The 144179-nt window shown below is 39.6% G+C and overlaps 1 protein-coding gene across 2 annotated transcripts; it reads left to right on the top strand.

Moving 5' to 3' along the window:
* Nucleotides 1-59779: 59779 nt before the first annotated feature.
* Nucleotides 59780-118190, top strand: TUNAR (transmembrane neural differentiation associated intracellular calcium regulator). Of its 2 annotated transcripts, none has more exons than XM_088539688.1 (3): nucleotides 59780-59870; nucleotides 90253-90547; nucleotides 117059-118190. In XM_088539688.1, the coding sequence occupies exons 2-3, from the start codon at nucleotides 90509-90511 to the stop codon at nucleotides 117242-117244; spliced, it is 225 nt and encodes a 74-aa protein (XP_088395814.1). In that variant the 5' UTR covers nucleotides 59780-59870; nucleotides 90253-90508; the 3' UTR covers nucleotides 117245-118190. The 2 variants fall into 2 exon arrangements, with proteins under 2 accessions (XP_088395814.1, XP_088395813.1); XM_088539687.1 differs by lacking the exon at nucleotides 59780-59870 and adding an exon at nucleotides 81045-81428.
* Nucleotides 118191-144179: the final 25989 nt, after the last annotated feature.

The raw sequence follows: 144179 nt of genomic DNA, 5'->3' as shown, positions 1-144179 counted from the left end.
GACTGCTTGGTGGTGGACTTAATCTGCACCATGACTGTGAGTGAACAAAGTGGGGAGGTAACAGTGCAGTGAGCTGGATAAGACATGCTTATCAGGCCCTAATGGGACTGTAATTTTTTTCTCTTTACAGCTCAGCATTATCATATGTTTTTCTGTTTTATGATTGCACACTATCCTTTCCTTTTGGGTTCTTGACTTTGTTATGCACTAGACCTGAGCACCCAATTTGTGTAATGCAAAAACAAATACTTATTTTGTATTTTTGTGCCCTAATTTTTAAGTTCTTAGTCTTAGATTTTTTTTTGGCTGAACCTTTATAAAGAGAGACTGCCAATGTGCAAATACCAATAGGTATAAAAGTCCAGAAATGTGGCTCAGGTGTGTATTTGTGCAAATGTTGTAAGAGACTGTTAACTGTAATAAATTCATATTACTGTTCTTACAGTAACATTTTTCATGGTTAATCCCCAATGGCTTTGACTCACATGCTCCAACTGCACATATATGGATGATGTATCTCTCTTTCCCTACTTCAGGGTTTCTCAAATAATGAGACACTTGAGCAGTCTTGAGAAGTGTCTCGGTACATCCAGGCTTATGAGGTTGATCATGACAGTAGTGGGGGTAAGAGGAAAGTAGTAGTTTAGTCTTGCCTTGCAAAGCTTGTCCCAGTTCAGCTATGTTCATTTGTGTATCTCAGTTTTCAAAGCCGTCATCCAGTATTACTGCCTACGTTTATTATATTTCGGTGTCCTTCACCAGAGTTCTTTGCCTGTAGTGAGGGACTGCCAAGAGACTGGTTTGCTTTTCTTTTGACTCGACTGAGTAGCTAGAGGAAGAGCAAGCCCAAGGAGAAAAAGATAAAATTACAGTCTGATCACTTAAGATTATTATAGTATTATAGATCTTTAAATAGATTCTTAAATTTGAGGAAAATATTGAGAGGTCAGATATTTTAGAGGAAGATGAAGAATAAGGAAACTGTTCCTTTGGAACACAGTGGAGCTTAAAATACATGAATCTTATAATGCATTAGTCATCCTATGGATGGGATAATGTCCAGAGAATATTGGAATGTAGACTGGGAGAGAACATCTGTGGGCATGGGAAGTCAAACAATAGAGGCAGAATGAGAAAATAGTGAATGCTGTGATTAATATTTCAGCAGTCTATTTAAAATCATGTTATTGCAGTGCTTGAGGCATTAAATTTGCTGGGCTGACTGGTGTGGGAAATCAGTTTGTTTTAAGCATTCTGCGATCTTGGAGAACATGCAGAAGTTTTCAACCAAGCTAGTGCATTAGGTATCGGAATTGGACAGGAAGAGGTGTAAATCCTAAATAAAATAAAAATTAATGGAGGAATAAAAACTTAGAGTTTAAATATGGAATATGAAGAGCATCCAGGGAGATCGAACCATGTGGAATAAAAACAGCAATGACAAGATAAAGGAAACTACAAGCAAGAATGTCTGGGAACTTCAGGACAAGATTTCTCAAGAGTATTTAGGACACTTTTCCCACTGGCTAAAAATAATTTGCAAGGTATCGGTTAAGCCATTGACTTGCAGGAGTCTAGGAACAGTGCAGGTCAGTGACTCTGTAATTCCAGCCCATGTTTTTATCAATGAACAGTGAGGTTTACACCGTGATCCTTGAAATGGAAAATGAATGCTAATACACAACTTCTGCATAAGATTCTGCTGCTCTTTCCCTATTGCGCTTCCTGTGGAGACACAAGCTCCACAGTCCTCCCTGGATCCTACTAGAAGCAACTTCCTCATCTCCTCTACTCCTAGTCTGAGAGGACACAAGTGAAGTCATTAAAACACAACTCCTGTCTCCTCAGAGAGCTTCTCTGCGGTACACTGAGGCCAGGAGCAGTGATCTGGTGTATTTGTCAGGCACGGGAAAGAAATGGTATGGGAAAGCACCTGTTGGTGTAAACTGATTTAGTGCTGAACCAAAAGGAGTTTGTCTTCATCTCCTTACCTGGCAATTTGGTACTAGGAGTTATCCAGGCTCCTTTTACTGTTCTGTGTGTGCATGCATGGCGCTTAATGCCTTATTGTGTGACCCAGCAGAAAACACTGAGCTTCTACCCCATTTGCCCCCATCCTCAAAAAAAAAAAAAAAAAAAAAAAAGTGAAACCACCTCTTTTCTTTCAGCACCCTGCAAAGGCAGAGCCAAACACAACCCACCTCTAAACCTAACTGCATGCTGTATTTCGTGCTTTGTGTAGTCTGGGAGGCTTTTTGTGGCAAATGGTAGTTCGCTTTAAATCTCCAGTGCAAGCACTGCAAATGGGTTAAATTTTCTTCCTTGGCATCAGAGATGGAAAGAAATGAAGAGAAAATCCATATTATTAAAGATCAGAAGTTTTTGATGTTAAAGAGTTTCAGTATAGCAGGGCATGTATACTCTGTGCTTTTGCATAACTGTCATTTACAGTGGGAAGACATTCAGAACAGTGGATTCTGTAAACGACATGGTTTTGAGGTAAATGTTTTCTTTCAGACCTCCTTATTAGCCTCAGTAGCATAAAAAGGGACGTGAATCAGGGCAGCTGTTGGCAGCAGGCTTGCTGAAGTAGAGTTTGGAGCAAATTCTTAGTCTAGGTGGTGGCTGAGGTGTCCTACAATGAAATGTTTTCAGGTTTGGCAATGCTACCTGTAGTATCTGTTGCACTGGTGGCCAGATGTCCCATTTGAGTTATTACTCATTACTGTCAGTGCTCACTCTCTGACTGCCTTAAATATAGCCCTAGAGTTATATGCAGCATGTAATACCTAAATACAGTATGGCTATTATTCACCTTATAGTCAATCCTGACAGACAAAATTACTTCAAGGTGCTTTTGAGTTTTCCGTACAGAGCTCTCCCAGGTACTTTTTCTAATCTCGCTTTTCTTTTGTATCTGGAAACTTTGCCTTGTGCATTTGTTAAGGTCTGAATGCTGAACAAATATTTTGTGATCATAACCACTATGCTACTAAAGCCTTCATAGTCTAATTAAAAGTAAAATCTACCTGGAACGTGTACAATCTTACAGTAAAATAACTGCTTGGTCAATGAATGACTGAAGTTTCCCTCTGAACAGGACTTGTTATGTGTCATGGTGGATGAGGGTTTTGTCATGGGAAAGGATGCTTTGAGTCCTAAATATAGTCTATAGTAGTGGACAAGTGTTCATCTAATATTTATATTTAGAGTATTATTAAATCTAAAGCAAATACACTGAAATTAAATAATCTAAAAGTAATGAAATGATCTTCATGTCTGGAGAATTTTGAGAATCATCTAATGTAATTGTGATAGCATGTTTTGATAGATAAAAAGCTTATGGAATATTTGGATCATGAAGGACTGCTTAAAAATACTAGGCCACTATAACTTAATGTATCAATAAGCACTTAAGCTTTTAAGAGACCCTAAGCTCTGTTGTTGGCTAGGAAAACAGCAGTCGGTGCCCAGAAGAACAGTATCGGAAATACTGGTTCACTAAAGTATACCACATAAGTCCCTTGGAGTAATAACCAAAATAAAAGATGTCAGAGTGGTAATTGTTTAAAAGGTGCCTTCAAAATGAGAAAAGCTGAGACCACATAGAATAATGATTTAAGATGCGAGGAACTTGTTGGATTCTTTGCCTGTGGATTTTTCTGCGTGACCTGTGATCTGTCAGTGTAACTCGCTTCTCCTAACGCTGGCTCAGATGTCCAGTTGAATTGCTGCTACCATCTGTCAGCCTAACCTCAGGAACCAAGTATGTGCACGTTTACAGCCTCTTGCAAGGCTGAATTAAACAGTATCAGCTTCAATTAAAAAGTTCAAGCTTTATGGATGTGTGGCTTTACATGTGTATATAAATATGCATATATGTATGTATCTCATGTGTGACAAATTGCAGGCAGGTTTGCTGGTAGATAGAAGCTTGTCAAGTAGTGGTAACTCTACTGGACCCCAAAGCAGGGCCAATATTCCTTTCCTGTGTCACATGGAAGCCCTCACATTCTGTAATGGCAGCTGGATTATACTAGAGACAAATATTTTTTGGTAGTTCTGTGTAAAGGTTTGTTTTTCCTATTGAAGTAGTACTTAGTCATGCGAAATACATCCTAGCTTGACTTCAGCTTGCTATTAGTCACTGCTCCCTACAGTTCACTGCCTTAACGTCCACGGCCGCGTCGTTCTGGCCGGAGGCGGAACATCCCGCCGGGAGCTCTCCCTTAGCTCCGTGTTCACAGGGGTGCTGTTCCTGCTGCACGGCCCGCGCTCGCTCTGCGCTGACCCTATCGTATGTGAGATGATGCCACAGTCGTCAGAAGGTTATTAAAAAGAAACCCCTTTGAAGGGGGGAGTCGTTATGTGTGTAGGAGCTGCTGGAAAAATTATTGCCTTGGATAGAGCTGTAACTATGTTTCATCAGAGGAAAGATCTTCCAGCAACTCAGATAACCCATTCGCTTACCTTGTCAGACCTTATTCACTGAGTAGCAGAAGAGAAGTATGTGACAATTCAGTGTACTTTTTCTCCAGCTGCATCTGATTGCTGGAAAAACTTAAAATTCCATGTGACTCAATACTTTTCCCTGAACAGTTATTTCCATTAAAATTTCCATTTTAATAAAAATGCCATAAGGGTTATCTTCTATTTTATAATTTAATTTGTGGTTGATGGAAGGAGCTAAGCACAATGTGTTGAACAAGAATTGTATGGACAAAAGCAAATTCTTAATCTATTTTAGGATGCTGTGGAAGTAAGTGAAACTCGGACTGATCCTTTTACTCTTTTCCATATTTGTGCCTCCCTGTCACTTAAGGCTGCCTGATACAAATGCAAATCTTGACTTGTATAAAACATTATTAGTAAGCTTAATTTCCATCAAAATATAGTAATTCAGTGATCTCTGCTGATAAAGTCTGAGACAGTCATGGCAACTCTAAGACTTCCACCAATCATTCAAGCATCTTGCAAACTTCTGTTTCCCCTCAAATTCTGGGGCTTTAATATTGCCACTCAGGTTTGGGGATTAGAGCTCAGGCAAAACTACTAATTTCAGCAAGAGTTTTCTTAGTTTCCTGTCATGTGGAACAGACCTGACTGCAAATGTGTGTCCTTCTCTAGACTTCCCCAGCGGGAGGATGCTCTCCCAGAGTTCTTGCACAAGGGACCTTGCAGTTCCTTAGTCTGGCTTGTGACTTGTGCCAGTGAACTTCACTAGAGATTGTGCCTGTTATTTCTTTCCTCTGTTTGGAAAGATGTGCTGTACATATTTTTGCCAGCTTTGCAGTCTGTATATGGAGGAAGGGGATGAAAGAAGCGGTACCAAGTACCGGAGGTATCAGAGCTGAGTGTGAACCTGATGATTAAAGCCTAAAGCACCAGAGGGAGGAGAGCCAATGTAGGAGGAATGCCCCAGATGCCTGGTAGAGAGCAGATGAGAAAAGAAAGGGAGCTGGGAGGCTCAAAATATGTATTTTAGGTAAGCCATTTTATTATGCTTGAGAAGCAATTCTGTCTAAATGAGTGAAGTATGAAGTGGAGAAGCATTTCCAACTGTAGTAATATGCCTGAAATAGCTCTATGCCTATGTGTGGTTGAGGTAAACTGTTATTTTAGACTATAGCAGTACCTGCCAGTTGTCAAAGAGTTGCACCCTAAAAGAAAGTAGGGGTAGGATACTGTGCAAAAACCTGCTGTAATGTGTGGATTCACCCCCTGTGAGATCTAACCTAAAAGTTGCATGTTGAATGTTACTGTAAGAAGGGCTTTAAAAAAAAATAAAATAAACTTATTTTTTTCACACACATGCCCTGCATTTTCCTTGAATGAAAGGACGACCAATACCTTATAGGTGAACTATAGGTCAACCTTATAGCTGCCCCTGCGTGTGCAGGGGGGTTGGACTAGATAATCTCTAAAGGTCCCTTCCAACCTTCAGGATTCTGTGATTCTATTCAGCATTTTGCTGTCATTTAGGAGTAGACTTCTGATACTATTAGTGTCAGTAGCTGGTCACAAACTTAGCAGTGACTTAGTGTGACAGTGGGTCACTAAATGCAGGAAAGAATCTGAACATGGTTGCAGTTGGCTCTGAGGAATATACAGGAATAAACTGAAAACAAATGATAATGGAGGAAGTGGGAGCCTGGGACTCCTTGGTAGGTGCTGTGGATTTTCAAGCGCTGAGGCGGCAGGATGTGCAGCACACACCACAGGCTACTGAGGAATTTCATACCCTTCCAGATAACGTCGCTCTGAGCTGCTGCTGCAAACCGTGGGCATTATTCTGGTGAGAACCTACAGTGTTTCTAATGCATTTTGTTGCGCATGTGGTGTGCATCTCCCGTGGTGTGATATAATGTAACGTGGCATGTGCTGTTATAAATAGAACGATGAGATCCTGCAAAACCCTGCCTGGCAGGCAAACTCGCTGCCTCCGTTTTGAAAGGGTTTTCTGAGCTCTCCCCTACCCAGGCTATTTTTGCCAAAAGGTAACTTCCCCTCTTGCACCCTCCCTCGCAGGTTCCTGGAGAGTGGTTGGGCTAGAGTAGCTTTTTCTCCCAATTCCTTTTCCTTGACAGTGGCGCAGCAGAGGTGCTTAGACTTCATGGGGGCAGGGTTTTGCTGCTTGCAGTTCCCGTTTCTCTCTTCATCTCTGCATTTCTAATGTACTTGGTGCTCTGGGCAAGATTCTAATTTTAGCAACCTTGTGCAATTACTCGGAAGTCACTGGAGTTAATCCACAAGTACAGTGGGGCTCCAATCAGCCTTACGTTGTCTTCTCAATTCCTTTTCCCCTCGACCCCATTCCCCTGGCAGTAAACTTGCTCTCCATGGTTTTAGCAGCAATACAGCTGGTACAATGTGTTCAGAAAATGTTTTAAAATAGGTTATGGAGTCAGAGTTAACAATGTGACAATGAGGGAGCTGTTCCCTGACCTCTCTGGCAGTTATGCTGGACTGCAATTTCATGGTCCCCAGCTAGCTTTGTGCTCTTTACTGTAGTACTGGGCTACTGTATTTATACTGATCAGTTAAGAATACTGCTTTACCAGCATCTATTTCTAGAGCTGTTTAGGTTTCCAGGCAAGTTTCTCCTCTAACTAATGCCTAACCAAAAATAGCCTTTTTCAGCTGTATCTGGCATCAGAGCTGAGAAGGTCTCACCAATTATGTGCAGATACTCATTAGTCTACAACATCAGCTCTAAAAGCTGGGCCTGGTGGTGCTTGCTCCTTTGTTTGCCACATTCTAGTGGATAATGACTTATACAGAGGATGTCTTAAAATTACTAGTGAAAAACACATTTCAATTTTTATATTTTATTTTCTTATAGAATAGGGACTGTAAAATGTCAAGATTCATTTCTGAACCTGAGTTGAAAGGGGTGTGAATGAGCAATAGTGCAGCTCACCTGCGAGGCTCAGATGCTTCCACAGATCTCTGAAGATCCTACACTGTGGATGCCTGATAAATTATGACATAAAGATTTTCTGGTGCAGCAGAAAAGTTATTGGTCCTCAATTTCCTTGAGAAAGAGAAGCGCATGGAAGGATCTCTGACAAATCTCTAGCAGGTCATAGGGTTTGAGTGCCTGAATGACTTGGTGAGGCTGAAGTGAGTGTGTAAAATGGGAGAAACCTGGTTAGGTAGAGAATCGTGGTTACGATTCTTTCTTGCTATTTTTGTTTTTATTTTAAAGCAACTTATAATGGTTCTTTTCTTGTCTATCCAGATATCTGTTTTCATAAACTTGTCTGTGACGCCACTTTCTCACTGGCCCATCGGATTACAAGTAATTTCAGTGGCTTCTGGGTAGGGTCCTGACAGATCCTATGTAGGAAATGAACAATCAAGGGAAAAACAAACCAAAACCAAAAAACTCCAAACTTAATTTCACTTAAAATTAAGTTTGTTGCTTTTGTTGAATCAAGAACAAATGTGTTTTGGCACTTCTTCCCTACGCAGGTGTTGAGACACCAAATGGCAAGTTCATACAAGGTGACAGCAGTCTGATAATGTTCACTGTCCTCCTGTGACACGAGCCACACATGAGAAGCATCATGTGCAAACGCTGATAAAAGGTGGCTTGAGGTATTTTACAGGAGGAAAGCTCCGTCAGACTTCATATACCTACTGAAGTGTGAGCAAGGGCAGTAAAATGTAGCAAGCAATTAATTGGGCTGTTTAAAAACAATACAGTGTAAATAATTACTACAGAAAATATTTAATATTAGAGTGTAATAACTGTGCACTGATCAAAAGTCCATACAAAAGTACTCATTAACCAGAGAAAATGCTAGTAGATGAACCAGAGAAAATGTTAGCACATGAACACTGCATTGATTTGAAATTCTGTGCATTGTGTTTGGCTCAGTAATCTAGGCAAAAACAAAACAGATTCTGCCTAAAGCTACAGAGCTCTTATTAAATTTCACAACTGATGAAACAGTTGATAAAATGCTCTCGTGTTACAAATTAAAAGCATGTTTATATGCATGACTAGATGCATATTAGGGGAGAGGTTTTGGTTTGTTTGTTTTGTAGAGCCTTTTTTCTTTGCTCTCCATCTCTCTAATTACACTGAAATGTGATCTTTATTAAACCTCATCTTCTGCTCTGTCACCATACCTCCAATTTTGGACATCTAGTGGCAAAACTTCCCTCATTTGAAACAAAGATAAACAATGAACTGAATGTGCAGTTGCTTAAACATACAAATCCAACAGCAAATCCTCTTACCCCATCTTCATAAATAAAGCTCTCCTAATCATTGTGTCCTGTCTCTTTCTGCTGATGGATAAACATTCCAAATACTGAAAAGGAGCACTAAGTGTGCTAGGTGCATGTCACAGGATCTTCAAATTCTTAATCTTTATTTAAATTGGATTTGAAATTTGTAAGCTCCCTGAGATCGGGGTTCAGCAATGCAATGGAATCTAAAATTAGGCATGACTTTAAAGATCTGCTGGCACTCAAGAGTATTTCCTAGATTAGTTAAAATTCTGTAAAATTATCTAGAGATTATTTTGATAATTGCCTTACATAGGAGCATAAAGAGCAGTGGAAACACTTTCTAGGAAGGTGAGCAGAAACTTCCCCCCAGGGCTCCTTTCTTGCCTCTGAATTATTGGCAGAGGTCTTAACTGTTTCCAGGTGCCTCCTTGTATGTTCCCAACTTTCCCACAGCTTGCTCTTAATCATGCAAGAAGTTGGTACTGCAAGTAGGTGGTGCTGAAAAGAGCAGATGCATTTATAGCAGGTGCAAGGTTTTTGCATCAATCAAAGAATCTGAAGCAGCTCCTTTTTATTTAACCTATTTTTTTCTGGTGCTTTCATAACTTTTTTTTTTTTGGGGGGGGGGGGGGAGATGAGGGATTCCTATGTACTGAAAACCTCAGACTAGGAGCTCCACAGCCCAGATTTTTGCTGTTGTTTTCCTCAGTGAAGTGGCTCAACAGCTCCTTTGTGAATGGTTAAGCTCTGTGGATGAATAGAGAGAATTATGCTAAAAGCAAATGTTGTGTCTAGGAGAATGCAAGTCTGAGTAATTCACTCCCAGCCATCTACATTGCTAGAAACTGTTGAATACTTGGACAGTTTTATGGAGACAAAACAAGTAAATATTCTGGAAAGGTAACCTGAGGAGGCTGATGTGAAGCAGTTATTTTATATTTTGCCTATGTGCTGCAGAAATGGTCAAAAGTTCTGATCTGCAAGTCTAACTGTAGTTAGCTTTCCAAGAGTTAATGAGGAAATGGTTGATGCTGCTGATTCCTTGCTGCTTTGTGCATAATCCTGGGCAGCTCTAGAGCTCCTAATGGGGAATGGGATGTGACTGTCATACAGCAAGAGCAGTGGTGGTAGCTGCTGCAGGGACTTGAAGCATTACCTGCACTGCAGTCAGGCTCTACGCCACAAAACCTGCCTGTCTGCATGTCTTCTTGGTGGTTTATCTATGCGTGGTGTGTTGTTGTTAGTTTTTTTTTCCTTCTTCTCTCAAAGCTACAACACAGTCAAATAGTGTTTGGAAAAGAAGTCTTCATGTGTGATCATGTGATAAATGGATATCTTAAGAGGACGTCTCATACCTTGCTACGCATGCCTACAGCATCCTTAAAGCCTTAAAGTAAGTGTTGAACAAGAAAGATTGCTGTTTGTTATATACTACATGTCCCACTGGTGTGATGAAATTTCTCGAGCAGCTTTTGGGAGCCATCCTAGGTCCTCCACAGCTGTTTTTGAGCTTAATGGCCTCATAGAGGAGCTGACTGAAGAAGCACACGATAGGCTTTCTGTTGCATGTGTCTATCCCGAACGTTGGAGCAGGTGAGAGGTGAGATTATGTGCCTTTCTCTGTAAGCAACCATATCAACTCGTCTGCCTCTGAACCTGTTTTGTAGAAGCCAAGGCAAGCTTTCCTTAAGTCAGCCTCCAAATATCTTTGCACAATTGTTATAAATAGGCCAGGCTTGCTCTAATAATTCTGATGTCAGAATAATCTTTTTATCAAGGTTCCTGGGTCTTGGAATGAAACTGAATGAAACTGCCTTTTTTTTTTTTTTTTTTTTTTTTTTAATACCTGCTTCAATTTCCAAAGCTTATTACTAAATAAAGCATTGGTTTATTATCCTATAGATTCCTGATGGAAATAATTAGCTCCTCTCACCACTGAGAATCAATTCAATAAACTATTCTCGAGGCCTATCATGCCAAAGATAGGTGTTTAAAAATGTTCTCTGCATGAGTAATTGTTTTCTCTGTTATCTGGAGAGAGAAGTAGATTTACATCCCAGAAACAATTGCAGTCTGCTAAAATTGGCCACTTTCAGAAAAGTCAATTAATTTTTTTTCTTGCCTTCTTCCTAAGAGTTCAGTTTTGATATAGAAACTATCTTGAGCTACAACGATACAGGGTCAAACTTATCAGGATACATATTCTGGTCATTCATCATTGTGCCGTGTGGGTCGTGACTTCATTCTCTCTCTCTGCTCCCCTCAGTACCTTTCCTGTCTATTTTCTCACTTTTATTATAACTCTTCAATCTTCCCTGCTTTTCCTCCCAGCATAGGCTTCCCCTGTGTCTGAAATTTCCTCTCAGGATTAGTGGTGCTGTTCATGAAGGGTGTTTTACTGTTGTGTTTTGGTTTGTTGTTGGCTTTTTAGTAAGCTGGGGCTTGTGGTTGATAGTTGTAGGCCAACCTACAGAAGGGTCTGTCATGGATTGCCTTTTCAAGGAAGTCAGAAGGATGGGAGCTGTCTCTCCAACTAATAGTGCCTGCTCCAGGCTATAAAATAGGCCAAATTTTGTGCTATTCTACAGGTGTGTTGAGACCATGTTCACTTCAGGCACCTTGATACTATTGTTCCTTTAAACATAGAAGAGTAACCGCTGAACTTAGATGGTCAGTAATGTTCTGTTCAAAGGGACATCATGCTATGACTGGCTAAAACAGCTTCTTTCTTATACCTATGTCTATAAAATATATAGGGCTATTGGAGATGCATAGGCCCACAGCTGCAGGCCTACCACTTAAATCCCTTTGGAGAGGGAGGGGAAAAAAAGTTAAATGACTTGATTATTGCTTGAAATCACAAACTGCAGCACAACAGAAGTTCAAATGGCCTTGTCATCTATAACGTACAAGTACACCTAGGAACACGAACAACGGTGCAGCCTTTGTTCACAAGAGACCAAAGAATGGCTGAAAACAGTAGAAAGAGAGAACACAATTTTCTTAGATTCTTACAATCTAAAAAAACTTTACTCCAATTTATGTACTGTCAAGATGGGTTGAATTAAGCAGTAACTTCAATGAGAAGAAAATAAGCGTGATATAAAGTTAAAATCACTATGGCAAGTGATAGATACTGTCTCAACACAGCAGACTTGTGTATTACAGCTATGTGCTCTTCATAGATGCACTTCATGTTTTAAAAATAATGAATGGCCATAAGTATACATGTCAGATAAAGATTTGCATTTTGCTAAAATGAAAGCATTTTTTGTCAACCTTTTCTCATTTCAGTAAATATTGTTTTTTCCTGAGATATTTGCCATGGCAGTTAATAATTCAAAATGATTTTATAGCTAAGAACTTCACTCAAGCCTGATGCTACATTAGGCAACACAGCAATATGAATAGACAGTGATCCCTAATCTACTGGGTTTACTGTCTAATAAACCAAGGCAGACTAATAAATGCAGGCAATAAATAGAAACAAAAATATCTATTTGTAACGTGTCCTGTATAGGAAAAGAATAAAATCTTTTTCTCAAATATTGCAGTAAGTTCTTAGGGAATAGACTTCATACATGCTGGGAATTCTTTGCAGATACAACTCAAAAGTTGCATTTTTTTTTTTTTTTCTCTCCCCTATGCCTAGAACTCGTGTGTAAGTATGTGCTAGTCAGATGCTGTCTTCTATTCCTGGTTTGAAACACTGGTCAAACTGGACTTGTTTAGAAATAATATCCCAGGATATCTGTGCTACATAAGTGTTATTCAGAGGTCCTGAGTTCTAGTTAATTTGTTTAGATTCTATTCTTTGAAGAGAAATGCACCACTGATTTCCCCAAATGGATAAACATAGCAATATATTGTCCCCAAATGGACAATATAACAAACTGGGACAACAGTAACACAAAACCTGTGCTTGATTTCATTCATCACAGTATATCTCCAGCTCACGTGGACACTGGCGAAATTAATCTGGCAAGACTGAAGCCATCTGTACTGTTCTTTTAATTTACCTTGTAAATGTTTTTTTTTAATGGGGTCTATCGTGAAATCATCACTCTTCAAAAAACAACTAATTGGTTGAAATCAATGAATGGCTTCACTTGTTTAATGACTACAGTGTCCTGATACAAATTGTGGTCCCTGCAATGTTTCAGTGATGATTGAGGTAGGCTTTCGGGCAACTCACTTAAATAACTAAAGAGTAATTTGAAAAGTAAATTCTGGCTGTGAGGCCAGGTTCAAGACTTGACCACAGCTGCCTCCTGCTTTTGGGTGCCTGTGAAACACAATAGGAAATAGGGCAGAATGCTACATAGAGGAACCAGGGGAGGAACTATCCATCTACACTATATCAAGAGTAACTCAGAATAGAAAGCCCATGTAGCAGATGAAATCTTGATGTGCAAATGACAGAAGGAAAGTGACAGCAATGATAAAAGCAAAATGCTTTGTTTATTCCTAGGAGCTTAAAAGCCAGGTGATACCCTGTATAAAAGAAAAGATGAATGGGTGCCCATGCTGGATTTCACTCTTGCTGCCTGCTGACCAGCTCTGGCAATGTACAGAAAGAGCAGGGCAGCAACGAAATCGAGTATGGCCAGTGGGACATTATAACTGATTCGTGGGGAGGGGCAGAGAACAGCACTGGGCCGTATTTAGCAGCCTGGGAGAGAAAGCTGCTGCTTCTGCTGGCATGCGGAGCAGCTGCTTGCTCAGATGAGAGCATGAATCTCTCCCAGAAGAACAGAAAGATTCAGAGGAACTGGACATACAATGAAGACTTCATTTTGTTTATTTCTATTTCTCTTTTATTTTCAGTTAAATTCGGAGAGGATCTCCTTTGTTGTAGGAAACCTCTAGTAAATTAAACAATAACAGGAGTAAATCTAAAAATAAGTAAGTCACTAAAAAGATCCATGCTATTCCAGATATTGGAAAACCCGAATGATGCAAAACACTTAATGGGCATGTTTAAATATATGTTGCATCCACAAATAAAATGGTGAATCTGACTGAATCTCTTCAGTGACTGAAGCGATCTGTCCATTTATGATCTAAGGGCAAAGATAAACTTTATGATGCTGTAGAAACCTTATGAAAGACTATTAAGAAACCAAATATATTAACTCCTGTTAATATGACTTGTTTGTAAGAACAGTTGGAGAAGGCTTCCAGTTCCGTTCCTGCAAAATGGGCAGAGTGGGATTTGTCTATATTTGAATCCAGTGGTATGTCTTATTAAGTAAAATTTTTAAAAAATCAATTTTTTAAAAATGTATATACAGTCATTATAGAAGAACATAGACTGTAGAAGTGTCCCAGTTACATTTCGCTCTTCCACCGGGGTTCATGGTGAATGAGAACAAAGCCCATTTAATTCCATCCTCTGGGATTGTCTCTTAGGGTAACATCAACACGAAGTACTGAAAATTTTGTTTTAGATTACAAAGTCAGATGAGTAAAAGATCTTTGGAGAGAGGTTCATACAGAAGCACAGGCCTTTCTGAGGACCTCTGAAGTTTCAGCATGGTCCCGTTCCCTGATTTCACCTCCAGTCTTGAAACTGCAGCGATCCATAATCTGCAGTCTTCAACTCTTCCCTCAGCTACCAGGTCCTAACATACTGCTTCTCTTGCCTGTGATTCTCACATCTGATCTTCTGCAAGAATGAAGTGTCCCTCTGTTCTTATAGTCTCTCTCATGCAGTAGTCATCTTATTTCCAGCAGACCTTGGTTCCTCAATTCTGTTCTCATTATCATCTCCCATTTACCAAACATCCAAGTGGTCCTGAATTCCATGTCATCTCCTTCAAATCCTTTCACAATTTGTTTACTTCGTCCATTGTCTGAGGGCCATTGCAGTGGGAATAATGTGGATATGTATGTTCTAAATCAACTTGTGATCCATTCTGTAGTTTTTATACTGTCCCAAACTCTTATTAATCAATTATTAAACTTAATAACTTAATGAATCTCATTCCACCTCAGATGCTGACTTTTGGAGAGTCTATACATCTGATGTGATCTTTGGCCTATGGGTACTCTCATGTATGATATCATCTGATAGTGACTGGCTGAAAAAGTTTTTTTTGCACAGGGTCTATTGCAATTAGCAATGCTGTTTTAGCTGATCTCCCATTCCTGAATTTCTTATTCCATACAAAGTTAGGGCATGAAGGGACCTAGTGACTCAAACAAATTGAGTCACCTGTTGAATACACTGAGTTCCTGCTATGTCTATTTTGCTGGTGCTGGATTTGTCACACTACAAACATAAATGGGTGAATTGATATGGTATGTCTGAAGTTGCTTTTTTTTTTTTTCTCTCAAAAATATTCCTCTAGGGCTTTTATGCATGTCTGATCTAATCAGGTCTGAGATACATAAGTATCTCTACTATTGTGCCACTTAAGACAGTATTTGTTGATTTATAGTTACAGTAATGAGAATTGAGTTTGAATATATCCATTGGGAAAGGTTCTACTTGTTAATCTGTATTGCTCCATTACAGCAAGAAAAGTAGAGTGGAAAAAAATTATAAATTTTCAAACTAAATAGATTGTTTTTGAGTGATTTAATAAATAATGATGCATGAATCTTAGAAGGTTTAGGGATCAGATAATGCCTCATATTTAATTCTATAATATGATTTTAAAAAACATAATCATATAACCGAGTTAGGTAAAATAAAAACGATATCCTGTCAGTCCACGTTTCTAAAATTACACCTTAAAAATATTATATGTTCTTGATATCCTTGTGAGTAGGGATCTTTCCTTTCTCAATCTCTAAAAGATCATAGTAATCAAAGTACAGAGACATAGTAAATCTTACTTGGGGTTACAGCTGGAGCAAGGATTAGAATTTAGAAGTTCCTGTTTCTCATTTCTCAGTTTACTTTTTGAAGATATCAACAGTAAATAAGCTTTGCAAGCAATATTTTGCAGAAATATATCCAATTCCCTTTTATCTTCTGCCTGTTTGGTTTTGATAGATAAACTTGCTTGTTCTCAGTGTATCTTTCTTTCTTGCTAAAAATGTTTGTGAGATGCTGTGTCCAATACTCCTCTGCTTTCATGTGTGACAGTGTCTTCCACAGTGGTATCCCAGAGAACATAAATAAGATTTGTAGCTCTTATCTGGTTATCAATATGGTTGGATTTTGATGCAGAGGCCATAGTGATAAGGGTTCACTGTTGCCAGCTAAATCAACTCATCATGACCTATTTATCCAGAACATTGTTGCATTAACCTCCACTAAGAGTTCTTGTGTAAATACTGTTGCCTTAAAAAAACCTTATTGCAAACTTAAAGGAAAAAAAAAACTTGAAAATGTGTAGGTAAATTCTTATTCTAGGAGAATGTACTGTAGCTTAAGAGAATATTAAAAACTAAAATTTAGATGACCCATTTAAATGATCAATTTAAACGTCCCTGTGCTGGGTGATAGAGGAGATATATTGGCAATGTCTTTCAGAAGCCTTGTTAGTATCTAGGATGAGCCAGAAAGGCAGAATGATTGGTGCTCACACAGAGAATTTTTAGAATTTCTTATGCTACTAGTTGGGTCACTAAAGATGTTTTCTAGGCTGGGGAGGTCAGCTAATGAAGTTGGAATTTCTGAGATGCTTTAATATGTGTGTGTTAATGAGTTTTTCCAAGGTGTTGAGAGGTCATGTATGATATTTGGTATGTTAGCAGGTAGGTGAGTAGCAGTGCATCAAGTAACCTGGCAAATGTTAGAGCTGGAAGAGAAATCTTAGGTGCATTCCTTGAGATTTGAGGAGATGAGACTTCAGGACTCACTGGCTTCTCCTCTTCAAGATGAGTGACAAGGGATTCAGCTGAGCCTTGCAGAGGCAATGAAATTCTTCTGGAGGAGCTTATCGTGTAGGGTTGACTTTTGGGGAAGCTTACACACTTCATGTCTAAACTGTGAAACGTATCTTGCACCAAATTCTGATCAGTAGACTGAATGCTTATATGTTAAAGTAACTTTATGCTGGGGGATAATGGGGATACACCTGAAGGTGAATCCTTCAGCACTGCCTGTTGGAGGTTATGCTTGGAGTTGTGCAGTGGAAAGCAGCTGTACACCACACTATGTTCCCACTGTGGCCACATCTGGTGGCATGTGCTCCCTCTCCGCCTTCACAGCAATGCTTCAATAAGCGCCTGGCTGAAACTGTGGTGGTCATGCAGAGTGGAGCGAGTCACTGTCAGACAGATATATACAGGTTAAAAAAAAAAGTTTAAAAGTAATTGAGCAGTATTTAAAATAATCCTTGATTGAATACAGCTTAAGTTACAAAGCTTAAAATACTGTTGAAGTGAACAGAAGAGGTAAGAAGGGTATGGCGAAGTATTGAATTACCAGTACAAGGAACAATTTTGCTCACATCTTGCTGAGTTTCCAATCATACTGTGTGGGATCTAGATGTTTACAGAGCCTTGAACAAGCTCTTTCTTAGCTAGGTGTTTGCGTACTTTAGAAAATGCATGTAGCCAAAGCTTCTCAGTCTTTACTGTATGGATGGATCTCCTGAGAGACGTTTTTTGAGGGAGATTGGAGTTGAGGAGTTTGAGTAAAGGAGTGGGGTCAATAACAGGGGAAGTCTTGAGGAAATTTGCTTCCGTATTTGTTCCTTTGATGGAAGATGAATGAGTTTTCTTAACCCAGTTATCTTTAAAACTTTTGTTAAATTTTTCTATTTCTTTTGCCTGCTCCAGCAAAATTCATCTCCCTAGTTTCAGATGTATATATTACAAAACCTACACATCTCTGCAGTCTGTGAAAACAGGCATTTGTCTGCTGTGCTTCCCATGTCTGCCTCCAGGTGAGCTGAACTGTGTCCTAGCAGTATCTTTTTCACATCCTTGACTGTTGTGGGAGTCCAGATGTCTCCTTCTGATGGAGTGTCCATCATTTATGTGCTAGTCAGAAGAAATTCACCCCTTAGTTGGATAGCTTAGTTATTTGACCCAGTTGGTTAAGATAATCCTTGTAGACTTTAACATGGATTATATCAACAGTTTTATGATGTTTTGCAACTTTTTTAATCTTCCTTCCCATGTTTAATCTGGGCTGTAGATTCCTATTTTTACCATCTGGATACCATTGGCCTTGTGGTGTGTTAATAAATAGCTCTAATTCCTGCTAGGCACAAACTTGCTTGTTCTTCTCCACAGCTCTAAAGCCATTGCTGGAGGCATGACAGTGTGCAGTGGTGTTCCGATTGGCACTGTTTTAGATCAAACACCTTTCTCTTTTAAGGAAAAGGCTGCATTTTGAATGCCCTCAGGAACTCCGCCAGTGTTACAAATGACCCTGAGCAGCTGGTGGGAGAGATTTCGGCAGAAGCTCCATTCAACCTTTGCGGTTCTGGACTGGAGATGCTCAGGCCAGATGGAATCTGCAAATTATTCTGCTGCCAAGCTCAGATAAACCTTTAGTGAGTATGTGTAAACTGGGACTTTTCTAGGTTTGGAAACTGTCAAAATTTTGGCAGTTTTTCTTGGAAATAGGAAAACTTTAGTACCATTCCAAATAATTCAAAAAATAAGCAGACGGTAGAACTTCTGAATGTGTCACCTTGAAAGAATCTAATATGGATGGCAACACAAGTCTTTTCCTTATAAAAACACTCCTGGGAACACTCCAAAATTCAACATGGAGTTGCTTGAGTTGCCTTCTGCAGGTTCACAGCTCTAGGGACTGAGACTTCTCAGACTTGGTCCTGTACCCACAGCTTCTGCAATGAATCTACATGCCCTGTGTGAATGCTGGAATTTCTCACTGGAGTCTAACGTAGCCTTCCCACCCTTTCAAAAATGTGATAAGTGTAAATGCAGGTAAGCAAATGATCTTCAGCACATCTCAAAGCAGCTGCTGGCCATAATAGTTTTATGTGTCTTAGTGCACTGACATGGACTAGACCATCATGTGCTGCGTGCAGCTGGATGTGAAAGCTGTCTGTGCGTTGCTGCTGCGTCACCTCCCTGGTTAGGTGGGCATCCCTGTGCCATGAAGGCAGTGCAGATCCCACCCATGGGTGGGCAGGGCCCAGTGGAGAAGAGCCGCTGTGGACTTGGGACAGGATCTGGGCAACCATGGTGAAGATCTCTCTGGCACGAAGTTGCTTTGCATCCCTGTGATGGATATGTGACTGTATGGACCTTGCTGTCAATTTGTCATGCATAAAGGGATTTGAGAGTGCCAGGGATGTTAAGGAAGTTCTGAAGATGAGATGGAGCTCTTCTGTAAGGTTGCATGACTTGGGGACAGCATCTTCCTGGGATATTACCCTGAGGACCAGAAAAACACTTGGGCTGATCATGCAGTGTGGGATTCAGTGTAGTCAGAACCTGCAATCTCCCAGCGTCTCTGTAAGGAAGTGTGCTTACAAATAAGGAATAGGGAGACCTTCTCCCTAAGGCCTCAGTCTTATCCCTTCTCTGCCCTACAACATGTTTCCTGAAGCAATGTGTATATATTATAAATGTCTTCCCACTGTATTGCTTAGCTTTTTTTTATTGTGTGCAGTTGTAACAGTTTCCTGCACTCAGGGGACAGTGATGTGCCTGCAAATTACTTGGCTGCTCAAGAGAGCCAGGCAGACTGTCTGGTCTGGAAATAAAGATGATGTCTGGAAGGAAGAGTATGCTGGCTTTTTTATATAGATAATTATTAAACCTAGCTTTTAGCAGGAATAGCAAGAAACAGCTTAAGGTGTTCTTCCGCCATCACTAAGTGCAAATGCACTGAATGGACACTCAATTGCAGCCGTGGCCAAGCTCTAGTGCCAAACAGTCTGAACCTGGCTGTCCCTGGCCAGGTTGTGATCCCAGGCTACGGCCAGGACTTTCCACCTCTCCTGCATTGCTGCCAGGAATTGATTTTGTTTGCAGTTGCTCCCAGTAAATCTATATTATGAAAAAGCAGCCTTCAGGTCTGCTATAAGGTCAGTGGGCTCTACTGCCGAGCTGCCTCCCAGGCAGCCCCCGTGTCCTTGTGCCGGGTCTTCTCCAGGCATTTCTGGTGATGCTGGTGCTGGAGCCGCCTGCACCAGTGGTGCCTGAGGTGGCACTTGCTGGGCTGTGGCAGCTAGTCCTGAGGGATGGCTCGAAGGCCTTCCGTGCTGGCAGTCTCAAAAGGAACACTCCAAAAACAATCATTTACCCTTTACTTTCCCTGTTCCTCACTGGTTCATTCTAAAATTTGACAGTTCTTGTTTTAGAGATCTTTTATGCAAAGCCAAATCAGTCTTTATGTACAGTTTGATTGCTTCTGGGGTGGCATTGGCACCTGAATGTAAACAATCTTGTGTGCCCTGGAGGCAGGTTTGTGGTACATGTCACCCTATTAAACAGTCTCCCACAAGACTAGAAATTTTAAAAAGGCAATTGTAACTTGGAGCAAGTATCAGCCTAATTATTTGTGATAACATCTGTCATGTATTTAAGGCAAGCTCCTGGAATAAGACAACAGTTTGATATTTTTTTATCTTTTCTTATACTGTTCTTTTGATATTCTTGACCTCTTTGTTCAGAATCAATGAAGACATCGAAAAAGTGGAAATACATACATATGCAGGGCTTTGTGTTTCCTCTGAGATACTTGTCTGTAAACTGACTTTTGAGGTGAGGCTGACTGACTTTAAAGGTGTTTTTCTTCAGGCTGATAACACTGAAAAGCAGTGCAGGTTTTGTAATGTATTTCACCTGTATGTTCATGCCCACCCACACCCTGAAACCTCAGTCTGAGGCTGAAGGTTTTTTGGAAGCCTGTTGTAATGAAAAAGGAGGCCATGCAGTTTTATTGCTCCTACGCAGTCAAGCATGGTTCCATCAGAGCCTTTTATCGGGAGTTTACAAGCGCAGCGTTACAAATGAGTTTGCTGGCAGGGAGCTGACCCCTCGCTGTGGAAAGCAGAAACTAGTTGTATAATTCAAAGCATCAATGTCTGCCCTTCCAGGATTTCCACCTGAAAAAAGATTCTGCCTGGAAAGGGCTTGGAGCAGATAACTGTGCTGCATGCAGAATGGTAAACCCTGCCTGGTGGGCAGAGCTCTGTAAAAACCCACTTCATCGGAGCAACCAGACCTCCAAGTAGCACGTGGAAGTTTTACCTTATAAGCAGTGCTTTTTGGGGAGGATTTGCTAATCATCTAAGGTCAGCACAGAGCACTTGACGACTGCAACCAGTATAGCTGCATTTATGTGTAATGCTCTGCTTGCGCTGATAAACTTTGCTCAAAATTAGGGCTTACTGGCTGAGCAGAGCACCGGGGGCTGCAGCTACAACCTCCAGACCTGGTCTGGCTCCAGTGCCTGTGCTCTTCTGCATCAGGTTCCCTGAACCTACAATTAGCCTGCTGGCTTTTTGTCAGCTTAGACATGACCTTAGTCCCTTCTTGTGTTAAGGGGAATGGTGTCAAGTCATGCACAGGACTAGAGTCCTTTATTTTTAAAGCAAAGCACTTGAGGAGACAAGTTGCCTTTAAAGGTAGTGGGCATGTTATAAATATGAATTTCTTGTGGGGGAGTATGGGGGTGAAAAATGCCCATTGCTCCAATATAGAAAGGAAAATAAAAGGGAATGGAATACACTTGAAAAGCAAATGGTTTCCTGGGACAGGCAAAATACAGGGCAGTGCAGGCAAAGTAAGACCAAGTAGCCTGAATAAAAGTGATAGTCTGAGCTGCAGGCTAACAGTTAGTGACAAGCGCCACTTGAAGGAAAGCAGAGTGTTAGGGGTTTTGTTGTTGTTGGGTTTTTTTTCTCCTCATCCACTTGATGCTTGTGTAATGGACTAGAGCGTGCAAGAAAATGGAGAATCAGATCCTTTGTGGGTGGCAGTGACATACAACTGTATCTGTTTGCAAGACACATACAAACAAGCTAGAGGAATTGAGTGTAAGGGTTTTTTTGTTGTTGTTTCTAATAAGATGTCGCTGGAGATCTTAACTTCTGTGCAGAACAGATGTAAGCATTTCAAGGTTTCATGACATGCTGAACAGCATTCCTGGCTGGGAATTAGCTAACAGGCCCCATGGAAAGCTCCCCTCCTGTTGTGCATGACCTTTCAAAGGTGATGGGAATAACATGTGCCTAGCAGTAACATCTGCCAGCTATCCCAGCAGTTGTGGGTGCCTCTTCCAGGGGCCCATGGATTTGCTGGGGTGTCACGTTTGCCTGATGATGCCTCCTAACCCAGCCCTCCCTGACCAAGGGAAACTCCTCCATTTCCCACTTTCTGTCTTGTCTCCGGGGCCTGGGGTTCCTGAGGGCCGGCCTCAGCAGTAACGGCTGAGGGAGAGCAGGCACTCAGCAACTCTGCCTTCCCGTGTCCCTTGTCACCAGGGCACCCACCTATTCAGCAGCGGGCCTGGACTTCTCCTAGCATTTCTTTTACTACTGATGTATTTGAAGAAGCCCTTCTTGTTGTCCTATTTGTTTTTCAAGTTTTCCAAAGAGGTTATTTTTTATGTTCAGTGTACCTGCCCGTGTGTCTCTACATTTCTATGAGCTGAACAGTGTGTGTGAATCCAGTCTGTGTGGCACAGCACTGACTGAATAGCAATGTCTGTGTAATTCTCCCTGTGCATAAGGCAGGCATTTCTCATTTCATACATCAGTAGAAATTTGCTGCTGTAAATCTGAAAACCCAGATAACCATATCTTGCCTTTAAATGTTATTATCACAAAGAATTTGAATGCATTCAGGTTTTGTTTAGGAAGTTTTCTTTCCAGAGCGGGCTGGGTATATGGTGGTGCAAAGTGCTTCCAGCTTATGCGTTCATTTTGGGAGCCACACTGGATACAGCCAAGGTGCTTTCTCAAACCATCATTCAGGTGACTGTTTACAGATAAGCAACAGCCCACAGAGTCTCAATTGAATGAGGATTCTGGGTTGGGGTTTGAGTATGGAATTTGTTTTTATTTATAGTGTAAGACTGGATCCGCAGCTGCAATTAACATCAATTCCTTGAGACTTACAGAACCTAATCTTGCAGAAAGCAAGAGAGGCTTTTATTTATTATTTGTCTAGAAAACATTGCATGCAGGAGGGGATGCTCCTATAGCATCCACAGCTCCTGTAGCCTGCGTCCTTTATACCGTTACAGTTGAGCTGAACTGAGTGTTTCTGCCCCCAGCCCTGGCTCGTCTCTGTACAGGTGACACTTGGCAGATTATCAGTTTCTTGTAGCCAGTAGCTCCCGTGTGCCCTTGGATGCTGCTACTCAGCTCTTCCAAGACAAGGAACTTCTGTCTGCTCTCTTAAAAGGTCACAAAATTATTTTGCTGTTTGCTCTTTTGTCGGTTCTAATGTCTGATGCTTTAAGCCAACTGCATCACTCAGTGTCCCCTATCCCTGCTGGTGACCAGATTTGTGAAGGCATTTCAAGCTCTCTGTTCCTTTCTAGCTTTCTCCAACTTCAGCCCGAACTGGCCCTGCCTCTGCCCAGCTCCTGGCTTTCCCAACAGCAATCTCCTGGGCTGGTGATGGCCCCTATAAACATGGTATTTTGTAGCTAGACTTTTCTTGTAAGCGTCCTCTAACTGCTCCTTCCTCCCCTGGCAATGGTTGCTGCTCTGTCTTCTGGTTCTGAATGAATTAGCTGCACTGATTTGACCTATTTGAGCTGTCTCTCCTCTGAAACATCAATGTGTTTCTCTCCTAACAATCCAGTTCTGCGCTGGGCAGTTTAATCTCATCCTAGCAAGGCTTTCCATTCAGATATTTCTGGCTTATTATAAACGCAGAGGAGGGGAAGAGCGAGACCGATTCATTCATGTTGTGTCGTGCCTGTTGTACGATCCTGTGGTGAAGAGGGGGCTGCTCCATGTCCTTCCGCGTGGTTTGGCCCGAACAAACTCCTGGGCCTTCCACCAGGAGCAGTTAACAGGAGTGTGCCCTAGCGATCTGCTGGGGTGGTGCTGGTGGGACTGCCGTGCTCCATTTCATGTTCATCTTTGATCTTTCCACTTTTCCCAATATCACTGGTATGAAACCCAGCAGCACAGAGGAATCTTTTATGCTGTTCCCATTTGCCGTGGTATCTTTAAGTGGGGTAGCACTGATTATTTTTGTCCCATCTGTATGATCGTAAGATTAAATGACAGCTTGATCTTGAAGCTTTCTGTATTTTGGAGGGTCATATAAATATTCTTAAGTAACCAGCAGTGCTGCTACATTTGATTACCAGTCAAAGGGATCTAAACTAATGAAATTGGATGCTTTTAGTAAATCTGTTTTGTGCAAAATTGAGTGCATTCTTATAGTACACTTGAAATATAAAGTACAAATTTTTGCTCTTATATGAAAGTATGTTTCTTGCATCACTTAATTTGACATTTTTAGGAGGACATGTTTTCTTAATTTAAAAGGGGAGGTGCAGTAGCAGGGAGGTACACAACAGGAATATAGAGAATTATGTCTTGCTGTAGCATGTGTTATCTCATTTTGGATGAGCTACACTGTTCTTCAATTTTCCCCAACTGTGATCAGAGATAATACCTATCTTAAAAAGAAATATTAGTTTAAGCACAGGATCTCAGATCACTTTATTGTTATGTTATTGCTTACTGTAAATCAAGTGAAGACACTTAAAAGGGCTCAAACACAAGCAAGGGGTTACAAAAGGTCTGTTCACATGATTCAAATGAAACACAAACTTTGCCAATATTGCAACAGAATGCAGAAACTTTGCAGGGTCAATACTATATTGTAGAAATGTACGCTGAAATTAAAACACAGTTTTAAGCTCTCCAGGCTTGAATTTTTTCCCTCTACTATAAAACATATAGTTTAGAAACACACCAGATTTTTTTTTTAAGACTGATAAAAGAATTGCTAAAGGGGATGGCAAGAGAATGTGTTGTTATTGCTTGGAAAAGAGCCATCAGCTCACATGATGCCTTGCAGTTAGCTAAAGAACCCAACCTCCTGCCCTTGTGTGCATGCAGGGTGGGACATCACTAAACACCAAGAGGTGACTTCTGTCAGGAACACTGTCAGAGGGCTGTCTCACACCCAAAATGAATCTTAAAGATTTCAAGAAAAGGGATGGTATATATGATTTGGCTGCTGCTATCCCCAATGATTGTGATCCTCACAGGTCAGTGAGCAAAAGGTCTCTGTTCCAACATCCAAAGGAGAAGATATGTTTAGGAAAAATGAGTAAGAGGAGGAAGAAAAGGAGAGAGAGGTGATTCAGATACAAGGACATAAGAGTAGTCAGTCATAACCATATGTTCATATGATTTTATTTATTTGCACAAGGTCAATGAAGTTAAAATCTAAGTATGATGTTTCATTGCATTTGAGAAATGCAGAAGTGGTGGATAGCAGCAGATAGTCTCCCTCATTGGTTACCATTCTGCAAAGGATCTAAAATACAAAATATTTTACACTTTCTCCGATGCACTAATACTGAAGTAGATCTCTGAGTACAAGTAGAGACTCTATCATTAGAGGACTTTAAGAACAAGACAGACAAACTTTAGTTTTAATCTAATAGGTAATTCCTGTTTTTATCTGTGCTTGACAATCTCTTGAGGTTTTTACCTGCCTTTTTTTTTTTTTTTTAAAAAAAAAGATACTATTAAGTGAACAGTAGTGACTCTTCTTATATAGTGCTTCTTGTTTTATTCCTCTTTGATTTTGTGAATATTTTGTAGTTACTCTTCTTACTCCTAGGGCCAGCTTTCATACTTGTGCAATTGCTAAAATTTCAGCATGACATTTTATTGCTCAGTGGGGTGTTAAATGATCTGTCTAGCCACCACAAAACAAGTAGTTAAATGAGTGATATTTGTGTTTAAATGAAGAAGATAGAGCCATTTTAGTTAAGGCTGACTTTTCTTTTATAAGAAATACAGCATCACAGACAGCTTATGATTGATGGAGGCTAGGAAAACACACTGTCTTCCTTGGCACGAACTACCCTCTTCTGTCAAATTTTATTGTATCACAGAGAAGGATGTCCTGGACAGCACTTGTTGCATAAGAATTTCCTTTACAGCTGTTGGTAGGTAAAACATGGCTTGTTGCAACTGTGTTCATGCCTCCCTGAAGACTGATCTGTTCTAGACTCACCTAGAGTCAACTTAACTTCGATATCCAGAAGTCGTTGCATAAATGACATCATACCAGTAAGCAAAGCAAAAAGAAAATAAGTCCTCCTGTTTGGTTCTGCCCTCAGATGTAAATCTCTACCTTGAGACTGCTTCTGTACATACAAATTTCCATTACGATCATTATTTTATTTGCTAGTCTCCCAACAGCAATTTAGACATGCTCTCTATAAACTGTGTGTGTGGTTTTTTTTAAATGCTTTTTTTATTTTTTTTTTCATTTCTTTGTGGTACTGCTGTCTTCAGCAGCTGTCCACTGCAGCCAACCAATAAAACTGGGATAAATTAACCCCCTGTTTTGTATGCACAGGAGTGTGTGGAAGGGCTCAGTTCAAGCTAATTTGCTGACATATACTGCACAGTGTTAGTAGATGGCTTAATTTTTCATTCCTTTGCTTCTGTGGTATTTTGTCACGTTAGGATGTTGGGCACATGATATTTATTTTAAATACATTTTCCTATTAATAAAACATGAGACCCAAAGTACTATTATTTCAGGGCTGAAACTGTCATAATTATTAAGCAAACTTCCTGCAGAATGTTGAGAAAGAGGTCATTTTGGAATAAGCTGCCATAAATAGTTGTGATGAGAAAAATGACATTAATCGGAATTCACTAAATGCAGTGAGTGAAGCAGTCATCTAACATTTCTGTGAAACTGATGAACCTTTTCTGTCAGAGCTATGCTCAGTTTACTACTGAAAAGTTTTTCTCAGTGTACTATAATCCACCTACTTCTATTGGCTTTCCTGTGCTTCTACATCCTAGCCTCTAATGAGGTTAATGCTTTTCTTCCTTTCAGGGCTGGGTAAGATGAGGTTTCTTTATTTTTGACTAAATCCTGCCTATACTAAAGCTTAATCCTGTTAATTTTTTTCTCTTCTCACTTTTTAGGTTGTTCTTCGTGTCCTAAAAATACTTTCACAGAGTCCATAACAGTATCTAGTATTTTATGTATTTTGTAAATAGCTGGCAGGAGAACTAATCTATAGATGATAAAAAAGTAAATATTCTTAATTATTTTCTATTAGTGTTATCAATCCAAGAAGGGAATAATATTCCTATTTGGTTCACAAGGACTAATTTGCTTTAGGAAGTTGTCTGCACCATGTAATTGACTGGAATAGCTATTATAGCAAAATGTATTCAGGGATGATTGTTCTAGAATAGCTCCCCTGTAAACACTTCTACTTTATTCACGTGGGAGATATTCTGCCATAGCTACTGCTTTAATCTGAAATAACTGTCCCATATACACAAGCCTTAAGTGCTTTGGGTGTTCAGGTTAAACTGCCATGGTTCCACTGACTCTAATGGAGTCATGGCATTTTATCTCATCTGAGAATCTTTGAAATATTTTTTTCTAGTGATAAATGCAAAAAGTATGGAGCCTACATCCGCTTTTTAGACTTTTGGAATAATTCTGCAACCAGATCTGGAAAATGCTCCTACACTTTTCCATGGGTTGAACCAGAGCTCCTCAAGGCTATATGGTCAGAGCTTTGTGGATAGCTGTGGTCTGGAAAGCTAGATCTGAATTTCATGTTGGACTCATCCCTAAAACTCGTGTGATTATCAGCCCTGCTGGGAGTTCTGTAATGCAGTAGCTCTGGACTGGCAAAAGAGAAAAATCACAGAATCACAGAATGGTTGAGGTTGGAAGGGACCTCTAGAGATCATCTAGTCCAAACCCCCCTGCTCCAGCAGGGACACGTAGAGCATGTGGCACAGGGTGGAATCCAGGGCAGGTTTTGAAGATCTCCAGAGAAGGAGACTCCACAGTCTCTCTGGGCAGATTGGAAGGGACTTCTGGAGATCATCCAGTCCAATCACAGAAGGGTTGAGGTTGGAAGGGCCCTGTAGAGATCATCTATCCCCATGCACGAGCAGGGTCACCTAGAGTATGTGGCACAAGATGTGTCCAGGTGGATTTTGAACATCTCCAGAGGAGGCTCTTAACCTCTCTGGGCAGCCTGTTCTAGTGCTCTGCCTGGGGACAATCCTGTTCATTTGTCTTGTCTGTGTCTCTCGCCATTACAGAAAATTTCCTGACTCCTTTTCCTTTTGGCCCCCTATTGTAAGCACTGGCCAGTGTTTCGCTTTTGCAAGTTGTGAGCACTGTAGTCTTCAAGGTTATTGATGTTTGATGAGGGGCAGCTGCTCTGCATTTACTTCATCTGCAGAATAAAAGATAGATACACAAATATAGATGAACATATACACATGCAAGAATTTCAGTCCATTTTTGCTATTCCCCTGCTCTTTCTGCTTTTCCCACCCTTCCATCAGAGATTTAAAGTACTTGTGCTTTGCTAGTATAGAAGAAAAATGATCAAAAGTGGTGAGTGAAGAACAAAAAATTATGAGGTATTAGAGGAAAGTGGCTCCTAATTCTATCAGGTTAATGCATGAAGGTGTATAGGGCTTAAGCCAAATTCAGGATTATTGACAAGACTGCCAAAGACAGCCTGATTTCAAAGCTGACATCTTGATTTAAAGTCAACTTAGGCATGCTTAAAGCCCCTCTCGATAGTGCTGCCAGGAGGAAGGCACATCCTGGAGCTATTCTAAATGTCAGCCTTGCATACTTGGGTTGCTTCAGCTGACAAGAACTTGATGGCCACTTGGAAAATTGACATGATAGAAAACACAGGAAAGGATACAGCCACAGCTCAATTAAACCTAAAAAATCTTTCCTGACGTGGTTGCTGTCTTCTTTTGTACTGATATAAAAAAGAAAAAAGGAGGCAGAGGGAGAAAAAGTCCTGGCTTTTATATTCACAGGTTCATCAGTAACACTGGAAATAATCCAAGACGGCATGGCAGCAGGGCTTTTCTGTTCTCAAAAACAAATTATCCATGAAAAACTTCCAGACTACTACTTTCTATCCCTCTGCCTGTCCTTCTCCCCTTTTCCCCCTTCCCAAATGCTATTTTTTTATCATCTCTCCTCTGTCATTTTATAAAGGTCATTTTTAATTTTTTCCTTTTTCTCTTCCTTATTTTCCCTTTAATTTAGTAAGCTGTTGTGCTACATTTTGTACCTCTCAATTGCTTTCATTCAGAATTAAACACATGGCTTTGTACCTCTAATTTGTCTGGTACAAACACCTCACGCACTTGTCAGAGAGGATTGACTCTTTTGTTAACCGTGTTTATAAAACCAGTCTTGACTCATGCTGGAAGGTTTTGCTGGTCCTTTACCCTCCAGCAGGAAATGACATGAAGTTCTGTTTGAAGCATTTCATCTTAAACCACAGCTATGCTCACATGCGCATGGTGGAAAGGAGTGGAAGCACAAATCCTCAGCCATAGAAAATGAACTCTCTTCCCAGCAGGATGGCCACGAGTGCATGTCACAGGGTGGTTGCTTAGTGCTTGTTTTTGGCCACACTGGCCCAGCAACCAGTTCTTGCAGAGGACTTGCCTCTGCATTCGTGCCCTGCTTTTTCCAAGGCCTCTCCTGGGGGAATAAAGCAAGACAAATTTGGTACAAATTAACTAGTCCTAAACAGCATTTAACAGCAGTGGAGAAAAACATATTCTCTTGTGAGTGGTAGCGTCCCTTTGTAAAGCATAGAAATATGTTGTTGAAGATCTTAATTCTAAATTTGTAGGTTATGAAATATTGGCATGTGGTGTATATGGAATTGAATTTGAAAAACATATAGCTATCTCTGTGTTTCCAAAACTACTTTGATCAAGTTTGATGAGAATAGAACTAACTAGACTTTGGAGCTGATTTGAACTTTCACAATATTAATGTATTCTTGTTGCTTTTATGTATTCTGTTACTGGTATGACTGTACCTTGAGATTGCTCAGTACATTGGTGGAAGACAGACTACATCCACTGCAAATCCCTGAAAAGTTAACTAACAAAATTAAGAGGAAGCGATGAGCACTTTTTTCTCTACTTCTGTAGCCATAAAGGATAAAGAAGCACCAAAATTTTCAAAAAATCCCAAATAGTTTCAGACACTGAAGGCCAGAAATGACTGTTAGATCATCCGAAGGTCATCTAAAGATAACATTACAAATACCCCTGTGTTAAACCAAAACACCCCAACTGGACTGTACCATGAAGTCCTGCACAGACTAATCATTGGAGATACTAGTCTGTTACCAGTGCTGGAAGCTCAGATAATGTGACAAAATGGGATGTGCTGAGATAATCTTCACTGGGGTGGAAAAAGGGGTCAGTTCACTTCCGCAAGAGAACTTGGTGACCAGGAAGACCCAAAACATGGGCCAAACATTAAACCAAGAATCTTGCAGCAGGACCCTCTTTATTTCAGCAGTTTTCTGATTCAGACATGAATGATGTAGTTGAAAGCTGGTACAATCCGCTTGTCCATCCAATACAAAATAAGCTCTACTATCTCAGTTCAAATAAATTTGTCTATGCAATTAAGCTTTTGCCACAGAGTACTTGTTGCTGCAATTTATCAGTCTAAGGGTTATTCTGGTAGGCTAAGAAAGCTGTGATATGAGGACACAATTCAAACTGCATCTGACTTGAACTGCACCTTAACCTCCCCTTCAGCACACAGGGATGCTTGGGAATTGGCTGCTGAGGAAATGTCCTCCACCTGCACACCACCCTGTGAGCTGGTACACTCCTCTGCAGAGGCCAAAAAAAAAAAGCAACCTAAGAACTGACCTTAGTTGGTGGTGAAATATGCTAGCATGTATTAATGCAGATTCCCAATCACCGATGAATATGAGTTGATGAAAGACACTACCAAAACAGCTTATTTTACAGTAATTTCATTTTTTGTAACTATGTAGACAAAAGGTTACGTACACGATCTGAAAATACTTAAGTCGTGTTCAAAGCGCAATGGAGGGAAGAACTTGGTTATAATTAATTTAGTGTTTGCATAGCCTTCTAGCTCCATAGTGTACCTTTCTGTGCCCTACTGCTACACTAGTAGTGGCCTCCATGTAGGTTTATTTTTGCAGTGTACAGAAATACTGCACAACAGATGCTATTCTGATTTACTCCATGGTGATTCTAAAATTGTTAGATGGCCTAGTCTTTTCCTAGAGTTTGAGTTCAAGCTTTGCTTACAAAACAACCTTTATGACAGTTGTTCAGTTACTAATATCTAGTTTTATCATTGAACTTGCTTGCAATGCATGCTTTCTCTGTATGTGATTTAATGTGCTAATTCTTTTAGAATGAAGAATGAAAATTAAGTTTTTGGTTGGTTTAGTCCCTGACTGATTGTGGACCATGGTAGCTTTATGGTAGGGAGTAATTTGTTCTGTTCAGTCTCACTGTGGCCTTACGTTCTTCAGGCTGTGCCTCTTCCTACTTCTCCTGTGAACAGCAGAGCAGGAGATGGAGATCTGTCCTTTAGAGTTCTCCAGTTAGATAAAGCCTTAGTGGAATGATCCAGACCCATAATGTATATTACAACCCATTTTGTGTGAAGGTATAAACTTTTCTTGAGACAACCTTAACACAGCAACTGATGTCCTTTGGCTGCATAAGCAGTATTCTACTTGCTTTATTATAGTCTCAGAAGACTTGTGAAGAATTGAGAGTGGTGAAAAGACTCTCCTGCTTACCTTCTTGGCCCTCTTTCTACCACACAGAAGTCAGGAAAGTCTGGCCAGTTCAATGTCAGCAACAGAAGATGATTATTTTGAAAGTCTTTGATCTCTCAATCAGGAAGCTTCTTTCATTGTTTCCTGTCTTCCACTTCTTCAATGCTGCCCCTCAAATCCTCCATGACAGTGTTGTCTCTTCGCATAAGAGTCACCCTGTAAAGTATGCTTTTCCAAACAAAATTGTATTAAACGTAGACTTACCAAGGGATAACTCTTCTGACAGTCTCTCATACTATAACTGCTGATTCACTTTGGGTTGCTACAGAAGTTGTTACAATAGGTCTTGAAAAGTTGGTGACTTCAACAGGCACCTGGTGTCCTTATGGCTGAACTGATGTGTGATGTTTGGGCAGGCTCCTTCAGAGGCCATTCGGTTTGCTCCCACCTCAGCTTGCTGCCTGCTGGAGGATCTCGTTTCAAATGCAGGGCAGGTTTGGTCCTCCACATGTTGTAGAGAAAATTTGTGTAGCTGACAGGTTTGGTGGACTTTCTATGGGGCGTAGGCGCGTACACACTTGAGACAGTAGCACATACTGCAGCGTGGCAGTTGTGAACTTTCAGCAACAGGTCCTGAGACAAATAGCTTTAATTGCACAAGTGACATGCCTTGGGAAAACCATACTCTGAGCGGTCGCGCTGCTTTTGGTTCATAGCGGTAATGCTAACAAGCTCATGTTCGCTCACAATAAACAAGGGGAGGCAGACCCTCCACCGTTCCAACACTTAGGTCTTCAATTGATGAGCTTATAGGGGATCTAGGATTTGGCTTTTCTATAAAACAAGGGAAAAGCACATCTCCCTCATACGTTGTGTTTTTACACAAGGGCATCAAAGGGCATCAGAGGGGCATCAAAATCTCAGAAGCACTTAGAAACAGTCTAGAGAGCTAGATTATGAGCTTACACGAAATAGAATCAAAATGTTTAAGTGATCACTTGTTTTCATATCTTGTCCCTCTTCTGATTTGCCCACCATAACCCCTTTTTAAAATACGTTGCCTTGATGTGCCTTTCAAAGATGAGTCTGTGCTGCAGCCTGGTGTTATTTGTTTATAAATTCCCTTATTATCTAATTGAAGTGTATGATTACTCTCTTTTAGAGTGCACCTTAATAACCATCATAATGAAGAAGAATTAAAGTAGTAATACATCAATTACCTTACATATTCTAATAACAGTTAAAGTGACAAGCCATCAATTATGGTGAAATATAACCAGTCATAATCACTGAGGTAACAATGTTAAATGGGTGGCCTTTTTAAAAGGGTTATCTCATCATGCCAGTGTGAAGTTAATGGTCATTAATTGGCTGGTAAGTGTGATTTCAGGCTTCCTTCCTGAAGAAAGAATAAGAGTTCTGAGCTCCTGAAAAGAGCTGCTAAATTAGACCTCTGCTATGAAGAAGCCTGCTCCTCTCCTTAAAATACAGAGAAAAGCTGCCTGTGTTAACACTAGGATGGATCAAATGGTCACTCTCTCAGGAAAGCGAGGGCATTAGGGAAGCTAGTTGGTGACAGGCTAAAAACAGATAAACGGGGGAGGTTATTCCCAAAGCATTTATTGAAATTTGGGTGCCCTTTGCCAAAAAAGGTTACAGTTGTTAAATGTATCTACAAATTTCCAGAAAAAAAAGTCTTATTAACTCATGGAAGAGAACTTGATTCAGGATTATTAGGAAACCTTGACTCCTCTCTCCAGGAGAGTAGCTAGAAGCTGAATAATTAACCAAGGGAAATGTCAGAGTATCATATATAGTCACCCAGTTCCCATAGTCTTCTAGACATGGCTGCTGTGCAACTGGTTACGATTTGGGCAATGAAAAATTCACAACAGGAGAAAAAGAGGATGAAGTAATAATTTGAGGTTTTAGGGGACGTAAGTCTGAGATAACAGAATTAATTCTGCAGATCCAGGAGACGGAAAAGGCTGTTTTGTGCACATAACTGGTTTGGCTGAGCCAAGGGACTGATAATTTGGGAAAAAAAGTAAGTCCGAAGACAGAAAAGGGCTTGCGCAGTATAGAGGAGAAGTTCTGAAGGAAGGGAGTGTATATCCTGAGCTCTGCTGAGGATCCTGACCTCAGTTCTGGTTCTAAAGTAAATACTGAGCAAGGAAAATGAGCAGAAAAATATTTTGTTTAGATCAGCATATTTCTGACTGGTAACCAGTTAGACCATCAGAATATGCTTCATTTGCAGATGGAGCAAATGAGAAACACTTAAATAGGCAATTACCAGGTTTAGCTTATGCCTTAATTACCTGTTAAAAACTGGTAACCTGTTTTCTTGTGATCATTGTAGTATCAAACAACAGAGTATCACAACTGACCATCAGCTTGCAACCCTGATTCAAAGGGCAAACACATATTTCTATACCATGCCAAATTTGCACTTATTTTTGCATTAAATTTTCCTGTTTGCAATTAAGGAAATGAAGATATATTAAGCAGTGCCATCATCAGGCATATCTTATCTTTTTTTGTTATTGCTGCTGCTGTTGTGAATTTTTATTGGGATCTTAAGGAAAATATAATAATGCTCAAGTAACATCTTTTAAGCTCTGCTTCACAAATATGAAGCAAATTGTCAGCAGCCTTTGGAAATGTTCAGGAGGAACCCAGAACTCAGCTTCTTTCTCTAAAAGCCTGAAGGAAAGCTTGGTGTTTCCCAAGGAAATAAATATCACTTGATCCACAGATTCTTGAATACACCAGCACATGTGGAAAATGCCTGACAGTCCATATTCATGGTTCATGAAACATGACTTTGAACTGCAACAGCAAGCAGAAAGTTGCTCAAAGTCTCAGCAAAGTAAAGTAGTAAACGTGATGACTCTGGCTTTCTTCTGTGGCATTTTTGGAGCTAATTTGAAGCCGTGCATTCCCAATGCAACCAAGGGCTACAAAATCTTAGCTAGCGTTTTTTAAATGAGGCTCTTCCAATTGTGATAGTCCCTGTGTTGCACTCAACTGCAAAATGATTGACTGCATTTGCATCATTAACTTGCAGAGAGCTCAAATAGCCAACTTACAAAAATACTGTAATAATAAGAAAAAGAAAGGTTCAAAGAAAGAGCCCTTAATTCTAGCTACTAATCTGATCCTATTATCCCACTGGGGTCATTCCTTGGAACTTCTCTGGCATTACTCTGGTTGCTACATGGCATTTAGATCAGAGTTAGATCAATGCTGGACCAAAAAGCAGAGTGCCGTCAGGTCTGGATGAGTTTTGATCTTTCTGGTCTGTTTATTCTCAAGAACTTCGTTTCTGGTTTTGGGTGCCTTTGAATAGAAAAGCAAATTGGACAGTTATTTTGCTCCTGCACATGATCTTTGTGTACATGTTGAATCTGAGTGGGGGTTTGTGCGGAGTACTGCAAGTGGGTAGTCACAACCATTCCACTAAAATATCTGGTTATTAGAGAGATTTTCAGGGATTCTTATTAGTATGAGGAACACTTTGCATTATAGCAATGCGTGAGGACCATCAGAATAGATGGCACTGGGCTCACGCACAGGTTTTCCAGAGAATTTGGAGTCCCAGCTGCCAAAACCAACATGGCAGGGGATGGGAGGGCTCAGAAGGTACTAGCAGAGTGAACTTCAGGTAATGGAGTCGTAGTGACTCCATTTTTTGTTGTTGCTTTTGGCATTTTGTTTGGACTGAGCTAAGTAAGGAGAGAAAGAGATATACTGAATAGAAAGGGAATGGATATGGAATTCAATCCAAAAGATGAATTTGTGTTTGAAAATACAGTTGTGTGAATGATGAATTTAACCAATTTTAGTCTTTTGTTGACATAACAGCACAATGTAATTTAACTAGCAGATACCTTTTATTTTACACTTGTGTTTTTTTTTTTTTGGTTTTGTATTCCAGTAGATTCAAGTACTGTTGCTTCACTCTGATCTACATAAATCTCAAAGGAGACTTTATGAATGATTGGTTCCAGTGTCCTGATGCATAAGAAAGAGTAAAATGTCAGATTTATTATATCACTGCTACCTCAAGATGTCAGTTTTACTATCATTCTAGCCATGTTTGCCAAATGCATTCAAAGCTGCAGTTATATTTTTATTATTGTGAAATACAAGATTTATCTCTGAAAGATGTTAGTTGTGCTTATATATTTTCACATCCATTAAATAGATTATCTAAAATAATCTTTCTGCCAAGCTAAATGATGTTACACAGGTACCAAATAATGCGTAATACTTCATTGGTGAAACTCTTGGCTTCAGGACACATAGTGTAGTTCCGCTATCATGCATGAAAAGTGGCACTCCAGTGTCACAGCAGTAGGGAAGGAAAACTTTTGCTTTTCTCTTTCTGCAAGAGGATAGTTCACATCATATGGATGGTCACTCTGGGTAGGGCAGCTACCTTGCAGGCCCTCATTGTACAATCAAGTTTTGACTTCAAGAGCTGGTTATTCCTCAAGGTTACTTACAGAGAAGTGAGCAAAAGAGCAGGAAAGGGGAGTGGGAAGAACAAGACAAAAAATCGAGGAAAAGAAAGAAGAGGAGAAACATAATTGTGGAATAAAAGAAGCAGAACTGTGGAAGGTTTAGAGGTTTTGAGAGGTTTTTTGTGTGTGTGTTTTTCTTTGTTTTCAAACTAGGAAGATCTAGAGGTTTTGGAAGTCAGTCATCGAAGAAGCTCTAATTGTGCCCCTGATGCTGATTACCTTTGTCAGAACACAGTTCCACCTCAGTAATGTAAGGGATGCTGGAAAAAAATGTTTAATTGCATCATCTCTGTAAGTAAGCATTCTGGAATGAGTTCCTGCAGGGCAAGATCTCAGACCTGTATTAATAGAGGTGCTACTATATGCTTCTGTGGTTACTGGCACAGACAGTAACACAGTGCTCCGTTTTTGAAGGTGTTCATAAGTATATGAACCTATCATATTGAAAGTATAAAATTCCTGTGTTTGGTACCTTCCCTAAGGTATTACCCTCCTAAACCTGCTTTGAAGGAAAGCTGGGGAAAGACAGTTCCTCCATTTTAACAGGAATGGGGGAAAGTGTGATTTTGATACCTGAGATAAACATGACATTACAATGCAGATAAGCAGATGGGTGTAAAATGAAGTTTGCTTGTTAGTTGAATCCTTGGCGAACTTCAAAATTTGCTTGTCCACTCTTACTGTCATGGTACCATGTTCTACCTGATCGAGGCACTTATTTGCCTATACCCTTTCACCCAAGGATGGTATAAAAACAGGCTAGGTACACCAGTCTGTGAATATTGTTGTCCTTAGATTTTGAGAGAAAATGTACCATAAATCGTAATGAGTGCATGGTAAATAAAGCAATGAGGACATATCTGTGAGCTTCTAGTCTGCTCCCTTCTTTCCAGAAGAGAATTAGAAAATATAATGGTGCATATGTCATTTCCCAGTTGTCCCATCAGCCTAGTCCAGTGAAATTACAAGAGGAAAAGGAGAAATCATTTTATAAACAGGTGGGTTCACTCCTTAGTCTGCTGAAGAGGTTCACTGGGGCACTGATAATGTTCTTTATTCTCCAAAATTTTGTTTTTCATCATGAAATGGAAGACAGAACCTTTCTCTTTCTTATACTTTGACTATTTTGGAACCTCTCTACATCTTGGCTACTTTTAACTGTATGCAGTGTCTAGCTTAATGGGACCATTATCTCTCTATATATATCTGGAAGTACCCTTTATTAAATACAGATTTAGTATCTGTAAAGTTCGGTAAGAGAAATTTGTCCTTGTTGACAAATATCTTTTACATTTGACTTCTGTTTGGTTAAAAAAAAAACTTTCAAAGTTTATTTTAAATAAAAGTGAAAAAAGCTGAATGATTGTAGTCTGGATTCCCTTCAGAGTGATTTCTGGCATGAAGGAAATAAATTACAGAGTATTCAAAAAAAAAAAGCAGATGTTTCTATTTGGGTAGAATATATCATGATTTAATGAAGACAACCATCTGCTCCTGAGTAAAATCCTAATTAAGCAATATATGAATCAGAACAAAATTAGCTATAAAGCAATTAGTATTTTATAACTGTTGCCAGCAATGTATAGCAGCTAGTATGTGAAAAGTTTCCTTAAATATCAGTACTCTTCATCACATTTTAATGTACTGAGAGCTATAAAGCTTCTATTGCCTGTAGTTGATACCTCAACAAAGTCTCCATGGTGAAATTTTGGATTTCAAAACATGAGCTAAAGCATTGCATTGAGAACTGGCATGTCCATCGTGTTTTAAACTTACTGGTTTGGGTATTTTTTTTCTGTGTTGCTTAGCATCACATTTAATGAATTATACTGCAATTTGTGCCTCCAAGCAAGGCTATGGAAAATACAACTGTCCAAATTTTACAGGTAAGTTGAACAAATTGAACAGGCTACATCTCTTTAGGAAAAGCTTGCCTGAACACATTAGTGTTTCTGTGTAGAAATCTGATTTGTGACGCTAATGCTTCATTATAAAGGGAAACTTCCTAGTTTAGCTTTTATGGTGTGTATCAGGCCTCGTTACATAACTGTGCAAGGACACCCACAAAGGTGATTGAAATGGGTCTTAAAAACAGAGTTGAGATGGGTGAAGTGTATGGAAACCTGTTCTTTTAGAGACAAACTTTAAACTTAACATGGCCTGGAATTTGATGCTTAAACTAGAAAGAAACTGAGAGAGAATTGATCCTGTAGATTTAACATAATATAAGAGAAACTTACCGTTTTCAAGGGAAAAAGGAGTGGTGTGAGTCCAGCATGGGCCCAAACCCCGCAGCCCAGCATGTGCTGCCCCAATTGTGCCCCGAATTGTCGCTGTGCCAGTCCTCATGCAGGTCACAGGCAGTGCATCATCTTAGCTAGCAGGCTTCAAGCAGGCTTCATGTGCAGGAGCTTGAGGTTTTCAGAGAAAGGCAAGAAAAAGAACGTAGGGGAAAAGACAAGAAACACTGAGGTGCTCTAATGTGCTGAGATAAAGGAGGTGCTTGTGCAATGAGGTGATACTGTTTAATAAAAATAAAGTTATCTTCGTAAGCAGCACTACTTATGTATAAGCATCACTCTATCCTTTTTGTGCCAAGTTGCTTTCTTCCACATGCATGTGTTTTTTCCTTCATAATGCTTTCAAGTAGCAGTAGAAGATAATATGTGAAGCCGAAACCACAGCTTATTTGTCCATGGATATAAAATTTAATATCCACAAGGGCTCTCTCTATTGCCTTTAAGTCTTTAAGTAACAGGCTGAACCAAACCAAAACATAGAATTTCTTATAGCTGGGAAATTAGGCAGTTTATTCACTGATCAGCTTCCTAGATTTGTTCAGACCTTTCAAAGAGGACAGAGCCAGACTAAGATCACCAGGCAGCCACTTCTCCTGCTTTTGCCCAGTATCTGCTGAATGGAAGTGAGGTTCCTCCTAGGGGCCGAGCTCCAGGAGCAGGGATGCAGCCTGCTCCATCCCAGTGGAGCTCCAGGAGCAGGGATGCAGCCTGCCCCATCTCGGTGGGGCTCCAGGAGCAGGGATGCAGCCTGCCCCATCCCGGTGGAGCTCCAGGAGCAGGGATGCAGCCTGCCCCATCCCGGTGGAGCTCCAGGAGCAGGGATGCAGCCTGCCCCATCCCGGTGGAGCTCCAGGAGCAGGGATGCAGCCTGCCCCATCCCGGTGGAGCTCCAGGAGCAGGGATGCAGCCTGCCCCATCCCGGTGGAGCTGCAGTGGGGCTGTGCAGGTGCAGGTGGGGGTGATGCCACCCAGGACACCCAGCTGCCTGGCAGGGGGAACGCGACCCGCGGGCGGCTTCAGCTCTGCCCGGGCTGGCACAACCCCCCACGGTCAGAGCAGTGCCCTGGGCAGACGGAGTTCAACAAGGTTCGACATTTTCTGTTATCTTTTCTATCCAAAACATCTGCTTTGTGATGCAGTCCTGAAGAACTTTTAAAATTACTTTTTCTGTTGTTCGTGGCTTATCTCCAGGAACTCTTCTGTTTTGCCTTCCCTCAGCAAACAAATCAGGTACTTCAGTCCCTGTATAAATTGTTCTGGTGCTCTGCTGAGCCAGCCTGCAAACACTGCAGGGAAATGTTTTTCAAGCCAGACTTAAAGCTGTCTCTTTCCATGTAAACTGTTCAAATTAAGCTTTGTAGAACATCGAGTTTTGTGTTTTGTTTTGTTTTTGCATTTCAGGCCTCGCCAATGCAATAGCAGTTCTTAAAGATGTAATGCTCTTGAGGAACTGAATAGACACATCTCAGGGATGCTTGTCAGCTGGGTCTCCAGAGTGGTTTTGATAAGTCTAAAAATTCTTCAGTAAGTCTGAACTGGCCCAGTGGATACATCTCCATGGTCAATGATCTGCACCCAGATCTTTAATTCTGTATATTTCATGTAAATTAAATTCGGGGAATTTCAGAAGACCCAAGTTAGCTGTACTGTATTTCCCATGCGTGCCCTGGACAGAAGCAGTTGCATACAGGAGACCAGTTTGGTACATTAAGGGTAATGGTCTGAAGCACCTATGTGTATTTGCTATTTCTTTTTTGTAACTTCACTCTTAAGGAATCTTTTCCAACCCAGAATTTTTATAAAGGTCACTTTTTTTTTTTTTTTCCTCTGCTTTCATCTTTCCTGTCTTCAAAATCAGACCCTGTTGTGAATCAGGGGGAAGTCCATAGCTCCTGCAGTAGCATTATACACTCTTGGAACTTAAAGCCTCTAGCTACACCAAAGTTTACACTTTTTCTGAATAAGTGTGACTCAACATTAGACTGACTGTAATAGCAAGAAAACATGGCAAGGAGGTACAGCACCAGCGACCTTGCTCTTCTCATGATTGTTTATAGGCTGTGAAGCAGAACCAAAGAAAGAGAATGGGAGATCGTCAGTGATGATGTAGAAGGGTTATCATCAGAATGATGACTTAACTTCATTAAAAAAACATATTGTACCTTTTGTGTCATGTAAAAAGCAAAAGCAACATGTACATGAGAAGCACGATTATGCCATGTAACTAAAGAAGGCTGAGCTTACAGCAAGAGCTTTCTATGCATTCCTAAAGATACGCTAATCTAAGAAAATAAGAAAAGCAAACATAACTATCTATGTTTATCCTGACTATCCAGCTGTAGCTGACCTCTTTCCAAGATGTTCTCAAACATCTATCTGCCTGTCCCAGTTGTCATTCATTCTTCCCTTCGATAGTCTTACTAACTGCTTTTAAATACAGTCAACATCTCTGAAGAAACCAGCTAGTGATAACTGCTCTCTTTTGATATTTATAGAGAATTTGAGTGTATTTGAGATACTACTACTACTTTGCAAAAATTAGTATGTAACTGCCCTTTTTTTTTTCCGCTCTAAGTTGGACTAAATCTGGTAATAGCCATAAGTGACTTTCTGCTCTCCAGCAATGGACAGACTCTCTGGATAGGTGACTCTGTCTATTTAACTTCTTTGGAAAAATAGATTTTTTAAAAATATATTTTTATTAATTTATTTAATAGCCCACACAGATTCACTTTCTTTGTGGCCTCCCTCTCTGGCGTGCAGGGTGAAATGGCTGGGGATGTTCTGCAGATCTTGTCACCAAGCTGTGGGCCTAATTTCGACTCCCCTTTTCTTGCCAGAGTCGCATTATGAAAAACCAGGAAGTTTTCACTAAGCATGCAGGATTAGCAAGTGGGGATCCTAGTGCTCTGTTTAAATACTGAGCTGATGACAAAAATTCACCCTCCTCGGCCCCAGCTGAAATTTGAACAGGAGCCTTGTGCCTCTTGCTCCTCAGTAGAGGCACTGGCGAGAGCTGGATGTGTGGGCGCTGTGTGTTTTGCGTGGCAGCTGGTTTCATTCCTGCTCCGAAACTGGGAGCAGATGCAGATTCAATTCACTGGAGGGGCCAGGGCTGGGATGGCCTGTTCTGGTGCCGTGGGTCCCCGCGTTGTCCCTTACAAGTAGCGCGTGTGCTGAGGCAGGCGGTGCTGGCAGGAGCGGCTCCGTGTTGAGGTTTCTCTCCTACTTCCCTCAGTTAACCTGGGCCTTGATTTGCTTCTTCCTTCCTTGTTTTTGCTGCATGTTTCCATTTTTGGTAAAAGGACATCTTTGGGAGCTGGCAGACTCCAGAGATTCTGTGGCCAAATTTTGTTACAAGGACACGTTTAATAGGTCCCTATGGGGCTAGGATAAGGTTGGCTAAAGACTGTCAATACAGTTGTGTTTGCAAGGTGAGAAATGCTGCTGGTGAATGCTTTTCTATCTCTCTCTCTCTTTTTTTTTTTTTTTTTTTTTAGTTTTTTTTTAGGCTTTGGGAAGGGTTTTTTGTCTCAAGGGGTGTTTATTGAGGATGGCACATTTGGGGCTTTAAGTCTTAGTAAAGGTTATCCTGGGGTTACAACTTAGTCCCCCAACATTTACATGGCCTATGATAGTATCTGAAATGCACTAAGATTACACAAAATGACATTTTACTTGTTAGGATCATTTCTTTGCTTAGTGTTAACAGTGTAATTGAAATAAAAATAGATCTTCTGCCTGGAAGAGCCTGTGTGTGTGAGATGCAAGAAACAAGCAGTGTGCTGGAGGGAGCAATAACACGGCCTTATACTGTTATTTTTCTGAGCACAATTAGTCCTTGGTTTGTGCAAATGCTGCCAAGATTGGATTTTTGGTGGAGTGATGCTGGCTGAGGAAAAGAAACACTTGGGACAACATAGGGAGAGCATCTCCACCAAGGGCAAGAGGTGCTGGGAAATGTCATGAGAGAAGTTGGAGCAACCACGAAAGCCAGGATGTGGATTTTACACTCGATGCTTTAAAGTTGCGCCTTTTTTTGGCCTGTCATTCCCCTGATAGCACTTCTCTGAGAATATGCTCTGTTTTCAGTGGGACTACTGGCAGGTATTGCTTAAGGCAAAATCTAACCCTTGCAGTTAGGGTTTTACATCAATAATTTCTGCACTTGAACTTTTAGAGTTTAGTGGTTATTCCAGTTTTTACATAATGTGTTTTGCTTGCATTCTGCTATAATCAGTACTTAAAAGAATATAGAAGTGGATCTAATAGCTACTTTCAGCATGCTGCTTTTGAGGGAGACATCTTCGTATGTGCATATCTCTATCTGCAAAGGATGAAAAGGCTTTTGAAGAGTGGAAACCAATCTTAAATTAATTTCCCTTTTTGCAGCTCAAAGAATGAGAAAATATATATTTATTGGGCAATCTCACCTGCCGCCGTCCGGACTGTGATTGACAATTTCTGTCCTAGATCAATAGAACTGTCCTGTAATTACAGTGTCAGTTTGCCTGTGAGACCAGGTCTGCCTTCAGCGCTGAAGACAGCAGGAGAGGGCCCACGTGTCACTCTTGACATTTTCTCTGAAGTGCGGCTGCCTCCCTAGCTCACCTATCAAGCGTGGTGAATTGCATTTCTTCTCATTGATTACTAGCTTCCCTGTACAGCTGAAAGCATTGCCAGCTATTCCCTGACATGATGTAAAATCAGTTGGATGCTTTGGCAGGTAGATTGTCTTTAGTAATTGTATTTTCAAAGTGCCATTAAGTGGAAAATATTAACATAGCTTTTTCCATCTCATCCCTGGACAAGCAGTGTTTCCATTTTAGTTTGTATGCATCCAGCTAAGTGTGTGTCTGCATTACTGTTTTTCTGTATTGTAACAGTATGCAGTTCTGAATGGAGCATTCATAAGTGATTTTGAAAAGGATCAATTGGGAGAGCAATTTATTTATCATTTGTCACAAATCTTTAAAATCCACTGGGAGGGTTTTTTAGAAAATGCCATTATAACTTTGCACACCATCCCCTTGACCTAGGTTTGGAAGTCACACTTTGTCCTCAGATACACTGCATATTCCCAAGCCAAAGGTTGCGTGGTCATTATTCACTCAAATGGTTTCAGAACGGTGTACAAGGACTGTAATGATCTATTCTATTAGATTTCACAGACCTGACAAAAACTTACTAAGGGCTGTTTATTGTATCAGGGAGTGCAAGAAGAGAAACCTGTTGTATTGACCTCATTCCAAGCACGTGGTCTTGCTTCCTGGAATATCTGAGGCATGGAAATCTTCAGAGCTATTTCTGATTCACCTACCTTTTAAATAAAAAGAAGAATTTATTGAGAAAATAATTTGGGCTCCTGAATTCCATCACACAAGGAATTCTGGATGGGACTCAGTTCTGTGAGGAACACCCATGGCACCAGTCAAGAGATTGCCTTCTCTTGAGCATTTTGGCCTTTTGCTGCTTTCTGGCCAGTTAATTTGTGTGCATGGACAAATTTTCTCTGCTAAATGAGAAGCTCTGCTAGGAAAAAAAGCCGGTCAGTTCAGCACAGCTGGTTGGAGCTCACCATGGGGGTCTATGTAAAAAAGGGTTGGGTGCCCTCTCTTGGCCATCTGCACAATAACATTCAGGAGCTGACACCATATGGGAATGCAAAACCATGTTTTGCATGGAGAGAACATAAAGGAGAGAGGCTTTCAGGCTTGTGACCAAATTAAGATAATTATTTATTTAAAAGCAGAATCAAGACCAAAGATGCTAAACTAAACCAGCACTGCCTCTCTAACTCTGGGTGAGACAGTTAGCTGCTTGGATTCTGTTAGTTCATCCAGAAAAAAGGACTAATGACACCTCTGCAGAGTTCCTTAAGTACTACTAATAGCTACAAATGAAAGAGCCAAAGTTCTTTAGTCCAGTGTTATTATGGACTTTCTTGCTTACCATGTGCCATTTATCAGAGTTGTGCTTTACCATATAATTTACATTTTGATGAAACATTGTGAATATCATTTTTTTCAACAGGATTGCAACTGAGTGGAAGCTGGAGGGCTGATGCTTTGTGCCTGCATGCCCAAGCACCACTTTATTAAGGGTCGTTGCAGACCCTTGTGAGGTGATCCAGTTTATCACCATCCAGCTTACCAGTTTTGAAATGAGGGAATGAAGCTTTGAAATTAGAGGCAATCCTCTAATGGAAGAGCATATTCTGACAGTAAATAGTAGTTTCTCCATGTGTAAGATGGATAATTTAATATATGAATAAGGATAAGCTGGTTAAGTAAAAGAATACTTGATCAGCCTTTTATCAGTAAGATAAGGATTCCTGTGGTAATAAGCAAAGCCATAGTAAAATGAAGGAGACTTCACCTACAAAAAGTCCTTATCATACCAACAAACGAAGGCATTCTGCAGTGCACTTTAATGCTAACTATGGACCTGATTAGCAAAAAGTGGCTTAGCAGCTTACTGAGGGGCAAAGGAGGGAAAAAAAAAAAAAAGTATTGGAGCAAGACTGAGTTTGAGCATTCAAATTGCATCCTGCTGCTGTTCCAGGCTGCATCACCTCTTCTGCTAAGATTAAGTAGCTGGTATGCAGTGTTAGGAGTTGAATACAGGAATGTTGTTTCTAGGTCTGATAATGACTTTAAAGAGATCCCTAAACTTCTTAACTAATACAGCTGTTATCTGTCAGTAACTGCCTCTTACTACAGATGTTTTTGCATCTGTCATTAAGCAGTGCTTTTTGAAGCATCTTTAAATGCCTACTGGAAAAAAAGCACTCTGAAGGTTTGTTACTGGTTTGCTGGCATACATTTATTATGTGACATTGCTAAAGGTACAACAGTTGCTATCACAGGACAAATGGCTGATATTAGTGGGTGATGCTTGCATCTGCACAGGAGTGTCCCATTTTAATCTTTCATCTTAGCTTTAACTCTTTGGTGTACATAGTTAATACTGCAACATAGATCACTCGAGTACCTGTGAGTCTTTGGGCTGGGTTTCCCCACATTGGGAAGGTAGAAGGATTCAGAAGAAGCTTCGAGTCCAGCAGAGTGTGTGTTTATATAGTCAGAGAGCAGAATGACAAGTTTTGGGCAGCAGAGTGAAAAAGGCAGAGGGGAAAGATGGTCACAGTGATAAAAGGGGAAATCACAGCTGAGATGTCTAAAGGGTCCAGGAAAGCATGGCAAGCCATGAATCAAAATCAATTGTAATGCACCACTTTTAATGTGAGCTTAACTCTGAGCCCTTGACATTCTTTGCAGATTGTGCTGTAAGAGGCTTATCAGATCTTATTGCAAATCAGTTCTTGTTCCTACTAATTAAAACCAGAATGCATTTAATTCTGAAATGCAAAATACTCATATCATTCACTTGCATTCTTCTACTTCAGTTGGCAAGTCAAAACATCCATATGTGAAATGGGACTGTAATATGCTCTGACAGCATATGTACAAAAGTCATGGATCAGACAAGCATTTCCTGAGATGAATGATAAAAAGCCATTCCTAAAAGCCTTGGTGTCCAAGACAGGCTATGCAGATTGCCCACCCCTTCTGTCGTCCTTTATGGAGCTGTTTTAACTTGTGAATAAGAGAGGACTCAGTGTTGAATTTCCACCTGTTTATACTGTTAATAAAAACAGAAACGGCATTTGAACAGCACACCCACATTTTCATACTTGTAAAGGTAGGTGCTTTCAAGGCACGTAGAGTTGATAGGCCTCAAGGCTATACCTCATTAGTTTACTTATGTTGTACATCTGTACTTCTCTGGGAATGGGGTAGGTGTTTTACATACAAATAAAAGATATGGGTGGAGGAGTGATGAGGGCTGAATTATTCACTCCCTGCCCTTCAGCTTGTGTAATCATGTGTGCCATGGCAAAGTAAATGTAAAATACCATAAGCAAGGTCTGAAGCTGGTATAAATTAGTCCAGCCACTTTGGAGTTGACCAGTGTGTCCTGGGCAGAGTCTGTGAAGCCTTAGACCTTTTTTTATAACCATTTCTAGGAAGGACTAAAGAATAATCAGCTCTGAGGTCCCAGGTCTTGTTTATGCATCACAAATAGCCATGAGGAATTATAGGGGAAGGACTTGAAAGCAGAGGTCTTCAAATATTATTTTGAGAGGTACAGGTTTCTAAACATATACACAGGTAATTGGACTCATTGAGGCAGATTTCACTTAGCTTCTCTCATAGATTAGGGGAAGTGGTGTGTAGAAGGATTCCTTTTCCAAACCATTAACTGCCCCAGGTTTTGGTACTTTATAAGCAACCTAGATGAGAAGTAAAACTCTCAGTCTATATGACAATTGCATGGGTTAGAACACAATACTAATGCTAGGAAAATACCACAGTGGAGAACTCAATACAGTTTCTGAGAAATTAATTGGTCAACAGTAGTAAAGCAGTGTAACCATTCATTAAAAGAGACAAGGCTTTGTGTAGTGTTTACAGCTGAATTGTCTGTGAATTAAGAACGAGCTTATATTCATTCGCATAATACTCTGTCAATAATTGTGCACAAAAGAGAGTAAAAATTCATTAACTGAAATGGAATAGATGACTTCTGGATATTGAAATATGAAAAGAATACTGAGGTGGAGATACATTGTTAGTAAATGATACTCGATGCTTGCTCTTGAGTGGTTATGTTCAATTAGACACCTGCCAGGACACTTTTCTGTCATCACTCATCATTATCATCAATTACTGCTTTGTTGGGTATCTAGGAATATGTTACAGGGAATGTTTCAAGTACACCTGGGGGAGTAAAGAGGACGGGAACAAAAAATTCACTGTGTTACTTTGTTTGCCTACTGACAGAAATTCTTGACTTATTGTCACATGCAGGATGTGATTTTCAAAGGGGTGCAGGTATCTAATTTCCAAAGAGTCAGGGAGTGAAGATTCAGACCTCAGAGAGAGTTTGGGCTACCTCTAATAAAGGACTTCAGAGTTGCAGAACCTTCCTGGTGAGACGTGCATAGTGGGATTTAGAGTGGTTTACCTAGGTATAAATAGCAATCCAAAACCAAATACAGAGTTGGGATCCACCAGTAGTAACAATTAATACAGGGGCATTTGAAATGCTTTCTATTTTCCAGCACTGATGCATACATCACCTTGGGTTTCATCAGCCATGAACTTGACTTAATTTTTCAAAAGAGCAGATCAAGATTGTCTCTTTCCTTTCGTATGACCAAAAATAGCATTCCCGCCACCTTCCTCTACTTACAGGGAAAATATAGGATATTTGGATTTTTTCTTCTGAGTCTTTACTTGCATTTTACTTTACTGCATCTTTGTGTGCTCAAAACTTCTCTTGGTTTTGCAAAAACTGGATGCAGTTTTTCAGGTCAGGCTTTTTTTTTTTTTTTTTTTTTTTTTTTTAATGGAGCAGTCAGTGATTGGTATACAATGCATAGCTTTAGGCAGACATCAGTTTGAACCCACAGCATCAGACAGAAAACTTTTTTTTTTTTCCTTCTGATTGACTTCTCTGACCCACAGTTTTCTTCTGACCCATTCCTCGCAGTCCTCTCTGGCAAAGCTTTTCCTCTTTTTCATGCCAGAAAATCCTATGCACTTTTTCTGTAAGTCCTAGCAATCAATTTCTGCATATCTGATCTGAGAGATATATGGTGTAGATTTCTGTTTCTAAGTGAGTCATTGAGATTCCCTTTATAGTCAATGTAGAGGAACAGGACTCTCTTGAGTGAAGCCATATTGTACTGTAAAGCAGATGTGCAAAATACATTGGATGAATTCTGCCAAAAAATACGTATTTCTCTCCTCTAGGGAGCTTAAGGTGACTAGCTCAAGGTAGACTTCAAGAGGAGTGAAGAATATCAGTGACATTCAAAGGTAAGTGAAATATATCCCTTCTTAGAGTTCTAGGTGTCTCACATAAAAAGTCATTGGGTAAGTGGAGGAATTAATGCAGGGTGAGAAATGGACACCATTTGCTATCTCCTTCAATATCTCAGACCTATGTTCTCAAATTTGCAGCAATTACACAGAGATGTAAACAGAAAATCCATTGTATTTTGTTAGTGAACTTTTGGCAAGTATCAGCTCGCATGTATTCTGTTGCTTTGCTTTGTTTTTCTAAGAGGCCTCCACAGGGATCAACAATCACTGTAGCTCACTGGGTTATAAAGTGGTTTTTCTGAGATGCTTGTTGTAGGTTTACACTGTCCCCCTTTTTTGAAGTTCATTGACACTTTTGTGTGTTTCAAGTTCATTGCTTTTGTTTGGAACAATTTCCCTCCTGAGAACACTGAGTGCAATTAGTTTTATAATCATGGAGGGACTGGTATTCACTTTTCTCGTTTTCTTCTCCATCTCTGCTTTGAATTGGAGATTCACAAGCCTCTGGATTTAGGGGCTTGTTTCTCGTGGACCTATTGAAGATGTTGCTCATTGACCATGACATTGATTAGTAAGACATGACCCGATACAAATGTAATTATCGGTTAGCTTGGCTCTAAAACATATCTTAATTGCCAACAAAGAGTTTTTATTTCCAGAATTCTTAATGGAGAACTGTAATGGGATGTTTCAAAGTCCTGAATGTCTTGATAGCTATAACACTATCAAAATAAATACCAGGTGGAAGGAAATAGGCTAGTTACGGAAAAATTGTGTCAAAGAGGGGATCTGGTCAAGCTTTACTTCAAATAGCAGCCCATACTACCTTATCATCAGAAAGTTAGGAATATATGTATGGTGAAGAGACTTCAGCCCAGAATGGATATTACCAAATCACTTTTTTTGTTTGTTTTTAGGATCAGGTCTGAGCAACTTTTCAAGACTTCAAGACTGAGAGTGTTCTCTAGATAGTTCTAAAAACAAAACAAACAAACAAAAAACAAACTCAAAGAAAAATGAAATAACATGTCTCGCCTGTCTTTAAAATTTAGTTCTAATGAGCATATAGTGAACTGAAACCCTACATGTGCTGTTAAGTCAATCAGACTTTTTGGAAGTTGAAAATATATGTCACAGCTTTCATTTCCCAGTCCTTTCCAGGGAAAACTCGTGTCACCATTCATTGCCATTTTAGAGCCTGTCAGCACTCTCTGCATAACATAGTACACCATTAAGGAGATTTTAGCAGATCCATATTTTATCCAGATTTTATCCATAGGTACAGCATGGATAGCCCACTTGTAAGAAGTTGCTGTTTTCCATGCTCTTTAAGATAAGTACTAACTCTTAGTTTGATTTTCAAAACCCAAGCTGAAGAATACAGTTTTCTCCTGGTTGTTTGTTTTGCAGCTTTATGCCAAATCAGGGGACAGAGGTCTCCTTCAGGGAGGACTGCAAAGATTTCTGAATCCAGATGAATTTTTCTTGTCTGTGACTAGATTAGGTGATTTATTTATTACTAATGATGGTGAATATGACAGCCATGTGAATTACACATAATGCTTGATGATAATATTTTTCTTAAGAGTAAAAATATCAGGCTTAGCTTTGCCAAATCTTTAGGGCACTAGATTAGATCTCATTGTGATCAAGTCCCTATCTTCATCTTGTACTTGATGGTATTTATGTTAGCCTGGAAGATCTTGTCTCTCTGTATAGTGATTGTCAGTGCATATAATGAAGTCTAGAGGTACTAATGGATCATAGAAATCTGTTTTCACACATTCTGAAATTCATTTTGTGAATGAGTACTCATTCACAAGTCAAACTTGCAGGAAAATCTCAACCAAATGCTTCATGGTTACATTACCAAGACATTACCAAGTCTTGGAGTTTTACTCTGTCTCTGTCCCAACCTCTGACTGTCATTAGGTTCTTCAGAAATTTTAGAGAGTACAGCAGCATTTTCATGAAGAAGGTAACATCTTGAAGTTCATCATGTCATCACCTTCTCTTTTGAGTATAAAGTGTCTTCAGTAGCGTAGAAAAGCAGAACCAGGGAGGAGTGAAAGGAAGACTTTTTCCTTCATAAAAAAAAAGTTTCCCGGACAGCAGACTTTCTCCAAGGATGATGTTGGACACAGAATAAAGAAATAAGTCAATGGAGGTTGTGCAGGAACTGGCAATTTTGTATGTCTAAACATCAGATGAACATATAAGCAAACAGACCAAAGCTCTTCATGGAGGGAAAAGACTTAATGAAGGGGAAAGAGAGAATCTGTCATTTAATAAGCCAAATTCTTGGATTATATTGGATTTCTAAATTTTATGGGCCATACTGTCATTGAAACAGAGTTCAGCTTTTAGTTTTGTGTGTACATTTTGGTGTAATTGGAGACTGCTGGGGTTAAACAAAAAATGGTTCAACAGAAACTGCAGCTTTTACCCACACACTGCCATAACCTTCCAAGTGTTATTTTTGTTACCACAGACTTTTCTCTTTCATGGCTAAAGCAAGAAATAAAGACAAGAAAAGCTAACCAGACACATCTCTCTCTCCCATTTAAATCACCTTGATGGTTGTTGTCTGGGAGAGGCTTTTTTCCCAGCTTTCCCTGGCAGTTTAGGATTAGTTAACTTTCTGCCCAATCCAGTTATTGGGACAGTTGTTCAGTCAAGCACTTTCTTGGAGACCATTTCCCCACAATATCAAGGCTCAGACAATGTCATTTTCTCCTGTTTTTGAAGTCACCTGGGACAACCTTGCCATTCCTTTGAGTCTTACTGCTGCTCAGATCTCCATGTAGGCTCCCCGTAAGGGCCCGTCTCTTGTTTCTCAGGCTTAACCTTCTCAACAGAGAAAGTTTTAATCTCAGCTCTTTTTCCTTCTGCTTTTCCACATCCCATTGGCTCCTTTCTGGGCTGCCTTTCCCCTGCTGGCCCTCCCACCGCGTGGCTCTGACATGCCCTGATGTTAACAGCAGAGCCTTTGGCAGTGTCTTTCATTGCTGACGCAAGCAGCTGACACTGGCTTTAGATCTTGCCCATTTGTGAGCATTGACCTGGTTTTGGAGATAATACTCCAGCCTTCTGGTGATGAACAAAGACACTGTTAAATCTGTTTGCACTTAGTTCACCTTCATGACCATAGAACTAAGTTTCAATTCCTTTTTTTTTTTTTGGCAGAGGCTAAATTCCACTAGTGTATTACTGGGAGAAGGTACTAAGTCCTCTCATTTAATGGATGCTTTCTTGATACTCCCTGTGTGATATATTCACTTTAGTGTTTCAGACAACGGTAGAAGTTAACCTGGCATGGTTCTACCTGATCAATATTTACATTCTGCCTTTTACAAAAATAAATAGCTGCTGAGTGCTGGCTGCTTGGTACAGTGGCATGGAAACAACAGGCACGAGTGTTAGCTGGCACTACTCAAAGACGTCATCCTGGGCTCTTGTCCTCAGCAGTGGCATCTGTTCTCAAATGAGACCTGGACCCTGATGAAATGGAGCTGGTTAAACGCAAAGTCTGGGATGCTGAAGGACTGTAGAGACAGAAGCATGAACTGAACTAAAAACTGCCAACAAAGTACATTAGAAGCTATAATGGCAGCCAGAAATCTTGGAGAATAGTAAAATATCAAGATTTAAAGCTCATGTGTAAGATGTCAGCAGCTGAGCACTGCAGCAGCATGGACACTGAAGGACAAGGACCTAACAGTAGTGACAAATGAGATTGTAGTTATCAAAAGTCATTACTTCATTAATCAAAAAAAAAAAATCCAAAAGTTTTTTCTTGGTTTGGATAGTCCTAGAGGGAAAACGAAATGCCAAAATATAGTGCCTGGAGGGTCTCTGTGTTGAGGAACAGGCTTTATTCTTAAAAGAGCCTGTTTTTGCCTGCTCCATGAAGTATCACTATGGAACAGAGGTGAGATTTGGACATCCCAGTGAATTTGAGGTCTGAGAGCAGAGCCTGGCTGGCACTGAACCACTTCTCAGCCATCCTCTTCCTGCTAGATGGAGCCTTTTACTTTGGGGAAAGCTGCTGATCACTCTCCTCCAGTCAGATGGCCTTTAGGAAAAGGGTGAATTTCAGGCTTGCTGTCTGCAAACCTGCTTCATATTCCTATCCTTTCCTGCACTGAATACAGGAGAGCAGTGAAGTCCTGGCGAAAGTCCTGCTGCATTTCTTCCACGAAGGCGACAACTAGCTGGCAGTGACCTGAACCACTGCCTCTTACAGAGAGGTGCCCGAAGCATAATAAACAGGCTGAAATTATAAAACCACTGCTGTGATACAGTTTACAAGCTCTTAGTTGAGCTGTTTGTGCTTTGCTGTTTGTTTTCATTCTGCATAGCAGCATGTAATTAAAATATTCATATGCAAATTGAAGCCATTTAGGGGTAAATGCTGCTAGATGCTGAGCAAAATTTGGGTAGTGCTGAGGCTCAGCATAGTCTGAGTTGCCTGGCATCTGGCAGAGTGCCTTAACATCCATTTGTTCTTATGTTAGGGTAAAACTGGCAAGGAATAAGGAAGCAGTTTAGGGCTCAATTAACAAACAGCCTTTAAAAATGTATTTTGCTTTCTGCCCTAGGCTTTGCCTTAGGGCTAGACCCTGTTCACAGAACTAAGATTAAAGGAGCAGAACTGCTTATGTGCATATACTGGCTTCCTTTCTAAATATGCGTTATTCAAAATATCTCAAAGACCATAATTAATGTCACAAATGCCTCTGAAAAGGCAGTCAGGCTGCTGTTAAACCATATTATTAGGTAGGATGTCTAAGATCAAATTATTATTTTCATTTTATTTTTTGTAGTGTTTGAACCAGAGCAAAATAGTAACTACTGTATGCAGCTGTACATTACTTCATGGGCATGAAGTAAGCTAGGCTTACTTCATGTGTCTTTTGTCAGGGCCATGAGCAGACCCTTGCTTTGGCCTGGAAGGGCAGAACATGGTACATGAAGGAAAGGTCCCAATAACCACCTCCATATCTAGAAATCATCTTGGGTGCCAATGAATTGAGATTTTTGCAACATATCACATTCCTTGTCCACATTACTTCTGCAAGGGTACCATGGTCAACCACAATACCATCCTGGGCTCAATTTACATTCATGTATTCAGACCTTCTGTAGGGTTTCCATAAGTTTTTGCAGCAGTGCCAAAACAGATCTACTTTACTGTTGCTTTGATTTGGGAGAGTTGAGAGTAGAGGAAAAGTGTGTCTGATTAAATACTTTATTTGCTTGCCTGGGAGAAAGGTACAGTGTAATCTTGCTAGATGAAGCTGATTCAACTTTTCTCAGTGCCGTAAATGAATTTTGCTGCCTCGGGGTTTGGGCCACTCCTGCTTTGGAGAAAAAGAAAAAAATGATAAACAGAAAGGATACGAAGTTCTGGCATAGAAAGAGAATGGGCACTGGGGAACCAGTCTTGCTGTTCCTGCTTCTGCAGGAGAAATGAGGTGCAGAACTGATCTTTGGGAAGGAGTCACCACCAGCACATTCCCTGAGCAAGAGAAGCCAGAACAGGGAATTTATTGCAGGCTGTAATAATTTTGAGCAACCCAGGTAAGCAGACTCCAGGAAATGCAATGGATTTTCTCTTTCTTAGCAGTATCTTCTGTGCTATGGGGAAGATGCAGCATGGGATGTAGACTCTGGAGTGGCATCCATTCCTATTCTGGTCTCTGCCATCTGACTGCGGTATTCCTGTTCGAGCCTGTAACAGAAGGAGCTGTTCTAAAGGTGGCAGTGAAGAGAAAATGTACTGCTAGGTGCTTAAAAAGGTTAGACAAAATATCAGATTTTATTTGGAAATTACACTTCAGCTGCACAAGCTGAGGCTTAAGAAGTAAGGATGTTATGTTCTTTATAAGAATATTAAAAGCGAGAGTCTCTTTGGCTTTAATTGATTATAAGTTGCTGAGAAACGCATGTTTATGAAAGGTTGATTAATGGCTATAAACAAATACAAGGTTATTTAAACCCATCCGAATGGTAGCCACGGATCTAAGTGCATAAAATACTAGTAATAACTTCAGTATGAGTGACAAATTATTAAAGCAAACTTATTTCGAGGTCATAGTGTACTTTTTGGCACTCATTCTTGCTGGGGAATTGAAACTACAGTCATTATCTAGATTATGTAAATTCAGGTTTGCACTGGAAATTTCACTTTGTTGTTTGAGACACGTATGACATGAAAAATGCTTTGGTAATTCAAGTTTCCACCTGAGAAGCCTTTAAGATGTTAAGAAGAAGCTTCAATTAAATATCGCTATCATTTAAAAAGGGATAGTAATTATGTTAATCTCTGCTGAGAGAGGTTTGTTACCCACAGTTCAGAATACTTGAGCGCTTTGGGCTCAAGTGTAAGCACAAAGTAAAGTATGTAAAGTCTTTGGGGACTTTCTTGGTGGAGACAGTGTTTGTTTTTTTTCACTCCGGCATATTTTGATGTGGCACCTGCTGCTGCTCTTGGGGGCTGAAGCTGCAATTTAGTTTTGTGCATAGATCTAATAACAGGAACATTGACTAACTTCCATTTGCTCATTCTCATTTCATTGTTTTACCCCTATCATGTCTTATCTTAAGCTGATAATGCATGGATTTGTCTGCCAATTTGCTTGTGCCATGCCTGGAGGGCCTGAACTCACTTTGTCCATCACGATTAGCTGTTCATGTTGCATCAGCAGGAACACGTCTGCTGAATTTGTGCAGAACCTTCAAACACTCTCATTTCATGTAACCCTTTTGGTTTTGGACTGACTACACTATATTTTACTGACTATACAGAGTCATCGCATATGTTCTCATCTTTTGATGACTCTTTCAGCTCTGCCCATGCTATCTACTCCTTTCATTTACCTCTGTTCTTCTACCCTTGCATTGTGCTTTAAGTATCCATTTATCTGCTTCTCAAAAAAATGTTCACAAGTTTCTGTGGCATATCTCAGCAAGTCCCAGCTGGCAGCAGAGCCTTTGTTTGGGGTTTTTGTTTGTTTTAGTACTTATTTTTCTGGCCTTGTTGCAGCTGGACTAAATTCTGATTGGATTTGATAGTGTAGCTTGCAAAATGGATTCCGACAGAACCGACAGAAAGTGCCCCAAAAATGGTACATGAAAGGAAAAGCAGTGATTAAAAAGATCTCCTGGGTCTTTTGCAAAAGTTCTGGCAGTATATTTACAGATCTGGTCAGAAATACTTCAATAACAGTTCCCCCTGGTACTTTGATATTTTCAAATACCATCTCATTTAGGAAGTGGAATGGCAAAGATTCCTTCAAAAGAGAATGTGGCAGATAAAGAAAAGAATCATTGCGACATTTTAGATCCTCGGGAACTGACTCCAGCTGAGTGCGCGTGTGAGGATGAGCTTGCAGTTAAAGCAGCCTGTAATCATAGCCTGAGCGCCTTTAACCTGCATCACAAATTTCCTGCCAATCACTTGATTTCTTATCTCAACTTCAGTGCCTGTGGTGAGGGGAAAAAAAAAAGGCATCCAACTTACACAACTCTACCTTTAAAAGGAAGTTACGAGGCACAACTTTTTGTTATAGCTGTTGCAGAGCTGTTTAGGACCCATTTGTTTAGAAGCACTTTAGGATTCATAGGCAGAAAGTACCTTTTTTCTTTTTTTCTCCTTCCTATGCAAAATATTTGTGCCTCCTGACCCCTCTTTCATGCACCTCATGTTCTAGTTGCTTGTATTAATATAAGCAATCTCTGAGCTGGCAACATTTCATGCAGGGCCACTGCACTACCATCAGCTTCTCTGTAATTAATATTCTACCCTGTCATTTAAGCCTGGCGCTGTGCTCCTAATGTCAGGCTGGCTTTGTTTAATATCACTAGCAAGGTAGCATATGCTTCTCAGTTGAGTCCCACTGCCATTTCTGGAGGTACCTCCCATTAATCAAAAAGGCTACTTTGTCAGGTAGTGCAGCTAATGTTATCACTAACTTTTAAGCACGAAGGTGGAATGGTAATGGCTCCTGCTTCACCCAACGGGGTTGACACAGCAGCCCGGCTTCTCTGGCGGTTTATTATGATAGTCTTTAGTATAATAGTCTTTAGTATAATAGCCTTGCAGAACACTGACTGATTTGTTTTTATTAGCAAGAAAGCTTTTGTCTTATGAAAATGACTTAGGACCACAGGTCAATGTTTTTTCATGTCACATCTTCATAAGAAATATGCTGCTTTTTTATACTTTGTATTCTGCTGCTGCAATCTCTATGTTACTTAAATTTATTTGTCATGATACAACTGCCAGGCTGCCATTAAATTGTTAAAGGAAATTCAGGAAATGTTGTTGCAGTAACCTTTAGAGGAAGACATATGGAAATGACCTATATCTGTTAATTAACTTTTAGATATGCAATCCTTCCTATGTGTAAGGAATTGCTACACGTGAGCAGAATATTTAGTGGCGATGATTGTGATTTTTTTCTGTGAGGCAAAAGAAAACTCTTCAAGTCTGAGTCTGAAATCTATCTCTCTATTTAGTTGAAGAGATTAATATATTAAAAATCAAAAATGAAGTCAACTAGAGAAACCACAATATACTTCTTTTTTTTTTTTTTTTGGCAAGTTGCACTGGTTTCCAAAAATAAAATGACGTCTGAAGTCTGTCTGCCTTGACAATGTTTAAAAATGGCATCTCATAGAAAATAAATAGAAAGTGTGGGGAATAAATGGGACTCTGAGACACATTGATCAGAACCTAATGGCACAGCTCCTGAGCTGTTTCAGGTTAAACTGAGCCAGAAATCAGGCTTGATCTCTAGCGAGATCAGATTTTACAAAGCAAGAGTTTATTACTTAATATTGATACAAATACATGGCATAATCCAACACTATTGAAGAAAGATGCTCACTTGCTCACTTTTTTTTTTTTTTTCTTGCTAAATTTTCATTTGGACCCGTTCCCTGGTGCGGTCTGCTGTGGGGCTGCGCGAGTGCTTCTGGCAGCATGGAGCAGCATGGGGAAGTGCAGGTTTCTGCCAGGCTTTAGCCAGTCTGTGGAGATGGCAGAAGGGAGAAGCCGTGTGCACCAGACTTTGGATGGAATGTGAGTAGTAATTCCAAGAAGCAAGAATTGCCAGCAGGAAATGGGAATAAAAGTAGAGCAAAGTCAGACATGTTCCTGTTGCCCGGACTAGTATGTTTTGGGGCAAATGTACCTGGAAGAGTGTGAGGTACGTGAAAAGGATAGTGACAGCAGAAGGAAATCCACAGCCTGGATTCCGGCTCTGACTGGAGCAATGTGCTCTATCTTCTGGGAGGGAGCTAATCCAAAGGACAAACAATGCAGAACTTTGCATGGGAACAGGCAAAAGCCATTCTCTAATGTGTGCCATTCTCCCATGTGTGCCATTCACAGTATGTTAGGCAAGAGGTTTCTTTGAGTGTCAGCAGAGTTTGATTAGATTTATTTAAAAAAAAAAAGAAGAAGAAAGAAGAAAGGCAGGGGGACAGTTGGTTGCAAGCTTTATTTCCTGTGGACCCCCAGGCAGTTTGAGAGAGGAGGAAGTATGTGGTAAACCCAGATAGAAGACAGGTGGTTAAATCAATGTATTTCTAATTTCACGTTCTTTAGGCTAGCTGGATATTTTATAGGTAGCACTGGGAGGTCTGATTCTGTGCATGTGGCTGGGAACCTGTCTTCACAGCAGTGCTCCCAATGTTAGCTGGGTTCCACAAACACGATGTTCTTTTGGGTTACTGTCTGGCACATGCAGTGGAAAACAGGTTGCAGGAGTTGTATAATCAACCTGAAAATACAGAGAGAATACAGCTGTGGCATTATAGCCTTGACAGAAAACTGCTTAGAGACTGGAAAGGTAGAGAGCCAATGTAATTATTGTTTCTGTGTTCACTGGTGTCTCACTAGGCAAAAAACAAAACAGAGACATTAAAAAGAACAGCAGCTCATCTTTCATGCAATTTTCTATTTCATTACAATGAATTTCAGTATCCAAAATTGCATTTCTGGAAAAGTTCTACCTACTGAGTTTGCTATTTTCATTAGAGTTGCTCTTTTCTTTCATTATGGTTTACCAGGTAAGTGCTAACCAGCGATTCCCAAAATTTCTTGTTTCTCTGTCCCTACCATCGGTTTACTCTATGAAGTACAGGCCTAGATGTGGAGACATGCAAGTTTTACTTGAATTTGTGGGGTAGTATCAAACCCATAACCTGTTTAAGTGTATGTCCTATTCACAAGGCTTGCATGAAATAAAATGCAATGTAACGTAGACACAGAACAAGAGAAATTGCTTTGAGGAATATTCCAAAGCAGTTCACTAACCATTAAGTATCGTTCTACTTCTGTGAGTTTAAATCTCTACTGACATGAGTCCTTTATATCCTGCAGTGCAGGCTGTAATACTTGAATAACTAATAAAGTTAGAGCAGGTTTTCATTAGACCTGAGAAAGTTTGGGATTGCTCATGATCTTTCAGCAACCGAGTCCTGATTTTGTGCTATTGAAATGTTTTTATGTTTTAATAAAATAACTATTCCTGAATATATTTCTGAGCTCAATTTTAGTCATCAGTGATTTAGAAAAAGATGAGTTCTTGTGAAATTTGGTTCAAAATTGTTTATGAGACCAGCAACATGCAGGTCTATTTTCTGATTAGTGGAATATGTTATTTCTGTAGCTTTTTTTCTGTGCCTCTTTATATGAGCTTATGCAGCTGGGAATTAGCATTAATGACATTAAATAAGATGAGGAGCCAATGACAGAGAATTCAAGTAGTACTGCTAAAATTATAGGGACATTTATAGTAAAAAACATGACCAAAATCCTCCTGCATTTGTCTGCCTGTAAAAAAAATGCAGTAAATGTTTGTAGAAATTACGTATGCTGAAATTATGCCAGTTTTAATTGTAATAGGATGAAAAAAAATAATAATTGAGTAGTCTAGTCTTTAAAGAACATACTCAAAGTCATCCTGAAACTAATAATGTATTTAGGCCAAATTGGGCTGAAATTTATGCATGTGTTTTGCCTAGAATGCCATTAGTAGCACCCTCCTTTCTGACTGATGGTTGTGTGATTGGGTCAGTCACTGAGATGTCCTGAAGGCCAGGTTAAATTGCCCAAAAGAGCTTTGAACTGCTGCTGTCTGAGTACCCCTGCAGGGTATGTGGAGGTTCTTTTTTTTTTTTTTTTTTTCTGATTTCTCCCAGATTCCAGTTGGCCCAACAGCAGAAGCTGAGAACATCCCAGGGGTTGTCCATTCAGGACACCTGCAGTCCAAGCCTGTCCTGGCAAAGGCTTCTCATTTTTTGTTCTTCCTGCTTGAAACAAACTGTCTTCCATGGTCGTCTTCTCAGAAAAGAGTGGTTCTTCCTTAAAATACGCAGCCCAAAAGAGAAAATTCCACTCAAGCAATCTGTTTGACAAAAGTATAATCAATGCACTTCTTAATAAAATTCTTAATAAAATGTAGGTTTTAGCAAAAGTATTTTACTGCTTTTTAACAATTTTTTTAACCTTTTATTAACTACTTTTGATTGGTGAGTGTTTATTCTTCCTTCATCTCACTATCCAGAGAGAACCAGCACCATGTAAGCAGGCAGTTGTACATCTTCAGCTGCAGGCCACTGCCAGGAATCGATAGTACGTCAGTTTGGGAATCCTCTGCTTTAGACCTCTAAATGATTCAACATTTATGTAAGTCAGATATTCTTCAATAACAAATAAAATGATATTATACAGCTTGTTTTACCATGTTCATGCCACTGCAATGCTAAGAGATTCAGATAGTGTACAAACTGTTTACTAGTGGAAGTTTTATGTCCCTAGTAGGTAATACTGTACTGAAACTGTATGAATTATACACTTGTTCAAAATGTGCACAAAAAGCTGTGTGCTATTTACGGTCAAAGAAATCCATGCTCCAATAGCACATGACTATCTATATCAACATTGGAGAATTTGGGATTTGTTTGTAGGAAACATTGACTTAAAACAGCATTGCTAATCAGGTGAGTTTCTACTATAGTGGAGTTGAAGACCAGGCTTAGTTATTCCTGCTAAATATTATATTGAAAATGGCATGTAGGAAATACTGTATTGACAAGCACAAGCAGAAAAATATGATATTGTCCTGACCAACTGAGTATTTCAGGCAAAGATAAATCTCAATGCTCAGCTGCTCCTCCCCAATCCTTATAGTGATATGTCAAAATGGAAAATACTGTGCAATTGCTGGAGTTTTACAAGGGGAAAACTATTTGACCGATATAGGTTGAAGTGTTTTATGAATAGAATATGGAACACAAGCTATGGAGAAATCAGTTAAGTCACTGTTGAAATGCATTTGTTTCTGGTAATGCATAAAAACTAATTAACAGTGCAGTAGAGGCAATTTAGAAAGAAATTATTATATGAAGAAGTACAAAAGAAAGTGAAATGTATATCATTTTACTGACAAAGGATAAGTAAATATCTACAAATGTCCACAAACGATCTTGACAGACAAGAGGAAGAGTCTGGCTACAGACATTGCACACGGGTACTGTGTCTGTAGGAAAAACAGGACAAAAGGATGGGTGATCAGGCTGTGATGTGAAGATTAAAATCTTTTCAGTGCTAGTGTCTGGTAGATGCTGAGCCTACCTCCATTTAGCCCCTAAATGCAAATAAGAAAACATTTTTATTGATTGAAGACACCCTTGCATATGCCCAGCTAATATAAATTGAGGTTTTCGATTGTATATATAGGCTCTGCAAGTGGAGAACAGCAAAAGCTACTGAATGCTGAATCCCAAGTTTGGATGTCTTTTAAAGCAAGGAGTAAAAAAAATAACATTTCATGCATTTAAAACTAGGCTAGGAAAAATGCTGCTCTGATCATTTCAGGAACAGTCTTGATTTGACAAGGAGGTGGACTGAATACACTTAAATCTTTTTACATTGTATATATCATTATTTGATGACATAATTTCCTGTTGCCAGCCCTGCCTGAACTGTCTCAAAAAACATAATTCACTTCACATATACCTTTGCCTAGACCTTGTTTTTTTCATTCTGGGTTTTACTTTGTGTGGACATTGGTGCATAGAATGCTTTGTGGAAAATAAGCATTCAATATGTGAGTGCTGATTGATGGTTGAATTTTCTTTTCCTGAATTTGCATACCAGAAGCTAGATAAGTTTTGAGAATTCAGTTGGTGAGTGGTGACAGTAACATGTTAATGGTGAAATCAAGGACATCTAACATCCAGGACAAGCCTCAAATCTCTCTTGTTTGCGTGTTCCTGTCATCATTTCTTCCTTCTTATATTTTTCAACATTTTTCCTTGTTAAAGATTTTCCATTTAGGTTTATGGTTTATTGTTACATCACTGTCAGAACTACAGGACTTACTGCTTTAGTCCTATTTCTTATATTCACATAGTAAAATGAATTGGATATGTCTGCATCTTTCTTCAGGTTAAGAATAACTAACGTTCTGACAAATTATCTCCCTTCCTTACAAGATAAATTAGTGCCAGGAGCTCTGTTTTTCTGCTGATATCCCGAATTAAAGTTTTATAGGGCTGCGTCTTTTTTAAGTGGTATTGGAGAAACTCGATAATTAGTCAACCTACCAAACTTGTTTAAAAAAATTACAAGGCCATAGGCTCACCACTTGCTTGTTTGAATTGACAGGGACAGGTTGGAGCCATGAGGTCTCTTGCAACTGGAAGCAAAGCTGGGGTAGATGGATAGCTTCACTTGGCCACAGTCATAGTGATAGTGTCAGTGGGCAAGAGCAGCCAGAAGCATTCTCTTGAAAAATGTTTCTATTTGTGGGTATGTTGAAATTAAAACACAAACAGAAAAAAAAATAAACAAAAAACAAAACCCTGCCCATTCCCCATCTCCCAAAAATTTTGGGGGGTTGCCACAAGGCAGCATTATGCATGGCACTTAATGATATATGAATTGATCATCACATGATTCCATGGAAGTGAAGTAAGAGCATGCAGAAATGATAGGAATTATATTTAGTCATCATAAACTCTTCTTTCAAAACTGTTTATATATTAAACAGCTAGATCAGTAAACAGTAGACAAAGCTGGTTTATGGGAGTTAGAAGAATTTGGCAGAACTCAGCCACCCAACAAAATTAACTTGGGGCAGTTTTTAGTGATAAATGCATGTTTACATCTCATTGATTATAGCTGGCTCCATCTCGCTGGAGGATTGCATGCAGCACCCCTTAAGAAAACGGTGCTGGTGAACCAGGCTGAAAGAGAGTCAGCTTAGGTACTTTTGCACCTCATAGGGTTCCTTCACTGGCTTGGCAAGACTGACAGAAATGCCAGGAAAAACTAGAAGTTACCGCAGCTGGTCTTCAGTGACTGCAGTGTTACCTGTTCACATGCCCTCATGGCCTCGACACGCAGGACGGGTCCTCCAACCGCCTTCCTTATTAACTCTGCCTAGAGGGGTTTTCCCTTGGCCAATCTGGCACTTTCTTACTCATCAGAAAGTGCCCAAATGCAGTTCCCACGCTGGCACAAATCGAAAAGTAACCAGGAAAGAGAATTGTGAAGGAATATGGGATCAATAAAGTAAATGAGGTGAGGAAGGAATATACCAACGTGGCACACACAAACCATTAGAAAGAGCAAAGGACTGAGCTTGGAATTCCCTCCCCGGTGACTGCCATTGCTGTCCTAGATGTGAGGGATAACCTGAGGAAACCAAGGCATTCCCTGAAACAACATTTCTACTCAGGATATTTTAGCAATATGAGGGTGTCTTCCTAAAAGCAGCTGTATGATGTGTGCTATCCAACTTTCCCTGAACCAATTTTGGATCTTAATATTGATGTGGGTCATGACGAGGCTACTGATCTTAAGTGCTAAGAGCCACATATATCCTCAAAATTTGACTACAGTGTACCAAAACCTAATTTATTTTCTTATCTCCCAAGCATTAAATTTCAGCAGAGTTCTGTAAGTGCTTTAAAGAAAAGGCATCTCCTCGACACTGAGGGATATTGCAGAAAATTTGCCTTACAAGCACGGTTATATAACGCCCACTTATTTTAATTAGACTTTTGCTCTCAAAGTCCCACTTTACCTAAGTGGCGTGATCCCTGAAACACAGTGGAGATTTGTGATAGCATATGCAATCTCTCTGCTCATCTCAGCAGTGACTTGGCCTTTGGTGTTTTCTCTCAGGCATGTGAGCCCAAAGCAGCTACTTACAGCGCTGTCTGGTTATTAGTGCTTGCTCAGAACGAGTCTTGTTCTCTGCTAGCACAAGTGCAGGAAACGTCTATGTAAGCATTGCATAGACTTAATTCTTCTGCAGAAGAGTCCTCCTTTGGGAGGAAACTCAAATAAAGAGCAGCCTAAACTGAACTCCCTATAGCTGGAAACCAGGAACAGGACCAAACCCAATTATTCTAGATGATGCTGATGTTAGTCTTTTCTTAGCAAGAAACACCAAGCAGAAACTTTTTTTTTTTTTTTTTTTTTTTTTTTGAGGCAGGTAATTTTCAGCTAATTAAAGGTTTTCCTCTCTGAAGTTCTGCTTGAGACTTTTGTTGTTTTAAAGTTTTTGGCAAGCATGAGAAAGATGGCATGGTTGTTTCCATTAACCCCTTGACACCTGAAGCCACCTGCCTCTTCTTTCTGGGATGTTCCTGCAGCATGTTCTGTTGCAAAATATGGAGGTTTATTTGGGGAGGCACTGAAGACAATTTCAGTGTACAGCCCAAAGAAAGCCGGATTGTACATTTGTCATACCATAAAAAGACAATTGGTGTATGTGAGGGCAGCAATCCCTTTCTGTTTTTTGGCTCAGCATTCTTGCACTTCTAACCGAGCAGACCAAACAATTTGTTTCTGTGTAATTGCATTACGGCTGCAGGCATCTGAAATCCCTGATAACCGGGCTGTGCTTTGTTACAATGATGAATTACTGTGTGTGTTTCTGCCATGCTCATTAGTCTTACTTTACAGTCTTCACCCTGCATGTGTACTGAGATAAATTGGACATTGACCCTAAGTGGCAGTGCCCTCATGAACGAAGGATGTTTTTAACATACATTGTTTTAAAATCACCGTGTTTTACTTTTGAAAGTCAGTTTCTGTATTCAGTTCTAAAAATGGGAGATGTTATAGTTTTCTTTCACACTGATTTAGAGATTGAATAATTTATAGAACCTGTCATACTTAAGTCAAAAAGTAGGAATTAATCCCAAGATTAAGTGCCTTGCAAAAGCAATAAAACAATCTTATGTATAGACATTGAGAACTGTTGTGGAAAAGAGGGAAAACAATCTTAAAACAAAAAAAGAAGTGTGGTTTCTGACCTTGGAGAAGAAATAAAGCTGATAAAATAGGAGCATATGGTTTGATGGAATAATTTGAACAGAATTGTTTAGGGAAGGAGGATGAGCAACATAATAATCCAGCGACACATTCCTCAGTGGGCATTTGCAGCAGTTTGTTTTACTGAGTGGATTGGTTACCTCTCAGAGCAGTCACTGCAGTCAAGCAAGAGAAGTGCAGTGCAGCATGTGCTGCGTGTCTGCTTTCTGTCTGTGGATGGTGCAGCCTTTACCGGGCATGGCCCAGTCAGGCCAACATGGCAACATGGGAGGAAGTTCACAGACCTTCGTCTATGAGCATAACTCACCTAGAGGATGAATTTTATTAGTATATATACCAATAATTATATCAAGTATGATCAATTATTACTAAAATGCTTTATCAGAAAAGTTAGCAAGAGACTAAAAGTACGGAAATCACATGTATATTAACACTGTCTGATTTTTTTGTGAGAGAGAATTCATTTTCATAGAATAATAGGTTATTATTTGCTTTTTTTTTTCCCTGGAATTATCTTTCAATGAAAGATGGCTTTTCATGGATTGTCAAAATGATGAAGTTCCATTTCTGCCTGGATAGGCTGCCTTAGTGCTTGTCTTTTGGTTCACCGAAATCTCAATTTACCAAGATTCCAGTAATTTTTAGTAGGGTGTCTGAATTAAAGACATTAAAGTGTCTTTACTACATTAAAGTGTCTGAATAGATCTCAGTGATCAAAGATCGCAAGCTGACTTCTTCCAAGCTCCTAATCAGTACAGCTCAGGCAAGAGCCAGCTGAGAGGTGTGAATTTTTAGCTAAAATACTGTTCTGTGATAATGCATCTAGACTTGAGCTGATGTGAACTGTGGAACAGGTCACTCATGGCTGTGTAAATCTGACCATGTAAATACCTTTAAAGTGATTCTTAAGCCCCAAAATCCCCCTTCTGTAATTCTTTTGAAGGCATTTACTGGTGCTTTCTGCTTGACCAGTTCTGAAGACAGCAAAGGCAACACATCCTCTTACCATCTAGAACATATATGAAAATTCAGGTGTTCTGCTTGTCTCCTCTTGAATTACAGGAGAGAAGCAACCAAAAGCCTTTCTTAGGTGTGCTTCATATTCCATGGCAGTAACATTGTCAGCCCAGAAAAAGCTCCTGTTCAAGCTCATAAATTCCAGGAATTAATCTGGCAACTGAATTACTTAAATTTTATGTCTGCATGTAAGAGTTCGTTTGTGAGCTGGAAGCTTCTTTGAGTCACCCACACATAGAGGTAGTGCTTCTCTTTCTGATGGTGTAAAATAGGCTAGACATCTTGGTGGGTCTGGGAGGTCCAAGACCAGCTGGAGGCCAGGTACGTTGTTCTGTGTTATCCCAAATGACACTGTCTACTTCTATGTGGGCAACTGAATTGAACCCACATATCTCAATGCTCTTATTACAGTCAAAGAACATCTAGTGCAGAATTACTGGAGCTGAGAGTAATTTAGCTGAGCAGGGACCAGTTTCCTAGATGAGGGTAAATCATGCTTTAGGTTGCACTGGTTAGATCTCTACTGAGTAAAATGGGAGGCTGAACAAGTAACACGTGTTGACACCTACAAAGAGATAACAGATAACTAAATTCAGATATCATAAACATCAAGAATTAACCTTTAAAATCAAAAAGGATGATTGCAGAATTTGAAAATACTTGACATTTTAACACAGAGCAATTGGAGTCTTTGCAGAGTTTAAAGGCCTCTCAGGCAAATATCAGAATGTCTGTAGAGTTTAAAGGTGTCATGGAGAAGTTCTAGGGAAAGTTATAGCCGGGAACAGAGGGATTTATCTTGTATACAGAAATTAACATATAAGACTATCTAAAACATGACCTGTCAGGTAGGTTTACAAGGAGTCTTACTTTTAGATAAGATTTTTAAATTGCCAGGGGACACTCTAGCAATTGGCAGAATATTGGCAGAAGCCTGAGAAGGAACTAGATAGTGTCACCACTGGTTTTGATTGCTGTGATCCCTGTAGCTTTGTGTGGCATGATTTCCCTTTCTTAATTAATTAAGAGATAACAGCAGAAAGGTGTAGCATTCTTTCAATAACTTTTTTTTTCAAGGAGCAAACGGCTGAGCTTTATGTGCTATTTCTGTGCTATACAGCTCACCACTGAAGCCTGGGGCATGGCAGCATTCGTATGTGTAAAATTTAATTGCTCTGATTTATCAAGCAGATATTTTTTTCTATTAGTTTTATTTAACTGTGGAAAATCTCATCCTTTCTTTGAGTGAAATGAGTGCATTTGCTCTAGGAGGTAATTTGCGATTCACAGATGGTTTCTCTTTAATGGTCACTTTGCCTTTAATTTTCATTTTCAAATGAAATTACATTTCAATTTGTTAGCAAATTTGAACAGTAAATTTATTAGAATGTAAGAATAGTGAATTCTTTATTACATGACATTACATTGCATTACATTACATAATTCCTTCTTCAGGAATGTGACTTCCATCCAAGCCTTCCTTTTATATGGTAGACATAAGTGACAGAAGATGGAAATTGAGTTTGAACCATCAGGCTTGAGGGGTTGTGTTCACATATTTTGTTTCCTGTGTCAAAGCACTTTAATACTAATCTATAGCATAAGTTATAATCACCAGTATCATTTTCCAGCCATTCACAAAGTTAGTGATGCTTATATTTCCAAAAAAGATGGGGTCTAATGCCAAAATCCTGAACACAGTTTGAGTGATTCTCTCCTGTTGATTCTAAATTATTGTACTAAACTATAACTCTTTAAGAAAGTCTTTATAGCTTTCAGTTATGTGGAGCATCTCATGCTCCCCTCTTTAGCAACCCTTCTTTTACTTTTAGCATCACTACTTATCATATACATATAGGCTAGTGTCTTGCAAAGTCAATCACTTTGCTTTCATCTGATCCGTTTCCCACACACTGACAGAAGAAAACAGCCTGATTTTCATTAGAAAAATCATCCAGTTGGAACAAAAATAATTAGGATGCAGAAAAAAAAAATCCATGTGGACCATAATAGGATAGAAAAATACCCTTCGCGTGTTTTTTGCTTTCATTCTTGAATACTTCAGAGTTTTTGCTTGGTTTATCTGTAATAGATGTATTTAATGTAGCTGCAGTCCGGGATTCACAGAATCACAAAATAGTTGAGTTTGGAAGAGGCCTCTGGAGGGCATCTGGTCTAGCTCCCTGCTCAAAGCCGGATCATCTAGATCTGGTTGCCTAGGTCTGTGTCCAGTTGGGTTTTGAATATCTCCAAGGACAAAGACTTCACAGCTTTTCTCTTGGCAATCTGTTCCAGTGTTTGACTATCCTCACAGTAAATAAATAAATAAATAAAATGGAATTTCTTGTATTTCAGTTTATGACCACTGTCATTTCAGAGCCTAAAAAATGCTAATATCATAAAATACTGTGAAATAAAAATTCTAGCATCTTTGATGGTACATTGAGCACATATTTGCTTAATAAATTTGTAGGGTCGCGATTGTGGCTAATCTCCAGGAGACAAATGATAAAGTCACTATCAGTAGTTTCCGCAACAAGCCAAATATCTGTTGCAAGACAATATATTTCTCAGGAAGGAACCATACAACCAGAAGTAACCAAAAATCTGCTGCAACCATTGGTGCATTTTTCCAGCACTTATTAGAATTTAACTGAACATATAGAGGAAAACAAATGATAAATTCACAGAAAATATATCAGGAAAGTGCTCAAGTTGCCATCACTATTACTTGAAGTTGTGTCATTTGTGCCTAAGCCATTTGTGCCTAACTTTTTGTTGACCTGCTTTAAATTTCCCAGGTTGGTATTTAAGTGTGTAACCTTTTGCTATTTCCCAAGTGGTTATAGAGAATGGCTTAGTTACTATTTGTAAATTTGAAAACAGGTAAATGTCCTTTCAGATTTCTTTTAGATTAAATGATCCCTTTGACATTTCTTGTACAATATCTTTTTTTTTTTTTTGAATTATCACCATTCTTATTGCTCTCTTCTAAGCTCTTTTCTAGAGTTGCAGTTTGTTTCCTGGGGTGCCATGTTTATAACTGAAAACATCCAGTAGTGAATGCCACACTGGCCCTTGCTGGCAGCCTTTCATTGAGGCACTACGTCTGTCTTTGGCAATGTTATGGCCACACACTCAGATTTGATCTGCTCTCAGAAATTTACAGCAGAATAGAGCTAAGTACATACCTTTACGTTTCTTTTCCTAAATGTGGCTCATTTTGCAGCTTTTCCAGAGGAGTTCTTGTTTGAAATTTAATTCTTGCCTTTGCAGTTCTTGAAGCTTCTTCAATCTTGACATGATCTATGTATTTAATAAGTGTTTTCTATCTACCCCATCTTGAAAATTATTTATGAAAATATAGTATAGTTACTGATCTACTGCAGACTTCTGTGAAATTTTATTCAAAATAAAAATTACATCATTTTTTGAATGTAAAGCACAAAAAATATGTAGAGATAAAACACCCATCTCAGATGATCATTAACTGCAGATTTGTTGAAGCCAGGAGGGTCTACTACAAGAAAGATAAGTCTATACTTCACATTTTTTATGTTCTTCCATGACACTTGTTAGTGGTTACTGTCAGAGAAAGATGCTTGGTTGAGTGAAGTTTTGGGTTGATTCATTATTGCTATTTTTGTCTACTTACTTTCCACTGTTATTTCTCAGCAAATCTGGTCATTTTCCCATACAGAAGAATTAGATTCATTTAAAATGTTTTGATATTGAATGATTACTTATCTCTCTTACTTATCTCTTTGCTATCTTTTAGGTGTTTGTGGATGATTTGTTTGACTGTTTCAGGATCTTCTAGGAATTGAAATCAAGCTGATTTGGCTTATTTTCTCTTTCTGTGCTCTGTTCTTTTTTGGTCTTTGGAGCCTTTGTTATTTTTGACAAGTTTTGAAGTGATAATTTATTGGCCTTGAGATAAAAAGCTGGCTGAAACAAAATAACTTGTAGTGAATTTTCAGTGAGTCTAGCTCATCTTAAAACCTCTGGTTTACTTATTTGCCGGTGTTTGTCACTCCTTTAGTTTTATCACTTATTTCTGTCTCTGCTGCTTTGTTAGCTATATGACCACAGTTGACACTTTTAGTGAAGACCTATGCAAATAAGTCATTGGACACTGTGACCTCCTCAGGATCCCTTTTGAGGAAGAAACCACAATTTTTTCCTAGTCTTCCAACACTATTTTGTATGATTAATTCCCATTTTAACAACAGAGTTCTGCAGAAATGCAGTCAATTTTTTGACACTAATATTGAAATTCAAATAAAAAAGTTGAATATAGAAAAAAACTTAAGAGTATTTTTGGCTTCCTTAAACCTATTTCGTGTGATAGATATGTGAAACTGAGATAATTTATAAATTCCTTAGGCTGTGACAGGAAAAAACAAATCATGTAAATGGAAAGGAAGTTGTCCTGGAAAAAAGACATTTCAGAAGATAATGAGTTCACCACAAAAAGGCCTTGCTTAAGTACTTGGAATGAGTGGCAGAGCATTATAGAGGAAGATTCCTTCTTCAGTTTCAGTGACTTATTTTCCCACTGAATCCAGTGGGAAATGCTTTTTTTTTTTTTTTTTCTTTAGTCATCTCATATATCATGATTTATATCTCATGCTACTGAGATTTGAATTCCCAACGTCAAAGAATAAAAATCTGGGAAGAGACTTTCAAAGGTCGTATTTCTCAAACCAGAATTTCAATGCTTGCAAAAGCATCACCACAGATGGACAGAAGTGCCCTTCAGGCAGTCTTCCAGGTTTGTCTAAGTATTTGATTCATACTGTTTAAAATCCATCCTGATAGGGTGAAAATGATAAATCTCACTTGCATTCACATAGATTAATCTCAAAAAGTATATTTGCAACACAGCAAATGCCAAAATATAAAGCATCTTTGGAAAAGTTTATTTGAAAGTAAATCTGAATGAATTCCTATTTCAATGACTGCAGAGGGAAATAGAACAGAATTTCACTACTGGCTTTTAATATTGAAACTGAAAATGTAAAGTGTGTTCTCAGGAGAGATGGGAAATTATCCCAAGTACCTGCTTTTCTGAACCTTACTTTATATTAACTTAGAAAGTTTACATTTCTTTAAGCAAAGATTTTTTAAAAAACTTTTTTTTTAATGGTTTAATAAAAAAGCCCAGACATAACATTTGCTAAGGCCATGGGAAATATCAGGTTTGAGAGAAAGAAAAAAAAAAAAAGACAGGTAATGATAATATAATATGAATGTTGGCCTACCTTTCTGCAAGGAAGGCAAATAAAACTGCTACAGGAAAATTGTTTATTGCTTATTCTTTACATTATTCTCCTTTGGTGAGAAATCACACAGTCTTCAAGTTTTTTGATAAGCAAAGCATTTGCATTGGTGTATTAAGTAGGGTTATATGTAATATGAGTTTGAAGATTGTTAGTTTGATAAAAGAGATTCCTTTAAGTTCTCAAAGTTACTCTTTTTTTGCCTGGGAGAGCTGTATCAGCAGTTTTCTCTTTCCACACTCCGCCTTGATTTTCATCTAATAGATATTCTCTTATGATTTATTAAGAGATATAGAGCATCTGTTATGTTAAAACTGTACAGAAATCAAGTGCTGTAACAATGAGATATTGTATAAAAGGATAGAGAAGTGTTTATGATTCTTGTGAAATATTTGTATTTTCTGCGTATGAATTAGCCTTGTAACATGAACAAGGAGAGGTGAGGATAAATTAGTACTGAGAGAATGGAAAGAATTGAAGTTTTAAATAACTTGCTGAGGGATAAACCAGACAAGACTTGTAAAAAAAAAAAAAAAGAAAAGAAAGAAAGAAAAAGGAAAAAAACAATTTTCGTTAGGTTCAAGAACGAGTAAGACAGTTGGGCATGAGATGTATATACTTGAAAGCATAAAGATTATGAGATAAACAGCTTTCTATGTAGTGAGCATGGTGCAGAAAACCCTTTTGTGTAAATGTGATTTGACTAAGGGTTTCTGTTGAAAGTTATTGTTCTGGATTTCATCATGAAAGCTTTGCATAATTTGACAAGATGGCAGTTTATAAAGCGATTTTTTTCATCAAAGTAAAAATGAGAACAGAATATCCCATATTTTATTCAGCTTGAAACTGTTTAAATTGGAAATGCAACTCTGTAATGGTCACCCAGGCAATGCGGTTGTATTTTATGAGGATCACTTGGGAGAAGTTGTTACAATAGTCATTTGTAAGAGAAATAAAATATAGTAGATTACATATATTACAGATCTAGGTAATTGCTCCTGGTAAATATGCATTCTTTTCGAATTATTCCACAGTCTATGGCACAAGATGTATTTTTGTGCAAATGTTGCTAGATGGTTCTCTTTGTCTTCGTGGACATGTGTAAAGTATATTACCTTTAAAAGAAAAACAAAACAAAATGATAACAGAGCATTAAAATTTGAAAACCAAAAAAAAATTCCATGTTAAGGAAGGAACCTGCATATCACCTGCATATACTATAGTTCCTCATATCCTCGGAAACGTCAACTCTTTAGGGTGGAACTTACTGAGTGGCATATTAGGCTTACATTTCATGAATAATGTTTCACAGTAAATGGGACCCTCCTCAGAGTTTATCAGTCCTCTAAGATATAATTATTAGTGCATTAAGAAACATCCTAGCTGCCTCCTCCCCCGCAGAAATCACCCACACATGTCGAAGGCTGTGACATGCTAAATGACCAGGATCTCAGAAATACACAAAAAAGCTTAATCCTATCTCATGTTCTTTGTGAAAATATTACACAGGCTGTATGCTGCGTTTCACATGCATTTTTAGGGGTTATAAAAAGATGCTACACTGAGGAAATAGTATTTGAAAATGATATTCAAAACTTCATCTGCTCACGATTGCACTAATGTTGTATATCCAATCATAATATTGTCACTCACTGACATTTGGAATCTTAATATTCCATTTTAAGACTGTTTAAAATCAGCAGTTTAATAGAATAAGTACTAGATATATTATTTGAAATACTTGGCAGAGAATAACGTTATTATCCAGAACTAACTGTAGACAAAATGTGCACAGAAAAAAATGAGTCTTTGCAGATCAAAAGCACCTTAACAAACTTGTTCTCCAAGGAGACCCTATTTTCTTCACAGGATTTTTTTTTTCATCAATATTAAGTATTATAAATCACAGGAAATCTCAGGTGTCAAGGATGGACATAGGATAAAAACGCATAAGAGCGTACCTTTAAAACATGTGATTTCCAGTGGAAAATCATTCAACACTTGCAGAACTCACACAAGTTTTTCAAAGAAATGCGGAATGAAAAATTAAGCTGAATGTTTTGAATTTTCAGTGGGTCGACGAATGCGTCTGTAAAACAAATCCATTAAAAGTGATTTAGTGTGACATTCCTAGTGCACGGAGCAAGACGACCACAAGTGCCTTCATTAACAATAAGACTCACCCTGTCCAAGCTACCGGAACGGAGCTGTCTGAGACGAGGTGCCACGTCAGAAGTGGTCACTTTTTAGGTGTTGCTGATGGAGAGAGGCAGATAATGTACAATTATGAAATTGCTCTAGGACAGCAGGCCTGAATGTTGTTCTCTGGTGGTTTCAGTGAGCTAAGTGTTCCCAAAGCCTTCAGCCAGGATATTCACAGGTCCTTGGCCCTAATGTTTCTCATTAATTTCAGACTCATAACACCATTTCAGCCCAATTCAGTGTCTTTATTCACATTTTCAAGAGGCTGTAGATATTCAGCCATTGAGTATTGTCCTTCTCTAAATACTTGAGGTTTGTGGCAATCAAAAAATATATATGTTTATGGTTTTTTTCTGTATTAAAAACAGACACACAGATGTCTCTTTCTTCATCTGAAAAATTAATGAGTAGTTTCTAACAAAGGGGCTGAGAAAAGAAATTATTAGTTATTATTTGTAAAAGAAAAGTAAGTAAAATGAGTAAGAAATTTCCAGTGGAGAAATTAGATGCAGAGTTTAGAAAATTCTGTTTTCAAATAAGAAATTATTTCTTTAACACAAGATCAAACATAGAAAAACTTGTTTTTTAAGGTTCCTTTGGACCTAGTGATTCCTAAAATAATCTGTAAAATTTAAATTTTAGAATTATTTAAAAAGTCTAAACTTGGATAAAATGGTCATGTTACTTCAGATTGTCCAGTAACAGGAGCGTATGATGGAAAATGGAGAAAAATATATTACTCAGTTGAATCTATGGAAATAATTTCATGCAGTCATAAAAGGTAATTTCCTGAGTTGGGTTTTGTCCAAGACTCTGAAGTTGTCACCCAAAGCTTATGGGAAGTGCCACAGGATCTTTCATGAGAACAAGTTATTGTGACCTTTGCTTTAATGCTTCAGGACAGAAAATTCAGGATGTTTTCTCTTGGCAATGTGCTGGTGCAGTACAAATACCGTTTGTATACCATAAGAATACCATTTATTCCAATCTTGCTTGTTTCTAGTATTTTGTTATCCTTGAAAAAAAATTACATAATTATTAGTTAAGAAATGCACAATTAGGATTGCTGAAAGTGTGAATGATGCATTTAGACCATTGAAATTTTGCTTTTTAATGGCTTCATAAATTGGAGCTGCTGTTTGAAGTTCAATTGGGAAAATGTGCAAAGCATTAAGTCAGAACACAGTCATCTCCTTCCAAGGATAAAAGACGAAATAGCTGGAGATCTTATAGGAACAGTGAAGAACAAAATATATGAATGCCAGTTGAGAAGGGGACTGAAAAGCTAAAACTTACTAATAAGAATTATTTGATTCTAGATTGTGTTTTCCATCTGTGGCTTGCAAAGCATTTTGATTATAGAGAAAGCATCACAGTGTTTCTTTGCAGGAAGTAAATATTATGACTGCTTTACATATGGGTAATGATGATAACACTAACTCTCAATTTTCGAATGCTGCTCAAGAGCTCCCATCAAAAGCTGCATGTTGAAATGAAATTGAGCTGTGGTGATGAAAAGGAGGTAAAAATAACAGAGTTTTTGGACTGAAGTCCTGAAGTAATCCAAAAGAACATGCTTACACAGAGAACGCTCCTTGTGTCTGGTTAAGCCGTTATAACTTAAAACAGAACTACAGTCTCGTGATATTATACCTCTTTTTATGTAGCTTGACTGATGATTACGTTGAATTGATTTGAGGCACATGAGACACAAACACACTTTTTTCTGTTTAAACTGAGTTTGAAACATGTTATGGAGATTCTTTTGGAAATGTTCAATAAATGGCTATGGCCATAGGTTAGCTCTGTTATGAATGAATGTGGTTAGGAACGGATGACTGGACCGAGTCTTTTCTATGCTCTTTTTTCATAAATACACGACAAATCTTTCCTGTGTATCAAATGTTTGCAACTGATGCAAACTATCTGCAGTTTATCTATCTGTGGTTTGTCAAGCTTATAGACTAACATATGGTGAGGAAGATTATAATACGTTCATCATATTCAAGCAATTTCTTTTCTTGAGGGTATAAATTTTGAGAAAAATTGAAAAGAAAAAGCAGTATAATCTATCATACTTAACACTGGTAGAAGCCTGTTCCTTCAGTTAGGCTTGCAGGAAGGTGCAAGCTGGCAAACCTTGGTCAGAGCAAGTAGTTAGATGACTTCCTGACCTCCCAGCCTGAACTATCCTATGAGCCTATATTTTTTAAAAATGCTATTTTTGTCCATAGATGTGATTCCTTTAAGTTTCTAGCCAAGCAGCACTGACATTCAGTGGGACTTGAATGGAAATGGAAGTTTTGAGTGGAAAACAATATACGCTGTTGAAATTGAAGCAAGAAAAAGTATACATTGGTATGTTCATATGGATCGGAAGAAATTCAAAAGTTACTGCTGGCTGTCAATTTTTGGTTACTACCAATGAGCTGGTATTTGCTCTTCTGGTCAGCTGAGATACAGTAACTGCCCATAAGAGCATACTTAATCCATATCAGTGTAAAGCAAAACTGCTTAAACTGCTTTGGCAGCTGCTTGGTGATGGTTTTTAATCTATGAATGAGGAAAGCAGGGAAATGGGAAACAGAATGGGACAGAATTTTCTTAAATTGCTCCAGCTCAATTTGCAAAAACACACCTGTGTTCTGAGTCATTTGCTTCCATGTCCCTGGACCCAATGTTGTGAACACTTCATAACTGAAAGACAGGCTTTCAGATAAAGTCTTAAAGCCAATCTTAGTCTTGCGCTGTTCCCTGGGACTGTTTAAAAAGAGAAACAAGCAGAAATTGGATAGTGGCCACCTGCTCTTTTAAAATATTGCCAGCGATTGGTTCCTAGGTATTAGATCAGAAGGGAATTTGATCCAGATTGTTAATTGCGTGTCATGGTCAAATGTCAATTTAGGTATTTTTTTTTCCTGCTTACGTGATACTCCTACCAGGGCTTGATGGACACAGTATCTTTCTTCCTCTTTCATTCCAAGCTGTTGAAGTGTGGTCAGAAGTATCACACTGTATTTCAGCCTTATGGAGGGAGTGTTTCCACAGTGACTTGGTTAGGTAATTTCAGAGGGAGAAACACCAGGTGTAATGGCTTCTTGTGCTCTTCCCTGTGGCTAATATTATGTACACTAGATTGAGCTAATTTTTGCAATTTATGCAGTCTTCAGAGTTGAACTGGCTGTTTTTAGTGTGCCCCTTCAATCTCCAACATATCCCCCTCAATTAATGGTATTGAGCAGATAATTTGATAACTAAAATCGGTGTTTGTTATTGCAATTCCTGTTATTGAAAAATGGTAAATGTTAGACTAGAAGGATAAGGGAAAAAAAAGGTGTAAGAAAGAAAAATGCAATCTTTAAAATTGACTTTGACAAATATACTTATTCATTAAAGGGCAAGTATGTACTAATGTGGGTTAGATACTTCCTATCTCTTCAGAGGTCACATTGTGCAAGTTTTCTGGATATCTCAGCATAAGATATCCAGATCTGAGTTTCCCAACCACTGGTTTCACACTATCATCCCATTGCTTGTGTTTCAATGCTGTTATACCTTACCCCCCTCATTCTGAGCCCTCCATTTCTCTTCCTTTTATTTTTTTTGTCCTAGTTTTTCTATTTCTCCTTTGCCCTTAGCCTTCCCAGCACTGCATTTATCCCTGAGTTGGCCTTTGATCATCTTTCTTCTTTCTGTGTCTTTCTGCATTTTGTAACGCGTCTCTTCAGGGAGCTAAGGAGTGATCGATCACTTCAGAGTGAGGTTTTTCAGGAGCATATTGACCTAGTTCACTTCTGAATGTGATACATGCTTGGACTACATGCTATACATGCTGTGAACTAGATGTATGGGGATACATGCTTTGAACTGGATGCAGTTCATAAAACCCTGAAGAAAAACGGGCATAATATCTAGGAATCCTTATAGCTTATTATCTTATTGCCCACTTATGACAAGAACAACTGCTAACAAGTCTATTGCATCCTTCTCTTGAAGCAAATAAGGGATGAGAGATATTTTGCTTTGGCTGAAGATGTAGTATAGCTTCTGTCTTTGGCCACATTGTGAAAAAATACTGCATCTTTCTCATGCTTAGCTTAAATATTAGGCCACTGGCACACTGCAAGCAAAGGATGATAAATAACAAGTTGTTTGTTTAAATTCATGTTGTCACATGCATTGGCGTGATTCAGATGTGTTCACGTACATGTTCTGCCCTTTTTCAGGTAACATAGTATGCCTTGATCTCTAGGGGACTATCTTAAAATAGTCCTATAGCAGCAAGTCCAGCTCTGTAGTGTTTCTACTTAATTTTGTATCTGAAGTAAAGGCAGGGTTTTAGCAGAAAGTCGAACTTAATCAAAACCAAACACCATTTGAATTCCTGGCTGTTCTTAGAAGTGATCCTGAACAATTACTTTAAAATATAGCTTAACTTGAACCATAACTGCATAATAAACCTAGCCACTCAGCTTCCTGATTCTTACATTTGTTCTTTAAGGACAAGTAGATTTATTCTGGATATGAAAAAGTTTACTTTCCTGGTTAAAAATAAAGGTAGCCTAATCATTAAGATACCAGTGTTTGCTCCTGTTTTTCTTTCTGATCCATGTACATTGTTTCCTTTTGTAAGACTCTGCATCCAGCACAATACTAACTTTCAGTAGTTGTTATGTTTCCTAGCATTGTCTTTTTGATCTTGGAACTATTTTGCCATTTGATTAAACAATTGGCCATAATATAGTACTTAGTGTAAACAACTTGCTAAGGTACACGGACAAAATTGCCTAAGATTCTTTGAGGACAACAAAGGGAAAAATATATTTGGAGGTCCCACGTGCTCAGGGAGATGCATCTAATGTTTAAAATGAATTGATCCTCATCTGTCAAAGCCATTTTCATGCTAGAATAGTATGTGTGAAAATCTAAATGGCACTGTAGAGCACTGCTAGAAGCCTAGCGCTTCGAGGGGCTGTACACCCTCACTCAGTTTCTGCTGACTTTCGGGGGAGCTGGAGATATTCAGGGTTCTTCTGGGGCTCCTAGAGTCTCTCAGTTTTGTAGTATGGGATCTGGAAGTACTCTGCAAGAGTAGTTTCATCTTCCTTTGCAAAAAGAACTCTTGGAACAATTTTCATTTTTTACAGTCAGTATTTGAAATGACACATCTTCTCAAGGAAAACTCTAGGTCCTCTAGTGTTATTAATATCTTAGCTTTGGAAGAGACACATATGACCTCTATTTCTGAAGTGCATCTGTGAATATTGGAAGTGTTTTGCACCATATAGAAGATATTATCAGGCTAGTATTTTTACTCAAGGATTATTAGACTTGACAGGAGAGGGGTAATTCAGACATTTAAAATAATTTCAGGGGCAGATCCGTTATGTAGTCCCAAAACATGGAAGCTCCTGATGCTTAACAACATAACAACATTCCTTGATAACTGACCTATATTTTTGAAAGCAGATAAAGATATGTGGTATCCCCGTTTTTCACTTTCTGCCCTATGTTAAAGCAGTCCAGCTTTTCAAAAGTCCAGGATATCTGCGCATTTAACATCCGACCCTGCAATTTTTTCTCAGCCTATGAACCCAACATGCTTAGGTGTACTGAAACACAGAATCTCTGATCGAGTATGCTTGGAGGTGAAACTTGCGATGACTGGGAGGGTGGCATGGAGAATTCTGCCATATAACACTACAAATTTGTTCTAGTGACAATGCTGGAGACAAGTTTTTGTATGTGCCGTGGATTCACAATAGCACAGTGGGAAATGCTTGTTAATGTCCAGATCTCAGGGGGTGCCGAGTCGAAGGCAGCAGTGGTTTTAGCAGTGTTTTTTTCAGTGGAAGCGCTGCCTTTTGCTTACACGCATTGCGGTAGATGGTACAACTGTTCTAGCCGTTTTTTTACTGCAGGGATATTGCATGTGATGTGCTGTGAAAGGCCTGGCTGGAGAGCAGCCTTGGACTGGTGGCTGCCCTCGGGGTTGGAAGGCTCCGGGAGGAAGGAGAGCCAGCAAGGAGGGACCGAGGCCATGGGAAGACTCCAGAAGGGAGCGGACACCCAGCCAAATCTTCAAGCTCAAAAGGCAGAAGAACCCTTTTTTAAGAGCCTGAATAGATCTGTTGGAGCTGATACAACTAAAGATGCCCCTGAAAGCTGCTGGTCTGAGAGCAGCAGGCTGGGGTTTCCTTCATAGCACTCGCAAAACCATGTTGCTGTCTTCCTAGCAGAGGCTCTTCCAGGGTAGCGGGGTTGCTGAGCACTCAGCAAGGGTACTTTCCTTCCACCTGGTCTTCAGAGTCAGCAAGGACACTGGCAGCATACCTAGAGCCTCAGGACACAGAAGTAAGTTGGCTCCTGAACAGGATGCTTCCTCTGTGTGCATACCAGCAGCCAAAGCATTTTCAAAGGGCAGGTAGTTTTGCAGGCACCTGCAAGCTTAGAATACTTGGACTGCAGCAAAATGTGGAATTGTAAATATGGCAAAGAAAGAGCCTTGCAAATTTAACCAAGAGCTATAGTTTTTTCAGGCAAAGTCCTTAGCTATGAATTATTTTCTTCTGAGGAGAGGATATGGGATTTGCTGGATCAGTGTGCATTTTCTTAGAACTCAGATAAAAAATGTAACCACATTTCTTTTCCCCCGATGTTTTGTATTTTCAATGTACCATGCAGATGTGTGTGGGGCCCGGCATCTGTCACAACCTGGTCAATGGAAATTTGTGGTTAATATCTATTTTATTTTGTCAGACAGTAATGTTTTTACTGATCTGAAAGGGCTAGACCAAGCTCTTCCATGGCAAAACAAAATAAAATTTGGCAGGGTTAATAGTTAGAAAGAATATTTAAATTCAAGAAAATGGGATTCTGCAAGATTTGGTGGCTTAGCAGGTAGGGAGTATGTGTGGATAATATAAAAGGTGGCAACTGGACTGTAAATTCCCGAAATTGAGCAGCTTCTTCATTTTATGCTTGGATAGCACCTTGCTCAGCGGGGTTTTGTCCATGACTGGACTTATAATACAAATAAATGCAACTTCTTGAGTCCTAAAGAGAGCAGATTTGTGTCTGTATTGCATACATTGAGCAACCTGAGACTCAGCTTTGCTGTGATGCCCATATGACTTCCGGATCAGAGCAAGGTTTCAAGCAGCTCCTTCCAAGATGATTGTGGTGACTTTGTGGTCTGTGTAGTGATGACCACGGGCACAGGATCCAGCTGCTGAAAGACCTCATCCACAGTCTCTGAAAATCAATTTTCCTGGGCTTCAGTGGGATTTGAATCAGGCTCTTTTAGGCTGAATTTTCCATTACTCAGTGCCAATAATTGGGTCAGCAGCTATTCAAAAGTGCTCAGTGCTTACAATTCTTGTAATATCCTTTGTAGTCATACTTTCCAGGGAGCCCAAAAGACCCAGTTTGTTTAGGCTAAAGAATAAGCATTCACAAAAGTTTTTGCTTGTGTCTAAAGAGTTCAGCATTATTAAATGTTCATCTTCCACATACGCCACAGATAGTTCCAGAAATTATAATATGTTCTGTGGTCCTGATAAATACTGCTTTCATGTGCACAGCTCAGAGAATTTGCAGCTTTCTCATACATGTCTGAACGGAGCAGAAACAATTCCAGCAGTTACACAAACTGAATTCTCTTTTCCTCCTCCTACCTGTTTGTTTCTAATAAATGTAAAGCTTCTAATTTCCTTTGAATTCTGGCATACTAGAAATTAAGAGAGTGTTTGTGCTGTTTTTCTTTGCCAGAGTTTGGCTTATACAACGGATTTTTACTCTGTAAGACAGATTTGGCTGTATTTGTGCTTTTTTCATCTCCCCCTGAGGAGTATTAACTCAAAGCAATCACAAGACACCCATCCTTGCCTGCTGCTTCTTGAACTGTTATATCTTCTTCTTTGCTGCTTGTTTCTGTATTTGAAGCTTTTCTTTAATAGGAAAAAGCAACAATCAAAAAAATTAGAGGCTATCACCTTTCTTTGATGTAAGAAAGCTTAAACATGTGAAAGCACTTTTGTTCCTGTAGAATTTACTTTTAACAGCTTATTCTCCTCACTGAAATCAAGAAAGGTAGAATGATCTGTACAGTATCGCAAAAGGAAGCTGTGTGCACTCTTGGAAAATGCTGAGCTGCTTGTGAAGCCATAGACGGTGCGTGTTTATGGACTTGGTTTTCTAAGCAATCTCCAAAGCTTGAACGGATTACAGTGATATTTTAACAAGGCTGCTGGCATCTGTCACGAGCTTTCACTGACTGAGGAAGCTAAAAGATGGCAGAGTGTAATTATTTCCACGTAAGCTAAATTCTAGTGACTGATTATCACAAGGACTTTGGTGCTTTAAACTTCTTAATCTCCTCCAAGCCAAGCAGGTAAGTCTTACAGGCTTCTCTTCTAGCTTTCATTTTGACTGGGGAGTGGGGGCTCGCAGGGGGCTGGTGGTGAGGGAAAATGTGTTAGATATGAAGGCAAACTGTGCTCCTGAAATAGTGCTTCTGAAAAGCACTTGCATGTTGGAATTTTCTGTCAGGTTATAAATCTACTACTTAAAAGCTAAAAAATTTCCATGGCAATATTGTTGCTTTCTTTAGCCAAGATCTGGCAATTTTTCCTTATTAAAGTAATCTCTAATATAGGCAAATACTATATATGCTTAAACATTATTGGAAGAGGACTTGCACATCAGTTATCTGTACTTATTGAAGTATATGTCTAAATCTCTTTCTGCAATCATGTAATTTCTTCTACATTGATTACTCTGGTTAAAACAGTGTTATTCCATATGTTAGTCATAATATGTTTAGAATTAACTTCCTCAAAATGATTTCAGTCAAACAGCTTTTCCCTGGTAACACGATTTGCTAAACTGAATCCCTGGGCAGCTTACATTTCAGATGAGTCCTGCATCATTGCAGAAATACTGTGTAAACAAGAGGTTTCCTAGCTCTCAAGTGGGAATGTAACAGCATCAAAAATAGATAATTCTCTCTCTTTCACCCTTGAAAGAACATTTACTCTGTTTAAGTAAAGCCACTGCTATGCCTCTTGAGATTAAGCTTCCTGTTTTAAGACTTTTAACATAATTATTATAATTTAGAAAACCAAAGACACTTTGACCATAAATAGTTTTCTCTTAATTAAGTTTTTCTGTCCTCTGAGAATGTATACTAGTTTTAAGAAATAATTATTGTTGAAGGACAAAGATTTTACATAGATTTCTAATATTTTTGTTTTTCAAGAATGACCGTCTGCTTTAATATATTACACTGAAATATTGATATATATAGATATATGCTTTTTTGTTGTTTTAAAATATGGTTGTTTACAGAAAGCAATTAATTTAAACTCTATATTCCATCTGGCTATGATAACTGAAACAAAACCTTCTAGCATATGCAATTATAAATAAATTTCTAAGAATTATTACATGTGTAATTAACAGAAGACTGAGTTATCACTTTCTTCTCCTCATAATAATTCTGCATGAAAACATGAGAAATGACTCTCATTAAAATCTCACAGCAGATCAACCCTTTAAAGGAAGGGAGACATTAAAACAAAGTATTTAAGCTGTGCAAACACCGTTATTAAACAGAAATAGACACTAAAGAAAGGTCTGAAAACAAAGGGAATATTTAAGAAATAGATACGCCTTAAATACTTAAAATGTTTTGACTTTTATTTTTCTTAGAGGGAAATCTCAGAGCATCTTGGGGATGTATATTTGTATATTTTGCTTTGTCTTTTCGCTCCAAGGAATCTCTGTGGAAACCTGTGCATTATTCATCTGTAAAGTTTTCACAATTCTGGTCAACGGAGTGACTAATTAAGGAGGATTCACAAAAAGCCTGCCAGGGCTGCCGACGGAGGTAGCGTTTCCCTAGGTGAGGCGCATTCTCCACGGAAGTTTAGGGACTTTGTGATGTGTTTGCAGCATCTTTCAGCAGCAGGCTGCCCCTGAGGGTGCCTCATTGGTGGCAAACAGAGAACCAGGCTAAGCCCTCCATATCAGCAGGCATTAACTAGATGAATTTTGCTTTTATGAAACAAAACCAGGTATGTTTTAAAAGACTTTACTAGCAAAAATACTGGATTTTTTTTGTGAGAGCAGTTATATTTCTAGTAGCAATGTGAACAGATACTTAAACCAGGCTTGTGCCAAATTCCTCAAAATGCATTCACTTGGGTCCTGTTAAGTGCCATGCAAGAACTCATACTCTGCATTTAGATTATTTAATAATCTTCAGGGCTACTTGGCTTCTATGCAGTGTCCATTCAGAGTTCTATGTGCAGAGCAGTAATTAAGAGCTCTAGGAATTAATCATATGAATATATAGATTGTGACTTTTTACCTAATGCTTGAAAGTTATCCCAGGATTGAAAGTGTCTTCCCCACCTCCTCTTGTTCAAAACACAGCTACAAATAGAAAAGGGAAGAAATAACTTTTTGTTCTATGCTATAAAATAGTAACGTCATGTAATACACACCCAAGAGCTTAACAGAACTATAATAGGACTAATTTATCCAGTCCCCGTCTAATCCTTCATTACCATACTGTTATGTTTTTTGCCCGATGGGTATAGTGCCTGTTGAGAAATAATGTGAATATTTATTCAGCAGTAATAACTGTTGCTGCTTAACTTGCTTGGGAGCTTTTCTTTACCTTGAGTGAACATGCTTATCTGTAAAAGGATTTCAGGCAGATGATCACCCTTGGGATTTGATGAATTCCTGCATTGTAGGTTCTAACTTATTATGTGGCTCTACAGCAAGATTACTGTTTTCCTAATGAGATTCTAGTTCAAACAGAGACACGGCAAATGTATCGGTGCTTCCCAGAAAATGGTGTCTGTCTCCCAGAGTGGTTTAATGTACACATGGAACCAGTTTATTTAAGCTGCATTATAAGCGTAAGTCTGTCTTCATTTGGTGCAACAGACATTGCAGCTTGTATGAGAAAGACTGTGCTAGTAATAAGAGCAGAGCCCAAACCTCTTCTCATAGAAACCAGAGCGTTTGGCTACCTAGGCCAGCAGGAATGGGATCTGACTGCTCACTTTGGTGTGTAACTTCCATTCGATATTGGTGATCCAGGAAAAAAAATATTGCCACTGCTTCGTGCTTGTACAAAACTGCATTTTAGCTCAAGACACATTTTTTAAAGTCTGCCGAGATTACACACTCATATTCCACTTATATGTTAGGGAATTTGTTTCAAAAGAGGTTTTTAAATTTTCAAAAGAAAGGAAGATACTTAGTGAATGTATCTCCTGCAGTGAGTATAACTGTGCTACTATCCAGGATTTCACACTTTTGTGAGTACATTTTTGATTCCACAGTAGTGAAATGCAACTCTTAGTGTTGGGGTGACATAAGGAGAGAAGTGCTAGATTACCAAAATATAGGTGATTTAAATTAGAGCAAACTCTGTACTGTCATTAGCTATAGTAATGTAAATTAAGGATGTCTTCAGTGAAATTGGGGAATGTACGTGAGGTTTACTTTGATATAACTGAATCAGATTCACCAAAAGTTTAATTAAGACTAACTTGTAAAGGTCTGAGCAACCCCATCAACTATTAACTGCAAGCTGTAAACTTCCATCTTGCATTGTTAAGTTAGAAGTTAAGCCAAGGTAAACCACCATTTACTTAAAAAGAAAGAATAAATGGTCTATTTTTTTTTCTGGCTTTACTTACCTTTAGCCGTACTGTTTTCACACTGATATAAGTCTTTGTCAGATATGATAACAGCTGGTAACAGTCTGTTCTGCACTGCTGTGAGCTAGAATCAGACCATTTGCCATATAGGATATTGAAATAATGATTAAAGTAATATTATCTTGAACATAAGCTATAAATATTTTTATGGGTGTTAAATATACTGCAGATAGGTAGAATTATATGTGTATGTTATTCATGTTCTTAAAGACTTTTTTTGGAAAGAAAATCTATTTTTTATGGTTAGATTTTTCAATTATTTTCTGATGATGATCTGGAAGTGTATTCCCTAAAGCTCAAATTCTCTTGCACGTGTTGTGTGATATTTAAATTAAAAGGCAAGAAATCAATTCAGTTGTTTATGCTGTAATTGACTGAGTAGTAACTGAGATACAGGATATGAAAGGTCAAAATGAGGAATGTTTCCAGAGAACTTTGCAAATGATTCTCGCAGAGTTTTAATTAAAATTTGGTGCATAATTAAATTGTACCTACTATTTCATATTTAATGATTTCCATGATCTGTGCAGTTCTTTGCAAATGTGTTAGAATTATGGCATCCTTTATACATGATACTGCTTTTAAAGGCCTAATTCAGTTTTCAAGAAATGGCAACTGTAGGAAAAGGTGCAGCTTAAGCACTGAAGTGGCAGTCTCTACTAAGTATTAAATCTGATGGGGATGAGGGCCAGCCTTGTGCAACAAGGGCTGTCATTTGCTCCTAGGGGCAGGGAGCTGGGTGGCACTGGGAGAAGCCGAGGTGCAGGCATCTCTCGGTGATGGTCTTGAGGAGCACCTGAGGAGCAGTGCCACCAGCATCGCACCTCAGCCTGGCATGGCCCTGCTTTAGCTCCCTCTTTTGTGAGATTCCTGTGGGGTGTCACTGCTTTGGGTTCATTCAGCTCCTGCCCGCATCTCTCCAGCCCACAGATCCCTTTGCCCAGGGACCGCAGCTCTGCTGCGGGGTGGTTGGCACCAGAGCCCTGTCCTATGTAAGGGGCTGCTCCTTCAACTGGGTAGGGGGCTGGCAGCGTCCTTGTGAGCTCCGGTCCTTGTGCTAACACTCATGAGACTCCTGTCTCTCAAAGAGGATAATGGCATTATTGAAAGGATGGAAATGTGGGAAGATGAAAGATAAATAGAAAATGGAATAGAATGTTATGTGGATTAGTCAGCCTTTTGAATGCATAGTAAAAAGCGTTTTCCAAGATGGAATTCAAGTTTTGTGCAAATGGTGCTATATTTGCTTTCTGTCAGGGACTGCATTTTTTCTAAGCCACTTTCCATTTTTGAAAAAGAAAATGGCACAAATGTTGACATCTCCAAAACTACCACTGCTACAATTACTTTTAATAATCTGATGGCTCCTTCTTATGTGCCAAACAGTTTGCTCTCAAGTTGAACTTACCAATAGTTGACTTGCTTTTGGTGGTTTTGTTTTATTGCTTTGTCCTTCAGCTGCCCTTCCCTAGCACTTTTGATAAAATTCGCTCCAGTACAGAAATCTTAGCTGTTTGGTATTCCTCCTTGTAAAAATAAAGCACAAAACAAGATATATTGCAATATTGATAACTTATCATCACACTCTTCAAAGATTGTGTTGTTGAGGATAAGAGCAGATACCCACATGAATATAAAGGAGGAAAAATAGAACAACTACAGCCTATCCTGTTGAAATAAATCTTTCTTTAGGAAGTATATGATGAAATATGTTCATGTAAATGCAATGATCTCTTTGTGAGAATTAGAGAAATCTCCCTACTTCTCTCTGTTGCCTTTGTCTATATGTTCATTTGCTTTCTAGTCTTATTTCCCTCCCAATAACATATTCCACTCCTAATATTTTTATCTATGTATTTCTGTATTTTCCATGTACTATATACCTCAGACATTGCCTTAGCTTCCCTCCTCTTTTAGTATGTCATGAGTCATTATACACATTTAAAGGAAAATGCAGTCGTTTGAAATGCCTTTAAATTGAGCCTTTTTTACAAGTTGAAAGAAATGATCTTTCACATCACATGTCAGATACATGATATCTAATCATATTGTGTCCTCCCACTCCTTTTCACTCAGAAAGGAATAAAAGGAATATTGAAACAACATGTAACCTTACTACTGCAACTCCACCAGGCAGTTTCCCCTTGTTTTCCTGCTCCTACTTCCTAAGTGGGACATTGGCTCTTTGATTCCTTCTCCTCTTGCATTTGTTAATGTACATCCCTACCCTTGCATAGTTTCACACTGGGTTTTTGTGTACTTTTATGATCAGTGTGTGACAAGCCATTACCTAAAAAATGATAGATGTGTAAAGCCTGAAATAACTTTTTAATCTAGAGTGCGACTGAGGAGAGACATAATAATCTGTAAATACATAAAAGGTAGTTGCAAAGAGGAATATAGGGGCTCTTTTCCTTGATCATTGCAAATAGGACAAGAAATAGTAGGTTTAAATTTGCGGCTATGAAGCTTAGAAATGCGCTTGGTATAGTAGTGAGGCACCAGAATAAATTGCCTTTCAAAAGCATGGAGCCTCTGGAACAAGGGCTGTTTGGAAAGTCATTTCCCAGGAATGGTTTGTGCATGCTTGATCCTGCTGTGAGGCAGTGGTGGGTTAGCTCCCTTGTGGCCCTGCTTTCTGTCATTCCTCAGCACTTTGCAAGCACGTAAACTCGTGGCATAAAGGGAGCCGTGAAGGATGTGAGAACCGTGGTGCACAACAAATACCCTCTTTGCATCAGCCACTCATAGGGAAGACCTATGTTGGATTTATTGCTATGAAGAAGCATAGATGAGGTACTGTGAGAGGTAGAGGAATTGTCCAAAGTATCAGAAGAAGGGATTCAGGGAAAGTGAGTGATGTCAAATTAATTATATAAATCAGAAACCATTCAGGGGCAATCTATGTTTAGTGCCTTAATTAATCATATGAAAGCTTGGGAGAAACATTTACCTAGAGGCATGTAAACTGCTTGCTGCAGTATCTCTTCCTTAGTAACATCTTTCTGTGTCCTGTTGTATACAAAATACTAAATCAACTTAATTTACTAAATCAGTACTGAAATTGTTTTATTTCTTCATATAATGCACTAGGGGAAAGATTATAGATTGTCACAGGTAGCTTTTACCAAGTTCAGAGACAAAATTGGAGCTACTAAAGGAAGTTTTGAGTTAACATTTTCTTCAAATTCATGGATGAAAAATACCCAGTATATGCTCATATCAGTAGATATATTGGATGAACTGAATATATTGTGATCTGTTTTATATAGCAGCTCTCCTTCATGAGCTTTGAATATAGAAGAACTTTGTTAAGAAAATGAGGCTTAAACCGCAAAGCTTTCCTTGTAAAGCCTGAAAGCAGGGTGAACTGAAGCCAAGCTGTTGTCAGAAAAGTTACTCCTTTATTCAACATAATCTGTCAGTCTCTTTTTCACCAAGACCTGGTGTTTGCCATTTGTATAGTACACACAAGCTATAGGCTGGAGTTTTTCAAAAGAGAGTTATCTGTCTATTTTTGTGACTGCAACTAAGGCAGTTCTCAGGGCTTTGTCCTTTAACTTGTCCTGTCACTGTGACAGAAATAAGCTGCTGATTTAGCTCAGGATTTTGATGGCTAATACAAGTGAGCGGCTTGGTCAAGATCAGATGCTGCACTTGGTGCCAGGCAACAGAGGGAGAAATCTTGAAGACCTTTTGTTTCTCAGGTCTTACCTGGGCAACAGAAGGACAGCGTAGTCAGTGCTGAACGAGCGCCATGATCTGACTAAAGAATTATCTAACATGACAGCACAAGAATATTTTCTTGTTTTGGACACCATTCCAGACTTTGTTTTTGTTTTTGTTTTTTCAGTCTCAGGGACCACAGGAGTCACTGGAAGTCCTGCCAAGATCTGCAATGGTCAGGCACTGCTTAGGATTTCCCCATGTAGCATCAACCATGCACGTCCTGTCCATCGTTCCTCTGGTGCTGTTGGTTCTACTGTTCTAGGATTCTTTTAGGACTAGATGACTGAACGCTGGTTCCATCTCCTTTATAGGTCAAAAATGCATGGTGATGTTGCCACTTCCCTCTTTTAAGCAAATTAAGCACAACGTCTGTTCAAACAGTGACAGGGTTACACTTAGAGCTCTACTTTGCAGCCTCCAAGCACATCTGGACAACTCTTCTGGAGAGGAGCTCTGGTTTCCTTTGGGCTCTTTTGGTGCGAGAAGGTATCTGCTCTGTCTTTCTGAGGCTCAGTGTGATGAAAGAGGTCAGAAATAAGGGATACGCTGGCCCCCAGTTGCTGGGATAGAGTTTAAGTAGTCGCAGCTTTAACTGTGCACTTGCCTTTGAACCCGTGTGTTGACATAGCTACACGAGTTGCTCATCGTTTTGACGCCACCTTGCAACCTGGGTGGACCAGATGGTTAATCCCGCTTCCCTTTCCAGAAGGCAGCTGCGTTTACCCGCTGTTTTGGGCCCAGGGTGGCCCCTCTCCTCGTGGGCCGGGTCCCCTGTTGGTCGCGGGTAGCGGGGATGAGGAGGCAGCACGACAAGGACTCCTCTCCTGAGCCCCTGCGTGCAGCACGGAGCCAGGCAGAGGGCAGCCCCTTCCTTACCCCACTGCATCAACGGGGGCTTTTCGGTGTCCCCGCAGATCTTCCCATGGGGCAGCTGGGGGGGAAGACCCCGCAGGAGGGAGCGGAGGGGAGAGCCAGGGAGCCCTGCCCCGCGCGTCGCCCCTGCCTCGGCGCTGCTGCCGCCGGAGCTGCCGGAGCTGCTCCATGTGGCTCCCCGGAGTTAGTTGCTCAGCAACCAGGCTCAATTAATATGCTTTGCGGAAAGTGGAGGGGAAGCCCGGGCTGCCGTCAGCGAGGAGGCAGGATGCTGAGGGTGACTCAGGATCCCACTCCGGCCTGACACCCACTTAGTCCCCACCCCATCCTCGGCCAACCTGCCTTCAGCGCTCCTCATCCCCTTCTCCCTGCCCACGACTGCTTCGCGTGCGTGCCCCCAAATCCTTCAGGCAAGGTATCTCCTGCACTCTCCTGCTTCAAGGGTTTTGCTTTTTGGCTGAATTTGTTTACTTGGGTTATTTGTTAAGCGTTTTTGAGTTCTTATCTAGGAATTTTAATATTCATGCTTGGTGAGAAGGGGAAGGGATGCTTGGTGTTATGTTCATATGGTTTTAAAGATTCCTCAAGATGAGAAGGGTTGCTTGGTAGCACATAGTCGAGCAGTAGTAATAAAAATGCATCATGTGTGAATTGAGAAACTTTTTTCTCTTCCTTTATTAAAAATAATCAGCCCTCTCAATATAGGAGATGAAGAGATAGTACTGATCATTTTGAAACACACAGACAGTAGAATAAATGCAGGTTGTTCTTTTTTCTTCTTCTTCTTCTTCTTCTTTTCTGCATAGTATTTTCAGGGCTTCAGTAAGATATATTTTTTTCTTTTTTCCTTTCTTTCTTTGATTTTCTTTGGAGTCCCTCTGATGACACTACGAATCTGGGAGTGAAGAACTTCTTAGAGCTGATTGGAAATGGCATTGCAGAGCTGAAGCTTAACTGGAGGAAATATATCTCCTGAAGAAGAAAATATAATGCGCTTTAAGGATCTGACTTCTGGTGAAAAATTCAAGCCTAGAGAAAACTTGTCCACTTTGTTAGGAAGAATGGGTTGGACAATTTTCTTCAGTTCCAAAGGATATCTGAATGCCATGCTGAGCTTAATCTCTGCAGCATGCTCTGTGCTTCTCATCTCTTCCTGATGCACTGCATGGTAAGGCCTTTTTCCTTCCTTAATAATAGTAATATTTCTGGTATGCTGGAGATTAAATAATAGTAATAACAAAATGGTAATTGAAAAAAAAATGTGAAGAGCCAACAAAAGAGCTTTTGTTAGTATGGTTGTTTCCAGCAGCAAGTATCCTGATTGCTGCAGTAGCTTTGTAAGATTATTTTTTTCCTTGCTCGTGGATAGAAGGTATCTGTATGCGTGTGTTTGTGCGCACCTGTGTTGTCAAGATGAGGAAAATCAGTAGCTGTATCATATGTATTTCCAAACTAAAGTGTATGTTTAAGAATTTGCTTTGACATTTCTCTCTGTTTCTCCTTTCCTCCATTCCCTCCTCCTGCCTTCTCGTTCTGTCTCTCTCTCTTGCTTTCTGTCTCTCTCCCCCGGGTCATGTGTGCTATCCCTTTCCTGCACGTCGGTTGTGGGCTAATATCTACGAGGCAAAAATAGAAGGTGAAAGAAATTCTATCTGGACCTAAGAATGGTTATGAATAAGTATTGTCTAAACAAATAGAAGCTACAGAGTTTTTTGAATGTCTGGTGCTTTCTTAATGCAAGATCTGCAGGTATCAAAGATTTACTTCATTTTCTGTGGGAAACAAAATGATAAATACAGAGCTAGATGCTGTGATTAACATATGGAGAGAAACAACTCCTTTTACCGATTTCAGAAAGTCAAAAATGACCCCCTAGAATAATGATAATGTTACATTTGATAATGTTACTATAGGAAAGCTTCTATGAGGTGTTCCCATATCAAGTGATTTCTGTCATGTATAAATGAAGTTGCTGAAAATGACTTCTTTGGTGGGTGTTGCAATGTTTTGTTATTAATAGCTGTAACATGCTTTCAGCTTCTTGGATGGAGCATTTAGGGGAGGGCAAGGTGTTGTTATTAGCTAACTATCCAAATTACCAAAATTTAGAGTCTTTATCAGGAAATTGCCAAGCAGATCAGGACTCACAAAATGACTCTCCTGAATTGCAAGAACAGGTTAGATTTCCAGAAAGCACAGCTTACATGGATAGCTGTTTTAAAAGTTAGGCTAGAACAAAAAGGTGGAAGAGTGATGATGTGGATTATGCATATTTTCTTCTCCACTATGGATGATCTCTGAGTTTGGAAGAGAGAAAGGTGAGTACCTCTTCAGCAACCTGTAGGAAGCGCTGCCCCACTCCAAGGGGTTAATCCCTGGCAAGTCCTGCTGGTTTGGATGGGTCAGGACTACATCAGGAGCAGGTCTGTGGACCAATTACATGGATTGTCCAGCAGGGAACAGGAGTGATGTATTCCTGGATGCAGGTTTCAAGTGTGGGAAGGATCTACAGAGCCAAAGCAGAACGCGAGGCCGGGCAAGGCTAGGACAAACCAGTGTTCATGAATAAGAACAAAAGCATAAATCCTATTCAAAATGATGCATATGCTGAGGCAGTTCTTCACATATATTTTTTAACAATGAGCAACTCTGTAAGGTGGTTTTCAGAGAGAAAATGGAAATGCAGCTTTTCAAATTACTGCAGCTGGACGAAACTAACCTGAAACAAACATACTCCTGTAGTGACAGTGTTTCTGGTTGAAAGGAACCAACCTTTAAAAGTAAAGATGCAAAATAGGCCATTTTTTATTTCTTTTCTTTTATTTTACCAACTGAAATGTGCAAACCAAACAGGAAGCAATAATACAACTCATAAAAGTAACCTCGCAAACTTCACTGTTGAAATAAGCTATTCATGAAAGTAGTCCTACAAGCTCTTTCTTAAATAAGAACCGCATCCTAAATTCAAGTTTCTTATTGCAAATCATTCTTCATATCAGCAGTTCTGTTTCAATCAGTGGGACAACTCATATGAGTAAGAACTACTCATGTGAATAAACTAGGATATGTTTTGTAAGACTATGCTCTTTCATTGCCATGGCAACAGAATTAATAAGCTTTGGGCATAATTTGTATTTTTCCTTCTAAACAAAATGATTTTTCCTTTTACCCATGTGCATCCTTTTGCTTTGTAATTAGGACAAGAAAAAAATAGGTTAACAACATTCAGGCAACGTATAGATACATGGTTCAATGACAAATTGTCAGAGTTTGCAAAGTTTACTTTTTTAATGGTCTCCAAATCTGAGAGAAGTGTATTTTTTCTGGAATCATTCATGGTCTTATTTGTTGTTGTGACAGTATTAACATTGTTACTAGATAGCATTGTCAATTATTTCTGTTGCTTATCAGAAAGAAATGAATTCCTTTATCTTATCACTGAATCTACAAATAATATAGAAAGCAGTTACAGCCACCTTTAAAATATATCTATACAGTAATACAGCAATAGGTTAGTTGCATTTCTCCCTAGCAGAGCGGGACATTCATAGCAAGAGTGACTGTTTTCTAAGGAGTGTGTGATTTGCGAAAGAAGCTTTTGTGCACGATAAAAGATATTTTTAGCAAATGTTTGTTTTTAGCAAACATTTCTGTTAATGACTTACTGAGACGCTTAGAACTCTCTATTTAGTGGCGTTTTTAATCGTTGGCTTTTAAACAGTTGCACAACAGCTGTATTTCGCTTTTCTTCTCTCTGTGAATTATAAAGCAAGGGAAATTAGTAATTTTCTTTCCTTTTAAGAAACTATCCAGCCTGATGCTGCAAACCCAGATATTTAACTCAAATTAATTGAACTGTTTCATTGGATAAATGATAAAATCACAGCTTGTACCACTTGTATTATCAGAGCAATTATACTGGGTACTAGAAATACTTTCCACACTTGCTGCAACTATTCCTATCCAAAAAAAAGCCTCAAAACAAACAGAAAAACTTTAATAATACAGTAATAAACAATTCCTCTTCCTGGAATGCCCAGAGCAGTCTTGATTCAAGACCCACCCTTTTTTTCTTTTTTTTTTGGCTAGGTTCTCAAAAAAAAAAAAATCTTGAGTCTTAAGATTTTGTTGTTTAAGCCAAAATAGCAATGGAAAATATATTCACCTGACAAGAAATTTTAGTAGTTCAGCATCTGTGTTTATCATAAACTGGGACAAAAAAATGAAAATTGAAAAGTGAATTGAAATTTTTTTTAAAAAAATGAAAAGCTCTAGTAATACATATGCATGGCTTTCGAAATGACACAATGTTTCATTTTAACATTTGTAATCAGACTGCTTCATTTTTCTTTCAAGCAAGAAATTGCATATGTATTTTTTCCAGTACAGTTGCAACTGTGTTAAAATTCTTTCTTTTACTTTTGAGAATGAAATGCTTTTTTGCATATTTTCTAACTAAATCTGTTATAGCTGTCCCAATATGTATTGTTTTTTAACAGTTCAACCCTTTCGTTAGAAGCTCTTTGAAGGGCTGTCTTCAGCCCTGTGTATTGTAGAGCCCTGTATCTTTGACGAGGAGAAGCAGTTCCTACCAGGTCCATGGTAGATGCGAGTTCTGATTATGATTCCATCTTTTAATTATCCTTGTATCTCCAGTTAAAAGCAGACTTCCATTTTGTTGTGAGTTGTATGACTAGCAGGAGATGCAGTTTCTACTGGGGAAAAAAAAAGAAAGAAAAAAAAAAACCTACTTTTCAAAAGACATGAATGTAGAGAGTAGAATTAATTGAGTATTAATATCCCTATTAAATAGATAAGGAATTGAGGGATAAAAAGAACTGCCCTAAGCTATACTGGGGGAAGAATTCAGAATTGAACCCAAATGTCCTTATTCTCAGTTCATCACTGTCCCTGCAAGGTTATTCTTCATTTTATTCGTTTTTGCTTAATGACTTGTATTTGGAGTTCTAAGTTAATATTAGTTGAAGTATCAAATTTGCAAAGGAATTTGTGATGCGTACTTCCCTTCCAGTATTATGCAGTTCCCTGCAAATTCTTTCATCTCTTCTAAGCCTTTCTATTTGATTGTAGCCCTTAAATGTATCCTAGATTAAACAGGAAATTCCAAATAGAGGCATCCTGAACATACAACACACTTTAGGGTGTATATGTGTGCCTGTCTGTATTGCCAGGATTTAAGGATATTTGTGGGTGTATGTGCTGATTTTGCGGGCTCCCGGTAAACAAATTAAACTCATCCAAAAATCCCAGTGTAAAGTAAGAAGACTGATGATTTCTTATATAGAATGCAGAAAGATCATTAGGAATACTGCACTTGTGCACAAAAAGATGACACAGAGAATATGGTACCTAGTAGCGATTCTCATTAAGCACAGTATGACTCCTATGTCCAAGGTAATCTTTCAGCTTTTTAGCCTCTTCATGAAATGGGAAGAGACAGTTTGAGAAGAGATACTTTGTTGCTAAAAATACATCAGAAATTAGAAAAAAAACTCGACCCTGAGGTCCAGGAAAATATTGTACAGATTGAGAAGGAAGAGAAGCTTTGTGCAAATAAGCCAAGTTTTGAATGAATTCCAGGGCAGAGTTTCCCAGCACTGGGCTGTAGGTTTCTGCCCAGCTCAGATCATCTTATCTGGCTGTGGCACATTGTGGCATCTCTCTGGCTGTGGCGTGTTGAGGATGCTAAAGGGTTCTGTACTTACCCAATTACCCAGTGACATATGAATGTATTAGAGTGTGAAAATTCAGTTAAAAGAAGTGTTTTTTTTTTTGAAAGCTCATCTTCCAAATGCACACCTTTCATTCCTGAAAGATGTTACAAAGAGCTTTTAGAATGCATACTAGTGCATTGCATACCCTTTTATTTTTCTGATGTGAACTTTTTATTGGCTCACTATGAAAAAGGGTCAAAGAAACCAACTTCAGTCAGTAAATATTCTTTTATAATGAGCAGTTACACAACTTGCCATGAAATAACATGCTCCAGAATAGGGGCAGGGTTTTCCTAAGCATGGAACACAGGGTAAGCAGGAAGAGCAGCTGGATTCTGTTGTCATCGGGAGTGAAGGAACCCAGTCTCATCCCCTGGCAGCTTTCTATCTCAGATTCCCTTCCTAAAATGCAGAAAATGCAGAAAATAAATAGCCTAAAAGAAGTCCTGAAAGGCTTTTCCAGTTAAATGGTTAAATCTCCCATAGAATCTTGAACATACAAGTGTCTAAGCTCAAACATCTAAAAGAATTTAAGAACTCAGTGTACTCTGTGGCTGCCAGTTCTTATTTAAACCACCAGGCCAAGGGATCCAAATGCCTTTGGGGATCCGAGTAAAGGGTTTATGGCATTTGTATATTTCTTGTAACATTAATAGATCAATAAATTAAACCTAATGATCATAGGAGGACAACTATTGAACTTTGACTAGTAAGGTGGATTTTAATTTGATAGGAAATGTTTGAGAACAACTACTGAAGTCTATGAATAAAAATTAAGAATTTATTCAGAGAAAAAGCCTCAGAAGCAAGAACCCTGGAGAAAGATGATGAGCCAAACAAATCACTAGGTTCTGGTGAAATAAGAGATTGCAAAAAGGGCAAGGATGTCTGGTATAGCTCTTTATGAGCAAACAGAATGGAGAAATACCTGTCTCGGAATTACTGTTAAGCTAGATTAGATACAAGAGAGTGGTGTGAGTAGAAGACAATGTCCTCTTTGTGAATTTAAATCATATGTTACCAATTTATTACCAGTTTAATAAGAGAATTAATGCATTGCATGTTCTTTATATTTGACTTCTGAAAATTTAGGACTTACTATTTTATACACATGTCTTTAGATATTGATAAGCATGAATTTCTCCCTCAAAGAAAACTATGATACCTTTGATAATCAGAATAATCAAAATTTCACTTTACCACATCCCAAAACTTACTAATGTTGTCTGTAAAGTGAGATGCTACTAAACTATAGTAAGAAAACCAGAAACTTCCCCTAAGTCAGGCAAGTGTTATGCTTGAAAACAAAACCATTTAACCTATAGGACAAGACTATTCGTTAAGATGTATATTAAGATATGTATTGTTGGAATTTCTTTTTTAATTTGCACCTAACACAAAAATTGGTTGAGAGGATTTTGTTCAGAATTTCATTGCAAATGTACCTTTTGTTGATCAAGAAACAATGAATAATTAGCAGGAGAAGTTGTGATTTTGGAAGAACTTCTTAAGTATTCTGGAAAGAGCAGCTTTTAATGGATGCCCATAATGACCCTTAGGATAGTATTGTTTCTGTGCTGCTGAACACAATACTTGTTCACTACCTGTATTAATCAAAGCTGGGACACCGACCTTTCCTTAGAGAGAGTCGTCCATTTCCCTGATGTCATTTTCACTTGTCTTCACATTCCTGTGTTTTCACTTCACAGCAAATGTTTCACATCACATCAAAGTGTCCTGGAGCTCGGCGCAGTGGGAAGCATTGGCTGGAAACACTGCTACAGAAGTGTGTGAAAACAGACATGGCACCTGCTCCTTTAGAGTCATTTTGAGACATTGCTAACTCAATCCTTAGTATAAAGCCAGCAGAATCTTTGACATGACTTCCAGTATTGCTTGGTGTTTCAGTGTCATGTCCCTGCAATCATTCTGAGGGTTAAACGTGATGTTCCTTATAATATAGTTTTAAAAGCACTAGAGCATCTGAGGCTATGGATGAAGGGTATGTTCTGTTCCCAGTTATGGGACTCCCTCAATTTCTGCATCTGCTTTGTAATGGCACTGTAAGAAGGGACACCACCTGGTATCCTTGAGGCTAGTCCCACCACACTCACCAAAAGCCATGCAATGTCTGTTTAATGCAAAAGGGCCCAGACAGCATCTGCTCCATCCATTCATGTCCACCACAAAATAATTCAAATGCTCCTTACTGAATGTAAGTAAACTAGTAAAAGAGCACAAGTCACAAACACAGTGTTTCACAAGAGAAGACAGATCAGATTTAGAACTAGGATTGCTAAAGCCTTATGTTCCTTACATAGCAAGTGAAATCATCCTAGGAAGCGGAGCATATCTGATATTACAGAGAAATTCAAAATAATCTCTTTGAATCTGCCCCCAAGTTCCATTCTAAAATCTAATCTGACTCTGAGTATGTGAGGAAGACACACCAGATGGGCATCACAGAGATCCTAACATCAGAAACACTAGTGCACTCTACCTTATATTCTTTTTCTACCTGCGGCCACTTCCAGAGCCTCAGACCCAGGTGCACCATCTCCCTGCGGACATCAAGTTACGCGTGAAGAGAGAAACAATCTTTCTGGGTCCCTGCCGATTAAGCATGTGATTATTACAGTGTGGATATGATGCAAACAGACAGGATCAATAAGCAATTTCCTCTATAAAACAGAGGATACCTTCCTGACATCAGTTTTTAGTGGTAAATCCCAAAGCTTTTTACCAAGATGAAACCCATGAATTGCTATATAACTTAAGAATCTGATGACATGTCCTCCTTGATGACATGTCTGTAGTAGCTGCCCTTGGCCCTTTTTGTGTCTACCCCAGTAGAGGTGGACACTCCTAACCTTTGCAACCGTATGTTGAGTGTCAGTGTCCACTGTACGTGCGTATCAACTGAGCCTCTCTCCTGCCATGTGCACATTTGTGTGCAGCCTGCAGGCCCCAGCACAGGAGTGGGCTTGTTCCCAGTCGTGCCTCACTAGGAGGTCTGTACCTGACCTCCCAATCTCCTGCGGTTGACAGAAACTCTTTGTCAGCCCTTGGGTGACACTAGTAAGAACAGACTCATCAGCCCTGTAGTCTACAGGGAGCATAAATGATGTCTTCCAGATGATTAGACAAAACAGCTAATGCTGTCTCACCAGCCCCTTCCATGTCACGCTCTCTTTTGGGCTAGGAGCTCTGTCAGTATGGCTCGTGGGCTCTAAATGTCACAGCCTCCCTGCTCCTCCAAACGGAGTCCAAGTCATAGAATCATAGAATCACAGAATCGTTAAGGTTGGAAGGGACTTCCAGAGGTCATCCAGTCCAACCCCCCTGCACACGCAGGGTCACCTAGAGCACGTGGCACAGGGCTGCGTCCAAGCGGGTTTTGAAGATCTCCAGAGAAGGAGCCTCCACAACCTCTCTGGGCAGCCTGTTCCAGTGCGCTGTCACCCTCACTGTTAAATTTTTTTTTCTTAAGTTCATGTGGAACTTTTGGTGCTTCAGTTTGTGGCCATTTCCTCTAGTTCTGTCGGTGGCCACCACTGAGAAGAGTCCCGGCTTTCATCCATGAGCTGAAGTGGGATGGCTGCTGCTACTTTTAGAAATAGATCCCATTGAAATGTAATGAACTGAGATAGTTTGCATGGCCACTTTGGTGTACTTATATATGAAATTGCACCCAGGACCCTGCCACTCCAGCTGCTTAGTTTGCTTTACACTATGGATCTGAAAAGCAGAGTGCTTTGCACATGAAAGCTCCTGTGTCCTCTGTGCCAGGGTAAGAGTCATCATCCTACCATGGATTGTCACAGCTAGAGTGTATTAAAGAGGAGGCAGAAAAATTGCACTTCAGATAGTCCCCATAGCTCCAGTTCCCTGCAGACACAAGTGGCCGTGCTGGAGCTGCTGTTCTGCTTCACACCTCCCTTTTCCCTGAGCTGGAGTCATGAAATCCCATCCCTGTCTCTCATATAAAAGATGTAAAGATGCTAAGTCCTCCTAAAACTCAGTTCTGTGAGTCATCTTCCAAATCTGCTCAGCAGGGCAACTGAACCTTGCTTGTGTGTCCCCAGGTGAGGATTAATCTGTTAACGTTTGTAAAAAGCTATGTAAATGCTCTGTATCCTGCTGACAGGTCAGGTACTGCATTGCTTATTGGCTGCTTGTCCTGATGGCTTAAGATATATGCCAAACAATGAGAGTGTTTCCAGCTGGTGTTTGCTGATGTATCTTGGCTAGCTCAACAGAACTAGTTTCCACCCTCTCAGGATTTGGCCCTCCTTCTTCTAGCTCACTGATGTAAGGCTACCGATTTTTCACGTAACCTAGAATATAGCAGATATGTTAATTTATGCTAGCACAAAACCATGAGCTCGAAGGAAACTTCATGAGTTCTCCTGCAGAGTAGGTGAAATTCAAGGTCTGAAAGACACCTGGAAAGCAAAGAAGATGCTTTAGAGTTCAGTTTTGTGCTTGTCTGGGCAAGGAGAAAACAGCAGAAGTTGCTTCTGCAAGCTGTTGGCAAGGATTTGGAGCTGCTGTGCTTGTGAGGGATGCAGATGCTCAGAACAACTGCAAAGCCCAAAACAAGAAACTTTGAACAGCAACACAAGAGTAGGGTGTGATTGCAATCTGGGTGCTTCTAACTTTTTGCTTGTGCTTATCTCAGTGAATTGTAGCTATTACCAGTTATTGAGGCCAGGGCCTGACAGTGCTAAACATTGTACAAAGATGGAGTAAGAGAAAGGGCATCCTGCACAGGATTAAGTTCTAAATGAATGCAACTTCCATAAATCCAACTAACACTATAAGCTCACAGAATAATAAAAAGTGGACAAAAATGAGTAGCTAGTTGTCACTGGCTATTTTGCTAAATAAATGGGCCCAGTTATTAGTATTACATATGGATTTTTGTATTGATTTTTGGTATGAATGATTAACACTTTCATTATCCAAAATGTTTTTTGCAGTGGTGGTATTTTGCCACTGATCTTTTCTAATATCTCTATGCTTGTCTCTTTACTTTTCTTTAAATGCATAAACTAGAATGCAATGCTGTAGCCTGAGGCAAGGGCTGTTCCCGCCAGAAGCTGTTACTGAATGAAGGCAGGATAGGTAAAAGAAAAAGACTTTTTGTGAATCTGTTTTTTTTCACATGATCATCTTCTTTAAAGCTACTGGGAATAACAACTCAGTATTTGGATCATTTTCAGGGACTAATTAATACATATGGGGTTGATAAATATGCTGACAATTTCTATGGGTAAGTTATTAAAACGTAATTTTTGTTTTTGGTGCTACTGCTTATCTAAACAACTTCTACTTTTGAGAGCTCATCTGATTCCTGATGGAGTCTGTAAGAACTGTACCATGGACACCATCCACAGCTGGATCACACCACAGGCTGGTTTCACCACAGCAACCAACATGACCCTGATGTGGTTACAGAGGAATATGGGCAGACTGTGGCTTTGTATCTTTTTTGTTGTTGTTTTAACCATTTTCTTTCTTTCTCTCTCTCTCTTTCCATTTATGAACTGTTTCAGAGAGATATTTGCTAACTACTTATGGCTTTGCTAAAGGCTCAGCCACATCTCTATGTACAATCCCTTTGCATGCAGAGAGGTGATTTTTCGATGAAAATCACCAACAATGAACTGATTTCTTATTCCTCTGCATAAAATGACAGCATGTCTCAATTTAATTAAATGATTAATAATGACAACATATCTCCATTTAGGATATGTATTCATACTTGTACTAGGCAACTTGTGAATGTACCTAGCCTACATTAATCTACCTGGCTTAAGTGACAGGTACAGGAAAGATGGTAGGACATGGGCTTTAGGGAACATCCAGCAGATATAGCAGGACCGCATCTCTGTTTCCAGAATGCTGCTCCTCACTGACGTAGAGGCCTTTGTATTTTTTTGGGAAACTTCTGCTCCCATCTGTCTGCGTTGGAGCTAACTTGAGCACATCTATGCGTGTAGCAGTCCTGTGACTGCAGCAGAGATGTAGCTGATGTCAGTTATAAATGACTGCAAGCTGGAGCAGCAGTAATTTATAAGCCAAATATTGGAGCTTTCATATACCTTGTTTACTGTGTTTTTGAGAGAGAGAAAAAAAGTTGCCTAAAATTTTAACAAAATAAAACAAAGAAATAATGAAGACCAAGCTGTTGTAAATCTTCCTTAGATGAAGTGTCTAGTGGTAGTCTAGTGTTATAATTTTGACAGCAAACTGACATAGAAAAGCAAAAATGAGCATTTACAAGAAGTCAGGAATAAAAAAACAGAAGGAAAACAGGGAATTGTGCTAACAGAAGGATTATGGCTTTGGAGAGAGGAAAATGTGCCATCTATAAGAAGCAGTCATTTTTGCAAATCCCCATTTTCCTAGGTAGCAATTGCCACCTGGAAGCTGTGAGGGAGAGGCAGCCCGTTATGTGTTTTGCTGTGGTGAAAATCAGGTGCTTTAACAGAACATTTGGTAACTCTGTACAGCATCCCTGGGGGAGAGTGCAAATGAGCAGGGAGGAGGGAGCCATGGTTTTTCAGAGCTAAATCCACACTTTGGCCATTGGCGCTGACCAGCTTCGCAGCTGCAAAGGGAGTCCCTGTGCCTCTGCTCGGAGCCCCGCAGGAGGCCATAATTTACCAATTGCCATTTGGGCTTTGGCTACTTGATCATCCTTCTCCCATCTGCCTGCAGGAGGCATCAGTGTTTGACAAAAATGTTACTGTGACTGTAGCTGGGAAGAATTTGTCCCTAACTGTAGGTGAAATGCATCTATGGTAGTATGGTTGTTGGGCAGATAAAGCATGGTGTGCAAGAAGGTATCCATGAGAAATTATTGCTTGCTTTATTTATTTGTGAATACCTGCATGTAGTAAAATACTGTGCATTTGTAAGTCATGCACATTTTCTCCTTGGTAATGTATATTTTAGCCCTAAGGAGACTGTGAGGAAAATAGCTTTGACTAGAATGGCTGACTTCATCAGCAGAGGAAAGCTACCCAATCTCACTGACAGATTTTTAAGAAGGGCTTCCCAAGGCCAGCCTCCAGCAGCACATCACTGCAGCTATGTTTTTGACATTTGTAGTCCAGGAAGCAGTGGTATTCAAAGGAAAACACTGCCAGTGGGTTTTCATAAAAAGCTTGGTTCTTGGGTTATTTGTGGGGGCTTGAATCTTGCTGCGAGTTGTACAACCCTAAGCTTTCTCTTGGAAGGAAGCCATCAGCCTACATGTGTCTTCCTTTTCCTCTCAGAGCACAACGAGCCGTAAGAACACTGCTTAGCTCTGCAAGCTACCTGTAGCCTCCCTTGCTGCAGCTGAACAGCTCTGGCTCTTACCTGACACCCTCCAAGAATGAGGAAGGAGCAGGAGAGAGGAGAAGGAATCGGGGAGTAACAGGAAGAAAGTCATGAGCTTGGGAAGATGAACTCGGTGGTTCTCTGTATATTTTCTTTTAAACCAATTAAAAAATCAAAAATGCTGCTGGGCAAACTGTGGCCTTATGGAAATTTGACACAATTAGTTTCTTCTCCGTAACATAATTAACCCTTAGAGAAATAACTGGAGTCAGAATTTGTCCAATTCCAAAATCTCTCCTAAGCTGCCTCCATAGGTCCTTGTCAAAGTCTAGGCACAAAAGGTAGGCAAGTGGAATTAAGATGCATGCAGATTTATGTCCCCAAGACACATTTTCAAATAACAAAATGAATATAAATATTGGATCTATGAAGAGAAAATGTCCATTATTAAAGTCAACCCACAATCTTGTACCGTGACAAAGCTTTCTTCCTCAATGCATCTGTTAGCCCTGCTGAGATTTTAAATTGGTGTTTGCCTAATGTAACTCTCAATTTCTATTTAAAAAGAAAATTCAGAACCATTACACTTTTGTCTTGAGTTTTTAAAATACAAGAAAGTTACCATAGTTGCAATACTAATTCAGAATTGTAAACTTTTAGTCTCTCCAGTTTTTGACAAAGAAAGGTTATTTCTTTCTATTCAAGTAGTAAAACCTCTCCCTATATAAATTTGCTTACATCTTCTTGTCAGAAAAATCTTCATTCATATCCATTTGATATGGCTGTACAGTTTGTAACTACCTATGCTTCACTGCTGTATTGGCTGCATTTAGTCACCAGTCACTTTGCAGAGATTCTCTGTGAACTTCTGGAGTGTTTTGGGGGAATTTGGAAATTGAAGAGCCTATGGAATTGGAAGGCATAGCTCAAATATATGATTGTTTATCTTAAAGAACTAATGAGATGCACAGGGAACTGTCTGACTGAGGCAATGTCCACACCAGGTTCAACAGAAAAATTCTCTGGAAGACAAAAGAATGTTCCCTCTCAGACTCGTGGCAGGAGCAACTTGGCATCCAACTGCAGCATAGAAAACAGAAGATTGAAGGCCAACATCAAGTCTAGCCCTGTGAAGAGAACAAGGATCAGAGACTGTGCCTGAGGCAGTGCTCTTTGAGAGAAGCCAAGGACTGACAGGATAAGCAAAACAAGACTTAGCTTGAGTTCTTGAGTTAGGCAGGCCTAAGTGAGCACAGTTATGCATCTGGGAAGTCTTCTGCAAAGAATGGCTTCTTTGAACAAAAAGAGATTTTTGAAGGGTTGCTACAGTTGCAACCCTCCAAAGGAGGGTTGAAGGAAGTAGTGAGGAATTTACGTTAAATGCTTTTTTATGAGTTGTGTTAATTTATTGTAGTTGATTACTGATGTCGCTAAACATTGAATTGACAGGGCAGTCTTTCCTAGTGCTCTTTTTCGTCTATTTCTTTAGCAAAATATTAGGCATACTAGTGAACAAAGGAAATCTGCACATTTTGTTTGTACTTGTGGCCCTTCTTGCAGTGTCCAGAGCCATAGATCAATTGCTAGTATTTAGTGACCTCCTGCCCAAGAGTGTAGGGCCTGTGGGTGGGTCTTCTATGACTGGCACTTGTACAGTGGTTAATCTAAGATGACACAGATGTGGCAGCCTTATGGGAATAATATTTCTAGCAAGATGAACTGTTCCTGAGCAGTTTCTTCAATGTACTGTATTACATGTACAAACATTTTTTCCATCGTCTTGAGCATATGTCCTAAATTTCCTTTATGCTCTTTTTGTTGCATGGTTTTGATTGTAGCCAACAGCAAAGGTCAAAAGATATTTTACTGTTTCTTTTTCTATGTTTATGTTAAGTTGAATCAATGATTGGTACTGTAAAATGACTTGTTAAAAAGCTTACGCTACATGACAACTGGTATAAAATTGAGCTGAGCTCCATTAGTTCAAAATAGATGGCCCAGGAAGGCCATGTGGTCTAAAGAGTAGGGGACTGGTCTGGAATCCAAGAAGAAAGAGTTTACATCCCTGGAGAGCTAGGACAGCTTCACTGGACAGCTTTATGAGTTTAAATGATATGTTTCATCTGATTTTGCCTCATTTTTTTTCTGGGTGGGTAAGTTGATGCTGTATTTTTAAGTACTTTGTACTTCTAATTTTGTAAACATTTGGTCATTCCTTTCACATCTAACATTAATCAGTGCAACTGGCAGCTTGATTTACATTTTAGATCACAGTATCTAGCAATATTGTGCTATCAGTGAACAGATTAATTAATTATGTTTACCCTCAGTGTTGATTAGAAGGTACCATCTCTCACTTCACAGGAGAACCAGCACTGAGTTTTGCCCTTAACATAGGGTTCAGTTTCTTTCCTACATAGGAAAGCAAAACAAATCTGTAAGTTGTGAACAGAATTTTGCTCAATGTTCGTTAAAGAAAAATGAAGCAAAATAATTATTCTTTTCTCTAAATCCTTAGGAGGTGTCAATATGCTATTAAATATTCTTAATATAAAGAAATCAGCCCTATAATTTAGTTTTATGGCTATGTTCTTGGATTTATTCACATTTTATCTGGGCATTGTTTTAATTTCCTGGCAGTACATTAGAGTATGTCAAGATGCATCATATAAACACATACAGCCTACTATGACCTTGAGGCAACATGATGTGTATGCTGCATTGCATTAGCTATCAAAATATGTTCCTTATAGAGTATACTAGCCACTACAGACAGAAAAATAGCATGGGTTGTTATGCACACTGTGCATATTTGGAAGCCATAAGCAAGCAATCCTGACAGATCTATAGCCAAATAACTTGTATTTTTGTAAAGAAAATGGGAATAAGCCATAAGAAAAAAAAATCAAAATTGCTGTGCTCCATATGCAAGATGACATCCCTTTCCTAACAGAGGCCAGCAAATAGCGCCTTTTCCGTGCTGCCTTCTCCTGTGTCAGTTCTGACGCACGTGCTGCAGCACCTGGGGAGTTAATCGTGCCCCCCGTGCCCTGCAGACAGGAGCTGTCGCCTCGCTCGGGAGCGCTGCCCGCTCTGCTGCTCCTGCCACACAGGGGCTGCTGCAGCAGGAGCTTGGGGAAGGGGCTCCCTCCTTCCCCCCTTCCCACCCTTCGTACTGCTGCAATTTCCTGAGCTTCCCGGGCTGGGTTTTGTTCTTGTTATCTGTGCCTGGTTTCCAGCCCAGACGTCAGCAGGGGTTGCCGCATGCTGCTGCAATATAAATGAGTAATGATGATAATAAAAGGTGTGGGAGTTGGTTGCCTGGAGTGTTATCCTAGTTTGCTAACTTTGTTTGAGAAACTAGTTTCTTCCTTGAATTATCTGTTATTTTATCGTATTAAGCCTAATATTTTAAAAGTGGCAAGGGCTTTCCAGCTGCTCCAGTTTTGGAAAGCTCAGCCCATGGCCCTGAAGCAGGCCGGCTGCCACACCACGAAGGGGCTGCCGCGGCGCCAGCAGCCGTCACCAGCAGAGGCAGGTTGGTGACACCTTCACATGGCAGGCGCAAGTGGACCCTAAAAGAGCCATTCAGTAGGGAAGGGCTCTATTTTTAAATTTGGGCTGACATAGGTAATAATTGCACACAAAATAGTATGTGAGAAGAACATTATCAAGGTTGCAAAGCTCAGCACTCAAAGTTGAGAAGTGCTGCAGGTGAAATTCTCTCTGTGACATTAGTTTGCCACCTTGCTCAGGTGCATCCGTCGCAGACTATTTTTGCAGAGGACCTAAGTCACACCTGGTGTGCAAAATACATGACTTCAGTACTTGGTTTTCTTTGCAGTGTTCTGTGCATGGCTCAAACTCTGCAATAAAGGCAAGATAATTTCCCTGTGGGATTCTCCATGGTGTTCCACAGTGCAAGTCCTTACAACATGCATATACTGATTTATTTATGTTTATAGCACCCTAATAACAATTCTGGGCCTCATTACTCGCTGGTACCGGTAGAAAACTAAGGCAAAGAAGGTTAAGGTTACATACCCCGGTAGAGGGGATGCCAAAGCTCATTTTTTAATAGTATCTAGTAGCACATAATGCAGCTGCCTCTGGCTTGCATTGCAATGGCCAGTGCTCATGCTCAGCACTTCCATATAACGCTGCCCGAAGGCTCAAGTCAGGCTCCCAGAAAATGAAGCCTACTGAAATGGGCACCGTCAGAAAGCGTGGTGGGAATTTGCTGTCCCTTTCCTCAGGGCAACATCTAACAAAAAGCCAAGACTCTTGTTCCTCATCTCAAAATCTCCTGCTGCCATTCAAATTGCACATTAAAAAAAATAGAATACCGTAAACAAAAGCCTTTTTCTCTTCTCTTCTCTTCTCTTCTCTTCTCTTCTCTGGCAAATGCACCTGGAACTAAATGAGGTTGGAATCCGAAGGACAGAGTAGTGCTCAGCTAAAGCCTTCTTAATATACATGTACAGAAGAGGGCTATGTTCACCCTGGATCCTATTTAATTTTGACATTTCTTAATGGGTCTTTGCAACTGTAATTACAAAAACAAATGAAATTTTTCTTTTGAAAAGCAATCTGAAAACATTTTGCTATTCACATCATGTGGGCTCATATTGGCAACTGACTATCATTTGAATATTATATATTAATATAAAATTCAAATATTATAGCTATATATTTGCTATATATAATATTCTCTTATCATATATTATGATATATTATGATAATGGAATTTTATATCTATAGAACAACCGTATAGATTGTTTGAGCAAGTATAATAATTAAACAGGAAAAATAGAGTAGATTAAACTGAATACCTAAAAGTTAACAAATTTTCAGATAAATAAGACCTTCTTCAGGCCTTGTATCTTTGGGCACTCATCTACAATATCATTAATGCAGTACTCGCTTCAAAAGTGAAGTTACTCAAGCATTTCACAGAAAAGATTGTCAGATTTATACGTGGATAAAAACAAAGGTAAGTTTCCAAGCATCCTTCCTGGAAAGGATAGAACTTGGTGTTTCAAAAAAACAAACAAAAAAACATTTTCCAGGGATAAATGTCTGGCATATGTCATGTCAGGCCAAATAAGAATTTAAGAAAGTTATATAGACGGAATGCAGCTTTCCTAAATTGGGAAATATCAGTAGGCTAAAATTATGTGTAGTGTCACTTAATATTGCTGCAATTAATTTTCTGAGCATTAATACAACTGGAAGTAAAAGTGAAGATTTTAGGTTTTCTAAAAATAATTTTGCCACAAGCTAACAGCTGCTCTAAAGCATTATGTTCTTCAAGTGTTTCAGTGTCCTTCCATTGCAGAAGGTTTTTGTAAGGAGAGGTTACTTCTGGGCTCCATGTTAAAGAATTAACTCTAAAGATATTTTTTTCTGTTACAGGCCCACTTATCTTCTGTCTGGGCTGAATCTAGAGGTACTACATAGCAAAAATATGACACAAATGTAAATAATTTTTCCTCAATTTTATATTTCTTAAATGTCTTCTGAGACAACTGAGTTTCCATTACCACATGAAGTGGGGTAAGGGCTTCACATTGCTTATGACAGGTAGTGGGCAGATAACTGAGGCTGGTCTTTCACTGAGACGTAGGTATTGTATTTTTCCTTTTTAAATCCTCAAGTTATTTTTGCTCTTAAAAGAGAATCCTAGAAAGACCCTTGAAATAAAAATGAAGTGCTGAGGTTTGAAATAATGATGAGAGATTAACATATCGTTCTTTCAGCTAGCTATGCCAGTCAATTGCTACTTTAATTTGTGCAAATAATACAGATTTTCAGACTTTTTAAGAATTTGTTTTCTTTCTCCAAATGGAGGATAATAGGAATTGACACTGCAGAACAAAACTATGCAGAGATAGGACTCCAAGATTTCCCTGTACTGATTAGTTATCCACAAGCTATTAGAAGGGTAAGCATTTAAATATTCCAGCATCCAGGTACAGTCATTATAGAGTTGCTATGTTGTTTACAGATTAGGAAAGATGGACCAAAGAGTAAAGGATTGGACCTCCTGACTTCACATGTTTATTCTGTTTTAGTTCCTAGGATTTGTGTTAGAGAGGTAAAGGCATTAGCTGTTTCTGTTTTGTGAGTAAAAGGTATCCGTTCTATCAATAATTATAAGATCTTTGAAATAAGGATAATACATCTGTAAAATACGTTGTACACTGACTCCACTTTAATACAATAAAACCTTAAGGGTTTTGTTCTCTGTTGTTCAAAAAAACTTGTAAAATCCCAGGGAAGAGCAAGAAGGATAACCAAATGCAAGGAATGGCTTTTGTATAAGGAATAACTGGATAGACTAGGATCTTTCAGCCTTGAAGAAATTGGGGATGTGATCCTACAGGGGTTATGATAGTATATTTATCACTGTGGGTGACCTGTGGAATAAAAAAAAAAAATTATTCACTGTTTCTCAAACTACGTAATGAGGAATCAAGCAGCAGGTTCAAAGAAGGTAAGTGGCTGCTTTCTCGGATGCCCCATAATTATCTTGTGAGATCATTGCTAGAGGATAGTATAGAAAAAAAATTTGACATGAGTTTAAAAAGCAGGTCCAGAGGTTTAGAGAGAGCAAATCTATGAAGAGCTGTTAAGCCCAAAGATGCTACCTGTGAGGGAGGAAGTTGCTGACCTTCAGATTTCTGGAATCTAGCTAGGTAGACTGGGACAACCATTACTAAGCACTTACCCTGTGGACCATTGGCAACAAGTAAGGGCAAGAGAATACCTGAGTAGCTGGTCTTGTTCTGTTGGGCCACTTCTGCACCCTTTAACACTGCAATGTGCTTGGCCTTTGCTGGACATCTTATAAGGCAATTTTGGGAGAATCTGTCTTATGTTTAGCCCTGTCTGTCCCTACCCTGTTGGTGGGAAATGGAGTCGCAGTGCTTCTCTGTGAGAGCCCAAAGATGGGTTTGGGGTGGATGTCCAGTTTCTTTTCCCCCCCTTTGCACCTGCTGCTGCTGAGGCAGGAGCCTGCACAGCCGCGAGGGAGACGTTCAGCAGCTGCTGGGTGGAGAGGGAGGGAGCTGGTCCCAAAGGCATGTGTTCCCTGTCCTTGTGCCCACCATGTGCATCTTCTACCTTTGGGCACTTCTGTTCTTGGCTGGCCTGGGGAAGATCCAGCTTCTGTCTCTGGATCCCTGCTAGGTTCAGCTGCTCCAGCAACTTGGATGCAATTCTGCATCCATATGAATATAGTCCCTCTTACTCAAGAGTTAAATTGTCTGCAACCAGCAGAACAGTAAATTGTCTGAAAATAGAGCACACATATTGTCACTGTCATTTTTTTAAACCACTGCATTTACACACATTGCAGAGAGCTTCATGTGAACAAAATAAATATAGACCCTGTCATTCTTCTTCTTTCCTTACTGATAGAGGGTGATCAGAAGTTAACCTTGGGAATAGTGGGAGGGAGAAAATATTCTTCTGACTTAAAAGGTCTGAAAAGAAATACAGAGTATTTAAAAGGACGAAAAACAGCAAGTGAGTGCTGCAGTACCAACAGAGAATCAAAAGCTTCTGCTCCTGAGCATTAGCACCAAGCAAGCACGCACATTGTGCTGTGTATCAGAAAAATGGATTGTGTACACAAATAGGCCATTCTAAACCAGTGAGCATTAGCCTGAAATTTCACCCTGTTTGGGTCCAGCCAGAAAATTCATCATCTCTAGATCTGACAAATTTGAAGTTTGAATCATAAACACTCCCCGTCCTGCTTTAGATAGGCTGCTATTTTTGATCAATGGCATATTCATCTGAGCGCGTCTTATATCAGAGGGGAGAGGGCTGTGTATTAGAGACTGACTTGCCATTATTTCACCCAGGTTTGATCATACACTCAGGCTATTCATTTTCCAAACAGCAAAGCCTGTAGAGAACTAGGGTTGTAGCTTGAGCTTGTATTTCTTAGCAGGGTTTCTGAGCCCTAGTAAGACAGACTTTGTTGTAGGTGGAGGAGCCAAAGGCTATTTATGAATCTGTGGGTAGATCTCTGGGTACCAAGGCAGTAAAGGAGAGTCTCTAGCAATAGCTTGTTATTTAAAGATCTTTATTCTGCTACAGATCATAGCTTTGTTGTGAGAATGGAGATACTTGTATTCAAAATATTCAATTTCTTTATAAAGAGCTTAGGTATCCAGGATGTTTCAGAGCTGTGTGTTGTCCCAGAGACATAAATGAGGAGGGAGAAGGTAAATCGGACGAGAGTCCTTTATGTCTCCTGCTTTTTGATCTGGCAGGGGACAAAAACAGCTGCCAGAGCAAACAGAAATGAGTCTGTGGTAGAAGCCAGAATGAGCCCTCATGTGCATATCTGATTTGGATGCTGCCCTCTCAGAACTGCCCCTGTGATTTAAGGGGCACTTTGCTGCTGCTGTTGCTCTTGCTTCTCCGTTATCCTGGGGGAGATCTCATGCTGCTAAGCCCTTTGCAAATATCCTGGCTCTAGGACTATAAATAGCATGTATTTCCCACTGACTACAACCTGCCAGCATAGCAACAGTCTGACTTGGTTTTCCTGCTGGAGGAATACATAAGTGTTTGTGTCTTCTCTCCGCTGAGATCTCACTTTGCTTTAGGCACTGGTCCCTCTGCTCACTAACACTGGAATATTATTGAACCTGGCTCACATTTCTGCTCTTTCTGGTCACTTTTCTCCTCATCAAATACCCTTCCCTGGGCCCCTTTCTATGCCTCCCCTACCCTTTTCTTATGGCAGGTCTCTGCCTTTCACAGGTGTCTTTGCTGCTCTGTATTAGTTTTCCCACATCCAATTTTGATATTTCTGCTAGTCACATACACAACACACAGTCAAAACAAAGCACAAGCTGCTTTTTTGTTTTAATGCACTTTTAATGCAACTTCTAATGGCCCCAGTGGCCTGGTGTCTTGCTTTTCTCTCTCTTAGTCTTACCTTGCATTTATATGGTGTCTTCCAAATACATGAAATGCATCTCTTTTTACAAATAAATGCAAATGTCTGTCCCTGCACTCGCCGGTGCTGCTGGGCAGGATCTTGACTGACAGCCAAAAGCACGCTGTGTAAGTACGGTTTAGGCAGAGGCTTTTCCAGTCAGAACTGCACAAGAATTGTAAATGGGTACAAAGTCACCACGCAAGTAAGAATATGTCAATATGCCCTTAAAGAAGGGCCCCTTGGATTGCTAATGAGCACAAACATGTTAGCTAACCTTGCTTTCCTCCTACAGGCTGCTAACAGCAGCCCAGTATCCCTATTTTAAAGCTGTCCTCCTCATCTTCATAGAGGGGCTGTCCAGGACTTGAGCCGAGCACACAACTTTCCTTATCTTTCCAGTCTATCCTTGGAGAACAAAGCTGTTAAAAGAACTTGTAATGAGGATGGGAAAAATATTCCACTTGACTATCATGTTCAAGGGGGGTTAAATCCTTGAGGAGCTTCTCTTCCCTGCTTGGTAGTTCAAGCACTTTTTTTGTGAGATAAGGGAAGGTGTTGGGATCCAGCTGCATCTGAACTCACACTCTGCTTTGTATGATTTCTGTGCCCTCTCCAGTTTGCTAATCAAAACAAGTTTCTGTTGTGTATTTCTTATCCCCAGAAGGTAGAACTATCCTCAGAAAATTAAAGCTCTCTTATCTGTTAATGTGTCATCACAACTAATAGCCTGGGGACTGTAAACAACTTTAAATATCAAAACAATTTAGCTGGCGATTGTCTGTGATTATGGATTAAGAATACAAAATTTGTACATGCTGATACCCAAGCTAGATTGAACACAGGAGCCGGATCGTCAGCTAGTGTGAGCGGGGGGAGCTCAGGGGAGGGATGACGCTTTGTACAAGCTGAGCATCTGACCCTGGGAGCTCTTCAGAAGTTCTTGTTTCTTGTTTCTGAAGGCGCCAGATAACCCACGGCAGCACAGGCAGGATGTGCGGAGGGCTTGGAGCGCCCGCAGAGCCCGGCCATCGCTGGCTGCCCGGGTGAGCAGGGACACCACGTTCTGCTGCGGGCGTCTTCCTGTGCAGCCAGCGCGGGCACCTTGTGAATGATGACCTAGGAGTGAAGGGATTTAAGATTGCTTAGGAGTGAAAGGATTTAAGATTACAGAACTTTTTCAAGAGCAAGTCAAGGTGGCAGCATGTTCAAACGCTGTCAGATACGCCAGGGCAGGTACTTCTTGAGGGATGTGCTTTGTATCTTCAATGTGACAAAGCCTACTGCAGTAAATTAACATACATGCACTTTTGCTTTTCCAAACCCTACCACCAAGTGATCACCTTTAGCTCACTTACTAGTCACCCCATGAGTGACCAGAAGAGTAATTTCCTCCTCCTAGAAATGCTTTTCACTGTTTGCAACAACAGTGACACGCAAGAAGCCCTATAGATCTCTGGATGTAGAAGTGGGTATGTTTTACAGCACTGTTGAATTTGGCATTTTTCCCTAACTAGTCTCTGCTGAAAGTATTTCTATTGCCTCTCTATTGTTATAGGTCGTTTTATGACATGAACTGGGCAATTATTTAAATAGGAAATAATATTCTATAATAATATCATACAGATGAGAAACTTGATTTCCCACAGATACATAAGGAGACAGTAGTAGTGTGTGGAGCTAAGTATCAGATATATGCCCTAGGCACTGAACTATCCTTTTCTCCCCTGAGCAGCACAGAATACACGGAATAATATATTTTGAAAGACTCAGGTTAATGATGAATCTTACAAAATGAAGAAGGTGACATTACTTTTGATGTGGCAGAAGGGAACTTACTTAATGAAGTAGTACTTAAATGAGGATACCTACTTAGGAACTGATACAGTTAATGTTGCTTATCCAGCGGGGTCCTATATGAGAGGCTTATCGTTTTTTTCAGTAGTTCTAGGTAGGGAAAAGGAATGTTTCTGGCAAGTATTAAGTTCTATCAGAGAAATGGAGATGTGTGTTACAAGAATATTAAAAATACAAAACACTGTCTTCTAAGTGAAATAAATACCTGAAAGAGTAATAACGGCTGAAAAAGGTATCCTGAGACCCAAAAAGTTTTTCTATTTATTTTTATTTAGGGTAATTATACTAAAACTGGCAGCAAATAGTTTCACAGTAGCAAGAAACACGCACAAAATCCACCCACCCAAAATCATCCTCTGAACATGACAGCCATGAAGGTTAAAGGCCATAAGGAGAGTACTACTTTTCTCCCACAGTCGTCAGTCCTTAAATGTAGAGAGGTTCTGTTCTAGCCTCTTCATGCCATGGGCTGAAATTATCCCTTATTGCTCATAGCATGTGAGGAGCTCCTGCAACACATCTCCAGGTATAGTTTCATGCAGAAAGGGTGCAGGCTATGTCAGCAGCACATAAACGTGACTGGAGACAGAGGCAACTACCCAACAAACTGCACTGTGCGTTGTCCCATGGATGAACTCTGCTGCTGTAGCCTCCTCATTGCTGCCCGCCTCTCCAGGTCATCATGGCCCAGCTCAACACCTCACCGTGAATATTTCCGTGTGTTGGGCAGAGCACAGGGGAGCACTGACGACCTTCCCCTTCCCTTAAGGATCCTTAGTGGGACAGAAACAATCCAGCAGCCTGAGTCACATTGGTGGTGCTCAGATTTGAAGCTACTCAGTATGTCCTTGCTAATAATTAGCACTTGCTAAGCATATAAAAACAATCGTACCACATCACATCAGAGACTGCGTAGCCTGGGTCCTCTCTGCAACAGTAACCAGCGATGAGGGCTTGGGGAGCATTATACGAACAAGGCAAGCATGCTGTGGTGCCCAAGATACTTTCTAGCTTCCAAAAATTGCACAAATGAAGGACTTCCTAAGCCAGAGGCTAATCTTTTTATTTAATAGTCTTTGATACCTTTTCGCTTTTGTGAATCATCTAGCTACTGTTTGGATTTATGTTAATTTTAGCTCCTACAGTGTCCTGCAGGAAGATGTTCCTGAGTTTCACTGCACATTGTACACTTTGGATTTATTAAAAGATTGAATATGTCCATACTAGGTGTTCAGCTGCCCCCAAAGTGCCTCTGCTCACATTAATTTCAGAAATAGGGTTACTAGGGAGTGTAGTGCAGAGGCACCGTGCGCAAGTTGTAAGTGTGAGTAGGTACAATGTGTGTGTGCAAATACACCCAAACTGAGGCTGGGCTTCTCTGTGTGAATTTACGTGCAAGGGCATGGGGAACCCTTCTCTTCCTTGAGTTTGGATTGCAGAATCCTTGTGTTCCAGCCTGGGATTTTGTTTGAGTGTATTTGTGACTCCACTTGATTTTTCAAATAATCAGTGATAAGGAAACATTTGGCCAGAGGGCAGATTTCTCAGTTACTGAAGAGGACACAATATCCAAATGACTCATGGGTTTGTGGGTGAAGTAATAGCTACATGTGATAGCTTGGGATGTGGGTTTGTGGTCTGATGCCACACAGACTCAGAGCTTTTGGTCTGTGAAGTCAATGTAAATGGTTTTGGTAGGAAGCCTCCTGAGACTTCCCAGAACCACTTCTCTTGTTACTATTTCACCGATTGTGCAGTGACAAGTAATAAGTTAGGATTCCTGTTAGATGTGAAGCTGCACCAAGGGAGGGTGGACAGACAGTCCTTCCCAAATGCTGCTGAGAGTAGAAATGCTGAAGCTCTCCTGCTGCCAGAAGAGGTCCCACAGTGATGGGACAAGAGAGTTTCTGGGGACTGGATGAAAACGTGAAGTAGGACGGTAGGAACAAGGGTGCCCTGGGAGATACGTGGTGCCTGTGAAGCCCTGCTCTGCTGGGGGAGGTTATCAGAAGATCTGCTGGATCAGTGTGCTCTGATGTCTGATACATTATACATCTTGGTGGCCCCTGTTTGTGCTGACTTGTGTTTGCTGTGGGTGTCCTCAGGTTACTGACTGTCTTGTTCTTGTTTTCTGCTGAATCACTTGATGATAGTGAGGCAAAATAAATAAATGTCAATGCAAGTGTAAGTAAGGAGGTCAACAGCACCTCCGCACCCTTCCACTGCTACCTTACTCACCGCTGACCACTGGTACCTGCTGGGATTCAACCGTGAAGCCCTTTAGGAAGGTGTCAACCACAGCTCGCTGCCACTGAACTTGCAGAAGCTACAAAATATGAATTAATTCACTTGGATTCTTTTTTTTCCTCTCTCTCTCTGGTCTGTAATTTCCTCACCTCCTCCAGACCTTTCCATCCATCCGTTTTTGTTCTCTGATCACTCTGCTGCAGCTCTTGGCTGAAGAACTCAGTGAAGTTGCAGTTCACGGTGCCTGTGCTGTGTTGGCAGTTGCGGGAGAGCTGTGCTGTGTGATGCCGTGCCGTGCTGTGCCGTGCTGTGCCGTGCCGTGCCATAGCAGGGGGCGCCTGGGTCCCTTCCCTCCCTGCTCCGCTAAGCTGAGTGTAAACAGGGGTTTTAATGCACAGATTAGTGGAGGGAGGAACGAGAGAAGTGCCTGCTCCCCCCTCATCTCTGATTAAAACCTATCATGAGCTGGAGCTGTTGGGGGACTTTTTTTTTCTTTTTGTTTTCTCTATTTTCTACTGCTGCTTCCTACAGCAGAGAAGTCAAGGAATGGGGAGATAATAGCAGGGTAGAGTCTGCGCACAGGGCTGGCAGATCACTTTGCTTTCAGAAACAAGCCAACCTTTTTCATTTTTCTCAGACAGTTCGGATTCGGATCTGCCCACTAGATCCAAATTTGCAGGGTTAGTTGATGCCAAACACAGGTAAACAGAGGTTGTGCATTTCTAAGCTGAACAATCAAATGTTTGCTTAGGTCTCGGTGTCTTGCTGGAACAGCAGAGGAACTTCTTTAACCCTACAGAAGTGTCTGGAGCCGCGGTGGGTCCCAAACTTGATGAATCTTCCTTATTAAGCGAGTGGTTCGCAGGCAGGGGCTGCTGCTTAGGAAATTGCAGTGTCCTCCCTGCAGGCAGATCAATACATTTCGGCTGACTGCACTGCAAGAAACTTTTCCTCGTACATTAAGAACGAGGAGAGTAAAAGCCAAGATGGATGTTATTTTGGGTTTGCTTTTATTTTGAATTATTTATTGGGAAGTCACTGTTGTCTTCCTTCTTCTCAGGAGACAAAATGTCTTTGTCTGGTTGTCTTACCTATTAAAAAGAAACAAGGTCTTCACAGTTGTATTTCTCTCACCCACTTGCTTCTTGATAGTGAGGTGTAAATCTGGCATCTCCACAAGTTTATGAGAGTCTCTCCTGCTGCCCTGATACAGGCCAAGTCCTCGCTGATGCCACTGGGAACCACACTTTGTTGGTCCGTTTCTACCCAGTTTGTAACAGGCGTTGAACATGAGTTGTATGTGCTATGAGTTACTGCTGGCATGTAAGCAGAGGGTATTATGGATGGTTAAAAGACATCTACAAGCTAGCCAAACCATCACTTTAATTAAGAACTTAATAAATGTCTAGGAAAAATTATGAATCCCATTTTAAGGGAATTCTTTATATCAAATATTACAGGACAAAAAACCTGCAATTGGCTCTACTATTAATAACAGCTTAAAATGCAAACTAATAATTTTCTCTGATATTTCTCTTCCTAATTCTAGGTTATCTTGAAAGCGCGGATAAAGAAACTGGCCACCAAGATGGTAATCACTAGTGGAAATGATGAAGACAAAGGCAATCAAGAAAAGGAAAGCAAGGAAGAAACTATCCTGGCAATGCTTGGAATTATTGGGACAATCCTGAACCTCATTGTGATCATTTTTGTGTATATTTACACGACGTTGTAAACTAGAAGGCATGCAAATGGGACAGATAAAATGGCCATTAAGGGTGACAACAAACGCTGCTGACTATTGACAAGTTATTTAATCAGAATTGACTCTGTAATATATTAACACATCATAAAAGCACTGCCTGCAGGCAGAAAAGGCAGAAGCACAAGTAATTTAACAAGACTTTTTTCACATAGAAACAAGCTAAACTCCTCAATCCTGCTCTCTTCCTTTTGTTTTGGTCCTTGGTATGGGGGGGGGAATGACAACAATTATGTAAGTAGTAGTTTTGAAGAAATCCACCAGGGATATATTGTTTTAACACAATTAAAAAAACAAAAAACAAACAAAAAAACCTGTACACTATATACAATTAGAAATGTATACCATATATTTGCAAAGATCTAACTCAAAGATAGCTGCATAGCAGACATCGTGTGTCCATTAGGTCAAATGATTTTTTTTTCTTGCTTTTTGCTTCTACTTGCATTGAATCTGACAAGCTTTTTATTCAGAATGAACATATGGTGCAATCATGAAAAAAAACAATTCCATTGAGCAAGATCTGCCTAAAACTGATAAAACGTAGGGAAAATATATTCCATGGTTATTTTCCTTTCTCATTTGCTTAACATCTGTGTCTGTTAATACCAATGTTTATAAAAATATATTTTTAATAAATGTGCTATATTTTTAGCATGAACCAAATATTCGGAGACACTTGTATTCATGCAGCAAGATTTTGTTTGATGAAGTGCCCTTTTTTGACAATGGATGTTATTCTTCTCAGCAATTATATAGCAGTCTTGTTTGCAGCCCTCTCATTGTAGTCTGAAGCAAACTCACATCGTGCTCATATGCATGACTTGAAGTTGGACTGTCAGCTGGAAAGCATTGCTGTTTAATATGGGAAATAGGAAAACACTGAAAGGTGACCTTTGGAGACTGGCTGCAGAAAGAAGATTCTATTTATAGAAAGAAAAAGCAAATGAAAGGGATATTGAGGCATCTTGAAAAAAAAAAAAAAGGAAAATTCACAGTTATTTATGCCTTCCAGAATCTGCTCACACTCTCTAAGTACTTATATTTAGAGAAGTGAGCAAAGGTTTATGCAGCTGCACAGATGGATGTATAAGAGCCTGTAGTGAGGAGTTTAAGAGAAATCCAGACTGTAAATACAGAGTACACTTTAACTGTGAGGATAGTTAACCATTCACACTTCTTGGACATGTGCTTTAACTGAGCGGGGTGCAGTGAAATTCTTTGACTTGTGTTTTTGTCAGGAATGTGCAACGGGTGATCACCATTTTTCTTCAGAGTTTAGTACATATGAATATATGATGCATTAAAAAATATGAGACCTCGACTCTGCCTCAAGGTGCCTAAATGTTTCCCGTTAACCCTGAAAGATCTTCTTAGTAAAGAAGGGGCCAATTAATTGTTTACTGACTTGTGGCTTGACCTGTGTCCCCACATGCCTGATGGGGACTGCCACTGAAGTCCACTGGAGATGATCCAAGTCTGTTTCTGGTGTCTCAGTGATTTCAGTGATCAGTCTGGTACTCTGGTAGCAGTAATGAACCTTTCACTGCTTTCTTGAGGCTAGGTCTGGTTTCAAAAATGCAGAATTTCACTGAGGGATTTAAATACAAGTCTGAAAAATCTCCAGGAACACCTCTCATAACAGAGATATTTGTTTTCTTGTGATATCACACACCTGACACCAAAACCACTAGGAGAAAAGGTCAACAAATAAATTAAAATGAAATCCAATACTAGACTGAAAAAAGGAGCAAAAATAATCAAATAATCTAATGAAAATGAAAACATGACAGGATAATAGATCCTTGGAAATGCAAGCTGAAAAATGAGGAAAAATGTAACAAGAAGATAACAATGAAGAGAGAGGGGATGGAGCCCACGTGAGTGTTGGAGCCCACCTGAGTGTTCCTTAGTGTTTGGGCACTGTCAGTAGAGCTGCAGGTCTTGTGAGGAAAGTGAGAAACATTAGTGGCAGCTCCGTGGAGCTGAATGAGGCTCATATTGCTTGATACTGCCTTTTTTTTTTTTCCCAAATTAGGAAACTCTGTTTTTTTTCTTATTCCAAGTGAAAACAAAACGAGTAAAATATATTTGCCTCCATCCTGCAGTTTTTCCTCTGGAGAACTACTGCTGATTTCAGCCCATGGTCCTGGCCTTGGCACTGATGTCCCAAAGCACACCTGAAAATACGCCTGACATCAGGGTAATCCCAGGCTTGCCCCTCATGCTGACGTGAGCCTCTTGGGCACAAGTTTCTCTTGCCCGTCTCCACCTCCTGCTGCAGCGAGCACGCCAAGAAACCTGCCTGATCCTTGGTGCCCCTTCGAGAGAGGAAACTTGTGAGAGCAAGGAGCCACAGTCGAGGGACTAGCTCTGATGCCTGCTGCTTCTTCGTCCATCGTGTGACAATACTCGTCTTCTTCTTGTGCTTATGGAGGCACTTAATGAATGACTGGTCATTGAGTATTTTTATTAATACCGCAAATTAAATCTCTATGTTGTAAAGCAGCATATAGCCTCCGATCCCCAAGCTCACTATCAGCTTTTGCTGCTCATTGTGCTGGCACTTCTTTACACACTGTGTTGGCATCTGCACCCCTGGAAAACACTAACCTCCGTGCAGACATGCCTAAGCCTGGCTGATGGGTCAAGAAGCCCTGAAGAAGCTTTTGTTACTCTTTTTTTCCCAAAAAAAGACCCACTGGGAGAATAATTTCCCATTTTGAGTGTGCTGCGTTTCACCACTGAGTAAAGGCTCCTGTTTGCCTTAGCAAGTGCAGGGCGCCCAGGTGCCACAGTGCACGTTCAGCAGCAGCATGCTCTGTGTCTTGCCATGGTGCTATTATTACACTCTGAAATAGGAAGAAAGCTTAATCCCATTCCATAAAAAGCTTAATGCTTAATATTTTAATTTTACTGGTTTCTGTTCACAGATAGTTCTAGAAATATCCTGGGGCAAGTACTGCTTTGGCACATTCATTAAGTATTCATTTAAATAAAAATGAAGAGTTTCCTTTGAGGGCCATTTCTTTACCTTTTATTTGGTATTCATGAACACTGATATGGGAAAAGTATGTTTTCAAGAATGACTGTGAAAGGAAAATGTTTTATAGAAGAATCTGAAAGTACGTCTACTCAGGCAGATGCACAACACAGGCTTGTTTTCTGCTGCATGTCAGCGGGAGCCAAATTAGCCTAATGTCTTTTTATATGAGCAGCTGTCAGCATGCACTTACACGAAACGTTCAACTAGGTAACATATATACCAAGGGTACCTTATAGTCAGTAACTACAGTATAAATGGATGACTAAAACCCCTCGGTACAGGTGCTGAATAGTAAATCTGCTTTGGCAAGTAAAAAACTAATAGTCTCATTTCTGGCTTGACTTGTAGGTGACGCGAATTATTTCCGAAGTAGTTTTTTTATAAACTATTACTACGTCAGTAACAGGAACCTTCATGTTTGCATGTAACTGAGTAGAATAAAATGAATATCCAGTACCTTAAAACGATATGAAAATCAACATCTTTTTGCCTCTGTAACCTAAAGGATATCATTGCATTCTTAAATTTTCAGATACCGTTTGATGGTTTGTACTGTGGGGATGAAAAATGGTTTTCTGAAGGTCTATTATATGACCAAGAGGTGCCATTCTCCCTGCAAGCGTCTGCTGCGTTGCCTGCACGGTGCAATGGGTGCAGAAGACTCACATACAAGAAGAGAAGAATATTTTAAGCACATTATACACACAACTAAGGAGAAGGCAGAAAGAACAGTAGCTGTCGTCTCTAGTTCCTATAACTACCACTAAAATTTTACCAAATCAGGATTCCTGCAGTTTTATAGGAATATACCTTCTTGTGTGTTGTTGCAAAGGGCAGTCTTTCTCTTAGCTGCTGTTTGTTCCATCCTCTTGCACCCTGTACAAACGCTTGGCCTGTTGCAGCTGGGGATGTTTTTAACAAGTGCTCTGGGATTCTGCAGACACAAAGCTGCTTTTCTTGGTTTATTGTGGTGTAAAATTCTAGAATGGGTCAGAGTTACATTATTTTAGGGATGGTTAGTAGTTGTTTTCATGTTATTGTCTGATAATTCAGGGGATGGCCAGCTGGTTTAATTCCCTTGCCCCTCCTTTTCCCCACAAAGTAAAATTTTAATTCAGCAGACCTCCAAACACCAAAAAAGCTTGGGCTAAATTCTAATAAAACTTTAGTATGGAAATGTTACTACTGTTCTTCACAGGATGTAAAGCCCAAGTGTCTTATTCTTCCATTTAATCTATACCCTGGAGCTCACCCCAAATTCTTTGATGTCTCATCCCATGAACAGGTTTCATATTTCTGAGTGAGAAGCTGACATTTCAGAGTGTTTCGTCAGATATGCAGGGCACCTGACCCATGAAGGGGAATGTGAATTTTAAAGTAAATGGTTTAAAACTCCAAGGATGCAGCATTGCAGAATTATCTAATTAAACACTGGGGATTTGGCTCAAGCTTGGCACTGCATTCTGGCTATGCAGTTTTTGGACAAACACTATTGTTCCTCAGAAAGTTTCTGAAAGAAATATAACTAAATGATAGAAAGAAAATGTTTCAGGAGCAATTCCAGCAGCAACCTTCCAAGGAAAACACTGACCAGGGCTCTAAGCGACCCTGGCAGGCTTCCCGAGAGCGCTTTTTGGCAGCCCATGAGCACACTGCACATACCTGTAAGCAGCTCTTGTGTGCTCACGAGAACTTTCCTGCTTTGGAGAAGAATGGCACGGATTGCAGATTTACAAGGATTTAAGGAACAGTACATTATACATTCAGCAAACCTGAATTCACCTTTATTTCCAGTCTACAGCCATTAAAGCAGATGCCTTGCAGAACCTGCAGGGTTGCCATGAGTGGCTGTGTGCTGTGGAGGCTCTCACAAAGGTCATAAAAACTCAGTATAGACTTCCTTCCCCATTAATGATTTGAAAGAAACAATACCTGTGCAGTGTGGAAAACTCCTCCAAGCTGAAATCCAGAGGATCAGGAAGATATGAACCTTCCTAGTTTTGACTCTCTTTTGCCACACTGGTGACACTGGTGATAATTCACATGTTCTCAGCACCTGAATTTCTCTCTGGCTCCTCAGCTCTGAGGCAGGGACAGCTTCACCCTATGTCCCCTTTAAGTGTGTCTGTCTCTCCCAGAGCAGGAGAAAGCCCATGCACCAGGAGAATCCAGGAGAAGACTGCCCACCGCCTGTCTCCTTCGCTGTCACAGGGCCCGTGTGGCACAGGGCTCCTCTGCAGGTTGCTGATGAACACACAGGCTCCCCTCGCTACTGGTGGGAGGCTAGACATGACTTCAAGGGGTGGGCTGAAGCTGGCCCCCATGGCAGGGGTTTACCTGAAAGACTGGATGGCAGCTCGAGCTATGGGAGTTAAAGGGAAATCCTGCCTTGTTCACAGGAGATGCTTAAATATGTTCACAACACTGTGTTCCCTCCTTCCACAAGCGGAGCAAATTCAGATTAAGGTGATTAGGGCTCTAGGCACACCATTTCTGACCTTCTTCTTAATGGTGACAGAGTTTTCCTCCATGAGGGTGAGGAAATTTGGTTTTGGCTGCCTTGGTGCCCTAGCGCAGGAAGCAAAGTCTCCCCTTGCAAGGCACAGACTGCAGCAGGAGCACCTATTTCATGCTGATGACAATGGGTAACCTCTGACAGAGGGTTTTTTGCCCTTTGTCCTTCCATCATGCCAGATGACTTACTATTGCAATGAAAGGGGACTGCAAATTTATCATCTGTTCCCTGCAGACACAATCACCAATTAGGCTCAGATTGTTTTATGGTACTGAGGTGCTGATACATAGACTTGCCTCCAGGAGCAGGACTAGCCCTGTCATCATTCTCTGCTCTTGATCCCATGGAGCTCCCACCATAACAAGAGCTTCAGTCGGTGTGAGGCTCTAGCATAAAGCTGAATGACAAACACGAGCAACGGATATGAAAAGGAAGACACTGAGAGGCAAAGATAGTGCAGAAGATACTGCCAGCTCTGCAAAGATACCTCTCCTCCAGGAGCAGTGGTCTTATGGTGGATTGATATTGGTGGTGGGTTAATGTAATAAAATGCTTGTGTAACACAGGAGTGATTTCTCACCTATAGTTGCAGCATAGTAACTTAATGGGAAAGTCTTTATAAGTCTGTTTTTGTCAATTTAAGGTATGAATCAAAATTTACTATATATATTTTCAAAATTTTAATGTGCTGCCTTTTTTACTGCTACCAAGCAATTCAGTAGCAATCTTGCAGGCATTATACTTCCCTAATAAAGAAGTTTAATATTAAAATGCTGGTACTGGATTAATTACAAGTGAATGAAAACAACATTGTCAGTGTTTTTATTAATTTCTTATTGTGAGGAGGAAAATATGGTCAGTGATTGTCTTTTCTTTCAGTTCACATTTCTTATCGGCATTTTATAATAATTTTACAAAGGATCCTTGTGGGACAAGGATTCAGCATCTAGACCTATGCAGTTTCAAATAGCCATCAGAAAAAAGAAAAGCATGTAAAATGTTTGCATTAAGATAAGGGAAAAGAGTGTAATATATAAAAAATTGCTAGCACATTCAAACTTAAAAGTGAGTCCACACAACTATCTTTCCTGCAGCTCCCTCTGACATTGCCAGATCCACGTTAGGACATAATGTAAAGAGTCATTCTGCTAACATTTATGCATGCACATAGCTCAGCTTAGGAGACTTTTTTTTCCTTTAGAGTCCATATGCACATGCATATGTATTTGCAGATTTGGGGAATTAGCTGAAAATTTAGTTACAGCAACAATGCAAAACTAATCAGATGATAGAAAAAGAAATTTGATTTCCTATACAATTAGCTATTTCTCTTTGCCTCATTGACCTTATTTCCAGCAGATCTGTTTGAAATTGCACAAGAATCATGCTAAACCCCCATATAGTATAATCAAGAAAAGATTCAAGACAATGAAGAAATATTCAACATACATCTTCCATTAGAAACCAGGCATCTAAATTCCCTAAACTGTTTTGAAATCTGTGCTGAATGTTTTACAATTTTACAATTTACAATCAACCAATCCACTAGCTCATTAGTGGCTTTATCATATTTCTATTTTATGGTATAATAATGTGTATGTACAGTTTCACTGAACTGTGCAAACACTAGAAAATGTTTTTGGCATCCTTTGTTGCTTTTTAGGTTATTATAAACCTCTAGCTAGTACATACATAGCTCCTGTTTTAAAGATCACAAAGAGAAAGGGGATCACACCCTTGCATCACCACAGAGTTATGCAAATCTTTCTACAAATTTAGATAAAGAGATTTTGCTTCTTACACAAAATAGGGGTCTTATTTCTTGAGTATTCACCTAGCTGGCATCAAGCAACTCCAGTAGTGGCCTGAGCATGGCAGACAAACAAGGTTAGGTGCTTCTGATTTCGGAAAAGGTAATTCAGCTGCCTGACTCCTTGGAGCAGTGTGTGGTATGGTCTTTGAAATGCTACAGAGCAAGCTGAAAAAGATCTTATAACCACAAAGCTTTTCAGTGTCTCAAGGGCATTCCTCCTGGATCTAGTTTTGGACCTGGACCGGAACTCAGATCCATCAGCCTGGCTTCTTGGCTTGGCCATGGACCTGCCTCATTGCTGAGGCCTTGCTGGGTGATCCCTGCCCCTGTCTCAGGACCACATCCTGACCCAGACTTGCTGCCCAGCATCCTGGCACCTTCTCAGTGTGGTCGCTGCTGCCACCAGCTGCACTGACCTGCTCAGTTCCCAGCTCACCCCTCTCCGCGCAGCAGCTGACCTAAACTGTAGAACTTGCCATATGAATCAGCAGCATGTTCAGGAGTGAATGCAAATTCCTTTTTTTTTTTTTTAATGCATAAATGTCTTTCATAAACTGAGATCATCCTTCAACATGTAAATCCCATGCATCAAACCACTTCTGCCACTAAGTGGGAGAACACGACAGCGAGGTGGAGAGAGACAGAGGCAATGAGATGTCCATTTACTGTTGACAATTGTGTAAGAAAGCTCCAGAGATACAAAGGTCAGCCTGTGAACACACAGCTGCCTCTTCCCTGAGTGTGGCTGTTTGCTGCTTTGTCCCTTGTGCTCTTGGAGGCAGTGAGAAGAGCTTGTACATATACCCCATCCTAATCAAGTTACATGCCCTGCTGGCTTTGCTGTGATGGCAGTGGCTATGGCAAAGGCCAGGACACTAGGGGACCATGGCTGTGATACTGCTGCACTTTGAAGGGCATCAGAGAGCTGCGGAGGCCAGTGGGCACCTCATGAGCTTGTCTGGCATGCAGTTGTACCAGAGCTCCAGCTTAAATCACTGCCTGCTTCATGATTTCAGAGCAAAAAATGTAAATTGAAGGGAAAGAAAAAAAAAAAAAGAAATAAAAAAGCCAGTGAGTAATATATTACAGAAAAGTAGCTGGTGGTTGGAAAAGGTGTTCCCAAATGTCCCCCCTCAACCGCATCCTTTTGCAGATGCGGCTGTCAGGAAGCTTGCGGAGTTGCTGGCAGCTGCTGACGTCACCCTCTTCACCAGGACTTCAACTCAAGTGCACTGAAAACCTGTCTGCCCGGACAGGACTGTGACTTCTCCTGTGAGGACATGGTGCGATGCTGCCCACGCTCCATGATTTCCTTCACTTACACGTGCTGCTTCAGTCCTTAGTAGACATTGGAAAGCGACCAGATTTTTGCACTCTTGTGTTTCCCCAGACTCATGACACCTCTCTTCGGCCCTGTGGTTCGGCAGGACCACAGGACGAATCTACCCAAGACTTTCTTTGCAGTCCTTTACAAGTCTTTTTGCAGGTAACCCGTTCTGCTTCTAAGACATCTCTGGATTTGCCAGCCAAGCTCCAGAATCTCATGTATCCTTTTGTTCCTCCCCAGAATATAGCATGGGGTCTGAAAACAATGACCCTTGAGCTGGAATTCCACTGCCTGGAAACTAAATAAAGAAAAGAAAATCAATAAGCATGTAGACTGTTTCTCCATCAGTCTGTGCTGGGTTTACAGGAAGATTTATTGAAGTGTGACTAACAGTAAAACAGAGTCTGACCTGCACTTTCGAATATCCTTTCAGATCAGTAAGTTTTTATTTATAGCCCTTGTCCCTTGGACAGAAGACGGCTTTTTTTTTTTTTTTTCAACCAGATGGTTTCTTCCTTCTGTGTGTCTTTTTATTCATCAGGTCAACATTGTATCATCGTTACTGATATGTCCTTGCAGAGCACAAGTGGATTTAAAAAAGAAATTAAATAGTCTAGGTGTGCAAATTAAATATATGTCAGTCTCTGTAAGTCAGTTCAAGCTCCATGGAGCAAAAGGTATCGATCTTGTAAGCAACACACGATTTTTAGCAACCATGATTTCCTAAAGAGTGGCTGAAGCAGAGGGGTATGCAGTGTATGCCCTGGGGTGCTTGGGTAACTGCCTTAGAAGATATATCTTTATTGCATAGAAGTTAAACAAATGTATTAGGTCTCTTGCACAGCTTTCCTTCGGTAAGTGCTGCTGTCATTACGTCTGAGTGTACACGGGGTGACATTTCCCGGCTGTCAGTCCAGCCACCGCCAAAGCAGCATCACTGGAGCTGGAGGCAGGACCTGGCTCCCAGGTCTGCTCCAGCCAAGCACTCCTGTCTGCATTTAGCTCTCAAAGAAAAACCGTGCACGGTCCTCTGGGCTTTCCAGGCTGCTCACGAGCCCCAAAGCAAATAGGTGCTCAGTGCTTCGCTGGGGCTGGCAGCATCATGCCGCTGCATTTGAGTGCTGGGTACAACTTGCTTTGCAGTAAGTTATTGCTGATTGAAAGTTTTCACCTCAGACATGGGAAGGGGACATCCCTCTCACTCCCTTTCCGCCTTTCTGCAACTCCCTTCTGTTTTCCTCCCGTCCTCTGTGACTGCAGAGGGACGACAAATGCGGCGCTGCAAATCCCTTCCTCCCACTGCACTTGGGTCAGCACAGAAAGGCCTCTGGGGAGAAAGAACAAAAGTCAGTATCACTTCTAATAGGTGCTCTGAGGTTTTTGACAGAACTGCTTATAAAATGGAAATAATTGTGCTTTATTAGCTGGGGTAAACCTATTCTTACTACAATTGCAGTCACAGGGCTCAGAGCTTGTGACGGTGATCAAGTTGATTTCATGCCTGCAAGGCCCTCAGTTAATCTAATCGCACATTTGCAGCAATCTGTAAATAAGTTGCTGTCCAATAAATCTGCTGATTTTTGAGTTTTTGAACCGTTTCTTTGTTTGGGGGGATTAGGAAAATACTGGCACACACGGGCAAATCTAATCAGACAATCTTTGACTCAAGTTCTTGGTCACAATGGATGCTGCCCCACTAGTTGTGAAAAGTATTTACAGTATTTACAGACTGAAATACAGTCCTCTTAACGAAGTCTGTGTGGCTACTTGAGCAAATGTGCTCTTCTCAACATGAGTAAGAGCAGGCTTCAAAGAAACGCTGAAAAAAAAGCAGGAAAGTATGAGTCATCTGTAAAATGTCAGGCTGCATGATCTTCATGCAGCATGTAATTATTTTTATATGCACGTTTAATTAACTTTTCTTTGTATTTCATCTGGGACTACATTTGTTTGTCCTTCTCTTTTCTGGGTTTAGCATCACACTGCTACAATGTCGATAACTATTTTGGCAGTGGGAAACCTTTGAAGAAAGAGCAACTAATGTGTCTGCCTTGAAAAGTGGTCTGAGCTGGAGACTACAGTCTGAAGGTTTTCTGCAGTGAAAATAATGTGTCCCTTAGCACAGCTCCCTCCTGCTCCGGTATCAGTGGCCCAGAGCTGAAGGTCCTGCAGTTGTGCTGTTAAGGGAGCGCAAAGACTTGCTGTCCATCTTCTTCCTACCCTGGGAAGCAAATAAAGCTCTTCCCATGATAGTGCATTGATTTATCAAGAGCCAAAAACTGTTTTGCTGAAGATGAACCCCATGATAGCTAGCTGAGAGGACTGTGGAGAAATATTAGATGAGATGGCCACTCAAAGAAAGCCAATGGCATTCTGGGCTGCATTAGAAAGAGCATTACCAGCAAGTCAGGGGAGGTGATTCTTTCCCTCTGCTCAAAACTGAGGCTGAATCTGGAGATCTGCGTCCAGTGCCGCAGCCCCCAAAACAGGAGAGACCTGGACATCCTGAAGCAATTTCAGCAAAGGGCTGCAAAGATGGTTAAGGAGCTGGACTATTATATGGGGAGAGACAGAGAACTGAGATTGTCCAGTCTGGAGAAGAAAAGACTTGGGGCAGATTGTATTAATACTGGTGGGAGTGTGTAAAGAATTGGTGGGGGTGTGTAAAGAGGACAGGGCCAGACTCTTCTCAGTGGTGCCCAGTGGAAAGACAAGAGGCAACAGACACAGTCTGAAACACAGGAAATTCCGCTTGAACACAAGGAAATGCTTCACAGTGAGGATGTCAGAGCACTGGAATGGTCTGTCTGGAGATATTGTAAAGTCTCCATCCTTGTAGATATTCAAAACCTTGCTGTACATGGCCATAACAACCTGCTCTAGGTGCCCCTGCTTGAGCAGGGGAGGTTGGACCAGGTGATCTACAGAGGCTCCTCTCCAGTGCCAACTATGCTGTGATTCTGTGAAATGGGAACCTGTGCCCTTTAATGCTGTCTCCCCACTTCTGCTTGCAAAAGGGGTCCAAGGAGGGGTGGTTACATCAGGGGTGGGATTGAAGTGCTTTTGAACCCTTTACACTGAGGTAGCAAAAAGTGCTGGAGAAGATAAGATTATATGAATCCATCTTCTAATACCACCTACAGAAACACAGGAAAACGGTCCTCAAGCAGGAGGTTCATGAATGTGGAGTGAGGATTGCACCTGGAGGTTATTAGAAGCAGCTGAGGAGGCAAAAGAGGGTGGAACTGTGAGTAAGGGCAGGGAGTTTCCCTGGTCTTCTGTCTCAGCTGGTATAAATCTGAGACAAAGCCCCTGCCTTATTTTCAAGGAAGGAAGGAGGGAGAAAAAATCTTCTCTAAGAAATAAATGTTAGCAATTGCTATTATTGCTAGGACATGTTGTGTCATAGACAGGGCTTGCTCTCTTTTTCTCTTTTTTTTCTCTTTTTTTTCTCTTTTTTTTCTCTTTTTTTTCTCTTTTTTTCTCTTTTTTTTCTCTTTTTTTCTCTTTTTTTCTCTTTTTTTTCTCTTTTTTTTCTCTTTTTTTTCTCTTTTTTTCTCTTTTTTTCTCTTTTTTCTCTTTTTTTCTCTTTTTTTCTCTTTTTTTTCTCTTTTTTTCTCTTTTTTTCTCTTTTTTTCTCTTTTTTTCTCTTTTTTTCTCTTTTTTTCTCTTTTTTTCTCTTTTTTTCTCTTTTTTTCTCTTTTTTTCTCTTTTTTTCTCTTTTTTTCTCTTTTTTTCTCTTTTTTTCTCTTTTTTTTCTCTTTTTTTTCTCTTTTTTTTCTCTTTTTTTTCTCTTTTTTTTCTCTTTTTTTTCTCTTTTTTTTCTCTTTTTTTTCTCTTTTTTTTCTCTTTTTTTTCTCTTTTTTTTCTCTTTTTTTTCTCTTTTTTTTCTCTTTTTTTTCTCTTTTTTTTCTCTTTTTTTTCTCTTTTTTTTCTCTTTTTTTTCTCTTTTTTTTCTCTTTTTTTTCTCTTTTTTTTCTCTTTTTTTTCTCTTTTTTTTTCTCTTTTTTTTCTCTTTTTTTTTCTCTTTTTTTTTCTCTTTTTTTTTCTCTTTTTTTTTCTCTTTTTTTTCTCTTTTTTTTTTCTCTTTTTTTTCTCTTTTTTTTTCTCTTTTTTTTTCTCTTTTTTTTTCTCTTTTTTTTTCTCTTTTTTTTTCTCTTTTTTTTTCTCTTTTTTTTTCTCTTTTTTTTTCTCTTTTTTTTTCTCTTTTTTTTTCTCTTTTTTTTTTCTCTTTTTTTTTCTCTTTTTTTTTTCTCTTTTTTTTTCTCTTTTTTTTTCTCTTTTTTTTTCTCTTTTTTTTTCTCTTTTTTTTTCTCTTTTTTTTTCTCTTTTTTTTTTCTCTTTTTTTTTCTCTTTTTTTTTCTCTTTTTTTTTCTCTTTTTTTTTCTCTTTTTTTTTCTCTTTTTTTTTCTCTTTTTTTTTCTCTTTTTTTTTCTCTTTTTTTTTTCTCTTTTTTTTTCTCTTTTTTTTTCTCTTTTTTTTTCTCTTTTTTTTTCTCTTTTTTTTTCTCTTTTTTTTTCTCTTTTTTTTTCTCTTTTTTTTTCTCTTTTTTTTTCTCTTTTTTTTTCTCTTTTTTTTTCTCTTTTTTTTTCTCTTTTTTTTTCTCTTTTTTTTTCTCTTTTTTTTTCTCTTTTTTTTTCTCTTTTTTTTTCTCTTTTTTTTTCTCTTTTTTTTTCTCTTTTTTTTTCTCTTTTTTTTTCTCTTTTTTTTTCTCTTTTTTTTTCTCTTTTTTTTTCTCTTTTTTTTTCTCTTTTTTTTTCTCTTTTTTTTTCTCTTTTTTTTTCTCTTTTTTTTTCTCTTTTTTTTTCTCTTTTTTTTTCTCTTTTTTTTTCTCTTTTTTTTCTCTTTTTTTTTCTCTTTTTTTTTCTCTTTTTTTTTCTCTTTTTTTTTCTCTTTTTTTTTTCTCTTTTTTTTTCTCTTTTTTTTTCTCTTTTTTTTTCTCTTTTTTTTCTCTTTTTTTTTCTCTTTTTTTTTCTCTTTTTTTTTCTCTTTTTTTTTCTCTTTTTTTTTCTCTTTTTTTTTCTCTTTTTTTTTTCTCTTTTTTTTTCTCTTTTTTTTTCTCTTTTTTTTTTCTCTTTTTTTTCTCTTTTTTTTTCTCTTTTTTTTTCTCTTTTTTTTTCTCTTTTTTTTTCTCTTTTTTTTTCTCTTTTTTTTTCTCTTTTTTTTTCTCTTTTTTTTTCTCTTTTTTTTTCTCTTTTTTTTTCTCTTTCCCTCCTCCCTATTTACTCAAGAGAAAAGGTTGATGACCTTTCTGGAAAGGTAAGGTGTTAAAGCTGAAGATACAGTTTGCCCATGAAGTATAAAAGAAGCCCATAGCTTCCCCTATGTATTAGAGCTTGAGGCAAGAGGTAAAGAAGAAATTTTGCCTCCTTGCAATAAATTATAGTGTTATGTTCAGCCATTAATAATACTGTTGCATTAGAACAGAGCTCAGGGAAAGCTGTGGCTTTCTCTCATTTAAATATTTATGTGCCATTTGCGTCTCCTGTGACTGCTGCCCTTTGAGGATGTTGTGCGTGTGGTGAAGACCCATAACTCATCTGGATGGCAAAGTTGGTCGCTCCTGGTTAACCACTGTCTTCAGTTATATTTTCTGAACAACATCTATGGTGCAGAGTATGCTTTTCAGAATTCTAGTGTCTGATTTCTCTTCTGATGGTTTAACTCTTAAATAATGTAATGAGGTGGCATTAAAAATGTATAAAATAATGCAAAATTGTGCAAAATACTTTTTGTCAGATGTGCAAACACTTTTTGATAATGTCTTTCCATGGTGTAAGACTGGAGCAACCTGGTCAGCATAGAATAGTTTCAAAGAGGAAGGAGTTTTCCTTCAAGCAAAAGGAAGATCTTTGCTGATGGTTCTGGGCATTTTCCCAGCATGTTCTCTGTGTGCAGAACCTTCACTACTTTCCACCTTCTCTTGGCTTCTCTCTCTACCATTTCATTGGCCTCATTTCAGGCTTTTCTTTGGTGTTCTTTATACCTGCTGGTGGGCTTGCTGTGATCTTCAATTTAGAGAAAATGTGAAAAATTTCATTCTTAAGTGCCTAATTTTGGTGTGTCTTTGGCCTTGACAGAATCTACGTGTTTTTAAACATGAAACGTTTGTTTATATGGGTTATTTTACAGTGCAGCTGACTTGTGAAATTTAGGAGTTTTAACATTGTGCCTATCTTTAAGATGCCTTTCTCCCCACTCTCTGTTTGCTATATCATGTTTCCTTTGTGTGATCTTTCCCAACATTTTACTAGTTCTAATTTTTGAAAAGCATAAGTAACACTTCTGCATGTGTGCATATTCATTGAGGCTGGAAATGCATTGGAAACCTTCCATTTTCTTGCCATCTTATGACAGAGAAGGAAAAGTATGAGGCAGTTCTGTTTTGTTTTAGTATTTCTGCACTTACAGCACCCCGAACTGAATTCACTATTACTGCTAATAAAACTATTTTTACTCTTTTTATAGTGACTTATGTTGGCCTATCTCCATGTGTTTGTGAGATAAATGGTGTGCTTGGATCTCATCTCTTTATATTAACACAGCGCAACGTACGTAATGACTTAATCTTTTTCTGGAAGAACCTAACAAGCCTTTGGCAACCTGTGCTCTGCACAAAGATCTTTACTCTCACTTATAAGAAAGTAAATCAGAAAATTTGTGACTACCTTACCTGAACAAGAAAAATGGAAGCAATGTTACACTTGCCAAGGTATCAGGAAATAGAATCTTTTCCTGCCTACAAACGCAAGAGAAATGATCAAATGAACATGTTACCTTTTTAAAAAAAAATGATAAATATCCTGTGTTTAACAGTCTTTGGTTCACTGCTTCCTGAAATATATTTATACTGTGCATTAGGCACTGTAAGCAGTTCATTAGAGGTTCAAAACCATTACGAAGCTGCACTGGTGTATCTGAGTGACCACAAACAGGATGAAAGTTAAGGTGTTGCAGTTTCCTACAAAGATGGGAAAAGTCAGAAACTTTGATTTGAAAGCTGATTGTTTTTGAATTCAGAGTTTGGATCTGTGTTTTGCATTTGACTCCACTGTACATTCAGTGTGTGCTTGATAAAACTTAGTCAAGCGTTTCCTCAAGTTTAAGCCTTTTTTTTTTTTTTTTTTTTTTTTTTTTTTTTGCAGTGCTGCTTCGACTTTCCTCAAAGGTTTCTCATCATGGGTTTCCAAAACTGGAAACAACTGTCCTGTTACTCCTTTCTCTTCCCATGCTTTGCTTTGGGAGCATGTGGCTCTCTTCTGAGACATGAAAACCTGGGATCCTCTGCATGTATACTCCTTTGCAAAAGCATGGGTACTCAATATTCACCAAGCAGAATATGTCCTGTGAAAGCTGCTTGCCGAGTAAGGTGCCAGGCAGCTGTAGTGTGCTTTTCCCCCACGGCATGAAGTATTGTCAGAGAGGAAATCTGTGGAGAATTGCTTGTCATCTGATTGCATTATTTTTCAACCACATGAGCAATAAATATTTAAAGTCTGGTTGTAGGCAATGTAACAGCTCTGTAAATCTGTGGTTTTGAACAGAAGTGAGAGGCTGATCTTTCCTTTTAAGAGGAAACAAATACATCTCTATTTGGCATAAACTGTCCTCCTCCCCATTCTGTAAGTGGGAATATGTTGAAGCAGTTGTGCTGCTGTGAGTGAAGGTGGAAACTAAAAGGAGAGAAGTTGTGCTGCGTATTCATTGCAACTGCCTGCCTATCCACTATTCTTTTCTGTGTGTTGGATCAAAGTATTAGATCAAAGCCCAATAAAGAAAGGCAGGGTCTGAGAGAGGGAACTGAGACAACTGAATAGCTTCACCGTATTTTTCCCCTGAAAGAGAAACCTTGACTGATGATGGTGACAGGGAGCAGTCTGGGAAGGCCTTAGTATTCAGGCAGGTAGTGACCTTGGCTGGCTGCTGTGTGGGGACCCAACTCTGGCTCCTGCTGAAGTCCACAAGTGAAACTGGCCTTACCTTCCAGCTCTGCTCATTGCAAAGGATCCTTGGAAATAACGTTTGTGAACTCTAAATAGAAAAAGCCCCTTCCCTCCTGGAAAGCAGGAAAATCCCAGCAGTTTAGGGAATCATTTGCTTTTCACTTTGTGTGCTTTCTGCATCTCCATAGTAGCCTTTCTCTAAAAGATTGAAAAGGTGAATTGAGTCACCAATTGGCAGCTGACGTTTCACTGTTTATTCTTATGAGGTGGTTTATTTTTTCACTATAGCATCATATAAAATTTGACTAGTTCATATAATTTGGTTTTATGGGAGTATTTAAAATTGGTTAATGGTAAGCGAGATTCATAATTTACACAGACCTGAAGATGTGAGGCTCATGAGTTGAGGCAGCAGTAGTGGAAGAAGTGCAAATGATCTGTGGAGGTGGCTGGAAGATGAATGCACTTTTGAATACAAATAGACTTTCAAGGGTAGGAATAAATCCAGTCCTACTTTGATGTCCTGTGTTATGATTAAATTAGATCTTGTGACTTTGGAAAGAGCTCTGAAAGAAAGAAGTACTCTGACATTTACTGAAGAAAAATCTAGAATCTTAATTTAACTAAAGCAGTGCTGAGGTTTAATTGCTAAGCAATGTGGGTAGGATCTAGTTTTAAATGGGAGCCCTGCCAGCTCTTCTGTTAAGTTACAAAAGTAGTTTTATGAAGTGCTTGCAGTTGAGAAGCGACATGGTGATTTGACCCACGTGGCCTGTTTCTTCTCTGCAAGGCGTAATTAGTAAAGATTTACAAACAGAAATGATTAGCAAAATGTTGCGGGGCGTACTGCAGATTACACCCTTGCTGTTTCTAAAATATGTTTAGTGAATAAAAATCCTAGTGGTCATCTCAGAAGAGGCTACTATCAGAATTTTTTTTTACTTACTGAGACAAATTTCCTTTTCAAAAAGCCAGCTGGGGCAGAGTAGAATATTTATTACGTCTTTGGCAGTATCGTCCTGCCTGAGGGATGGACTGCAATTACAGTGTGGTAAATATTTCATTAGAACAAAGAAAAATGGCATGTGAAGTAGCCTTCTCTTTATTTAAAACATTTATTAAAATACAATGTTAGAATCTACATGGGAATAATTCTTTCTACCCAATCTACCAACTAAGCTACAATTTTAGGCAAGACACTTTGATATTACAAAACCTTGCATATTACTGAAATCAATCTTTCCCTTAGAGAAAGATGGATGTCTTAATACAAATGGATTAAATTTAGTATACTCTAATGTTCCCTAGATCACTCCAGTTGCAAAAAGGATTTAAGAGTGGGATACAAGCAGAGTTTAGTTCCTGTGTAAAGTCCCTTCCCTTCAACAGAATTGGGCAAATGACTTTTAAATGCAAGACTTAAATATAACTTAACGTTGAATTCTGCAAACAAAAGTGTGGAGTATTCATTTCAGTATGCATAATGCTTCATAGATTGTATTGGAGAATAACGCTCTACTTTAAGTACCTCTGACTTCCATTTGTTTTAAAGATGAACTCTCTCCAGCACGCAGGTGCTGGAGAATGGCACAGTGGCAACCAGTTTTTGAGCACTTGCCCTACTGCAGGAATTTCCTTACTGAACAGAGGCAACATCGAAGAGTATTTGTGAAGAATGAGATCCTATTGAATACTAATCTGGCAATAACTCTTTTACAAAGTGTCACAATTACTTGATTCTGCAACTGCATGCATGAAATTTTCTCATGGACCACTGCTAATCTCCTAACTGATTTCCCATCTCCAGTTGCCCCTGATGCCCAGGAATAAGCTTCCAGGGGTAACTGCCCATGTGTCTCTGGCCAAATGTACAAGGACAGGCCTGTAGGAGGGGCCACTAACCCCTTTGCCATGACCTGAAAGATGATTTTTAACAGAGAAAAGCCAACACAAGATTTCTGGCTAATGTTAGTAATTTGAGGATATTTTATTGTCTCATTCATATCTTTGTTCTAATACCTGGAGTTCTCATAGGACTTCTCCAACAACACTGGAAAAGTGAGACACTGGAAAAAATAATGTATAGTGAAAACTTCCTCTAGAGAGCTCTTATTATTCTTGATATTACAGGTGTACAGATGCTGAAAAGCTGTGTCCCCTTTTTAAAGCCATAGCTGTTTTTCACTCTGACAAAAAGATGCAGCAGTAAATCTCCCCTGGGGCATGAAATTGCCATTCATTGTGTATGGTAGGAGATGGCTTCTGAAGATCATCCTCAGCACCAGTGTCCAAGATGCATTTAGATTAGATATCGAGTTTCCTTTGGGTGGCCTCCAAACTCTGAGGAGGAGACTTCAGAGCATTCTGGTGAAAATCACAAAAGCCAGCAAGTCTTCAAAGTGCACCCTGGGGGAGCACAGTGCAGAGGCCCTGAGCAAACAGAAACCAGAGCCAACACCTTGATACAGGACAGAACAGAACTGAGCCCACAGAAGCTGCTGTGATCTTGTCCCCAGCCCAACCAACATGCTGGCAGGAGGGAAGCTGTACCTTGCTTCCTGCTGCTTCTCCTTCTAGATTTAGCAATGACAGTGCCATTTCAGAGACCTGTGTAGCAGCTCTGAGCTATGTAAGACAAGATGCACAAAGTGGTGGCGTGAAGCTTTGTTTTGTTCTATTTTTTAATTCCTTCTGTTGTGGGTGGGAGTAAGTCACCAAAATAAAGCTCAGGAGTCCGAGTATGAACAGGTAGGCAGTTGAGATGTTAGGCAATGCCTGAGAAGGAGAGGTTGAGGATTTGATGTGTGTAAATATGGTCTAAGTAACGCTAAAATTGCATCAGAGTGCATATTTCCTTGGGGAAACTTAATCTGTGCACTCTTCCGTTATGTGTCACAGGAGTAAAATAGCAGCCACACAACCATATTCTCCTCTAATGATAGGTTGTAGAGTGAGATGCTTTCTCCTGCTTCTCTTTTTGCTTAATACGTGCAGTGCTTCATTTGCAAATAGCTTTTTCTAGGGTTTGCATAGTGTCTTGTGTCAGACAACAAGCTGTGTAGCTTGCTGTCTTCCTGATCTTGCTTTTCTTTAGCAAGAAGTCAGAGAATTAACTTGCCAGGAAGCACCTAAGCACAATGTTTTTGTATTTGAAACCAGCAATGTTTAGGCAGAAGGGTAAGTGCGAGTATGTGATGGCCATCAACAGAAGAACTGAAGTAGAGCTGTAACATTAAGTTAGCAGATACCCCGCACCTCCAGATACCCCGCACCAGCAATATGCAGTTATGTTTAATTCTCAAAGTAGTTATTGGTGTTATACATTTATTACCAGTATGTGATGAGGTACACTTTAAACTGTATAAGCCAAAACCTCTTCTCTAAGGCAAAACATGTGAACAAGTGCATTTTGGAACAATGCCCCGGTTCTAGTTTTTGATTGCAGATTTCTACATTTTTTTACTTGTACTGTATTTTGTTAGAACAGTTTTTACATCCAAACTCACATGAAAGTCATCCATCAACCAATTACTGGAGGTTATTCAAAGGTTATGTTTGAAGTATTCATTTGAGATATAAAGTGAGCATTGCATTCATTGATAAAGGTTGCCGAATGAAGGCTTGAAAATCCTAAAGGAACCATCAGAACAGGTTTGAACTTCTGCACTGTGGGGAGAGCTTCCTGAATTCAAAGTGTGACCTTGACAGGAACAGCAGTTAGCTGTGCTCATATCCTCTGAAGTATGAGAAATCCTTTGCATAATTAATTGAAGGTGCTTTTCATGTGACTGACATGTTGACAGTGATTAATTATTTTAATATTTGCTTGGGGTTCTGAGTCTGCACCGAGTGATTAATGATGCTTTTCGAAATTAGTGGGTTTGTTTGCTCTCCTTTCTCTAATTGTTTGCTAAATAATTTACCATCACTGTGTTTTAAATCTCTGAGTACTGCAAATAGTATCTAAATAATATGCTTTATTGCAGAAGGAAGTAAACACAGGTATCTCAAGAGCCTTGGAAAAAGCAGAGGGAGAGGTGAGTACACTTCGGCCTGAGAGGTACTGGTTAAAAGGATCTTCCCCATCTAAATAGAACAGGAGGTGACAATATAAAGAAATTTGATACAGAAGAGGTGTAATGCTTCAGGCAGAACTTCAGAAGCTATCTTTATTCAGTGGGTCTTAATTAAACTATTATGAAAATAGTTAGCAATTTCACTAAAGCCTTTATTTGCATATCTGAATATCAAGTAATGCAGCAAACTGGGTTCTTGAAAAACCAAACTCTCTACTCCTCCCCAGACAGTGCCTCTTCTGCCGCACACACTTGTTCTCAGTGGCCCTCATCTGAAAGTCTTTGGGCATCTTTCCGTGTATTGCATAGTTTCCTTGAAGGTCTTAGAGACGCCTGCAGTGTTCAGGCTGTTCTGTGATGTGTGATAGATATCCATTCAGCACGAGTTTGCCTTACCATATGTTTCATCTTTTCTTGCCCCACCAAAAGAACGGCTCTGGTTTGTAAGCCTGTCATGCACTTCTGTCTTTTCTATTGAGCTGAAGGAAAATAAATGATGCAGTGAGGATATCCAAACATAAACTGAGATTTTGGGCAAGAGGTATTGAAAGAAAGTGCTGGCTTCATGATCTCTGATCTGAGAACTGAGTAGGAGGGAAGTTAGTCTCTTGTGCTTCTGCCTGTGACTATCTTGCTTGATCCACACTTGCTATCTTGGATAACCATACACAATCTAGAAGTTGATGGTAGAGTAATTACAAGAATGCGTTGGTCAGCCTTGGAAGGCTGAAATTCTTTCAGTTGTCATTGCCATATCTTGCTAAATTGATAACAATCTTCTAGATTAGAAAAGAGCTCTGAACAACTCTGACCAGATTTGTGTAGTCCTGGCAAAATTACTTATACAGACATGTTCTGAGGCCCACCACGTATGCATACATGCATAAATGTATGTGTTAGACTAATAAAGCTGATAACAATAATGTGTTGTAAGGTAATGGCTGAAAGCACAGTTTTCCATAAAATACTAACCAGCTTTGCCTCCCGTTGTGTGGCAATGCACCCCTTTATTAATCCCCAACTGATCCTAGTACTACTGTCACGCAACAGGCTAATGGATGCTTAATGCTTTTTTCACTAGGTATCATTCAAGCATTATCTTTCCAAACCCTTTGCAAACCCAGAAAGAAAAAAAAAATGAGTAAAATGTGAAGGAAAGGATGGGACTCCTCTTAAATTTATGAATAAGCTATTCATTTGTATTCTTTGGGTGTGATTTAACCACATGCTAAACCTTTGGGAAATTTAATTTAGCTCTGTGGAAACTTCTCAAAAAGCCTGAAGAAAAATTTCACAGGGATGACACAGTTAATGTGCAGAGATGCCATGCACAAATCTTGGAGCAATCCTGACTATACTTATACTTTCTTTGTTACAAGGAACCAGAGGGTAAAAAGTGTGGAGTGGTTCATGTCTCAAATCTCTGCATGCCCATTTATTTAGCCAGTCCTTGGCATTTGCAGCACATATATTGATGTTGTTGTTTACTTAGCCAACTCAGTGGCTATCTGTATGCTCATATTGCCTAATGCTAAATGACCTATGGACTTCTAGTAGTACATTAGCCTAAGTAAAGATTCTGATGTGAAAATAAATAAGAAGCAATAAGACTGGATGAATCAAATGAAGCTATAGTAAATAACTAGAATTTTCAGTATCTTTTTCCAAAAAAAAAAAAAAAAGACCAAAATTTCCATTCACTGAGAGCAGCTTGTTCAGTACTGCAAACCGAGAGACAGATACCAGTCTTGCTTCCAGTCCTGAAGGCTATTGGGAATTTCTAATTTCATTATTTTATTAAAGCAGAAAAAAACATCACACCTAGATAACAGGGCCGACTGCTGGTGAAGAATGGAATGACAAGTTATCAAGGCTGGTAGAATATCAAATAACTATATATCGTTTTGCCACAAAAATCCACAGAAATAATGCTATATCATACGCTGTCACCACATACTACCCATGTAATTACTACTGATATAGGCAAATCTATTCGTACTGACAGAAAAGAAAAAGCATATTTACTGTAGCCTATTCCCTCTGTTACATGTGAACACTGTACGTATTCTTCTCAACTCTGTATAGGTTCTGAATGGCCAGCATATTTCTGATGGACCTGAGGCCAAATTCATTCTTTCCATGCCTGGGAAATAATGAAATTCTATCTGTAGGAAGAAACAGGGTTTTTATAGGTGTTTGATTGCATAGCAAATAGCAAAATTCAGAGTTCCTTGAGTTAAATTTGCTGGAGGAACTGCACTTGCTTTCTTTTCTTCAAAGCTCTTGCCTCTAGCTACCTGTTCCAGAACAGGACTTCCATTCGCATTTGTCCACTCTTTACAAAAGCATATTCTACACAATATTTATGAAGAAAGTAGTACTACTGCCATCTACTTGTTGAAGGCAATATCAATGTTTTTCTGAATCATGAACACAGCTCTGGTTATATCACAAATCACCTTTGTTTTCCTCAAGTCTAAATGTTTCATCAGAATTTTTATCTCAGTTGTGCTATGTATCCATTAGACAATCCATTTTGCATTTTCTTTTCTGCATTTTCTTTTCTGTTAGCTCTATCAACACAAAACAGGTAGTTAAATGAACAGTGTAGTTTCCTGTTTCACGATGGATCATGGTTTAGCAGTGTTTAATGAGATGCTAACTATGACAGAAAAGTCTCCTGCAATTGCACTATTACTAACATCTCTCACAAATATTTTCCTGCTGGTTACAGAGTTGAGCTCTTACCACAGTGAGGCCATCATCTGGCAAGTTGTCCTTACAAACTTGTCTGCAACTGCTAGATCAGTCAGATTTGATCCTTGTTGGTCAGACAGTTGATCTTATGGGATATACACTAATGTACAGCCATTGTAAGGTGTTGGAGGGCAGTTAGCTTTATCAAGGTTGCCTACCCGTAACGAGGAGAAGTTTTGGTCCTCCATGTTCAAATTTTGGGGACTCAAAATTGAAGTGAAAAGGCTAAGTCTGCTGCTTGCTCAGTAGGGCTCCACAACATCTCAGTTCCTTTGGACTCAAGTTCAGTGCTTTTTCTACTGTATGACTTGGCTGCACAAACATGTCTTCTTGGTTAGTCCTTCAGGGAATCATGTGCTGTTGTGAGTGCTATGCTGTCGGTGTGTTTGCTGGATGAGTTCTGATGTGAAAATTTTCTCTAGAATCTTGGGTAAAAACAGAGCTATGATTTTTCTATTCTCTGCTTGCACAGGTTTTAATATTGTTACCTAAGCAGGATACTATCAAATTATTAAAAAAAAAAAAAAATCTGGGCTAGCTAAGCTACGTTATTAAAGCACGAATACGCCCGTGTGATTCTCTCGCAGAGTGGGTATTAAGGACATGCTTAAAACATTTAAGGGATGTCTTTTCCAAAGCGTCTTATTGCTGAGCCTTTATCTGTCTGGGGAATTGCTACACATCAAAATTAATATTAACCAGCAAACTGTATCTTAGAATCATCAAAAAAAGTCAGTTTACAGATACTTCCTTTCTGGTAATCTTTGTACAATATATAGACGTAAAAAAGTAAAGCTGATACCTTCTGATTTACAAGTTTAGCCTTCTTTAGCAAAAAGCCTTAATCTTCCCTATGATACTATTTTCAAATACCATAAAATTGCTGTGTCTAAAAACACCCTTGCTGAAAGTTTTATACATTGGAGCTTCCTTTCGGCCTCCATAAACGTCATTACAGCACCCAAAGGAATAGCGTGGTCTAGAAGCACTTCTAAAAGCCTAACGACATGAGAAATACGTTAGATCTTGAAGAAGCAGGAACTAATGAAAACATCCTATGTTCTCTCTTTCCTCATTCTCGCTTTTTTGAAGCCTTTACTTTTGGGACACGAGTTCCAATTGAGTTTAAAACATCTCTGACTTTCTTCTTAGAGATGTGCAAAAGGTTGCACACAAATGAGGTGTCATGAAAGAGTCCATGGCCCAGTTTCATCTCTCAGACACTCTCCAGTGCTTGCAGCCAAAAGGCCTGAGCAAATCAGAGATGGGCTTGTCTCTCCTCCTAGAAGTGTTAATTTGTGAGACAACTTATTTATTTATATTTTAGGTATGGTGAATTCTAGTCAGTTACAGCAGGCAATGATGTGCTTACTGTAGTGCATCTAAATCACTCAAGAAATTACTGCTGTCTCAAAGGGAGAAAACTGGGTGAAATTCATCTGGGCACACTACAATTGCATCTGCAAATTATGCATATCTAGTTGCCTATCGACTTCTTTTTCAAAGAAAAGAAACTGTGTAGCACTAAATGCTGCTTCCAGTTTTCTGTTCATGCTTAAATGTGCTCTGGTGAGAACTTAAAACTGTCCTTCGCTATGAAATCCTCAGGCAGAAAATTATATGAAAATTCAAACAATTATTTTACAAAATGCAACTTTTTAATGGTGATTTAATTCTAAATAACTAACTCTGCATTATTTCTGCACTTTGGAACTAAAAAAAAATCTTTTTTTAAGCTCTAATATGAATAATTTTCTTATTTTTTTTAAGTGCTCAGTTCAATGATCTAATGCATCTTCCACATCTCTAAAAACTGAAATAGGATTTGCCTATTAATAGCAGCTCTGCACTAGGGTCTCTCTAATTATATATATATATATATATATATAGGTATATACGCTGCGGGAAGCTGTGACCAGCATGCTCCTTCCACAGTTCCACCTGACTTTTCACACATAGCCCTATTCAGGTGTTAACTGCCAGTGACATTATCTGATCCTGGTGGTTGCCTCCCTGATTCTTCTTTTCTCGGAGCAGGAGCAGCAAGAAAGCAGAGCTGGGAACTGGCAACCTAATAAAACAAAATACAATAATTATTTGTTGTCATGCCACCTCCTATTGAGCATGCATTATCTCACAAGGTGCTGTCCACTGAGTCTGAATCCAGGTGGTTTTTCAGTTGCAGGTGTTGCTTTTTTCTATGATGTGGAATCCTTTAAGTCAGAAAAAAAAATGGTGAGTTCACTTTTGATTGTTTTAATGGAAAAGTGTAAAAGGGCACAAAAAAGGGGCCACTTTGAAGGTGTGGAAAAGACTTGTCTGATCACTGGAAGCTAGGAGGGTAGAAACGAGCAGAAGTCACTGTGTATCAACGCTTGCTAGTGGTCACTGCCTAACACAAGCCCCAGGGCTCGGAGGACCTTTGCTCCGAGACAGCGTGCCTGGGCTGGAGGGCTTCTTCCAAGGGCAAAGGGGTGACACTGCGCTGGAAGCTGATGTGCAAATCCCCTGCACACCAGCTACATGCGTGCCCTCAGAGGCAACACTGAACAGGGGCAGAGCAAGAGCCAAGGCACTCTGTTCTGCAAAACATCTCCCGAATGCCATCAAATACTCAGACCCAGTCAGAATATTTTAATCATCTAAAGCCATGTGACAAGAACAGTGATACAAAACCTTACTATGTGAATTTAGAAAGCTGAGTATAACTGGATCACTAGTGCACTCAGACACTGCAGTTCTGTGATGGACTGCTTGGAGAGGCAGGAAGGATGCTCTTATCTGTGCATATTACACAAATAGTGCCCAAAGTGTTTATTTTTCCCCCCAGGGTAATGTCCTGGATGGCGATTTCTTAAGCGGCAGGGACATCTGCTGGAGCTAACCCAGCTCTGCAGAGCATCCTGCTGATCCTCGGGCCCTGCCAGGAGCAAGGATTTGGGAGCCGGAGCTAACCCAGCTCTGCAGAGCATCCTGCTGAACCTCGGGCCCTGCCAGGAGCAGGGATTTGGGAGCCGGTGTTGCCATGCTGGATGCAAGGCCTAGCTGGTCACCAGGCGCTGCGCTGGGGCTGGTGTCCCAGCCTTGGGCTCCCTGTGAGGAGATATAAAGTTTTTAAGAGAGTGACCCAAAACGCTGGGTTTGTTTTTTACAGAACTGTAGTTCAGCTTTAGGTCCTGCTCTATTTGATTTTATACAGTTTGGCCACTTACAATCACCATGCATGAATTTAAGTGTCCTCAGCACTGCACAAGCAAGTGATGAAGGATGCAGGCCAAACCTCAGCATTGACTATGACATTTTTCAAAAGAAAAGCGAGATTAGATGAAGCCAATAAATATTTGGTTGTGAGAATGTGCAAATACTTGCTGCCAGACAAAAGTGGTTTGTTCCTATGACGTTCAAGTTAGAGGATTAAAAGCAGGTTTAGA

This window comes from Tinamus guttatus, unplaced genomic scaffold, assembly GCF_059628265.1.
Source record: "Tinamus guttatus ecotype Peru unplaced genomic scaffold, ASM5962826v1 Tinamus_guttatus_pri_ptg000048l, whole genome shotgun sequence".
NCBI classification, from domain to species: Eukaryota; Metazoa; Chordata; class Aves; order Tinamiformes; family Tinamidae; genus Tinamus; species Tinamus guttatus.
This window is presented reverse-complemented; position numbering and strand designations above follow the sequence as displayed.

Bases quoted from the DNA above. Each gene is read 5' to 3' on its own strand.
- TUNAR (XM_088539688.1), top strand. From the start codon at position 90,509: ATGCTCTGTGCTTCTCATCTCTTCCTGATGCACTGCATG. The intron at 90,548-117,058 runs GTAAGGCCTTTT...TCCTAATTCTAG, and splicing joins TCTTCCTGATGCACTGCATG to GTTATCTTGAAAGCGCGGAT.